Raw genomic sequence first — 144,179 nt, 5'->3', positions numbered from 1 at the left:
GACAATTTAAATCAAAGTTTTCATGTTTTTACATTGATTGAAATATTTTTTTGTAAACTATTGAAAAAGTACAGCATAATGAAAATAAGTTTACCTTTGTGTTTGTGTTTTACAGTCAGTAATTCCAACATTGTCACGCTGTAGTCACACTTGCATGTTCTACAATACGTAAATTTCGGTCCTGCAGTTTTCATTCCAACCAAACAGGCTAACACCTTTTCACCAATCTGTCACTTTAAAGGTGCAATCAGTGGATTTTAGCCAGGTGCTACTTTTAGCAGAAACTTCATTGATTTAACTGTGCGCCTGATTGGTTAGAGTAAAAACTTTGAACAACAACAGCCCCGGGAGACTCTTTTAAAGACCCTTAATTTTGTCCTCTATAAAATAATCATAAAACTCAGACTCACTGCCTTTTTTTTTCAAAATGAATATCCAAATGAAAAAAAAGTTCTTCATTATTTTGCCACCTTTGTTGTTTCTAACTAGTGGAGGAGCAAAGGGTTCTTTGAGGACAATTAACATAAAAGTCATTTCCTATATCTGTAAGATGTAATCAATAAAAGGTTTCAGGGGTGCTGGAATAGGGGAAGTACACAAAAATCACAGGACATAGTAACTAAACAACCACTTTTATTCATGACATATTTACGTTTAATTTTAGGTTTTCGATCAACCTTACATTTCTCACTTCATGTTTTTTTTTTTTGCTGGCAGTCTTTCAAATGAGAGATTTGCATATATCAGACCACAAGCATAATTAAATTATACCAGTAATTAAGGCTTGTGTACCTATAATTTTCATTCCAATATCATATGTATTTACTACAATCTTTCATTAATTTACTCACTTTCGGGTTATGGGGTGCTGGAGCCTATCCCAGCTTACAATGAGCAGTATGGCAGTATGAACTACCTAATATGGAGGAAAAAAAATCATAATCACATTTTCCCTACTCAAGCCCTCACGACCCTTGTAGCAATAAGATGTACTGAAGATGAAAAAAGGAATGAATTTATTGAGAATCAATCAAGAGAATATCTCAGGGGCTATCTTTTTGTATGAGCGCATATGTGTTATCTGCTATCATATTGAAATGTGGCCTACTCAAGGGGGGTCTGAAAGGCTACGTCTGTAAGGTGCACAAGGACAGAATAATGCATTCATGTGAATGAAATTATAATATAAACAAAATATAAAATATAAACAACAAATGTATTTCTTTAAAAACATAAAAACATAGACCTATAAAACCTATAAAAAACATGTTTTAAAAACATGACTGTAGTTACACAAGTAAAGTCTCTGTCAATCCAAATCGTTTTAGCAATTCGCAGCTGTCACAGGCATTGAATTTCTACATTTTAAGTTGGACTTTTAAAACGATTATAGCATTTGCACGCACACAAGTCGCACCATCTTAAAAGACGCTTTCTGAGTTCCGCATGCAATATCTGTTTTTAACCCATATACAAGGCTCTCTGGGTTATTGGCTGGAACATAGAATTACACATATGCTCGATGAAATATGACACACTCACTCCAAAACATATGACAGCATAAAACTTATGCTAACAGGATCGTAACCACGTTTGGTTGTCCATTAGTTGTTTCCTCACATATCCCAAAAATATGCTTGGTAGTCTGGTTGAACACACTAAATTGCCCTTTGGTATGTGTTTGAGCGTGAGTGGTTGTCTGTTTCTTTGTTCCCTCCAATTGACTGCCAACCAGTTCAGTTAATTCGAGCTCAGACATTCTCTAATCGTCCTCACCCTTAAAGTCCTCACTTCCTTTACCCGACCTGAAGAGTTGGCTTCCTCCAATCTGGAGAAAAATTAACAAAATATGAGTCCACCTTATAGACATAAAGATATGGTACCTTTTGCCTCTTTTTACGACTTTGGAAGTAAAGGCAACAAATCAAAATAATCACTTCAATGTTTTTAATGACGTGTTTCTTGATATTTTCTCTCCATCAGTTCTCAGCCCAGGAGACTCCGGTGTAGTGCTGAAGTGTCAGGTCTGTGGCCACAACTCTGGTTCCCCTTCCCAGTTACAGCAGCATGTACGCACCCACCTTGAAGTGATAGTGCCTGCTGAAAGGAGTCCCACCCCTCGCCAAAGTACCCCATCTTCTATTGACCAGCCTCAACCGTCCACACCAGATTGCGAACCCCAAGGCTGTGTCCCAAAGTCAGATTCCTCTAGTCCGGGTGCTCATGGGGGCTCTGCCACTCCCCGTGGGTCCAGTCCTCCTGATTCCCAAACCACTACCCTAAGAATCAAAGAAGAGCCTCATTCGGAATCTGAGACAGAGGAACACCCAATGGAAATTCAGGAGGATGGTGAGCCCATTGAATCGAAATCCACTGAGAAGACAAAGAAGGTTAAAACCATCAACTCCATTTGTCAGAAATCCAATTCTCCAAAAAGTCCTTCCGGAACAGCAGTAAAAGCAGAACCAACCAGTCCCACTCCAGGTTGTAGCCCTAGTCATATAGGTGGTAGTGGCACAGTTTTCCCTGTTGGATCAATGTTTTTGCCTCAGTACATGTTTAGCCCAGAAACAGCAATTTTGCCCCAGGCCTCTGAGATTCTGGCTAAAATGTCTGAGATGGTTCACAGCCGTCTGAAGCAGGGCCAGACAATTCCTCACAATAATGCAGCAGCCTTCTTCCCATCTGCCCCAACTGTAACGACGGCAACATCAACGCCTCCTTTAAAAGGAACCACCTGCTTTGAGTGTGATATAACATTTAACAATATAAACAACTTCTACGCACACAAACGGCTTTACTGTTCCAGTAGGCACCACGGTGAAGGTGCAACATCAGCTTCAGGGCCTGTATCAGCAAGGGATAGTTCCCCAGGCACGGTGCAAACAAGCAAGGCGCAAGATTCATCAGCCTCTCCTCATAATGGAGCAGTGAGCAGAACTGCCTCGGCCTCGCCTTCCGAATCGGAGGCTGTTGCAGATAGTGGAGATGTAGAAACCAAGAGTGTGTCAGTAAAGACCGAAAACCCAGTGGGTCGAGAGGGAATCTCATCCTCTTCAGAAGGCGAGGGTGCAGGCAGCAGAGGTGGACGAGCAAGCGAAGGTAGCCAGAGCCCCGCCAGTGGTTCTACAGAAGACTTGGATGAAGATCCTAACAGAACCTTTTGCGAGGCTTGCAATATCCGCTTTAGTCGGCACGAAAACTACACCGTTCACAAGCGTTTCTACTGTGCGTCACGCCATGATCCGTCCAACCATCGAGCCGTACACATGGCAAAGGCAACCACCGCAACAGCCTTCCATCCTCAACCCATTCGTACGCGCAAAAGGAAGAAGATGTATGAAATTCATATGGCACGGACAGAAGCCTTAGCAGCGGCAACCGCCGCCGCCACGGTTGCAGCTGCCGCTTCTGCGCCATCTCCCTCTGTGCTTGGCTTGGCGGTGAAACAAGAAGCTTCCCCTGGCTCTGCAAACAGCTCTAGCCCTGAAGGCGATGGTCCGATTGATTTGAGTAAGAGGCCCCGCCTCAAAGAAATTCCTCGGCATGGAACCAACAATATGCTTCCTGCCTTGCCCCTTACTGATTACCACAAGTGCACCGCCTGCAGTATCAGCTTCAACAGCATTGAGAATTACTTGGCTCATAAAACCTACTACTGCCCTGCCACCAACCTCCAACAGCACACGTTACAACTCCACAGGCTCAAAAGATCAGCTTCTACCTCTCCAGAAAGCAAGCCTCACAAGGAGCGACAAGAACTTCTGGATCCCATGGAAGCACAAACTCTCACCACTGATTGGAATTCACAGGCACAAGACTCATCAACCAGTGCCCAACCCTCAGCTTTAACCACATCTGATGCCACTCCACCTCTTGATTCAACAAGCAAACTCAGGACCACCTTAGGAGGAGGAGCTAAAGGTGCAGCTTCTTCTCAGATAGTCTGTCCATATTGTCCTAACAGCGCCATCACGTGTGACTTGATGGAGCACTTCAAGACTGTACATGGCCTGATTCTAGCAATTCAGTCACCGCAAGAGGCTCAACCCCAACCAAGCAGCATAGTCAGTCCCAGCCCAAGCCTTAGTCCAAGAGATGGAGTGACAGGCACCACCTCCAGTAGCCCATCTAAACTTTCTCACATTCAGCGAGACAGCATCAATGGGCAGGCAAGGAGTGACACCACTTCTCCTTCATCCCCTCTGATAAACGGCTGTCCATCAGGGGAGGTTAGATCACCATCAACGAGTTCACCTCAACCCATTTCTCTATCAAGGGCTCTCCCTCTGACTTTATCACCTGTGCCTGACCATCGAAGAGAAACAGTTGGATTACCCCTCCTTCCAGACAAGACTTCACCGACTGCTGCCTCCCAATTCGTCCCCACAACTCCACCTGCCCCCATCACCGCTCCCAAAACCCCTGTCATCTCTCCGGTCCAGAACGGTAACTCTCGTTACTGTAGGCTGTGCAACATCAAGTTCAGCAGCCTCTCTACCTTCATCGCACATAAAAAGTACTACTGTTCCTCCCACAGTGCCGAACATGTCAAGTAAAATGAGAAGTGCACCTCTTAATTTTCCTTACCTGTATCTGACTGAGTAAATTACACTCCTCAATCATCTCTGTGAAGCTCCCAAGGACTCTTTCTGCTCTTAGTCCTCCTTACAAGCAGGTGCCAAAGTGACACCTAGTTGCTCAAAATGAATGGCTGTTACTCATCGGCAGGGCCTGATGTTTTTATCTTGGGCAGAATTTGCTAGTGATATTATTCGATGGTTATTTCTCTTGCATTGGTCAACAGCACTGTGATCTGAGAGGGATACAATACGTTGGTCTACCTGCACACTAAAGTGTGCCTCATCCCTTAGGTCACTTTAAAGTCCCAAATTAATCACCAACCAGTTTTAAACATGTTTTTTTTTAGTTGTGGGACATTAAAATGTTCTATGTGAACAATATCATTCTTTCCAGGTTGAACTGAGTTTTTGGATGGAAAGCAGTGATTACATTCTGATAGTTGACAGATGATGATCATAGTCAACGCTGATTCTGGCTGTTCTCCAGTACTTTCACATTAGTCCAGAACTAAACCGAAGAATAATTTCTTCTATGAAAAAGACTCGATCATGTGTAATGTTTTTTTTACTATCTGTGCATAGTATATAATGTCTAAAAAAAGAAAAAAAAGGATTCTATAATACATTTTGTTTCAACACTGGCTCTTTTTTGCTTACTAGAAGAACCTAAAGCATTGTTTATTAAACAAAACAAAAAAATATGTGGTGTGAAATGTTACCGATTAGTGAAGGATATTTCAAAATTGATATTTTTTTTCTCTTATACAACCTTTTTTTATTTTCTTTCCTCTTCAAATGCAAGGGAGACAAATGTGAAGTATTTATCTTCTAGTCCTCACTGCTTTCAACAGAAAACTACCTACATAATGTGTAAGAGTATTTTTTATTTGCTTTTTTGTTATGCCGTTAGAAGAAACTGTGTTAAGTCGTTTTGTGTAGATTTCTAATATCCTCTGCTTGAGACTACACTGAGTAATTTCTAAAAAATACCTTTTTCTGTTATCGCCGTCTATCTAATGGTGACATCAAAATTTGATTTAATTCATCTGCATGTGGATTTGCAACACCAGTCAGTCCGATCGCCACTCACGGCTTGCGAGTGTCTTTTGGATGCAGTTGCTTAAACACTGTTATAGGAATGAAGTCACCCTTCACTCCTTAAGATATACAACATCTGCTCTATTTTTTTACCTGCATATTATGATCTCAGAGTGCACACCTTTACTTTATTCCTTTTTTTGTCCTATATGAAGTGTTACACATACACATCAATCCATGCCATGATATTTACATTAAAAAATGTTTTTCGTTATGTTTTTCCTGTTCTCAAGGGTAGCAGTATCATTAAAGCACCACAAATCCAGACAGCAAATAATTATCTCGTAAAATAACTTGGACGAGACTGTCAGTTTTATTTTATTTGGTCATTTTCCTACACACACACGGTACTCGGACAATTCGCAAAAAGACATTTTGCCGAGGGAAGTTTCGCCAACGGACATTTCGCCCATGGACAGTTCGCCAACGGACAGTTCGCCGATGGACAGTTCGCCGGCGGACAGTTCGCCAAAAAAATTAAGTGTTTAATTTATTATTTTATTAAATAAATAAAAGTCGGGATGTTCCTCATTTTGTTGTTTTTTTGTGCTGAGGTTGAATAACACACACAATCCGGGGCGGGCGCGTGAATCCCGTTTCGGCAAAACGTCTGTTCGGCAATATGTCCGTTGGCGAATCGTCCATTCAGCGAAACGTCTTTCACACACGCACAATACAGTTCCAGGCTACGCTTGCCATTGCATTGAAGATACTATCATTTACCTTATTTTATTTCATCAGACCCAAATTTAATAGTATAATGTCATTGAAAATCTTAGTTTTGTTGAATTTGATCCACTATTCACACATTTCCACCAGATTGATACTAAAACAGAGTTGGCTACCGGCCGAGGCATGACATCACGGAGTCTCTCAGTCTAAGTAATTCTAGTAATAATCAGGCAATCTGATTATAAAGAACAGAATTGAATGTATGTGTATTAAGAGTCTGTGATCCTCACTCATTTTAGCCCTGAATAAATCCCAAGCTCAAAATGTTCCATTCAGTCCATTTATTTCAGTTGGTTGCCACTCTTTTAAATCAGTGAATCAGCCTCATAGAACACAAAGCTTCACATAATTTATGTATGGATAGGATTAAGGTGATTTTGCCACTTTCAGGTACAGTATTTTACAGATTCCGTGATTAGTCTTATGAACTCCTGTCTACATTTGGGAACATTTTTACGCAATGTTGTCGTCATTTGATCAGATGCGATCTTAGTCCGATCTTGGTCTGTGACTAAAACTGAATGACCTTTTTGATTGATTTTGTGCTTTGCTTTATTTCAATTGACAATTCAATTCCAGAATTAAATACAAAATACCCAGCCCTACTTCTAATTGAGATATTTTTACCTTAACAAGTGTTCTACACAAAAATAGTTTACAGTAACAGCAAAACAGCTCAGAATATATAAATATGGTCAGATTGTGGAGCGCTGGACTTTTTTTTCACAGTATTCTTCCTATTTTGTTGCACTGTGTTGTCTAAAATGTGTTATTGTATGGATTGTTTTTCTGAAACTGTATTTATTTTATACAGCACTTTTCCCTATTAAAATAACATTCTTGTTCGATTGTGAAGGACCCTCCAACGTTATTTTCCTGAAATGTAGAAAACCTCAATGAATGTCGAATCCTCCATTTTTTTATTTTCTTATATTTCATTTCCACTACAGGCTTGTCCAAACTATGCATGGGAAATAAAAAAAAATGCTCTGAGACACATTATGTTCTTTTTGATGGCATTCCTTTTATATACTGTATGCACATGGCATGTTAATTCTAATTGACTTTGGTGGATGTCATATTCAAACGTATATGCATCACTTACTGTAGACAAATTGGTGACCCCATAATCTCAAAATATGCTGCAAGCATAACTATATAATAGCAAAAACGATTTTTGCACACACAAGTTTGCTTCAGCAACCCCAAGGGCCAATTGATGTAATGTCTTCACGGAAGGGGTCCAAAAACTTGCGGGCCTAATGTACAATGTCGGCTGGAGTGGGCCATGCTAGTTTTTTTTATTTGTTTATCCATAAGTTAAGGTGTTTAACCCTTGAAGCACTTTGATTTTCAACAAATTTCCCATCTTTGCACGGCAGACGCTGTTTTGGATCAATTTTTTATTAAGAACTATATTGAGGATTCTTACAACTTATGTTGACGTTGCATGAGAATAAATGAACAATTCAACTTTACTTGTATAGTATAGTGTTTGTAGGTACGTGTGTGTCATTAACACATTGGTCCAAGAGCCGAGGGAGCTGTGCTGCTGCTCTTTAAATACAGGCGTACCTATACAGTTATACCTCTACTTACGAAATTCATTGGTTCCAGAACGTTTTTGTAACTTGAACATTTTGTAAGTAGGTGTATTTTATATGTAAATCCTCTCATTTGTTCTATGGTCCTCATATATCTACCAACTAAACCATTTTAAATTGGTCAACATGTCCCAATTTTGTAAGAAAGATGTGAGAAACACAAAAATGAGAGAAAATGATCATAAATGTATTTATTAATGTCACAAAATGAATAACAAGTATATATACAAACCTTTGTTAGAGCGCATGGGAACAAGAGAAAGCTACCGAGATGCAACATAGAAATGGCACTCAAACATGAACACACATTTAATAAACACAGTATTAAGAATTCAAACAAACATTAATCAACATTAATTTATTTTTTTAAGTATATCTGCTTGGGTGGCGATTCTCCCTTTATAATCTCTCTCAGCTCAACATTGACAGAAGTTTTTTTTTATTGAACACGACAACGAGCCTACCTCCCAAAACTCTAAAATAAAATGGAATGACTCATGTCGCTTGATGGTTTAGTGCTTCTTGACCCTGACTTTGGTGCAGGAAGATACGGGCTCGCATAGTCTCTGGCAATCCTTACGAGGATGCGCGGTACAGAAAATGAATGACTCATCTTGTGAGCAAACTTGATTCTAAATAATAAAAGCCCTCTGCACAATACAGTGGAGCCTTGAATGTCATGTACCTTTTATGTCTGTCATAAAACCTGTAAGAAATTGTACAGGGAATGCTCAGGATATAAATTAATATTCTTGACTCAACTGTTGCCGCCTCGTGGTGTAGATGTTCACTCACTTGACTCCGATGCGGGCAGGCGTGGGCTCAATTCCCGCTGGTGGCAGTATGATTGCTGGTTGGGATGGTTGTTTGTTTCTCTGTGTGCCTTATGACTGACTGATGACCAGTCTAGGATGTATTCTCCCTTTTACGCGAAACCAGCGGGGTTAGGCTCCAGGAAACCGGTATTGAAGATGAATGACTCAACTGTCAGTTACCGTATCTTCTCTCATGTAAGCTGTATTTCATTTCATTTCTGAACCGGTTAATCCTCGCTAAGGTCGTGAGGGGTGCTGGAGCATATTCCAGCTGACATTGGGCCAGAGGCGAGGGACACCCTGAATCGGTGGCCAGTCAATCACAGGGCACAAGGAGACGGACAACCCTTCACCCTCACACTCATACTTAGGGGCAATTTAGAGTGTCCAATCAGCCTACGATGCATGTCTTCTGGAATGTGGGAGTTTGTGGAGAAAACCCACGCAAGCCCAGGAAGAATATGCAAACCGACCTAGATTTGAACCCAGGACTCCAACTGTGAGGCCGACGCGCTAACTACTCAGCCTGCCGTATTTGTAAAAAAAAATTGACTGAATCAAGGATACGGCTAATATGCGAAGTTTTACAGTGTTGCTATACTCTTTTTCACCAGTAGATGTCAGCAAATTAACAGTTTACTATTTGTTGGTCATTTTCTGTTTTTCAGTAAAACAACCATTAATGAATGAACTAATGCTACTAACTTCCTTATGATATTGACCCTAATAATGTGCTTTTGATTCATACAGTATCTGAGAAATACCACATGCGATGATTTTTCCTAAGATTTTCTCTTCAAAGTTAGACAAAGCAACAATTTCATAATAAGTCATATACAGAAAATATTTGGGGTGTAATATAGTCACGGTTGTTTATAACAATTTACACAATTTGCATACGTGAAAACTCAATAATCCACAATCTATTTCTAGTGATCTCCAAATAGGATGAGTTGGAGACCTGCACTAAACAAGTTAGTAGTATTATAAAAACAAACAGTACTTTGCACAGACGCTATACTAACACACATCCAGGAACAAGTATGGAAAAAATTTTGGGGTGACAAATCAGAAAGGTCAAACTGTCTTATTTGTTTCCAAGAAGAAAAATTAGAATTTCGACTTACTGTTATTTCTCATCCAATTCGCCAGTTGTTAGCACCACACAACCCAAAGATTGGAATTGGAGCAAAAGGTCACAAGGTGGTAAATTGCTTCTTACAAGAACCCATTGTTCACAAACAGAAGTCAGAATCACTCCATTTCTTGTCACGCTCCACCGCCCCCAACAATACCCACACTGACTCACAGCACTCTACAGCAATCTGCCATAGAATTTGGAATGACTATTGATGACAGAAGTGGTCAAGTGCGAAAAGCCAATGCTTTCTGTCCACATGATCAGTGAAGCATTGCCAGCTAGTGGATGCCGCATATAGTATTATGTACATTTGTATGAATGTCTATCTTCTATTAAGTACACATGCTGCAAAAATGGAGCTAAAGTCACTGAATCGCTGACATCTTCAATCTCATCTTTGGCTAATGTGAATAAAATACAATTGTGAAGTAATTGTGTTGCAGAAGCTTGGCACCAATTGTATGTACAGTGGTACCTCGACATACGAGTGCCCCAACATACAAGCAATTTGAGATACGGGTAGAATTTCGGACAAATATTTATCTTGAGATGCGAGACATATTTATATATATAAATATATATATCAGCAGCGGTCTGTGCATTTTATGGCGACACCTTCAATCCAACCCCTCAAACTATTTTATGGCTATAAAAACTCTGCATCTACAGCTGCGACACAATAAAAATAATCAATAATAATCTCATACAATTAAAATATTATTTAGGAATATTTTATGGCTATAAAAACTCTGCATCTACAGCTGCGACACAATAAAAATAATCAATAATAGCCTCATACAATTAAAATATTATTTAGGAATATTTTATGGCTATAAAAACTCTGCATCTACAGCTGAGACACATTAAAAATAATCAATAATAACCTCATACAATTAAAATATTATTTAGGAATATAGCCATATTCTACTCACCAAAAATCCTTTTTAACTACACAATATCCATCTTCCTTTCTTTCTTCCTTCTTTTCTATCGCAATCAAAGCTAATGATGAAAGTCGAGCCTGTCCTTTCGTATTTCTGGCATAGTCCGCCTTGAAAATGGCTTTAAATCAACACAACAACAGGAACTGTGTGTTAAGTCGTTTTGTGTAGATTTATATATATGTATATAGGTGTGTATATAGGTGTATATAGGTTTATATAGTTGTATTTAGGTGCATATAGGTGTGTATATAGGTGAAAGTAGGTGTATATAGGTGTGTATATAGGTGTATATAGGTTTATATAGTTGTATATAGGTGCATACAGGTGCATATAGGTGCATATAGGTGCATATAGGTGCATATAGGTGCATATAGTTGCATATAGGTGTATATAGGTGTATATAGGTGTATCTGGGTGTATATGGGTGTATATTGGTGTATATGGGTGTATATTGGTGTATATTGGTGTATATAGGTGTATATAGGTGTATATAGGTGCATATGGGTGCACATAGGTGCATATGGGTGCATATGGCTACATATGGGTGCATATAGGTGCATATAGGTGCATATAGGTCTATATAGGTGTATACAGTGTTCCCTCGCTACTTCGCGCTTCAGTTATCGCGGACGCAGAGCTTCGCGGATATTTTTCAGGAAAAAATAAATAAAAAATTTCAAGATATTAAATTAAAATTATAAATTACATCATTTTACAAGAGGTGGAAACAAAATATTCAATAAGAATTGGTAATTGCATCAAAAAAAGGCCAAAGAAATGGTCAATAACATGGTGAGAGTTCAGGAATCGCATTGATGACGTCATGGCTGTCTACAGGCGCATCTTCACCGCCCAAAAAAGACAATGTTCACAACTCCCAATAACGATGTTTCATACGTGCAAAAAAACTGCAGAAGCTCCTCCATCCGGACGACTATGATGTTTTTGCTTGGTGGTGCTTTTGTGCATGTGTTACATGTTTCTTTAAGCATTTTTGAAGGGGCACGCCTACTTCGCGGAAACGCAGCTATTGCGGGGTTGCCCCGGTCCCCATTAACAGCGATAACCGAGGGAACACTGTATAGGTGTATATAGGTGGATATAGGTGTATATAGGTGTATATAGGTGCATATAGGTGTGTATAGGTGTATATAAGTGTATATAGGTGTATATAGGTGTATATAGGTGTATATAGATGTATATAGGTGTGTATAGGTGTATATAGGTGCATATAGGTGCACACAGGTGCACATAGGTGCATATAGGTGCACATAGGTGCATATAGGTGCATATGGGTGCATAAGGGTGCATATGGCTACATATAGGTGCATATAGGTGCATATAGGTGTATATAGGTGGATATAGGTGTATATAGGTGTATATAGGTGTATATAGGTGTATATATGTGTATATATGTGTATATAGGTGTATTTAGATGTATATAGGTGTATATATGTGTATATAGGTGTATTTAGATGTATATAGGTGTATATAGGTGTATATAGATGTATATAGCTATGTATACCTGTATATAGCTGTATATAGATGTATATAGAAGTATGTATTGGTGGCAGGGTGGGGCGAGTGGATAGGACGTCAGCCTCACAGCTCTGGGGTCCTGGGTTCAAATCCAGGTCACGTCCACCTGTGTGGAGTTTGCATGTTCTTGCCGGGCCTGCGTGGGGTTTCCTCCCACATTCCAATTAATGTTTAGGTAAGCTGTTTAGACACTCTAAATTGCCCCGAGATATGAGTGCAAGCGTGAATGGTGGTCCATCTCCTCATGTTTTGCGATGGCTCAGCCACTGATTCAGGGTGTCCACCACCTCATGCTGGGATAGCCTCCAGCACCCGCTGTGACCCCTGTGAGGATAAGTGATTCAGAAAACAAATGAATACCACTAAGGCAGATGAGTGTACAGTACTTCCAAACACTGCTGTATGTCAGAATCCTTCAGAATGCTTTATTCTTCAGTACTGCCAATATGCATATATATTCTGTATTTTGTTTGTGTATTTACTTTTGAAATAATAGTGATTAATTCAAGATTCGACTTCAGCATGCTGAGCATATGCGTGGTTCGATGAAGCAAGTAGAATTCAGTTAGTCAATGATTGGTTTGGTCTCTGTCTATGAAACTACCCACACACACGTTCATCTTGTTGCCTTGGAGATTTTATTTCAGAAATCCATATTAAAATGTAGAAAATAAGTCTCTTGGCTCTATCTCCTTGTTTATTTTTAACAGTGTTGACCAGCTTTATGCAGCAGCGATGGCATCACAAATAGACGACATTTAGACCCCCCACCTGGTGGCAATGATGTCTGCTTTTCAATGTCAAAGCAATCTCTTCTCTGATGCTTCTAAATGCCAAGCTCATTTGTTCTTGTATGCTTTATGTAGAATTTTATAAAAAAAAATTAAAGAAAAGAAAAGAAATTGAGTGAATGCATCTGCTATTCCATCAGCAGGAGTTTAAGTACAGAAAGTCTGTCCACATTTATCATTGGGTTTGTATCAAAGTTGTAAAAATGAACAACATTGATGATCCCCAATTGCATCTTGGTAAATTCCATTTGTTTGAAATAGAATAAACTTGATCTATGATCCCCCCATGACATTAACTTTTAATACTATTTGCTTTATCGTGCCTACACCTGTAACAGCCAGAGTCCAATAAATTGTTTGGCCAAGATATTAGGTTTTCCAATGAACAAGAACAAATTTAAAATCAATTAAAATAATTTTGAATCATATAAAGATCATGTGTCACATAAAGGTCATGGCTCCCTTTGACTATATTGGATTTTTTTCACATTTCCATTTACGCACAACGTGTATTTTTGCCAAATGCTTCAATATTTCATCAGCAGGCTCATATAAAAATACACTTTCAAATTGGAAATCATCACTTGCTTTGGCATATTTTAAGTATTCAGGTCATTTGCCTAATGTATTTTTTAATGGGCCATTTTTTTCTCAGGGTCATAACAAGTAAGTGGACAGCTAATAGTGATGGTCATAAATTGTGTTTGCACAAAATCCCTCGACATTCATTCAGCCCACTATGTGACACTGTTGAAATTGTAACGATGTATGCCAAAGTGCAAATTTTATTAAATCAAATACTTATGATGTTCGAATACTGTTTTGTCATCAAAGTGGCACAGGAAAGACATGTGGTAGCCTAATGATGAGTATCAAAGCCTGGCCCGAGTCCTGACTCCTTCCCTTTACACTGTTTTCTCCTGATCCATTCAGCCACTGACGCTCATTAAAATTCCGTGCAGTGTTCACGAGCATACAAATGGCCAAACACGCACGTAACTATCATTTATTAGACTTCTAGATTCATTATAGTGTTTCTATTCACTTCGTTCAATATCATTTTATTTATACTATTTACATTCTTAACTTGCATAGATAGTTGATGTGGGTGGGTGCTGGATTCTATCGCAGCTGCCTTAAAGTTGGCGCTATCAACTGGCAGCCTGTGGCAGTAGCTCTGTGCACTCCTATTTGTTTTACCGCCTTTCTATTTTTTTTTAAATTACTTTTGAATATTTATTAATCCATTCCTTTTTACTTTACTTTGTACTTTATACTTTAATGTTTTTACAACTTTCTTTGTTCTGTCAGTCTGGCTTCTTTCTGATACTTCTTTTTTGGCACCATTCAGTCATGCCTACACTGTCATACACATAGGAATAGCTGTGAACAATACGCAGCAGAAGGACCAACACTTCGGACAAAAGTGCTGGGAAAAGAAGCGATCCTTCAGACCAATCATTCCATCTATTATTATGGGGAAAGTGACATCCCTACCCAATAAGATGGAAGAGCTGTCGACGCTTACCAGGCCGGAAACGGAGTTGAGGGGTTGTACTATATTGCTCTTGATTCTTCAGCTCTAGACTACTGAGGGACTGTGCGGATAAGCTTGAAAGATTGACTCTGCATATTTTCCCAAATAGGGGATGAAAAAGTTATTCAATCCAATCCAAGTTTCAACCTCGGTTTCAGTCTGCATATGTTCCCCATCTTGTGGAAGACTTCCTGTGTGTGGTTCCAGTTTTATCCAACTCTACTATGTCTTTGTCTTGAGTCTGTATCAGTTTTTGCTACTGCAACCAAGATGGCGCCGCTCAAGTGGCAATTGGTAGCGATAGCTCTGTCTGCTCTAGCTCGTTTTGTGTGTGCTGCTTTTCTATCTTTTTAAATTCCTTAATGCTTTTCCATATATTTGCTTTGCTTTCTACTTTGTGCTTTTTGCTTTGTTGTTTGGGACTCAACCTGACCCGTCACGTGGCTTGATTTCTTTGTGCTAGTCCTAGACATCTTTGGAGCCATTGAGCCGTGCCTCCGCTGTCATGCACGCAGGATCAGCTGTGAGCAGTGGACGATAGTGCCGGGGAAAGAAGCAATGCTCCAGACCGAGCATTCCATCACTGTTATGGGAGCGTTAGATCTCTCCCCAGTCAGATGGTTGCTGGGCTGCCTGTGTGCTTTGAAGCCTCCCACCGCCCTCTCCACTGCTGCTGATTAGGTGATAAGACACCTTAGGAGGATCTAAGCCAGGGTTGGGCAAACTTTTCGGCCCGGAGGCCACATTGACTTTAAAAATTTGACAGACGGGGCTGGTCAGCACAAGATACGATACATGTAAAAAACTGCATCCGTTAACAGTGCATATGGAAGGACTAAAGTATTAACATACTCATCACTCATCATCAAAAGTATAAAGTACAAATTAAAGTAAAAAGGAATGTATTAAGAAATGTTAAAATGTAATTTAAAAAACGATAGAAGGGCTGTAAAACACGAAAACAAATAAGAATGGACAGAGCTACTGCCACTGGCTTCCACGTGACGGCGCCATCTTGGGGGGAAAAAAAGAATTTGTATGTCAGCGGGCCGGATTAAAAAGCCTAAATGAGGGACTGCGGATCAGCTTGAAAGAATGATTCTGGATATTTAACCTCAGTCTCATTCTGCAGAAGGTCCCCACCTTGTGGACTTCCTGTGTGTGGCTCCAGTTTCTTACCTAGGTCTACAATGTCTTCTGTGTCTGTCTTGCTACTGCAACCAAGGAAATTTCCTGAATACAGAATACTAATCTAACATGCAAACTTCACACAGGTGGACCGACCTGGGTTTGAACCCAGGACCCCACTGTGAGGCCGACACGCTCACCACTCACACGCCGGGCCGCCCAGCAACTTGTGATTGATCAAATTTTTTTAGAATGTGGAAACCCGGGTCGCGGGCAAGTTGACCTCTGCAACTACAGTATTACCTTGACATACAAGTGTCCCAACATACTTTCTATTTGAGTTGATTTATTGATCCTTTATAGTTTTGTTAGTTTTATTATACATTTCATTCTTTAACTTCATTTTTTTGCCCCATGAAGTGTATGATATAGTATGTAGCATGTAAAAAAACTGAAGACTTGCAGTCAACTTTCTATAAAGCTGTGAGTACCGTACCAGAGGACGGTGACGAATTTACAATTTTTAAAATGTACAAACAGAACTGGAATAGTTCTTTGGAAAAAAGAGCTTTCCCAGGAAACAAATGTCAAGTAAACATGTTGTCCGCTTTGCTGCTCTGATATCCTTCCATATAGCTTTTGAAAGCGTCAGTGACTGAGTGTCCATATTTATCTCAGTTACCAACAAATTTAGTAAGTGTCCACATATGTGGACATCACATTTTTGGTTGTCACAATGTTAAATTTTGGACTATTCAGGGACCTGTCGTCCACTTATACTGTGGACATGTCAAGCCCCGGACCAGGTGGCTGGTTGTGCCTGTCATCCAATCACAGGCCCAGCCCCTAATGTTCCTGGGTTAACATTTCCATTGTATCAAATAAGAATTTGTGGTCTGTTTTTATATAGATCAACTAAATTATTGATTTTAGTTAAAATAACGTGTTTATGTTTCAGCTGATTATAGCTTAATTTTTCTGACGAGACTGTTTAAGTGCTTTGGGTTCATTAGTGCTTCCAAATTTGGACATCATGACAAATGTCGAGAGGAGCTGAAAAGTTCATATTTTGCGTTGGTTTGAAAAGGCTGTTGAAGTGTACCATTGTAAGGGTGGTAATACAAATCAACTAAATTATTGCAATTAACAAGAGTCAGTATTCCACACTGTGTAATCAGTTGATTGCAGTCAGGTGCTGCTTGTTTCAGCAGAAACTTAATTGTTTTAAATTATTTTTGCAGGATTGGATAGAGAAAAAAAATACCTTCTCCCAGGGAGGAAAGGTGAGATTGTTGTTGTGAAATGATGTGACTAAAAAAGGTTTAGTACATAATAATAGGTAATAATAGGTTTAGTACCTAATAATAATAGGCAAAATCTCCACTGAGGCGGATAGCGTGTCGGCCTCACAGCTCTGGGGTCCTGGGTTTAAATCCAGGTTGGTCCATCTGTGTGGAGTTTGCATGTTCTCCCCAGGCCTGCGTAGGTTTCCTCTGGGTACTCCGATTTCCTCCTACATTCCAAAAACATGCATGGTAGGCTAATTGGACACTCTAAATTGCCACTAGGTGTGGGTTGTGAGTGTGCATGGTTGTCCAACTCCTTGTGCTGGGATAGGCTCCAGCACCCCCCGCAACCCTAATGAAGAATACGCGGTTCAGAAAATGAAGGAATTCTCCACTGTTTCTGAGATGGAAATATCTTTGTTAATAAACATACGGACTACAGCGTTATTTGGCCTCCAGATTGACAAAAAAATGCTAAATACAGCTATGTAGATCCTGTAAGATAAGATTGTAAGATAAGATGACAAAGTGGCTTATTTATATTGTATCATTTTTTGTAAGTATAGAAACATTGTTGTCATAAAACACTTGCTCAGAGTTTGGTCGTTTTTATAGAGACTTGACACTGATTAATCAGACTTTGCCCAGAGTTTGGTCATCATCATAGAAACTATACTACACTCTGTTTTCCTATATAAAGACTGACCCACTGTTCATTGGAGAGAGAAATTGATCTCACTCTTTCTTAACCTGTTCCTTAAGTTGTATTTACAGATCTATCAGATACACCATGAATCTTCTTCAAAAAGTGGCATTTAAGATGCTTTTCATGAGTCACTTCCTGTTAGGTTGAGTGTGATGTTCTCGTTGGATCTTTGAAAGCGACAGCTGTCTGATTTATTTGAAGTCTGAGAACCTCAGGGATAAAAACAAGAATATTTTCTACCATTATAAAGGGTGTGTGTAATGTGATTACGTGGTGTGTGTCAACTAAACACAAATTGCAAGTGGCCAATTCCAGTGGTTGATCTTGTTCAATTTGGATAATTTAGGGTCCCATGGTAATAAATATAGACCACATGAGTTGAAGTGGCTGGTCCAGAACAATCGATTTGATGACAAGACAATTTTTTGGGGTGCCGTAGTGGTCCCCCACGGAATGGTCAAGTATACTGGTATTATCCCAGGTCGGTCCTCTTGTCCTAATTATTCATGTTCTCCATGCGCTTGCACGGTATGTCTCCAGGTACTCCAATTTCCTCACACATTTGTTATATATATATATATATATATATATATATATATATATATATATATATATATATATATATATATATATATATATATATATATATATATATATATATATATATATATATATATATATATATATATATATATATATATATATATATATATATATATATATATATATATATATATATATATATATATATATATATATATATATATATATATATATATATATATATATATATATATATATATATATATATATATATATATATATATATATATATATATATATATATATATATATATATATATATATATATATATTGGGCTGCCAACTACCCTGGAATTTCAGGAGTTTCTTCGGAAATGCAAGGAAAGGAGTTTACCGCCCTTTCTTAATGATTTCCATTTTTTCCTGGAAAATGGCTTTCTGAGCAAATCTGCAACCAAATCCATTTGCTTACTTCCGTCGACCATTGTGGGTTGAGTTTAAGAGCTCTAGCTGGCTCAGTTTGGCTTTGGGCCGCCTACTCTATCACAAGATAATCATATTTGGTGAATGCGATGACATATCCCTACGTCTGCAAGAAGGCAATGACGTATCCTACGCCTGCGAGAAGGCATTGTGGTGTTGCCAACTCGAAATCTGAGTGGTTAGTGCAACAGTCTTATTGATGCTTTTTTAATGCAGCATAGCCTGCAGAACTGATTGTGAAGGCCTTGAGGCAGATTTCTGACCCTGCCAACAAAGAATGGCTGAAATGTGAAAACACAGCCAGATGTGTGATCTGTGCCAGATCATTGCATGTTGCTTTCTGACATAGGAGAGCTGACTTGTTTTGGGTGGAGTCTTAAACCCGACTGACACGTTCGCCATAACAATGTTTACTAAAAATAAAATAAAAATGAAAACAAAACAAAATTATTAAACATGATTGTTTCAAAGATAATTTTGAGCAGTAGTAAGTTGAACAAGTCTAACAAATGTATTTTTCTCAGACCTTAAATGGTTAAGCATCTGTCAATCTTTGCTGTCTTTCCAGGATTCCATGTTGATTGTTTCTGTGTTCATTGTTTACTTCTTCTCAAAGGTTTTTCTGTATTGATGTGACGAAAAAGGAAATGAGATCGAGTACTCCGCCGTGCACTGTTGTATAATTTTGATATCATAAACGTGTGCATTGGACGCAGAACACTACTGCTTGTAGTCAGACAACAACATGACCACAAATTATCGTGTATCATGACTAGCTTGCTAGGCGGTCAATTATGAGTAATGTCGGAGTAAAGTGAGCTAGCATATTCTGTTTATACAGTGTGAATCGCTTAAACAGCCTCACATTACTAGACCTCAATTGCAACTTCATCTTCATGTTGGTCTTATTTGCAAATTTTGCATTATGTTGAAGCCCATGAGTATTCTGCCTCTCATTGTTGTATCTTGACTGTGTATCTAGTCACAGGGCATTTGACATGTAAACTCAGCAGAGCACAGTCTTTGTGAATTCAAAAACACCTTTGTGTATAATTCAAAGTGTGCGATTATCACATTAAAGCTTGTAAAAGGTCATTCATGGGCACATACAAGAAAAGATGGCTGACGGTGATCATCAGAGCCCAAAAAAATATCAGCTCAGCATCTAAAAATCCTGGTGGCTTGGAAGGGTAGAGACCCACACCAAAGACACTAACAGGTGATAGGACAGCCCAGGAATATCTAGGCAAGGAAGATGATTACCTCCAGGGCTGTAAAACACGAAAAGAAATAAGAATGGACAGAGCTACTGCCACTGGCTTCCACGTGACGGCGCCATCTTGGGGGGAAAAAAGAATTTGGACGTCAGCGGGCCGGATTAAAAAGTTAAATGAGGGACTGTACGGATCAGCTTGAAAGAATGATTCTGGATATTTAACCTCAGTCTCAGTCTGCAGAAGGTCCCCACTTTGTGGACTTCCTGTGTGTGGCTCCAGTTTCTTACCTAGGTCTACAATGTCTTCTGTGTCTGTCTTGCTACTGCAACCAAGGAAATTTCCTGAATACAGAATACTAATCTAATACATTTCCCTGCTTCCACCACTTCATCCTGCTCCCCTCTGGAAGGCGCTACAGAGCCATAACAGCCAAGACAAACAGTCTCTAGGACAGTTTCTTCCCAAGAGCTGTCATCAACTCGAGTTCTGCACCTACCACCTAATCAAATCTTGTTACTGTTATCTATTACTATCTATTGATTTTATTTATCATCACAATATATTGATTATCTATGTGTTTGCTTGTTTGTTGTTACGTCCATAGACTCAGCGAGTGTTGCGCTCTCAATAACTTGGCGCTCAACGTTTCCAAAACCAAGGAACTCATCCTGGACTTCAGACGGAACAAGCCTGCTCCACTCTGCTACTCTCAATTGGACTACTTATATATTGATTACTTAATTGTCTGTTGTTATTGTTTGTGCACTGCGTGGTGAAAGCTTTAAATCTCATTACACTTGTATAACGACAATAAAAGCATTCAATTCCACATACATTTTTCAATTAACTTGTATTTCTGGGGTTTTCGAGAAAATCAATGATTATTGCGCCTAGCTCCTCAATTAAAATAGCTGGTTCCATTTATTGAGCAATTTAACAGAACCAGATGTAAGACCATAAACCATAAACAACAATGATTAAAATGATAGGAAGATTCTAAGATTTTAATCACCTCAAGTATAACACTTTATATTTATCTATAACAAGTTTGAATGCAAAGAAAATCCTGCATTTTATTAAAAAAATAGATGTTACTTTGTCCATAAATAAGTTACACACAATACCAAATATACTGTAGAAAACATTCATTTTCCGAATCACCTATCCTCACAGTAGACCCTAACCCAAGTAACTATGGGCACCAGGCAGGGAGTCACCCTGAATTGGTGGCTAGCCAATCACAGGGCACTGTATCAAACAATTGTTAAAAAACCTATTCCACATGGTCATTTTAGAGCCAACTGGAAAAGCAAATAATGATTTTTCCAAATAATTTTTTTAATGAAATAATGCATCATAAGAAAGTGTACTAAAAGTACAATAGATAAGTCCTTGGATTTTCCATGGTTAAAATTGACATTACATAACCTTTATTTCTTCTCACGTGTGTTGGATGCGATTCTTTGTGTTAATCAAGGATTTTAAATTAAAACCAACTACTGGAATCTGTTTTTGTAAATGAAGAAATTGTCTATGCCACCAAGATAAATTTGAGTCAAATTTTCATCTTCACAGCAAAGTGTTTTATAGATTTTTCTTTTTCAGATTCAAGAAGACGAGCTTTTATGGATGGCTCTCCCACTTGCTTTGAAACGGCCCTTTTCAGAGAAAGCAAAGTCTAATTGCACCACTTAGAAATCATACAGCTGGACATATTGCTCTAAAAATATTTTTTTCTGAAGTGAGTTTTGAAGTCTCCCTGCATGTATACAAAGTCAAGATAAAAAAATAAGGTTCATTTGCTGTAAATATGATTCAAAAAGAAAATACGATATTTATGACGGACATTAACTTTTGTGTTATTGTACATTTCGGACCGAGTTCCTTTTCTGTAAAATGTTCTGGTTATAAGATACTGGTTTTAGAAATGTTGTCATAGCATGCACCAATATTGTAGTACTCCAAAAGTGTAACGTTTCAACTCATAATGCTCTACAAATTTGCACATTCCAGGACATGCCGGTATTTCTTCTTAAATCACCAGGGATAAAATTCTTCTCTGTCCTTAGATATTTATTAGGCATCTGAAACCATATAACATTATTCATTTTACAGGCATTGTTTTCAGCGTGACCGGACGTTTCATCGAAAGACGGTTCATCTATGGCCGACAATGGCAATCAATGGCAGCAGCCAATGTGTTAAATGAGTGCCTCTTATTGAGAATTTTGATATTTCAACATTGCTGCATTGCAAGTTCTCCCAGGGAGAATGAAGGTTCCAAGGACGTCCATCGCCGTCAGGGCCAGTCAACAGCAGCAGCCGATGTGGTAAATGAGTGCTCTTATTGATATTTTGATATTTTGATATTAGATATTTAGATATTAAACTCTCTCTCTCTCTCATGATTATAAATTTGAGACCTGGTTTCAACAGTAAACTCTGTCATAATTTGACAGCGAGCGAAACCAGCGACTAAACGTTCATTCTGCCAAAAGTCCGTTCGACCAAACATCCGGTCGACCAAACGTCCGGTCGACCAAACGTCCAGTCGACCAAACATCCGGTCAACCAAATGTCCGGGGACCAAACATCTTTCGACGAAACGTCTGAGTACCGGCCAGAATCCTTTTTATTCTTAACACACTTGCACATGCAGCTTTACAAAATATGACAACTACAATTCCATCTATCATATCTATTGGAAGACTTAACATATACCTACATTTAGTTTCAACTCATCTCAACACAATTAAGTACAAATGTGAAAGGTGAGTTTCCTAATTGACACTTATACAAATTCTACTTCCTTTTTTGAACCTGCCAATGATTGCTGAAAAGAAACATAAGCCACCACCTTTTGAAAATATATTGTAAACGACTACTTAGGAATTGATAATGATTAGAACTAATACTATTGTGTCATTCTTTCTGTGTACTTTAGTACTTTGAGTTAACAATACAAGACCATTGCGAAAACTGATATATCATAATAAAAGCAAACCTGGACCAAAGATGAACAAACAGTATTGATCATATTTACTTACAATTGCTGTTTAGATTGAAAAACACTTTAAAACTATTTTGATGTTTCTAAATATACAATCAAAACATTAGTAGAGAGAACCTGACTAGTTTTCTTTTCAAGAAATTCTTACTATGCTTATTTGGTTTAGGCAAGCAAGGCTTAGTATATGTGACAGGGTGAAGTAGTTGATGTTATACATGAGTGCAGGTGTTAAGTTAAAAAGGGACTCATGCCGCTAGCATGCGTTAAACACGGGGCGATGACGTAATGATTAACCAATGGTCATAGACCTTGGGATAGTATAATAACGGGCTATTCAGACATTTCTCTAAGTTGGTTTTGAAATACAACAACGGACCTGTCTGATTATTTCACCCGTCTTTTAAAGGTATGTTGCTTTGTTTTGAATAACGATTGAGTGTGAGATGTGCAAGAGGCAATAGTAGCAACTGAGAAAGAACGTAATGCTTAGTGATGCTTGTTAACTTTTTTTATGTGTGCGCGTAAATGTGCGAGTCTCGGGTATTGTTTACAGCAAGCTACCTTCGGCCGCTGGTTATTTACTTTTTCATGTGTGCGAGTAAATGTGCGAGTCTCGGGTATTGTTTAAAGCGAGCTACCTTCGACCGCTGGTTGTTTACTTTTTTTATGTGTGTGCGTGAATGCGCGAGTCTCGGGTGCATTGTCTACAGCAGGCTACTTTCGGCCGCCGTTGTAAGGGTAGCATAATAGTTATGCAGTATATGACGGCCGGAACAAAAGGTAACAAGTTACAATACTCATAAGTTATAATCGTTTATGCAGCAAGTACATTGCTTTGGATTATAACGGGTTGTTAATATGTTACTATGTATATATTTGAGTGTTATTGTATATTATGTTTTGTGTGAATTGCTTAAATAACTAAAGTTGGTTGAAATACAACAAAGGACCTGTCTGATTATTTCACCCGTCTTTTAAAGGCGAAATACTTCTACCCGTGAAAAATCGCGGGTACAACATATACATGGACATTTTTTTTAAACAAATGCCTTACTATATTTGTACTTTAGGACAAAAAGCTTATTAAAGTAATTCTGATAACATAATTAAAGACTAAGTAGAGTGAGGCTTTGGTTCTGAAAAAGGACAATGTATATTAAGGCTCTTTTTCCTAAAAATGACCATGTAGATTGTAGAGTAAAGCTTTTTTTGTTTAAAAAAATGACCATGTGTAGCAAGGCTATCATAGTTTTAAAAAAGCACTAAGTGCAATAAGGCTTTTAGTTTAAAAACTGACTATGTATAATAAGGCTTGTTATCTTATGAAAATGACCATCTATCCACATAGATGTGCACTTGGTAATTTTTTAAAGAAAAAAAGCCTTACTAGATTTAGCCAGTTTTTAAACTAAAAGTCTTACTACACTTGTCTTTTTTAGAACTATGCTAGCCTTACTATACATGGTCATTTGTAAGCAAAAAAAAGCCTTGCGGTTCATGGTCATTTTTAAGAAAAAACAAGCTTACTATACAAGGACAATTTCTGAGACTAAAGACTTACTATGCTTGCTAATTTTTGGGTTAGAATAGTTACTTATTGCTCTCTCTTAAAAAAAAGAGTACGTATAATAATTATGTTTTCTTTAAAAATGATCAAGTATAAAAAGGATGTCTTTAAAAAAGTGACCCTGTACATATGTATGATTAAAAATAATCATATTCTAGTCATATCATGATATGATTTCTGCTGTAAACAGGGAAACAAAAATTAAATATCAGTATGAAACATGGCTTGTCCTGTGCCCACTGGGACCGTGGAGAGCAGTACATATGATATATTTAAGCAGTTATCAGATGTTATAACCGTCATTGAACATTGCCACAAACACTATATTATCATGCAATATTCATACAGGTGTCACACACAACAATATTAAATTATGTGGGAATAAGACTACCACCTGCTCTCCTAATACAAGTTAGTTCCACCTTCAAAAAGACTTGTATCCCTATAATCTATAGATGTTATTCACAAGCATGTAGTGTGTATATTTCGTAATCTTATTCACATCAAGCATAGTGTTGACTTGTGTTTATTTATATGAAATCCGTGATCTCACTGTATTGATGGTAATGCCAAATGAATAAAATCTATCTTTAGTTAAAAAAATTGGTGTTTAATATTGATTGCGCTAGTTATTTATTTTCGTCATTAATGATGCACCATGATTCCTGTAAATTACATTTTAGTTATCTGAAAATTACGTGTTTATTTGGTTAATATTTGTCTGTGTCTGTGTTGAGTTTATTCTGTAATACTGTTATATATGTGTGTAATTAATCATTTCGTTGTTAAATCATTCTTCCAATTGTTCGAAGAGTGCTCGGGGTCGTAACCAGTCATCTAGTCCTCTCACAAAGACTGTTTATCTGACATCTCACCCAGTCCCAGGCTCCGAGGAAGGTTGATCTGGGTTTGCAGCTAAGAGTCGTCAAGGACTCTTGCTACCAGGAGATGGATATCAATCACTTCCAGGAACCCTCGCATAGTGTTCCTACATTGTGACGTACTTCACGCTCCTTTATGTAATTGTTATGCCAAATGAAGGCGTGATTGTTTTAATTCAAATGAAGTTTGTTTTTAGTTTCCTCTGTTTATTATTGTTAAATACCTTAATTGTTATTATAGTTACAGATGTTGTTTTTGCATGTTGGATTAATAAATAACCTTGTAATTGTTTTGATTTATGGCTTTATAGCCGTACGAGAAACTACTGTTCGGGGAGATACTTTGGAGATCGGGAGGAAGTCTTAAAATGTATATCCCCTTATAAGGTTATTACCAGAGATGCAAATTATTTAATTAAATGTCAATAATTGAATAAGATGTCTGCCTGCAGTGATTGATAATTATAAAGAAGTGTAATTATTGACCAACCTATCAGTCTGGAACAGATTCATTAGATTTACAACTGTCATGACCACCTCGGGTGTGCAGCGAAGTAGAACCCAAGATACGAGAAGGAAGAAAAAAGGCCGGCAAAAGTCCTGGTGTACAACTCAAGATTTTAATGAAAAATAAGCATAAAAAAGAGGACAAAAGTTACCAAAGTAACAAACAAGGGAAGTGATCTCATCTCATTTTCTGAACCGCTTTATCCTCACTAGGATCACGGGATGTGCTGGAGCCTATTCCAGCTGACGGGGGACAGCTGATCGCAGGCACAACCATACATACTCGCACTCATACCTCGGGCCAATTTAGAGTGTCAATCAGCCTACCATGGATGTTTTTGGAATTGGGAGGAAACCAAAGTACCCAGAAGAAACCCACATAGGGAAGACCATGCAAACTCCAAACAGGTGGACATGACCTGGATTTGAACCCAGGACCCCAGAGCTGTGAGGCCGACACGCTAACTACTCTCTTCCCCGGGCTGCACTGGCAAAAAATATGATTTAATGAGGCACCTTCTTGCTACTTTTTCCTGATCTTTCTCGTATTTAAACCGAATTGATTTTCTAAGAAAAGAGCTAGACTAAAAAAATTCTGTTCAAACAATTTATTCACATTCATTTACTGAGGAAACCGGTTTCTTTACATGCACAAACTCTGAAGCGAGAGAAGAGAAAAAGAAGCCCGATATTACACAAATATGAGTAAAGTCAGGTAAAACCCCAAATATTTAAATATACAGAACATTGAACTTACTCTACAACAAAAACACTTTCCAGGGCTGAATAACAAATGCTTCATGTTGTGAAATACTGATTTTTAAAATAACGTTGCCTCACAAAATAATTATTTACACCACCCAAATCATTTGTGAGCTTTTATCACAAGGATTCCCCAATTTCCTTCATACATTATTAAATCAATTTTTTTCTTTCAAAACACAAACTCCCATTGAAGAGAAAGAGTGGAAAATTGTAAAATGCAAGTAAAATGGCACTTCAGTCGCTGTAATTTTTATAGTAGACAAATCTAGTTTTGAGCGGCCCGGTGGATGCAGTGGTTAGCGCCTCGGCCTCACAGCTCCTGGGTCCTGCGTTCAAATCCAGGCCGGTCCATCCTCAGTAGGGTCGCAGGGGGTACTGAAGCCTATCCCAGCTGACTTCAGGCTAAAGGCGGGGGACATCCAGAATTGGCGACCAGTCAATTGCAGGGCACGAGGAGACGGACAACCATTCACGCTCACACTCATACTCAGGGGCGATTTAGTGTGTCCAATCAGCCTAACACGCATGAATTTAGGATGTGGGAGGAAAATGGAGTACCCAGAGAAAAGCCACACAAACCCGGGGAGAACAGGCAAACTCCACGGTGTGGGATCAAACCTAGGACCCCAGAAGTGTGAGAACAACATGCTAACTGTTGCACCCTGCATTTTCATATTGCTTTAAACACAGGGAGAAATAATCATACAGTGTTCAGTTGTTGTTGTCTTCAAACCAACTTTTACTGTAATGACTGAAAAGCTCTCGTTTTTCAAACTATGCACACCCAGACATTAATAATCGAACACTGATACATACTTTAACATATTAGTCTCGCTATTTGGCTGAAGGCATCAATAATCGAACACTGATAACCATCCAATCCAAAACTAGTTTTACATCACACATGCAATCATTTATAACTTAAACACTTTAGCATGTCACACTCTATCATTAATAACTCACACAATTTAGCCCAGGGGTGTCAAATATACGGCCCGCGGGCCGGATCCGGCCCGTCTGGTGGTTTGGTACGGTCCGGGGAAGAAAGCTGCATTGTATTAAAAAAATATGAATTTTCTTTAGAATTTGTAGTTCTTGTATTATCCGCTAGGGAGCGCAGTGTTTTAGTACATGCAGACAACATGAATTGACATTTATTTATGTTCTTATGTTATTCTCTTGTTCATAATATATTGTTCATAATGTAAAAGGAAAATTCTGTTAAAAAACCTTTTGATAATTTACTCATTATTTGCACTAATTATTAGTATTAGTAACTACATAATACAAAGGAAAAAAGTGGGCTTATTGTTAGGTCTATGTAATTTTGCAATGAGTTTACTGGTCCGGCCCGCTTGATCTCAAATTAAGCTGTATTCGGCCCGCAGACCAGAGGGAGTTTGACACCCCTGGTTTAGCCTGTCACATAACCACTAAGCCGCCGTTTTTCATTCTCCCTCTCAAAACAAGATTTGAACCCATATTACAGAAGCTGAACATACTGACAACTGAGCTACTTAAATGCAGTCGGCGACAATGCGATGTATATCGAAGGTTAGCAAAAAAATTACTCCCTGAGAAAGTAGAAAGGCTAACATCTAAATGCATCTAGCTTGGGCTTTTGACGTCATCACTATGATTAGTCCAATTACACATGCTGTGCTTTTTAAAGCTGTTTATCGTCAAACAAGAGTTGAAAAAATAGCTCTTTTTAAGGTAACTTGTCATTTTGACAGTAAAATTCAGTTTTCCCTTGTTTATTGTACCATTTTGGGAATCACATTCATGATTTTTTTCACCTCATTTTTATAGTGTATTATTGATAAAAATGACGTTCTCAGGACACAATCTATAAGAGGCTGTTACAATGTCAACTATACATTATACCCATTTGAATAAAAAAAAATAGCAGCAGCAAGAAGACAGCAGATAGCAATAAAAAATATGGCTCTGAAGCATAATGAATCAGATTTTCTTTTTCAGTGCCAAACAAATATACTGTACAGTATTTTGGAAATGGATGGCAAATTTGTACAAATACATGGGCATGGCCAACATTACTTCAAATTGTGAATAACTTGGGCTCAAGCAGCTTTTTGTCTCTATTAGACAGGAAAAGTTTGACTTCAGGGCAAATTACAGAAAAAAAAAACTTTTTGTACAAGGACACATTTCAAGCATAAATCTGACAGAAATATATTTAGATTTTATGGAAGTTCAAAATTCCAAACCTTTCCCACTATATCAGAACATAAACAAAACATAAAATTGCATCAAAATAAATTATTCACAAATCCATCCTAATATGTGCGTACATTGTGTAGCATGTGATTGGGACGTTGTAAGAGTGTGTGTGTGTGTGTGTGTGTGTGTGTGTGTGTGTGTGTGTGTGTGTGTGTGTATAAATTCCTTATAAACTATAGTTTTAGCCGATGTACGATACGTTCAAGGATGAGGTCGATTTATGTCCAAAATATTTTTTTGCATTGAATTTGTCTTTATTCATCCTTCTTTTTTTTTGGGGGGGGGGCTGTTTTTCTGCTCTCTAAATTTGGTGAAGACCTGCGTCGGACCATTATTTCCCCCCCAAAAAACACAAATAAATGTAAAAGACGTCTTTGTTGGCAAATTAATTAATCAGCCCGGGGAATAAAAAAGAAAATGTTGCCGTCTCCAAGGATTGATGTGTCACATGTTCATTCTGATCCATCCATTAATAATGGCGAAATGGACATTTTGTCTTAGCCTATAAATAGTATAGGATTTTTTTTTTGTAGTGGGCTGGGCCAAGGCAGCTGAGAAAGGAAGACTAATTTGATCTAATTGCAATATTAAGCCTTTTCTGTCCTATATTTGAAAAAGAGATTTGTGTCCAATGTACATATGGTCTGCTATCATTTTAATGTAAATTACAGTAGTATTTTGGAGCATTTTTACCATCAACGCAACCGGATGTGGGCTTTTAAAGTGTAAAAATACGTAAATATTCACATAATGTCCAGGTGAGTTTCTGTTAGATGTGTGTCAGGAATAATAATAGTGCGATTATTTGAGGAAGAAGCCTTAACATCATTTAACGGGGAATTGTCAACAGAAGTAATGCCTAAACAATACGTTGCTGATCTGCTAAAATTGTCTGCTTTGTTGCCTTTGATCACATTAGTCTCTGGCTGATCGTTCCCATTTTTTGTGTTTACATCCGTTGCAGTGTTTAGAGTGTCTCTTTTGGGGTCTTTATTCGGTCCGCGAACAATACTAAAGCCGGTAGGAATGGCTGACAATGTCCTGTGTTTTCCCTCTTGGTGCTTACAGTAGTAAAGCCCACGAAAAGCTGAGCGAAACTTCTGAGACATTGCATTGTATATCACTGGATTAATTGCGCTGTTGGCATAAATGCATGTCCTGCAAAACAATAGGAACCAGGCATCGAGATAGGGCGTGGACACAAAAGAATTGATCAAAACTAATGTTCGATATGGCATCCACAGCAGAGCGAATAGAATCACCACAACAGCTAACATCTTTGTAACCTTTGGGAAGGAAGCAGAGAGAAGAGAAAACATTAAACACTATTGGAGGTCATTTTGTGTCACAAAATCAACTGAATGCAAAAATGACTGTACCCAATTTTATTCAATTTAAGCAAAAACTGGTGAAAGGCTTTTTTTTGTACTTAACATTTGATTGGTGTGTAGTTTTGGCCATGATCTGGCGTTTTGTTTTATACAATTCTTTCAAAATGTCAAGCCAGACTCCAATAACTGTTACAGAAAGGTACAGTTAAGGCCAAGTTGGAAGAAAAAAATATCGCTTCTGACAGTTTTGCCATCGACGTATATTTCTGCTGTTTAAAAGGTTTGAAATATTGACAGGTTACAGTGAGGCAAATAAGTATTTAGTCAACAACAAATTGTGCAAGTTATCCTACTTGAAAAGATTAGAGAGGTCTGTAATTGTCAACATGGGTAAAACTCAACCATGAGAGACAAAATGTGTAAAAAAAAATTTTAATAAAAATAAAAACGGAGTCACATTGTATTATTTTTAAATAAAATTTATTTGCAAATCATGTTGGAAAAAAGGTATTTGGTCAATTACGATATGAATTGTAATCTGTTAATATTGAGATTTCTCTCTTGGATTACTATGATTTGTTGTCATTTTCCGCGGCATACCTGAGCATCGCTCACAGTTGGGAAACACGGAATTAGTTGATTCAAACTCAATCTAAAGGCTGAAGGCTTGCTTAAAACCTCAAAAACATGTTCACAATGACAACTGCTTTCTGAATAATTTAGTTTCTTGAGCCTTTTGTGTGGGAAGCTTTCAGATCTTGAACTATGGTTACATCACACGTCTTCCTTCATTTGGCTTACAGTGGAAGAATGTGATCAAATGTTAAGTTGGAAAGCCCACAAAACAATATGCAAAAGATGAATTTAGTAACATTCTTTGAATGGGAGTAGTGCTGGCCCTTGGCACAGGCCTTAAATCTGCACTGATTAACACAATAAACACATAAAAAATGCAACCTGTACACCCAGTGCTGGTTGATATCTTTAAACGAGGCAGAGGCGGCGAGAAAGACTGTGCGCTGTTATCATAAGCTTAACTAGGCCACCTGGCTTTCTTATATGCTCGTATCTCAAATTTGTCTCGAATCTCAAGGCAAATATTTGCTTGGAATTTTCCCCGTATCTCAAATTTCTCGTTTGTTGGGGCACTCGTATGTCAAGGTAGTACTATAGTAACTCGACTAAACAGACATCCTGATTATTCTGATTCCATCATTTGAAAATCTAAATAAGTGTCATTTCAAAATTAATCAGAATCACTTATTTTGATGTCAAAACAAAAGGCTATGTACAGTTTCTATTTTCGCTTAGATTACCTCCCTGTCATATTCCTTTCCTATAGTGGTCATGGCAACAGCTCAAATATTTCAACAGAGCCAAAGTGAGTGTTGAAAGGGGGTATAAAGTCACTCTCCTGCAATTACTGTGGTGTTATCAATTGCTAATAATACTGCACGCCTTTAACCTTTTACCTCTGTTTGCCTCAGTGCTCTGCCTGTCATTTATTTTGTTGGAAAAGCTTTCACTCCCCCTTTATTGTTCAATGGCTTTTCATCTCAATTGCATACGTTTACTTTCATGCACCTCTCTCTTTTTTTCCACCGGGGAAAGACAAATAGGCGGCCTGCCTTTCACTATTTTTGCTGAGGGGCAGCATGCCATAAGTGTGTTTTGAGATAACATAAGTCCAAGCTGTGTGGTATGCCAGCTGTGGCAACCTCAGCTGGTAGATAAAGAGAAAACGTCTACACACAGCAAAATGTGTAATTTAAAAGAAGCTTTGTAGTTTAAATATATTGTCCAGACTGTTAAATAGAGCTAACTAGTGGACATGGAACGGGAATGGACGCAAGTGAATGAAAAAACAGGGCAAAATCAGGTGCCAACTTAAAGGTATGGATTTAAACTTGTTCACCAAAACCACAGGTTTGCAACCTGTTCCTTAAAGGCCACAGTGGGTGCAGGTTTTCATTCCAACTGAAGAAGAGGATCCATTTTAACCAAACTGGTGTCTTAAAAGTGTTTGAGGCTGTCAGGTGCTGGTGCTTTCAGAAGAAAATTGGATGGTTAAAGTGTCTGTGCTGGATCAGCTGGAATAAAACCCTGCACACACTGGATCCCTTTATGGAATAATTTGGACACCCCTGACCTAAACAAATGAATGCAGGCAAAACAAAACACAAAGTAGAAAACCAATGTCAAAAGAAACTTGCAAGGACACATGAAGTACATGGATGACAATGTGACAAGGGCCAAACAAAAACTGAGGGATTGTAGGGGTGACCATGTACAGAGATTTCTGGGGTGGCATACTAAAATTAAAGCAATAGTTTCCCAGGTGTGAGGACGATGGTAAAACTATCATCTGAGGGAGGTTGGGATTAAATGCATAAGTAATACTAATACAACTAATGTTATACTGGCGAGTGAGGTGACGAAACATTTTGACAATGGTGGACGGGGCCATACCTAGCCATCCTGTGGTGGCGCCATTGCAGGCACCACAGGTGAAACCAATGGACGATCACAGGACAAGACACCATAAGGAAAATAACATGAAAAGGACCAAACATTTATAATGTGGTAGCAGGCTAACTCTTTCAAATATATCAAGAAGATAGGAGAATTTCCTCTCTAGAAATTGAAGACTAGCTCAGCCCTCATAATTAATGTCTCATCTCATTTCATTTTCTGATCCTCTTAATCCTCAGTCGGGTCGAGGAGGTGCTGGAGCCTATCCCAGTTGACTTCGGGCCAGAGGTGGGGTACACCCTTAATTGATGGCCCGCCAATCGCAGGGCAGACAAACAACCATACATGCTCACACTCATACATATGGGCAATTTAATGTGTCCAATCACCCGACCCGCGACTGGACGTTAAGTCGACGGTATTTTGCTCCTTTTTGGTCGCCGGTCAAATGGTACTTAAATATTAAACTCTCTTAGATATTAAACTCTCTCTCTCATAAATATAATTTTGAGAGTTGGTTTCAACATTAAACTCTGTCACCATTTGACCGGCGACCAAAAGACCGGCAACCAAACGTCCAGTCATGGTTTGGGGTGATTGGACACGTTAAATTGCTCATATGTATGTGTGTGAGCCTCTTTTAGTCGTCGGGCTTTTGGTCACCGGCCAAATGGTGACAGAAAGTTTACTGTTGAAACCAACACTCAAAATTATATTCATGAGAGAGAGTTTGATATCTAAGAGAGAGAGTTTTGTATCTAAATACTATTGAATATCTAAGTACTGTTTAATATCTAAGTACTGTTTAATATCGAAGTACTGTTTAATATCTAAGTACTGTTTAATATCTAAGTACAGTTTAATATCTAAGTACTGTTTAATATCTAAGTACTGTTTAATATCTAAATACTGTTTAATATCAAAGTACTATTTATTATCTAAGTCCTGTTTAATATCTAAGTACTGTTTAATATCTAAGTACTGTTTAATATCTAAGTACTGTTTAATATCTAAGTACTGTTTAATATCTAAGTACTGTTTAATATCTAAGTACTGTTTAATATCTAAGTACTGTTGAAACCAGCTCTCAAAATTATATTCGTGAGAGTTTAATATCTTTTCAACAGTATTTAGATATTAAACTCTCCCTCTTAGATATTAAACTCTCTCTCATGAATATAATTTTGAGAGCTGGTTTCAACAGTAAACTCTCCACCATTTGACTGGCGATCAAAAGACCGGCGACCAAAAGACAGGCGACCAAAAGACTGGCGACCAAACGTCCGAGCACCATCTTTTCCAAGATACCCGCCAAAAGATCATAACCAGGAATCAAATAAGATTAAATGTGTAAAAAAAAAATGAACTAATACAAATCTGACAGCACACTGGACTAATCTCCATGCATAAAAGTAGAATTCTTGAGCCGGCAAGATTGATCAATATTCTATCAGATTAAATTGGCCTATCAAATGATGGGTGAAAAAGTGTGAATTGCCTGTTGAGGAACTAAGAGGCTAAAATTATCAGCAGCACACTTCTTTGTACATCCAAAATCACATTATGCAAATTTTATGCTCTTAGATGGAGGTCCTTGACTACAGGAGATTGCAATCTTTTAAAACTCAGGCTTTAGGCACAGTGCTCACATGGTGACGCAATGCTTTGCATGCAAGCATGATGAAATTCATTTTCTTGAAAAAGTATTGATCTCAAATAGGAATTTCAATGATTATTGAGGAATACAGTCATGCCGCTACCCCTGGTTACGAAATTTTCAGGTTACGAAAGTTTTTGAGATGCAAATGTTTTTCAAATGCAAATGAGTGCCTCAAGTTACTAAAAAAGATCCAAGTTACGAAAACGTCTGAAACCACTGAACGAACACGAGTTGATGGCTGTACTATTACGTATTCTGTCAGTGTTCAGTGCATGACGATTCTGCTAAACAAAGATATAAATTGAATTTAAGGGGGTGAAAAGATTTATTCCATCTCCAACCTCAAAATATTACACACACATCAGGTAAGATGTCAATGTGTAACTTGTAAATTGAGAAAAACATAAAACTATAAATTAATAAATATATAAATCATGGGGATATCAGGGTTTCCTCGACAAAAGCAGAACGTGTTGACAAATTAGATTAGAATTTTATTTCATCCCGTATTTGGGAAATTTCATGGTAGCAGTAGCAAGACAGACACAAGACATTGTAGACCGAGGTAAAAGAATAGACTAGACACAGACCTGTTTCCTTGAGGAGAGTCCACTTCTGGGGCGTCGAGACCGACCCCTTATCCCCAGTTCTGGGACTTCCCGAGAGCTTAGGCGCATTGTGGAGGCAGTGTTTTCAGGTTGGTTAGGTAGAGGGCTGGAGAGACACATTATCGTATTGTTGGTCAATTTCCAAATTCTCCACCTTCATTAATTTCCCTATTGCTCCCATTTACCCTTGAGTTTCATCACTTCTGTTAGAACATAAATAATAGACAGACAGTTATACAAATGAAAATGTGAAAACTGTACTTTAAAAAAATATATTGCTTCTATAAAAACTTATTTTTCTCTGAAGTGCCTTTTAAATGATCAACTGTGAAATTACACAAACACAAATATATTTTATTTGCCGCCTATTACAGAAGTTTCATATTTTAACAAGGATTTCTTCATTAAATTTCTCCATCTAATGACATGCTTTTATCATGGAGTGGCCAGATTTCAAGGTAACAATGTGTCAACTACATCTGGTATTTCCTTGAATCTATCAGACGAGTGGTTAGCATGTCGGTCCCACAGTTCTGGACTTGAGGGTTCGATCCTAGGTCAGTCCTCACTGTGTGGAGTTCAACCCGGGTTAGCCTGGGTTTTCTTCGGGTACTCTGGTTTCCTCCCACGACTCGCAAATATGCATGTAGGACAGTTAAAAACACAAAATGTTCCTTGGGTATGAGTGTCAGTCTCCCTGTGCCCTGTGATTTCCTGGCCACCAATTCAGGGTGCCCATAGTTAACTGGGATACTCTTCAGCATCCCTCGTGACCTTTGTGAGGATAAGCAGTACCGAACGTGTATGAATGAATTTGTGGGTTTTATGCAATGCTGTCTCAATGGGTGAAAATACAGGTAAGGTTGTTACTTTGTCTTTCCATACAGAAAATTAGTCACATAATTGCATTGCAACAATACGGGGTAGTGTGGGGATAGCCTTAGCTCATTCAAAAGACCCCACAAAAGTGTCACTTCTCCTAGAATGACAATATGAAGGATAGATGTTTTGTATTCATCTGTTCAGCATTGTGATGAAAGATTGTGAGTGGCCATTTATGTCTGAGGACTAAAATGAAAAATGTATCTGCTAGTAGGTCTCTGATATTGTCAATCATAAAACTCTACTTACCTAAGGTAGAGAATCCGTGCTATCAAGCCATAGAGCACGATAGCGAGAAGTAATGGGACAACGTAGAAAATGGCAAAGTCGATGAGGTAGATTGGCAGGTACAGCTCTCGCTTGACCTTGTACCCACAATGAACATGTCCATCCGGGCTCACCTGATCAGAAATGTATTGGAGGAATAGGCATTACAAATGTAAATATGTACATCAGCACTCATAATTTATTTATTCATCATCCGTACCGCGCATCCTCCTAAGGGTTGCTGGAGCCTACCCCAGCTGACTTCATGCGAAAGGCAGACTACACCCAAAAGTGGTAGCCAGTCAGCTGCAGAGCAAACGAGAGAGCCAAACGACCATTCACACTCACAATCATACAGTTACTAGCGGAAATTGAGCCCACGCCTGCCCGCCGCACCAAAGTTAGCTGAGTGAACCACTACACCGTCAGGCAGCAGCACTGATCATACAGTTCTCAAATGGCTTTTGACTTCCTCTTATTGTCAAGTGAGTTTTGTACAAAAGAGGATCTCGTTAACATTTTATGCGTAGTAAAGGTTACCGGTATTGATTGGAGGTTTGCTAAGTATGTTCAAAATGGAACACAATTGGAAAACATAATCTAACCTTGCAGCTCTATTATTTTGTAGTATTTCAGGCACAAACACTTGTCCTTTGAGGATTTCACATTACCATTAGTGTTTAAAGGTTGTTTGTCAATATATTGGCAACTTGGGTTTCATAAAACATTACGTACTCCTACCTGAATATCCACAAGGAAAAACCAAAATATGCAGTAAACACAGGTGAAGATCCAAACCCCTGCAATAATCCTCTTGGCCCTGGACACTGTGCAGACTGTCTGAGCCTTAATTGGATGGCAAATAGCAATGTACCTGCATATGTGAGGAAAGGAAGGTACAACATACAATAGTCAATTATGGCTCTTGGGTTTGCATCTAGTTTGTCCATCAGAAATTTCCTTATGCCTTTTTGTGTGTAGTTTTCATGCCGATCAATACTATGGTTACGTTATTAGTTGTAGGGATGGACTGACATGGATTTTTGAGGATCGGTAACGATTATTACTAGTGAGAGGAAAACGGATTTTTAAAAAATTGGTATAAAAATTTTGTAAAAAATTTGTATAAAGACTATTTATACAAGCCTCAAACTTCATAGATCTTTATTAAATGAGACAGATCAATCAATAGATCGATACTAAAGAAGTGGCAAGGTCACAATGATCTATTCTAAAAATATATTGAGAATTCTTACAACTTATGTTGATGTATATTATTGAATGAGGAATTCCACTTTATTGGTATAGCGACAGAAGAGGACATTACAATGGAAAAACATTTTTAAATTTGTTATAATACAACACCTACTCACAAAGTAACTAATACCTATCTAGACATTATGATCTTCAATGCTAAAATGTGGCATTCGGTACTGTCACGTCTTAAGGCACGTCAAGTGTGGAAACAGCAGATGACGGATAAAGATATTCAAACAAAACTTTATTTTAAAAAATACAGAAAAAAACAGAGGCAGGAGTCTTAGAAAAAGACAAATACTTGAAAAATCAAATAACAAACTCAAACCTGACGGGGAAATAAGGATCACGGGACGTGGAACATGGAACGTGGAACATGGAACGTGGAACATGGAACGTGGAACATGGAACGTGGAACATGGAACATGGAACGTGGACCATGGAACGTGGAACCTGGAACGTTGAATGTGGACCGTAGAACACAGAGCATAGCAAAGCAGACAATCCGACAATGGACTGACAAACACAACAAGTTTAAATAGACAGACATGGGTCGATGAGACAATTGGGAATACCTGGGTAACACAACAGGGAACAAAATGGATACACCACGGGTGGAGAAACGACAGGTGAACACAATGGGGCAATCACTTGGACAGGACACACGGAAAAAAAGCATAAAAAATTGATTTGTTGACTATTTCTTTTGACACCTGCTGTTGTAGTTTACCCTCTGAGAGGCAAAAAATGAAGATGCCTTTGATTTGTAGTGGAAAACAAGGTTGATTGTTCATGTGATTTCAGTCGTGCAAAAACTAGCTTTGACTTGCCATTATTATGATATATCACTCGGAGGGGAGGGTATGTGAAAGTTTTAAGGGACCTCTTAAAGTGATTCCTCCACTGAAGCCTAACTGGTATGTACAACAAAATATATTTCCAAAAGCATGGATAGACTACCTTTTTTTCCTTGTTAATTTTCCCATCTATTTATTTATTGAAAATTAGAAAACTCTTTGAAACCTACAATTGGAAAACATTGTAACCTTGCAGCTCTATTATTTTGCAGTATTTCGGGCACAAACACTTGTCCTTTGACGTTTTCATATACCCATTAGTGTATTAGCATTTTTTTTCTACCTTTATTGTATTTTTTTTTTCATTTCAGATTTTTTTTCTTCTTGTCATTTAGTGTTGGGGGTTCAGGGTTGGAGGCGAACTGGTTTTTGGACATGAAATCTCGAATAGTATGTATTGCACACCATCAGTGCAATATTGCTCAGTACTCACTGACCTCGTTACGTCCATTTCAGTGATGTATCGGGACCCTTTCTATTCCTAGAATCGGTATTGGTGCAACATTACTAGGTACTCGGTGATTTAAATTGGGCCATTCACATTTTGTGTTGCCACACCAGCCAAATCATCAATAATAATCCACCTGATGGACCGTTGTGTGTATCAAATGTCTCCATGTGAGATTAAGTGAGCCATATTTAAAGGGAATGAAAGAAGCTGCTTTGAGTAGCAGCAAATGGAGGTAGATGCTATGTGACCAAGGCAGTGTAAATTGTACTCTTAAGCAATGTTCCCTCTAAGCTGCGTGTGTGTGCAATCGCGCACTGCCTGCACATTTTCAGCGCACAAGAAAATCTATCCAGCGCATAAACAACATCAACAAAGTATTAATTAATATCTAATATTAAACTTAATTTAATTAATTCACCCAATACTATTGTTTTTCACTCAGTGAGTGACAAGTGTCCAGCCAATGATACGATACGGTTCACTTATGGTATGAAGCCAATCATGGCATTGACGGTGCTTGCGTCTGCGCCCTGCCTCTCTGCGCCGTGCAGGTTAGCTAGCAGGTTAATAGATGCTAATGCAAAGCCCGCATCATGGCGAAACGAACAGGCAGCGACACATCCACTCACCCAGCCAGAGTAAAAAAGAAATGCAGTTCTTTTAAGATGGAATGGTTGTCAGAGTATGTGCAAATAGAAGAAAAAGCGGTGAAATTGGGTGAGATTTTTTCTTTATCAAGTGAGAAAGGTCTACTCTGTAAAACATGCAGCGATGCCAAAGTAGCAAGTGAGTTTTCAGATGGGAAAATGTGGAGCTGGACGATCTCAAGTGTCACGTTCAGTATAAAAGTCATTTAAAAGCTGTCGAAACTGTATGGAGACTCAAGATTGGACAGGGGATTGGTACATTATTGCGGGAGAGCACAAAAGACAGAGAGAAAAGGAACAAGCTGTCACACAAAACAGAAAAAAAGAGAATTCACCGATAACAGAGATCCAGTAGCAAGGTACTGCTACAAAAAGCTGAGTGATTCAGAATTCAAGTTTACTATCACTACGCTGGGAGATGTTTTGGGTGAGCTAGCACAACTCAGCCTCACTTTACAAAGACACAACCTGACTGTGATGGAAGGACACTGCTTTTCTAGAGCAAAAAATGAGAAGTTGCGTTCCCAATACTTGAAGAAGAAGGATGTACATTGGAGCAACCGTGTCAAAGAGGCTATGGGGGCCTCATCAGCTGATGGCAGAAATACTGGTGAGATTACTCTTTTTATTAGTAAGCTGTGTGATCACATGGATGTTCGTTTTCCAGAGGATGAATTAAAGGAGTGCTCTGCATTTGATATTGAAACATTGAGCTCATACATCAGTTTTGACTATGGATCAGCAGACATTGCCACATTGGCAAAGAAATATGAGGCCATTCTCAACCACCCACCACAGTCTATGGAGACCATTACCAGTCAGTATGCTGAAGTACATAATGAAACAAAAATTTAAACAGAGGTCAATCAGCACATTCTCAGATATGGTTGCTGCAACACGTAGATGTGAGGAGCTAAAGGAGATATCACAGCTTGTGGATATTTGTGCTACATTTCAAGCTTCCAGTGTCGACTATGAAAGATGATTTGGTTTAATGACTCATTTCAAAACAAAATCCAGAAATTATCTTGATGTGACACATTTGGACCAGCTGATGCGCATAAAGTCAAAGCAAGAAGCAGACAAAGCCATCAACCTGGACAAAGTGTACAACCATTGGAGAAGTGAGAAGGACAGATGTGAAAAATAAAGTAAAATTTAAGTCAGATTTGTGCATGTTCTAGTGATGGCTATTAAAATGTTGTCTTTATGGATATTAATCATCAAATGTTGTTACTATTACATCATTTATGGGTAGTAGAAATGCCAAGAAAAACTGCAATTAGATATTTAACAGACAGCGTTAAAGGAATTTGCACTGCATCACAAGCTTTAGCACAAGTCATTGTGCAAAATGTGAATGTGTTAATGTGAGCAAATTGTTATGTCTGAAAGGTGTATATGTCTTATATCTTCCAGAACAGGACCCTCAGCCAGGTCAAAGCAGGACTCTTCCCATCGCCAAAGCAAGACTCTCACATACTGTATAACATTGACACATCCCATTTTTCAGATTTTTGTCTTTTTTTTTTTTGAAGTGGACCAAATTACTTATTTAAAAATAAAACTGCATATCTGATGTTGCTCACAGTAGTCCTCAGTTTGCTCAGGGAGCTTGTATAGATACATGAAAAATTAGAGGGAACATTGCTCTTAAGGCTAGATTACGGAGGGTTAGCGCGTTGGTCCTGGGTTCAAATCCAGGTCATGTCCATCTGTGTGGAGTTTGCATGTTCTCCCCGGCCCTGCGTGGGTTTCCTCTGGGTACTCCGGTTTCCTCCCACATTTCAAAAATAGGTATGGTGTGAGTGTGCAATGTTGTCCATTGTTTCCTTGTGCCTTGCGATCGGCTGGCCACCGATTCAGGGTGTCCCGGCATCTAACCCGGAGTTAGCTGGGATAGGCTCCAACACCCCCGTGACCCTAAAGTAGATAATGTGGTTTAGAAAATGAGATGAGGCTAGATTACATCGCTTGGAGCTGTGACAAGATTGGCTGCATTCATGACGTTGTAGGTATTCTCAAGGATACCAGTCAATCTGACAAATTTCATCGCCTTCAAAAATGTCTCCAATGTTACAAATCTAATCATAGAATTGTCGCAGAAGTCTATTTTTTACAGGCTGTGTGGCCTGACTGCATGAAGTTGACAGAATACCCCTGTGCTGGAAAGACAGTTTAGCAAATATAAAATAAAACTTCCACTTTCCTTTCCAAAAAAAAGCTCTGTTGTCAATGAGGATCACACTGTCTATCCACGCTTTCCATTTTTATGAGTAGGCAAAATATATGTTTTCCTTTTTTCATGAGTTTGTAATGTTCTTCTGCAGAAAAAAGACCAACTCATAAGAAAATTTGTTTTATTATTATTATATTATATGTTTATTACATCAGAGAGGGGTCTCAAGATCCACCAGGGCAGGAAAAAGTGCCTGGAAGAGCTTAGCGAGGGGCCTCGCATTGACCACTACTTCCTCAGAGGTAGGACAAATAAGTCGAGTGAAGCCCAGTGGCGGGACACTCACCACAGTCCACAGGGTATCAGAACCCCAGACGAAGCTCAACCAAGCACGGATCCACCAACGGACATGAGTCCACCGACACAGACCTTGTCCATCTTGAAGGCCTGAAAGGGAGCTATGGTTCGGAGGGATTTGGGGTGTGACCGCGTGGTTCCACCTTGCGCCACACACCTGGGGCTGATCATCCTGTGGTGGGCCAACCTCTGCAGAGGGTGTCTTGTTATAAGTGGCTGAAACACCCAATGACGTGTGGGGCTAACAACTGATGATGTGGCGTGCAGGTGGCACCGCGTGATCCTAGCCAAATCCCACCCCATGTAAGACGTTATCTCCAATCTCTGTCAATTGATGTGCTGAACATTAGGGATATTTAACACCTAGTCCTATAAAGAAACCTGATGTCTGGTGTCAAAACCAGTGACCGCTGCGAAAGGGCAGCTGACAACCTGGGAAAGACCTGGTGACGGCCTGAAGAGACTGCTGGCAGGAGGGAATAGACCCCAACGGGGCTGGCAAGGGTTAGCTACCCTTGCTGGCAGGAGCCTTTCACTACACAGTGTCTTGGATCCACCCAAGTATTGCTTTGAAGATTTCTAAAGGAAAAACACCCCTGGAGTCTGCGAGAGCGGGGGCGGAAGATGACTCATCAGCGGACCACACGGTAACGAACATTGCAAAGGAAACGACAACGGATCAGATGATCGGCACAACAGTTGACGGAGTAACAGGACTGGCAGGACACAAGATACAAAGCTGCATCTGTGGCCGGGAAAAGGTTACATCAGAGAGGGGTCTCAAGATCCACCAGGGCAGGAAAAAGTGCCTGGAAGAGCTTAGCGAGGGGCCTCGCATTGACCACTACTTCCTCAGAGGTAGGACAAATAAGTCGAGTGAAGCCCAGTGGCGGGACACTCACCACAGTCCACAGGGTATCAGAACCCCAGACGAAGCTCAACCAAGCACGGATCCACCAACGGACATGAGTCCACCGACACAGACCTTGTCCATCTTGAAGGCCTGAAAGGGAGCTATGGTTCGGAGGGATTTGGGGTGTGACCGCGTGGTTCCACCTTGCGCCACACACCTGGGGCTGATCATCCTGTGGTGGGCCAACCTCTGCAGAGGGTGTCTTGTTATAAGTGGCTGAAACACCCAATGACGTGTGGGGCTAACAACTGATGATGTGGCGTGCAGGTGGCACCGCGTGATCCTAGCCAAATCCCACCCCATGTAAGACGTTATCTCCAATCTCTGTCAATTGATGTGCTGAACATCAGGGATATTTAACACCTAGTCCTATAAAGAAACCTTGTGCCCTGAACCCTCCTTTATTTACAAGTGAATAACGATGTAGTTCTGGTGGGATGTACACAATGCCTGGATGTTTCTGTGAGTCTCACACATTACCGGGTAACTGCGCCTGAATTCTCACATTTGCGAATTCCTCTCTCTAATTGCTATGGACATTCTTAGCCCAAAAGAAACCAGTCGAGCTGACTTGAGACACTTTTGTAGTTGTGGCACATCTACATTGGAGCTTCAAGCAGTGGAATTTATAGGGTGAGTGGTTAGTGCGTCTGCCTCAGTTCTGAGGTCCTGGGTTCGAATTCAGGTCAGTCCTCCTGTGTGGAGTTTGCATTTTCTCCCCGGGCCTGCATGGGCTTTCTCTCGGTACTCCAGTTTCCTCCGACATTTCAAAAACATGAATGCTAGACTGGTTTGACAGTCTAAATTGTCCCTAGATATGAATTTGAATGGTGGTCTGTCCCCTCGAGCCTTGCAATCGGCTGGCGACCGATTCAGGGTGTCCCCTGCCGCTGGCCTGAAGTCAGCTGGGATAGTTTCCAGCACCCCCCGCAACCATTAAAAGACCTTCTGCACCGGGCATAAAAATACAGTCCAAAGATTTGAAACCAGAACGTCTATATTCCAGACTGCAGTACTAGATTGATTGCTATTATGAATATTCTTAACATTTTTATTCAATGTTAATGTCACAGGATTTAATCATGTTACTATTGTTGCATTACTATGTCTAGATTTGATGTTTGGAGTCAGCCAAAAAATAAATAAATAAAAATAAGAAAATGCTTTTGTTTAATATGTTCATCTGTTAGTATGAGATGTACAGTGTACACTAAAATTGTAAAGAAATAAATACGATTTCAAAAAAGGGTGTTTGAGGTTCTCTTTCCAAGTATTGTGTCTATCCTCACCTTTCCACAGTGAAGGCAGTGATGGAGCAGGATGACACGTTGATGCCCAAGTACTGCAAGTAGGTGATTCCTAAGCAGCCAGCATGTCCAAACACCCAGGTTCCCATGAGACTGTCTGAGATGTTGGGAAGTCCTGCGGCTACTAGTACAGTCAGGTCAGCTATGGCCAAGCTCACCAGGTAACAATTTGTGGGTGTCCTCATATGACGTGTGGTCAGCACAACAAGGACCACCATTATATTTCCCACAATTCCAACACCACACACAAGCAGGACTAAGAAAACAGAAACTGTCTTGTACTCAAGGGACTGAGAAATAGAAATGCTGGGACTCAGGGAAATATTGGTTGGGGTGTCAACTCTGGAGCTCATATTGTCAGTCATGTCTACTTGAAAAGCTGAGCTGTTTTTTTCTCAAAATTTGAAATAATAAATACTATAATGTGTTAAAATTGTTTAATGAGGGATGTGCTGCTGCGTGGATATCACTGGTTCTCAATTTGTGCTGGTTCATTTAAAATTCACTGAAGGCCATTTGTTCCAACAATTTAGGTACAAAGTTTAATCTATTATTTATGTCTTCATCAGTCCATTAAAACAATAGCGACACTGCCCTTGTGAACTTTTGTATTTCTTTTGAGTTTGCATCTTTCAATTGTTAAAGAGGTACCACTTATTACATTAAAGATGAATATCTCCTTGATTTCTGAAGGGCCTCAGGTCACTAAAAGCCACCTAAAAAAGAATGAAAACAGATATTTTACATCTTTATCTATATTAAAAAATGTGTTACTGTCTCCTTGGAGGCAGTAGGACACCTGAGGGAACAATTGGGTTAACCAAATGTAGAATTTTGGTTGCCCAAACAAATCATGAATGAAAAGAGAGTGACAGTGAAGGATGATAAAGTGCACAATTCTGGGAAGTGAATGTACGTAGTATGGTATAAACAAAAAATTCAAACTGATTCATTGTAACTATAGGGGGACTGAATAAGTGGGTGTAATTACTACTACCTTGGGTTGTAACCACACACATCTGTGGACTTAGAAAATACAGCCATACCTCTACTTACGAAACTAATTGGTTCCAGAACTTTTTTTCGTAACTGGGACATTTTGTAAGTAGAGCAGTACTTTATATCTGAATTTTCTAAATTTATGCACGGTCCTCACCTAACTGCCAGCTAAACTTTTTAAAATTGGTCAGTGTCTCAATTTTGTATGAAATATGTGAGAAACACACAAAAATGAGAGAAAACGATGAGAAAATGATTCAATAATGTCTTAAAATGAATATAATGGCCAGAAATCCCAGTGAAAGTGTGCCCTGCGCCGCTGAAATAGTTTCCTCTGTAATACCCGTGTTTGTCCGCCACATGAGGGCAAGAGCCTGTTCTACCAGGGCCGAAAGCCGTCTACTTTGTAGTACATTTTACTTTTACGTGTGGCTGTGAGTGTGTGTGAAAATATTTGCCGCGTTGCGTTTGTGTGGTTTTTAATCTCCGAATAAGGGGTAGACTGTTATTGTTTTTCCCTCTGCTTTTTGACTACTGCTGTTTGTCCCTGCTACCTTGCTGGTGTGGTGGCACAGCTGGGCGGAATTCAAAATTAATCCCTGTTGTGTCTATTTAAACCCCACTGCATATAATGTCATTGTCGGATCGTCTGCCTAAATTCTCTTGCCATGTATCCACGTTACCTCGTCCCTAGATTCCCTGTGTTTTCCCTAGTCCGGTTTGGTTTCGTGTTTTGTTTCCTAAGTCTTTGTTATTTTGTAAGATCCCGCCTAAGTTATTTAAGTTATGGTTATGAGCACTATTTCCCCTGTGCTAACCACTCAAGCCCTTGGGCCGCCGCTGCGCATTGTGCGCTCGCTAAATGGGTAATATTGTGCTTGGTAACTGTGCCAAGTAAATACAAGCAGAAGTGGGCTACACAATAAGCCTGTAGTTGAATAATCAGCCCTAACAAAAAAAAATTCCGCCTCCTTAGATCCATAGATAATTGTCAATTCTATATAGTGACAATAGTTTATGACGATCGGTCGACAGAATAAGACTTCAACTTTTGTGTAAAAAGAAGAAAAACTACTTGAGAGACGACTGAGCAGGCCTGCAGCCTTTTAAACCAGATAACTCAACTGTTTGCAGACAGAAATTTGCCTCTAAATCTCTAACCCAATACACACTGAAATTTAGGGACCCCTAGCTGACCATGGTGCACCTTCTCATGCTCACTACTGCAAGATGGACTGCTACACGCCGAGGCTTTTGATCAACCCCCACCCCTTTTTCATTCCTCCTATGCTGTGACACAGCCTGTCTGATTTTTCGCCATGTGTTATTACACAAATCCCAAATGAGATAAACCATAAACACACTCGAGAAAAAAAAATGTGTTTTGAGTTTGGGTGATTAATTGTAGTCTAAAATTGATAGAAAAATGAATGAGCAAGATACAATGGCGTCAAATAGCTGCAGATGACACTTAGTCATTATATAGTGTGAGTGACAGGCCACAAATCCACATTGTTGGATTGCACAGAGAAGGGGTCAAGGTCTCACACACTTTGATCTTCATCTTTTTTAGGACAGTAGTTAAAATGAAACCTAACCCTAACTGATGCTACTCCTGTATTACGCCTGACTCAGACAACAAAATTTTAGCTCAATTTTAGCCCGAAAGACATGTCATGTTGAATTCTTGACTGTCGTATCTGGCATTTTGAATTTGGGGTCATAACACCGTGTGTATGTGGACATGTCCATTGACCCAGAAAGCATGGCGTGTCCGTATTTTCACTGGTCATGTCGCATAGCGAGATGCGTTCAACATGTTACTCTGTTAATAGAAGGCAAATTAGAAAAAAAAACATCCAATCCAATATCCTGTTTTTGGTGGAGGGGGTTTTCAGAGGGCTAGAACGAATTCATTTGTTTTCCGTTCATTTCTATGGGAAACATTCATTTGAGATACAAGTAAATTGAAATACGAGCTCAGTCCCAGAACGCATTAAGCTTGTATCTCGATCTACTTATCATATCTCTATGCTGATGAGAATTGTAGGGAGCTAGCCAGGAAGGCATAGATCATTTAAACTTTTTACCATCTTTAGAGAGGGCGGCCCGGTGGTCGAGGAGTTATTGCGTCAGCCTCACAGTTCTGCCTTGTGCCTGTATTTGGCTAGGATAGGGTCCAGTGATCCCTACGACCATTGTCAAAATCAAAATCAATATCAAAATCAAATTTATTGTCATCATACACAGCTGCGTATAACAAAATTGATGGTGCTACTCCACAAAGTGCGTTGTGAGGATAAGCAGTACGGATAAGAAATGAATGAATATCATCTCTAGATTCCCTGTTTGGGACAACCTAAAAAAATCCAGCAGTTTGAGGATAAAAACAATTAATTGCTTCAAATCAGCAATTCAGAACAAGAGGTTCTCAGTCTGCGTTTTTAAGATACTTCCTCTTTTCAAATCAAATCGACAAAATCTTTGCAGTATCTTTAAGGTCATTTTAACATATTGAACTTCTAAAACCTTTATTTTATGATTTTCTGCTACAATAAAAAAAGACTATTATAAATTAAGCGAAAATTAAAAAGCTACATACGTATATGTTGACTCATTTCCGAGCCAAAGCGCTATATTCTACAGTCTACAGGGAGCTGACTTTAACAAATTGAGGTGGACTTGAAATGGAAAAGTAATTTTGTTGCATTACTGACCCATTAATGAAAATATATCCACTTCTTGGCTGAGGTCAAGCAACATCCTGACTAACCAGTCGCATCTCCTTGGAATGCTGTTGCCATATACATCCCAGTCGGATTCTGATAATAAAAAAAACAGCTCTTATTGATTTTACTCATGAAATGAAGCATGGCCACTCTAAATTGTCAATGTGTAGGCTGTGCACAAATGGGTTGTCTCATTGTGCCCTGCGATAAGCTGCCAGCCAATTTATGGTGTCTGCTGCCCGTAGTTGAATGGGATACGCCCCTGCACCCCCGTGCAACATTGTTTACAGGCCACCTCGTTTCTATTTTCCTCAAAATCGGTTACAAGCATCCAAGAACACCATTTCTTTGAGGGAACATGATTTATTTACATACATTGTCTGGTGTGAATGTAAGTATAAATATCTCTCAGTCATGTTTTTACTGGTATGTGTGTGTATATGTGTGAGTGTATGTGTGTGTGTCTGTGTGTATGTGTGTTGTGTGTGTGTATATGTGTGTGTGTCTGTGTAAGTGTGTTGTGTATGTGTGTATATGTGTGTGTATGTGTGTGTATATGTGTGTGTATGTGTGTGTATGTGTGTGTATATGTGTGTGTATATGTGTGTGTATGTGTGTGTATGTGTGTGTGTGTATGTGTGTGTGTGTATGTGTGTGTATGTGTGTGTCTGTGTGTGTTGTGTGTGTATAGGTGTGTGTATGTGTTTGTTTGTGTGTGTTGAGGAGGGTGGATATCGTTCAGAACACACACGAAGACTTGATCTCGAGTGGCTACACTTAAAAAAGCTACTCTTTTTGGCCCCAAATCTCTTTTAAATAGCCAACTATTTACAAATTTTAGAGATCCAAAAAGAAATACATTAACTCCACATTTTCGGGATAAAATTCTAATAATTGGCAGTGGCTGCTTAGCCGCTAAACGGTCAAATAGTCGCAGGGGCTATTTAGCCGGTAGCCGGTCAAATAGCCTATATGGCCCCATACGGCTGTTTAGCCGGTAAGAATTCTGTGTGGGGTAAATAGTAACAAACTACGACCATGAACCCACTGCCTAAATTCAGTGTTCCCTCGCTTATCGCGATTAATGGGGACCGGGACCACCCGCGATAAGTGCATTTCCGCGAAGTAGGGATTCCCCTTCCAAAATCCTTTATTTGAATTTAATTCCAAAATTTTTTTTTTCTTTTAATTTTTTTTTACCCCCGGTATACAGTACACCATATAGAATACGGGTAGAGAGAGTGAAATTAATGTTATAACAAAAAAAACTGTAAAATATGTTATTTCAATGTAATATTTGTATTTTTTTTTCCGAAAAAAAATCTGCGAAGCTCTGCGTCCGCGTTAACTGAAGCGGGAAGTAGCGGGGAAACACTGTAATGGTCATTAAATCCCTATTCACCTAATGTTAAAATCTATCAATTGGCAATAACACATCAAATTTCAATAAGATTGGTTGAATGGTTTAGAAAATTCCCTATTCACTCAATGTTAAATAATAGGTTACCGGCTAAATAGCCCCTGGGACTAATTGACTGGTTACCGGCTAATGAGCCACTGCCATAATAATTGCCTATTTTATGGGGGAGTCAATTTAGCGGGGGCAGCCCAGCAGATGAGTGGTTAGCGCGTTGGCCTCAAAGTGGGGGTCCTTGGTTCAAATCCAGGTTGGTCCACTTGTGTGGAATTTCTATGGTCTCCTTGGACCTGCATGGGTTTTCTCCGGGTACTCTGTTTTCCTCCCACATTCCAAAGACATTAATTGGACCTTGATTGGACACTCTAAATTGCCCCCATGGTTGTTTGTCTCCTTGTGCCCTGCGATTGGTTAGCCACCAATTCAGGGTTTCCCCCTCCTCAAGCCGGAAAGGAGCTGGGATAAGCTCCAGCACCCCCAGTACCCTAGTGAGGATAAAGCGGTTCATAAAATGATAAAAAAGTAATTTTGCCCAAGTAGAGAATGTATCAATCATTGAAACAAAACATAAAACTATATGAATAGGGTAATATATAAACTAAACTTGTATTAATATATTGAGATTATTTTGTCTGTTTAAATTGTGAACATTTGAAGACTTTATATGCTGATGGCGGTCGTAAAACCGTATTAAGGAAACAGAAATAATAACAAAAATGAAGAAAATAAGCCTTTATGACAGAAAATGAAAGTGAGCTATTTATTTTGAGTGAAAATCTCGAATTGCTAAGCGAAAATCCAATATTATATAGGTTAACATGTTCAGTGGCTGGTAGGTTTACATTAAAAAGCTAATTATTTTCAAAATAGGAATGTATTATCCTGTTCTTATGACATTACATTGATGTACTCGTGTCAAATTATTGTTGAAATGTAAAACAATGAAATGAATGCAGATGCGCATATGTTGTAGGCAAACTTCTTTTTCATTACCTAATCCTAAAAGAAGGAAAAGTTATTTACCTTCAGTGTCTGTCCAATGTGACATCATCATGTTTAGCACCAGCAATTACATAATTAAAATTCCTTTTCCCACACGTGTCTGTCTGCGCCGAGGCAGTTCAATGTGTCATTCCGTGGTTTACCTTCACAAGACCAGTCGACATTGTATACAACTTGGGAAGCAGTGCGGGTGACTTCAAAATAAAAGTCTGATCCTTTCAGAATAAATCAACCTCTACATCATAATTCCTTGCGGTATTTATATTTTTTTCCACGATTCTGTCCGTGACATTGAATTCAATATTAACGGGTCACGATATGTCTCATAAAAATACATGTGTAGATCCACTCTTAATTTTGAAGAAACAAGAGGACCCAGATAAAATCCAAGCAAAGCCCAGGGAGAACACGCAAACTCCGGTTTGTAAACATCTCATTTCTTCTCATTTTATTTCCTGATTTATCCTCATTAGTGTCACAGAGGGTGCTGGAGCCTATCCCAGTTCACTCCAGGCCAGAGGCGGGGGACACCTTGAGTCAGTGGCCAGCCAATCGCAGGGCACAAGAAGACGGACAACACACTCACCCCCATACATAGGGGCAATTTAGAGTGTCAAATCAGCCTACCCTGCATGTTTTTGGAATGTGGAAGAATACACAAACTCCACACGGATGGACATGATCTGGATTTGAACCCAGTACCCTAGAGCTGTGAAAATGACGCACCAACCACTCGTTACACCGGGCCGCCCGGTTTGTAAACAGGAAATACCATAAGGAAAGAATTGGCATGCTCATACAACTTACTTTGTTGTTTATTTTGAGAAATGATCTACATGTAATAGTAAATTTCACATATTGTATGGAAAATGCATGTGCTCTATAAATTCACTAAGGAAATATATATTTACTATATGAAGATGTTAGTTGTTATAAACATTCCGGGTACTCATGAAATAGGTCTAATAGTCTGCTATTGGTAAAAATATATATATATACTTTGGGGGCAATTTAGTGTTCATAATGTTTGTAAACATGAAATACCTAAAAATTAGAAATAAGAATTGCCATGCTCATACAACATCTCATTTCATTTTTAGAACCACTTTATTCTCACTAGGATTGCGGGGGGGGGGGGGGGGGTGCTGGAGCCTATCCCAGCTGAAATTGGGCCAGAGGCTGGGGACACCTTGAATTGCCAGCCAATCACAGGGTACAAGGAGACAAATAACCATTTACTCACACTCATACCTAGGGGTAATTCAGGGTGCTGATTCAGCCGACCCTGCATGTCTTTGAAATGTGGGAGGAAACCAGAGCATCTTGAAAAAACCCACAGGCTTGGTGAGAACATGCAAACTCCACACAGGTGGACCGACCTGGATTTGAACCCCGGACTCCCACTGTGATGCTTACATGCTAACCACTCATACGCTGGGTCGCCCCATTATAGAAATGCTAAAATAATTGGATTGGATAACTTTATTCATCCCGTATTTGGATAATTTCTTTGTCGCAGTAGCAAGAGGGTGAGAATGCAGAAATAGGAAAGGAATTTTACACAAATAGGTAGTTAATAGTAAGTGAATAAATAAATACATGAATAAATATATAAATAAGTAACCGTGTTTCTGAAATATATATATAGATATACATACAATATGGTTATAGGAACCTCTGAGACTGCAGACTTGTGTCAGATAGTGTAGCCCAGTGTTTAAAAGACATGCAAAAACATCCTTAAGGTTCACCCCCAAAAATACATTTGATTCATTATGGACATTTTCATCCAAACATATTAATAAATCATTCCCTTATAATTTTATCTCATTTTTGTGTGTTTGATCACATTTTTCATACAAAATTGAGACACTTTGACTAATTTTAAAGGGTTTAGTTGTGTGAGAACCTTGGAACGAATTAGAGAATTTACATATAAAGTACACCTCTACTTTATATGTAAATTCTCTAATTCGTTCCAAGGTTCTCACAGTTGTACCTCTACTTACGAAATTAATTGGTTCCAGAACTTTTTCGAAACTTGAAAATTTCGTAAGTACACCTCTACTTACGAAATTTTCAAGTTTCGAAAAAGTTCTGGAACCAATTAATTTCGTAAGTAGAGGTACAACTGTAACCCACCCAAAATAGAAAAAATAAAAACAGTTAATGGGAGATTTAGGACGGAAAGTCGCCCATATTGTACTACATGACTTGCATTCATTTAGGTTAAATTCCAAGGTCACCTGGAAGAAAGTAAGAAAAAACATTGCATTGTTGCAACTTTGTTCTGTCTGTGTCCTAGTCAACGTCCTGGTATACAACAAATGAGTCCAGGGTACAATAGAAGAAAATTGAGACGTCAGACTTCCATCAACTGAATGCAAAATACATACAATTTATTGGTCAAATTTTCATCATTCATATTTCACTTCGTGGATGCCATTAGCTTTTCCTATAAAACGGTACAGTAAAGATGAACATGACTTGGTGTCTGATCAATGATAACTACTATGGGATCAACACGGTGGCAACAGTTATGTGTGAGAATGGTGACTCCAAGTGGAAACCAATAATCTCTGCACCTTACAACTTCATGAGCTATTCAGACAGCTCTTACATGCTAAGGATTACATTTGAAATTATCTGGAAGGAATCTAATAACGTCCCTGATTATTGCGCTTGTTTTCAGCAACTCCTGCTCTCAGCATTTGGTTTTCCTTTTTCAGTTGCTCTATTTCCAGTTTTGTCTGCTCCAGAATTTCTTTATGGTAACTAACATCTACACCAAGCTGCTCGACAGTAGATGTTAACCTTTCAATGCGCCGAGAAGATGAAGTTGTTTCCATCATGTGTTCAATAGTCGAAATCATATTTTGGCACGTCTCTGGGGTTGCGGACAAAAGGACATCACTAAGCGTGGAACTATCACTGTTTTCTCTCGACTCCCTTTTTCTTGGTTGAATCACAGAGTTGGCGGCTGTGCTGTGTGATTGAGCTTTCGGGGAGTCCAGTGCAGCCCTTGAATAAGCTCTTGTGTATTCCACATTTGATAAATTCATAATTGCTGACTTTTCGCCGCCACTTGCTGAAAGACTTGCGTTTGCTGATGTCTCTTTCTTCGTGTGCTTTATTGGCTTCTGTTCACCGCTTAAACGGCTATCACCTCGGTTTTTCGAACTCTTTTTTTCCATATTGACGATAATAACACTCACCAAATTTTTGGTTGTTTACAATTCAAACGTCTGAAGTCTAAAACTGCTTGAAAGAGCAAGTAATATGTACAGTATTTACAATCCTTCCTCCCAGCAACCAGTTCTCATTGGCGCGGCCTTTTTGCGTAGCCCGTCGTGTCTTTATGACGTCAGCTAACAGCCATACTCGCTTTGCCGAGTGGGGTGTTTTATTTTCTGCATCCCATCGGTCAAATTATATCGTATATGACTAATTATACACTTCAAACATCACGAGAACCGTGGAAGGATTGTTCTTAACGCAACAGTGACGCGTTGAAGGAGTTCCCACCGCCAAGGTGAATCGCCGGGGTTAGCATAGTGGCATTGCGCTGATAGCACCCCTTTGGGGCAGACAGGCGCGTATTGTTAGTAAAATGCGTTGAATTCATAAACGGGGTACCCTTGGTGAAATAGCTGGAGATGTAACCTTGAGAAATCTAAATTACCGTTTTTTCCAAACCTTTTCTAAGCCGAGTGTTTTTTCCGATGACTAGTTTGTTAAATGTTACCTCGCGTTATGGGCCTTGTTAGCGACTAGCACAACCCAGCTAACGTGGTTATCAGTCAATGACCCTGCTGTGAAATATGAAGTGTTTACATACTCTGCGCTGTTCTTGATTACTGTGCGCTCTAGTAAGTAACACAATTTACTTTACGCTTAATTTCTGACATCCGATCTTGCTTAGTGAATGTTTTTACTTTGAACATCTGATGCATCTTTCGATAGCGCGCAAGTAGTACGTATGCATCTTTCGATAAACAAGCAAGTAGTAGTACACATAGTCATTGAAGTATATGCCATTATAGGCATTTACTTATATGTACTTTATTAACTTCAGGCTAATTAACATAATTATCAGTTTATTCTATTTGTACAAAGAATTAACGACAGTAATTCATTACAATTGCCGGGAAGATTGACTACGACAGACGTCCAATTCATTTAAAATGGGATGACTGGCTCTAAGGTTTTTGCCATTGACGGTGCAGACATCTAATCCATCACCTGTAAAAACGGATTGGACGTGTAACGCCTTGATTACAATTACACTTTGGGTGTACTAAGAAATGGAAATACATGTGTTATGCAGCAGCACACCTTTTACTCCCAGGATAAAGTTTTTTTTATTGTTTTTGCCTTACACTGCACTTTTGTTTCTGGTTTGTAGTAGAACCTTCGCAAATGGATACACCTGAAAGCCCTACCAGGTCCTTGCATTCTCCTGTGGAGGAAAAAGACCTTTTTGACAGTGAGCTATTAGATTCAACTGATGACGAGGAGGATAGGGCCTTCTCAGAAAGTGAGCTTCTCTATGAAGAAAATGGAGAACTGGCAGAAGAGGATGAAGAGGGGGATATAGTTGAAATTGGGGGAGGAAGTCTGGCGTTGCAAGCAGTGGCAGAAGAAGACGAGGTTGTACCTGACTTTATTTCTGAACCTGAGGATGAAGAACCTCTAGAAGCAGCTGGTGGAATGGGGCAAGAGACGGAGGCAATTCTGCTCATGGAAGGGGATGATTATGATGATGACGATGATGAAGACGACGGCAATATAGAACGGGGTGCTGACCTGGAGGATGAATTAGGTGATGCTGATGATCAGCTACTTGACACTCCACAGTCCCCTGAGTCAGAGCCAGAACAAGGCAAGAAGTTTCTCTCCAAGGGAAGCAAGGGGGATTTATCAGAAGCGAATGGAGACTGTCGAAGGGATTCGGCAGACCTCGGAGCTCATGTGGATGATGGTGAGGATGATGAGGAGGAGGAGGAAGAAAAGGTGGTTAAAAGTGTTGAAGAAAGGGAAAATGACATTTTGCGTGCCCGTGTGGGGAGAGCCACTGTATCAAGAAAGGTTAAGGTAGACTCGCCGCCTGTTTCTAGGGAGCTGGATGAACATGAACTGGATTATGATGAGGAGGTACCAGAGGAGCCCAACATCCCTACACATGAGGATGAAGAGTACACAAAAACTTTGGAAGAGGAGATTAACAAAGAGCCAACTGTAAAGAAAAGTGAAAAAAAGCCAATCTTGCCCCCATCCCTCAAAGACGGAGAATCTAGAAAGAAAGATGACTCAAAAGCCCGCAGAGAGTCTTTCAGAGATAAAAGAAAAGAAGAGGATGATGGTGAAATCGATGAAGGAGAAATTGATGTAAGTATGGATCATAGTTTGACTGATGTTTTTGTACATGATGAAACAAAAATTATGTTTTCTTTATTTTTTGGATGATCTTGTTGTTTGTGTGTGGTAAGAATGGAGCATTTTATGCTCTGAATGGTTGTAATGTGTGAAGTTCAACTTGGACCGGTGTCTGAAACATTCTATATTCACAACTTTCATTATTCATTGTATGTGTCTATTTCATGTACAGGATGATGATTTGGAGGAAGGAGAGGTCAAGGATCCGTCAGATAGAAAAATCAGACCACGTCCTATCTGCAGGTTCTTCATAAAAGGTAAGCAATGTCAGAAAAACATTTAGAGAGATGGAAACAAGTGCTGTAGAACATGTCGAAAAATCATCGTTCTATCAATAATCACAATATACATAAGGCATTTATCTACATTTTTACTATTATCCTTTACATTAGTTCACCCATTCCCACAAACCAATGGTGCCACTGTCTTGCAAGGCATTGTACTGTGGGAAAATTAGGGTTCAGTGCCTTGGTCAAGGCCACTTGCAAAGATGACGTGTGTGTGTGAGTCGTTCCCCAGACCATGTTAACATAACTAATCAATCACTTGGTTGTTACTTGTCTTTAAACATTGGATCACATTTGAGAAATTGTATACAAACAAATTTGGATGGCTCTTTGAATTCAGAGCTACCACTGTTTTAGAGGTGATGTTGCCCACAGACAATGGAATTTTTCGCTTTCTTTTAGTTTCTAGATACGGAAAGGGGAAAACGGGTATCTCAAGATGCAAGGTGGCCAGTAGCCAGACACTCAAGCAAGTGAATGAGTTTGTCATTTGTAGCAACTGACAGTAGAATTTATGCCTGATTTTAAGTTTAAAAAAAAAAGATTTTTCTTGTTTGTGGTAATTCACAATTTTTATATTTTTTCTTCCATAGAGATGAAACATGAGCGCTTATTTTCAGTGCAATGACATGTCTTAACTTTCAAGTTCTGTATAAATGATCTCGATCAGGGATGGGCAAACCGGTCCTCGAGGGCCGATGTGTGTGCAGGTTTTTGTTCCAACCGATCCAGCACAGACACTTTGACCAATGAGATTTCTGCAGAAAACCAAAAGCACTTGGCTGCAATCCACTGATTACACTTGTAGGACACCGGATTGCTGAAAAGGTTGTCGTCTTTATGGTTTGGAATGAAAACCTGCACCAAATGCGTGGGGCCCTCGGTGAAATAGTTTGGCCACCTGCTCTAGATGTTGCTGGTGAGGTTATTCAGGCCTAGGAATGAAAGTTAGCACTGTGCTGAGGGTGTGGCTACAGGGGGCCCAGTTTAGGGGATATAAAGGCTGTGGGTGGAAGGAGAGTATGAATTAACGAAAAACGTTAGACAAGTTTAGTATGTTAGCCAATCAATAACCTCTTCCGTAGCGCGCTTTATTCGCATAAGTGTGAAAAGAGCACTTTGTGGAGCAGCACAACCAATTTTGTTATACGCAGCTGTGTATAATGAAAATAAAGGCATTTGATATGATGAAATGAGAGCCCAGTAGAGGGTAGCAGTGTTCTAAAGTGATAATCAATGGCTCTGCCACAATAGTTTAAAAAAAAATGGATAAAGAAATGTATATACTTTTGGGGGAATTTCGTAACTTGGGTCTTTTTCGCATCTCGAGTCACTCATTTGCATATAAAAAAATCGTAATTTTAAAATGTTGTACCAAGAGGCACTTGTAAATAGAGTTATGAATGTATGACTGTACTATAATTGCTTGTCCCTCACTGATAGTTAACATGCTTGACAGTAACAATAACGCTTTTAATGGAAGTTTGTTTTTTCAATTGAGTGAATCCTGACACTAATTGGAATCTTTACAAAAATATGGTGGAAAAAGGGGAAGTGGTCTATTTTCACTCTATTTTGTTTTTCCAGGAAATTGTACTTGGGGTATGAACTGCCGGTTCATCCACCCTGGGGTCAATGACAAAGGTAACTATTCCCTCATCACTAAACCAGACATCTTCTCGCCTAATGGAGCACAGCCTGGAGGACCTGTCCCACTTATTCCAAACAATTCTTGGGTAAGTGTCTCTTCTTTGGTCTTTAGAGTGGGTATTTGCATAATTTGTAAATATTCAGTTGTGGCCAAAAGTTGACATACACCTGTGAAGAACATGTCATGGCTCTCTTGAGTTTCCAGTTATTTCTACAACTCTGATTTTTCTCTGATAAAGTGATTGGAACCGATACTACTTTGTCACAAAAAAAATCAAGTAGTTTGGTTCTTTTAGGACTTCATCATGGGATAACAGAAAAAAAACCCAAATCTGCTGGGTCAAAAACTTACATACATCAACACGAATTAGCATTTTTGATGACTTAGAAAGTTGTCAGTGAAATGAGCTTCATAGCATGGCCTCTTAACTTCTTGTGAGTGATTATGAGTGACTGCAGCTGGTGACTTCTCTGAGGCAATTTAAATAGGGTTCATTGGATGCAAACGCCCACAAACGCTGCAATGGGAAAGTCAAAGGAGCTCAGCATGGATCTGAAAAAACGAATCCTTGACTTGAACAAGTCAGGAAAGTCACTTGGAACCTTTTCAAAGAAGATGCAGATCCCAATAGCAACAGTGCAAACAATTGTCTGTAAGTATAACGTGCATGGCACTGTTTTGTCACTGCCACGATCAGGAAGGAAACGCAAGCTATCACCTCCTGCTGAGAGAAAATTGGTCAGGAGGGTGAAGCTTAAACTGAGAATCACTAAAAAGCAGATCTGCCAAGAATTAGAAGCTACTGGACCACAAATGTCAGTGTCCACAATCAAGTGTGTTTTGTATCTCCATGGATTGAGAGGCTTCCGTGCAAGACGGAAGCCTTTACTTTAAAAGTGGCACCTTATGGCAGTTTGGCCACAATGCCCAGCAATATGTTTGGAGGAGAAAAGGGGAGGCCTTTAACCCCAAGTACACCATGCCTTTCATCAAACACGGTGGTGGTAGTATTATGCTTTGGGGCGGTTTGCTACCAATGGAACTGGTGCTTTACAGAGAGTAAATGGGATAATGAAGGAGGATTACCTTCAAATTCTTCAAGATAACCTTAAGTCATCAGCCCAAAGATTGGGTCTTGGGCGTAGTTGGGTGTTCCGACAGGACAATGACCCCAAACACACATAAAAAGTGGTAATGGAATGGCTAACTCAGGTTAGAATTAACGTTTTCGAATGGCCTTCCCAAAGTCCTGACTTTATCTTTGTCACAAACGTTATTGAGCCAAATCAAAGTTTTCTTCAACCCCTTTGCGGTGAATTAGAACAAATAAAAATATGTTTTTCCTATGTAATATCTTGTTTTTTGGTATTTTTTAGAGGGTGGGAATGGATCGATTTGTATTAAGTCATTTTCCATGGAAATTGATTTGAGATATGGGTAAACTGTCATGTGAGCTGCGTCCCCAAACGCATTAAGCTTTTATCTCAAGGTATCACTATTTAACTTTCAATCTTTTAGAATGATTTTTATATTACATGGCATACATCTAGTTTTCCTCCCACGGAACTTAATATATGGGGTAACAGTCCTTCAAGTGCTAAATAATTTTTTTAAAAAAAGATTCCATTGTGTTACCGTTTAAATACTGAAACTGTTTTTCAGCAGTGTCATTCAGGGTATTTTTTTTTTGCATAGTCCTCATTTAATCAACATGAGTTCAAACACTGAATATATTTTTGTATTCTAACATTGCTGACATTGCTCATGTTGCACAACAATATATCGCATGCCATTAGAAAATTGGAACTGAATCACAAGCGTGGGTAGCGCAATCTTCAATTTTTACCTCGCTACTTGTTTGCACAATGTTTTGTTAATACAAAATGAGCGCACCTTTTTTCCAGGCTACACCTGCAATAGAGGAGCTCCCTCCTCCGCCACCACCCGTTGAATCTCCTTCAGAAAGTGCGTGGGAAAGGGGCCTCAGGCATGCCAAAGAGGTAACTTCCTCATGTGTCAAAACTGGAAAACTACTGAAGGTCGGGGCTTCCACAAAACAGAAACCTGTGGCATGCGAGTCACTTGTCTCTTTTGATTAGTGGATAGGGCTTTCCACTAACCTGTTAGCTAAAATGTGGAACCCAGTGGTGAGCAAAGCACACCAATAAGGTCCACTACATTGACCAATGTGAGGCTCGCGATGGCACATTAAAGTCAGTGATAAGTTTACAATTGGCACACTGCGAGTCCCAGGGATTCGCTTGTCTGAAAACTGTGCGTCCCAGGAAACTTGTCACGAGTCCCAACATACTACGGATGCAAATAAAACATAAACAACGATATATAAACATTCAGATTTAATTTATTTATTATATGGTTTAGGGTTAGGGTTTATTTATCATTGTACTAGTCTTTCAGCTCGTAGATCCTCCTCTCTTTGCAGCCAAAAGTCTTTTGAAATGTGCGTATTTTTCCTTGCTTCCCCCGTTTTGCTTCATGATCATCGATCAAATCTTCTGCAGTTCTTTTCTTACTAGTTGTATTTTTAACTGCGAAATAACTATCCAGACTGTTTTGCTTTTTCTGAAACATTTTTTATCTTTCTTACACTATTACGAAACTCTTGCTATCGCTTTCTCTCCTTCGTCTGCTAGTGTCTGCTAGTCTCGCGAGAATTATTTCGCAAAGATTATGTGGAATAAATTGGTTTGCTATCGGATATATGTGTTTTGGTTTTTTTTTTGATAAAAATTTCTTTGCGTCCGAAAAAAGCACATTACTTGAAATTGTGCGTCTGGAAGAAAAGCTGTGCGTATCAGACGCAGGACGCAGAGGTAACGAGAACACTGAAAGTGGTTCTGAAAAATTCAGGTGCCGCTCCATTGACCAATGGTAGCTTTGCATTGGCACATCACAATTTAATAGGAGCTTAACTAACGCTGTTTTAGTCCAAATTTATTTTTTCATTAGACTTCCTTGCGCCTGCTGCATATACTCTCATTGATTAGCAACAGCGTGTCATTGTTATTAAAAGAACTGAGATACTCATTATACTTTAAAATGACAAAAAAATGTATGCATTTATTCCATTTTCGAGTTCTGTTTAAGGCTGGTAATTACATTTATAAATGTGAATTGTTTAGGGGTCTCTCGGTCAAAAAGGTTGCTGACCCCTGAACTAGTATATCTGAAATTTTTTTTTACAGAATTCAAGCTGGATATTTGGCAAAGTTTCTATAAAATATTCATTCTTTTTTTTCTATTGGGGTGCTTAAAATTGCCCTTACGCAATTGTATTTGGATACATATTGTAATTCCTCCGTTAGCTCAATAACCTTGCTCTCACTTGTGAAATATTGGTCTTTCTGTCAGTTTACTTATGTATTTGTTTTAAACTATTACGATTGCTGTCTCTTTCAGATGTTGAAAAAGGCCACCATTCGAAAGGAACAGGAGCCTGACTTTGAGGAGAAACGTTTCAACGTGACAATTGGAGAAGATGAAAGAGAACTTGACAAGGAGAATGAGTTTTTTAGAGAACGCAGCTACCGCATCATCAGAGAGTATGATGAAATTCATTTGCTTCACTAATTATTTAAAATTAATTCTTTAAATGTGCCTAATTTAGGTGTTTAAAGTGAAGAATAGACATGTTGTCTAATGTCATTGATTGGTAACACGTGACCACACTTGACTAGGCGTACACTTCAATGTAGAAATTAGCGAGACTCGTGTTAGACGAAATCCCTTATTGGAATATGCGACAAATGTTGGTTGACAGACACTATACAAAGTTGTGGTGAGGATTTTGAAGTCCATTACATTGAAAGCTGTTGGAGCTAAAATAGATTCAGAAGTTAAGTCATAATTCGCTTACTATTGTCCCAAAAATATGTTACAAATTTTTTTTAATACTAAAAACTGTGGTACCTCTACTTATGAAATTAATTTGTTCCAGTATTTTCGTACTTGGATTTTTCGTAAGCAGAAACGCATTTTGCATGTACTTTAATTCATTCCAACCTGTTCTAAGATTCCAATACGGTCCCTGAAATCCTGTAATATGAATATATATGGAATATTTGAGAAATTTATAAAAGCGGAAAAAAATATAGGAAAACGATTTCTTAAGCCAGTAAAATTTGATAAGACATGCAAAGACATTTTCCATTGGGAGGGTTAGGCAAATGAGGGCTAGGGGAGAAAAAAAATTGGCAGCTGATTAAATATACGCATGTAAACACAACTTAAAATATTGTTACGTTTTGTGAAATATCAATCAACGATTATAGTCTTTGGTGAGCTTGGCGATAGCACGACTCGAACGCTTTTCAGTTTGATACTTCTTTTCACTCAGCCTAACTTTCTGGGCCATAATGAGGAGTGAAGAATGAACTAGCATTAAGCACACTGAGAAAAACAACGAGGTGGTAGTGGTAGAAAATCTGACGGACGAAAATGGGAGGCACAAATCAGAAACTGAGCACCGGCGTCACAGTCCCAGAAAAAAATTAGAAAGTGCCCGAAAAGGGGGCTTTCTTGTTGGACAGTCACGCTCATTTTCCATCGGTGGCTCTTACCCCATTAATAGTACATGGCAGAGCAACTCTACTGTGGCAATTTCAAAATAAAATTCAGAACGCTACTAGAGGATGTTTGAATATTTTAGATTTCACATTTCATAACACTAATTTGTTGAGTATCTAGAGACAAAAAAAATCCCCCTTGGAGCTTTTCCTAACCTGAATATTTTCGATATAGATATAAGTACCACTGTTATATATTTTTAAAATTATTATTAAAGAGGAAAATGCGAATCTCCTTAACCCTAGCCCTAACCCTCAAAATAACTGGTAACTAATGGAAGTGCAAAACTATCTTATCCGGATACAGAATTTCTTTAGCAACACATACTTTTCAATACTTTTGACAACCTTTGACAGGATACTTATGCCAATGCCAAATTAAGGTTAGTTGAGAGAAAAAAACATCAAATTACGCTTGATGGTTGAGAAACTTGCTTACTTGTGACTTTGTCCAATCTGTATCACTAGGTCGTCACCAGTGTTTATTGGATTTTGTAGTTAACTAAATGACATCTACACAATTTACACCAATAATGGAGCTTTTTTTTCCTAAATGTACTTTTGGAGGAAAAACAACATTTGTTTTTTTTTAACACTGCATTTTCTCTTCCAGTGAAATCGACATGAGAGAACCAATATATGGGTAAGTATAGACTACTCTTTTTTTTTTTTTTTTTTTTTTAGAACCTTTAATTATCAACCCATTGTTTTGCTATATTCATAATGAAATACAGTTTTCTAAAGTAAACCATTACTATTGATTTCATTGCATTTCTGTAATGTTTGCAGTGACCAATACGCTGATCCATACTATGAGTATGAAATGGACCCGCTGTGGCGAGGTGGGCAGTATGAAAACTTCAGAGTGCAGTATACAGAAGCTCCTCTTCCTTATCACTATAACGTAAGTATTCTCCATTCTTTTGTTGATTAACACAGGCTGTTCAATTACCCCATTGCGTGGGACTTTTTAAATAAATCTTATCTTAATGCTTCATGCCCTTTTTATTTATTTATTTTCTTTTTGCCATTCTCCACTTAACTCATTTACTGCAATAGATATCCAATCTTTGAGCTGGTAGCTTTCAGTCCTCGTTTAAATGGATTGGGCGTCTATCGCCATCAATGGGCTAAGTGCTGGCTAGATTTGGCACTGAATTGGGTGGCAGCCAAAGAAGAAGAATTTCACCGCGGAAGAATGACGCAATGCATATTGTAAAAGGCCAAGTAGTGCAAGATCTTGCTTTCTTCTGTTTTGTTGCAAATTAATTGCCCATCGCGCACATTCGCACTTGAATGCAGACAACGCTTTGGATTTTGAATCGTCGTTTAAAATGTTTAAAATGCCTCCCGAGCGTCCTGTGGAAGAATCATTATTGAAGCCACCGCCACGTTCTCAATGTGGAGCGGGTACTTACGTTGAAAAGCGTAGCAACAGCGAACCAAGGATGGAGTAGGTGCGCTGCCTCGAGCGGCCGGCGTGCTGGCGGCGAGCGAAGTCTGCCTTGAAAACCAGCTGGAACGGGCAGTGACACAGTACGTTGAGGAAGAGCTCCCTAATATAACTGAAGAGTTAGAATGGTTATCTCCCAGAGCAAGTTTTTTGGAAGAGGATGTCTTCCCGGAAATTCTTGTTAAAAAATGAACCGAAGGTTCCAGGGTTCACATGGATCGCCTGATCCTGTGTGGGGATGCTGCTGGTTGCCTTCATGGTAAAGCTAGTCTTAATTGACAAGTTTGGCCGTTGTCATTCTTTAAAAAACTAGAACAAATGCTTGCTGCCTGTCAACTAGATGATAACCTGTTTTATCTGGATTTATATCAAGCGGGGAAGAATAATTTTCACTGAGTACAGTATTTGGAATATTTACATTTTTTCTTTTATATGCATACATTTAGATATATAGATAGATATTGATACATTATTTTTTTCAAAAATTATAAATAATATTTAATAAATACTCTTCTTGATAATTGTACTTGTGTAATTTTTGTATAAGCGCAAAAACATAGTATGGTAGTAATAATAGGGGTGATCCTACTTCGGTTTCTTGATTTTCAGGGCCATGTCTGGCCTACATTATCTGCAAAAATTGAGGGCTTGATGTACCTTTTAATCCTATTGATTAAGGTTTAGGGTGGCAGTGCATTCGAGTGGTTAGCAAGTCCACCTCACAGTTCAATCCTGGGTCGCTTTCTACCTACTTGTATCGAGGTTTGCATGTTCTCCTCATTGCTTTTGTGGGTTTTATCAAATTACCCGGCCGGGTTCTTAGATTAGATTACTGTATGTATGGCCATATTCAGGACATTTACTGTCGCAGTAGCAGTTCTTCCCACATCCCAATAATATGCATGGTAAACTACTTGTAAATTGTCCCTATGTTTGAGTGTGAGCATCAATAATTGTTTGTCTCGTGCCCTGCAATTGGCTGGCAACCAATTCAAGGTGTCCTCCACCTACTGCGTAGATTTGGCTGGGATATGATCCAGCTCCCATGCTACCCTTGTCTTAAGCGGAAAGCAAAATGAATGGATGATTGAGGTTTAGCAATTTTAAAACAAGCTTTTTGGGTTTTTTTTTTTATTTAAAAAAAAAATCTGCTCAACTTGGTCATCGGTCCATAAAAATATATACATAATTTTGAACAGTCCCTCAGAACATTACAATGTTGCTTTTCTCACAGTACATTACCTTTAAGTAAGCTTAACTGTGCAGACCCAAAACAGAATTTGTATGGCTTTACAATTAGTTTTATCACACACAAAAATTGGATAGCCCTACTTAGATTGTTGTTAAAAATAACAATTTATTATTATTTGAATGATTTTAATTTTTATTATTATTATTTTTTACCAATCCAGGAGCGCGAAAGGGAACGAGACCCTCGGGAGAGGCACAGAGATCGGGAACGGGAGCGAGATCACAGAGAGAGGGAGCGTCGGCAACGGGAACGGGAGCGAGAGAGAGAGCGGGATAAAGAACGAATGAGGCGGAAGGAAGAGTGGGAAAGGGACAGGATAAAGCGAGATGAGAAGGAAAGGCCCAAAATGCGTCCTCCTCGAGACATTAGGGAGAAGAAAGATGATAAACTAGTGACACAGCCACCTTTAATTCTGCCGACCAAGTAAGTCTAAGTTCAACTCTTTCATATTAATGAAGTGCAAAAAGACTGGAAGATTGAACCAATCTTTCAACGAGTGTGTGCATGCGTGCAAAAGTATTCTTCATGAATGAGTCTAAAGCACCTTTCTAAGATTTCTGTGCTGAATTCTAATGGTCTTCGTGATCGCAATCTTGCGTAAATGCTGTTTGGAAAGCTTCCAAGTCTACTCTTGGAACACTACAAAAAAATTAACCTAGTGTTCTACAGTGCCTTGTGAAAGTATTCACTCCCTTGAACTTTCCAACCTTTCGCCACATTTCAGGCTTCAAACATTACGAAATAAAATGATTCAACGACAAAAAGTTTGTAGATTTTGGCCACTATGCAAAACGATATGTTGTCAAATGACGTAAAAATAACACAGCTATATTGAAAAGTTAAACTATATAAAATAAAATAATATCCCCTTTTTAAAATTAGTTTTTGTAACAGATCAAGTACCTGTACATTTTAGAACCAAGAAGTAGCATCCTGCAGACAGCTTTTCTCAGTGCTTACCGCTCTCGATATTATTGGCCGAGAGAGGGTACTTGCTTGCCTCATATGCTGTCACACACGCCATGTCATATTTCCAAACCTACTTTTTCCAGAATGATTTGAAATGAAATAAATTCATTTTAAAACTTGTTTCATAAACAAACCCAAAAAAAATACGGCGGCAATATCATTGTTGATTTGCGACACCATCCAATTTGGCCTGTGCATGCCACAGTTTAAAACATTGGAAAATGACTTAAGTGACTTAAGTTTACCCTTTTCTTTGTTTGAATTTTGAAAGCCCTGAAAAATGCGGTAAACTGGGTTTTCATGCCCATTTTTGTTATGTTTATTATCAGAACAGAAGTAGTTATTAATGAAAATGACTATTGCAATATTGTTTACCCTGGCTGAAGGAGCTCAATTTAATTGCGTTATGATTGACTTATAGAATTTATTTTTGCCCCCTTTTAAGATTTGGATTTGAGTAGTTGGAGTATAAATATTGATCAATCCCAACTATGTTAGTGTAAAAATCCCCAACACGAAGCATTATTTGCCTTTCCTTTTATAGTTTACTTCCTCTTAAATTAGATTGCATTATACTTTTCCTGAAGCCTCATACAGTAATTTAATTTAACTTCAAAAATTCCGAACATTGTTACCTTTGTTTGCTTTCTTTATATCCTGTATTTTATCAGCCATGAGTAAATTTAACGCTTTAATCAAATGTGCAGGTGCTAAATATAGCTTGGTGTTCTATTTTTAGTTCCAGTATCTTAGTTTTTTGAGTCATCTATTTACCTTTTACATCATACTTTTTGGAATTTGTCATTCACCTAAGATGCTTAAGGCAGTGTCACCGCTGTTGTACTGCCTTCTAATATTTACCTTGTTTTAAGACTAGGCTAATCCAGTACTATTCATAATGTCAATATTCAATTTTTGTTTTTATTATTATTTTTTCATAAATAATCCCACTACTCGCACTACTTAGGAGGTTGGTTTGCAACGCTTTAGATATCTGCACAAGAAATTTGCCTCCGCTTAGTGTCGGTATTTGAATATTAGGTGCCATTAATTATACACCAACTTGGCCTTTCTCTGACTGTCTTATCTTAGTTAGAAAACCGCAGCTCATTTTTTTTACGGAAGCTTATTGCATTCACCTTAAAAATAAAAAATAAAAAGCCATGGCCGTTTTTCAAATTAATTAATTTTTGGGGTTGTTTTTTTTTAATTCATGTTCTTTTTTTCTTGGATTGTTTTTTAAATAAAAAAAAAATCCTCTTCGTTTTTCAAATAATTTTTTTCCTCGGGTTGTTTTGTGAATTATTTTTTTCTTTGTTTTTGAAATTATATTTTCTCTGATTGTTTTTTGAATTATTTTTTTCCCCTTCGTTTTTCATATTAATACATTTTTGGGTTTGTTTTTGGATTTTTTTCCCCCTCTGCTCTGCCGCCTAGGGAAATAAAATTCATTAAAAAAAACGAGCGAGCAGCGTTATTGAGGTACCTGTAGAACTCGCAGAACCGCGCTCCACAAATTCTAGACAGGACAACCCGAGTTTGCGTACAGACTTGCTTCCTCAACACAAGCAAGCTTTAGTACAGTGGTACCTCGAGATACGAGCTTAACTCGTAGCTGGACTGAGCTCGTATGTCGATTTACTCATTACTTAAGTGAACGTTTTCCATCGGAATGAACTAAAAACAAATTAATTTGTTCCAACCATCTGAAAAAAACACTAAAAACAGGATATTGGATTGGAAAAACATTTTTATTTGTTCTGATTCGCTATCTATTAACTAAGTAACAAATAACTAGTGGTTTAATAGTACTATGTACTATGTATGTGTTTAATAGTATTACAATTAGACGTATTTCGCAAAGGGGATAGAGAGGGGTGGGGAGTTGTTGCACGGCAACATGCTTGTAACATAACATAAACAAGTATACTTCATTACCCAGAAAGCCCTCTCTTTGCCTGCGCGTTGTGCATTTTCTCGTCCATGTGTAGGAGAAACTCGTTTGAAGAAATTGTTCAGTGCTTGCAGATATATGTTATACACGAAAGAGATGTGGCAAAAAAGACAGTGCGCTACAATGATAAACAGCCTCTCATGTCATTGCCACCTGGCTTACTCGCCTCGAGATTTTTCTCGTATCTAGAGCAAATTATTTGCTCAATTTTACTCGTAGGTAGAGCTGCTCGTATGTAGAGGTACCATTGTATTTTCTTTTCGTTTTTCTTTTTATTGCTGACAATTAATTCATGTCTAGTTGTTGCTAAAAATGGATCAAATAGTTTGTTAAAGAATCAGTAATATTTTGATAATGAATGCCCTCTTATTTTTGTGAATTTTTATACCCGTCTATAGTACTCTGCACACACATTCTACTTAGACTCTTAAAGGTTCAATTCCCCCAAAATCCTGATACCCTGTATTGGTTGGTGTTTTAGTTCCATGCGTGCGCCACACTAACCATAACATGCTAGTTTGATTATTCCATATATGTGCCACTGAAATATTTTATATATATCCCTCTGGTGATGATACAATCAAGACATTTTTCCTGGGAAGAACTTTAAAAAATATACATCTGCTGGTTGGACAATGGCTCTTCTAGCTACACTTATCAAAACCCTATCCACATTAAAGCACAGTTGAGCAATTGGCCAGAGAAGCGCAAAAACCTCTTTCAGTCAAACAACCTTTTCGTGCTGTTCTTTTCCCCTATTTTAATGACGAAATCTAACGTATTGTGGCAAAACCTCAGAATTAGACCCATCAATGCGAACTGCTTGTAGCTCACCGTTGTTTTCAACAAGAGAGTCCCCTTCGAGTGATGTCACCTCTGCAGATCTCGTCTCTTCCTCCTTATTGGCTTGTCACCAAAAGGCTGAGAGCTGGTTGGACGACTTGAGGTTGTCAAGACAGTACTGCTAATTGGACAATGGCTCTTCAAGCTACACTTATCAAAACCCTATCCACATTAAAGCACAGTTGACCAATTGGCCAGAGAAGCGCAAAAACCTCTTTCAGTCAAACAACCTTTTCGTGCTGTTCTTTTCCCCTATTTTAATAACGAAATCTAACGTATTGTGGCAAAACCTCAGAATTAGACCCATCAATGCGAACTGCTTGTGGCTCACCGTTGTTTTCAACAAGAGAGTCCCCTTCGAGTGATGTCACCTCTGCAGATCTCGTCTCTTCCTCCTTATTGGCTTGTCACCAAAAGGCTGAGAGCTGGTTGGACGACTTGAGGTTGTCAAGACAGTACTGCTAATTGGACAATGGCTCTTCTAGCTACACTTATCAAAACCCTATCCACATTAAAGCACAGTTGACCAATTGGCCAGAGAAGCGCAAAAACCTCTTTCAGTCAAACAACCTTTTCGTGCTGTTCTTTTCCCCTATTTTAATAACGAAATCTAACGTATTGTGGCAAAACCTCAGAATTAGACCCATCAATGCGAACTGCTTGTAGCTCACCGTTGTTTTCAACAAGAGAGTCCCCTTCGAGTGATGTCACCTCTGCAGATCTCGTCTCTTCCTCCTTATTGGCTTGTCACCAAAAGGCTGAGAGCTGGTTGGACGACTTGAGGTTGTCAAGACAGTACTGCTAATTGGACAATGGCTCTTCAAGCTACACTTATCAAAACCCTATCCACATTAAAGCACAGTTGACCAATTGGCCAGAGAAGCGCAAAAACCTCTTTCAGTCAAACAACCTTTTCGTGCTGTTCTTTTCCCCTATTTTAATAACGAATTCTAACGTATTTTGGCAAAACCTCAGAATTAGACCCATCAATGCGAACTGCTTGTGGCTCACCGTTGTTTTCAACAAGAGAGTCCCCTTCGAGTGATGTCACCTCTGCAGATCTCGTCTCTTCCTCCTTATTGGCTTGTCACCAAAAGGCTGAGAGCTGGTTGGACGACTTGAGGTTGTCAAGACAGTACTGCTAATTGGACAATGGCTCTTCTAGCTACACTTATCAAAACTCTATCCACATTAAAGCACAGTTGACCAATTGGCCAGAGAAGCGCAAAAACCTCTTTCAGTCAAACAACCTTTTCGTGCTGTTCTTTTCCCCTATTTTAATAACGAAATCTAACGTATTGTGGCAAAACCTCAGAATTAGACCCATCAATGCGAACTGCTTGTGGCTCACCGTTGTTTTCAACAAGAGAGTCCCCTTCGAGTGATGTCACCTCTGCAGATCTCATCTCTTCCTCCTTATTGGCTTGTCACCAAAAGGCTGAGAGCTGGTTGGACGACTTGAGGTTGTCAAGACAGTACTGCTAATTGGACAATGGCTCTTCTAGCTACACTTATCAAAACCCTATCCACATTAAAGCACAGTTGACCAATTGGCCAGAGAAGCGCAAAAACCTCTTTCAGTCAAACAACCTTTTCGTGCTGTTCTTTTCCCCTATTTTAATAACGAAATCTAACGTATTGTGGCAAAACCTCAGAATTAGACCCATCAATGCGAACTGCTTGTGGCTCACCGTTGTTTTCAACAAGAGAGTCCCCTTCGAGTGATGTCACCTCTGCAGATCTCGTCTCTTCCTCCTTATTGGCTTGTCACCAAAAGGCTGAGAGCTGGTTGGACGACTTGAGGTTGTCAAGACAGTACTGCTAATTGGACAATGGCTCTTCTAGCTACACTTATCAAAACCCTATCCACATTAAAGCACAGTTGACCAATTGGCCAGAGAAGCGCAAAAACCTCTTTCAGTCAAACAACCTTTTCGTGCTGTTCTTTTCCCCTATTTTAATAACGAAATCTAACGTATTGTGGCAAAACCTCAGAATTAGACCCATCAATGCGAACTGCTTGTGGCTCACCGTTGTTTTCAACAAGAGAGTCCCCTTCGAGTGATGTCACCTCTGCAGATCTCGTCTCTTCCTCCTTATTGGCTTGTCACCAAAAGGCTGAGAGCTGGTTGGACGACTTGAGGTTGTCAAGACAGTACTGCTAATTGGACAATGGCTCTTCTAGCTACACTTATCAAAACCCTATCCACATTAAAGCACAGTTGACCAATTGGCCAGAGAAGCGCAAAAACCTCTTTCAGTCAAACAACCTTTTCGTGCTGTTCTTTTCCCCTATTTTAATAACGAAATCTAAAGTATTGTGGCAAAACCTCAGAATTAGACCCATCAATGCGAACTGCTTGTGGCTCACCGTTGTTTTCAACAAGAGAGTCCCCTTCGAGTGATGTCACCTCTGCAGATCTCGTCTCTTCCTCCTTATTGGCTTGTCACCAAAAGGCTGAGAGCTGGTTGGACGACTTGAGGTTGTCAAGACAGTACTGCTAATTGGACAATGGCTCTTCTAGCTACACTTATCAAAACCCTATCCACATTAAAGCACAGTTGACCAATTGGCCAGAGAAGCGCAAAAACCTCTTTCAGTCAAACAACCTTTTCGTGCTGTTCTTTTCCCCTATTTTAATAACGAAATCTAACGTATTGTGGCAAAACCTCAGAATTAGACCCATCAATGTGAACTGCTTGTGGCTCACCGTTGTTTTCAACAAGAGAGTCCCCTTCGAGTGATGTCACCTCTGCAGATCTCGTCTCTTCCTCCTTATTGGCTTGTCACCAAAAGGCTGAGAGCTGGTTAGACGACTTGAGGTTGTCAAGACAGTACTGCATGATAAATGAATTAATCAGGTAGGACCATAATGCTCGCAAGGCTGATGTCATGCTGCCCAAAGGCAAAGATGCATACCGCGGAAGTAGGATTCTCCAATTACATGTCGATGACAAGCATACGATATGATAAATCAATTATAACATTCTGGTAACAATTTTTTGTTGCAGGTGCAGTTCATTTTATCATGTCAACTAATATAAAAAATTACCACCTATTTAGGTTTAACTTCAGAAACTTTAAATTCCAAAGAAAATTATTCTTACATTACTCTGGAGGAATCAAGCTATTCTGAAAGCTTTTATGCTGACTCGCATCTTCTCTGAAAGTTTGTGCACTAATTGTCTTTTCAGTCGACCAATGGAGCCTCCCACAAAGAAAGACCTAGTTCCATTAATGAGACAACCAGATGAGTGGAAGGACCCATGGCGTCGGTCAAAATCCCCCAGGAGAAGATCTGGTGGACTGGGCTCCCCACCACGAGGTCGCCGGAGAAATCGCCATTCGGGTTCTTCTGTTTCTCTGTCAAACTCTTCCCGGTATGAGAAACTAATTACTGTGATGAACATCTATTGTCCTCTAAAGATATTGTAGGTTAGCATTCAGTTTGTTTCCTTAATCGAGCCAAACTATGTTTGTCTACTACAGGTCTTCGTCTCACTCTTCATCGTACACAGGCTCTGGATCGTCACATTCTCGCAGCCGGTCCAGTTCATTCAGTTCCTACTCCAGCCACTCCTCTCATCACAGCTCATTCAGTGGAAGCCATTCTAGGTAGGTTTGTATACATAGGGAAGTCAGCTTTAGAACCGGTTCAGGGTCTACCCCACCTTCTAGTCTTAGATAGCTGGGATATGCTCTAGCACCACAGGATAGGTGAGGATAAGCAATTCAGAAGGAAATGCCTGCCACCTTTTTAAATTTACAATTCAAACTCGCTGATTTGCCAAGGTGTAACCATACCTTTTGAATGATGTACTTTTTTTGCTCCATATTTCAACCTCCCAATTTTAAAACCCTCAATCTAGTACTTGTATTTATTGTTAAAAAGACGAGAACATCTATCATTTTCAATATTACAGAGTCAATGATTTAGCCTCTCGAGTTGACACATCCTGGCACAACCTGTGCGAGGGTTTTTTCTATGCCTAATAGCTTCATGTTTCTGTCACCTACGTGCTTGCAGTACCACGCGGCGGGTGGAGTCAAGTCACAAAGGTCGCAGAACAACAAAGCAATGCACAAAATACAAAGCTAATTATACGGAAAGAAATATTCAAATGAAAAAAATACAGGATTGCAGTTATTTTTAGCAGTGGTTATGAATAGTGCAATTGTTAGTCAGATTTACAATGTTCATGTTGATTGCTCAATTATTGTTTCAGGTCAAGATCATTTTCCACATCACCTTCACCTACTCCAGCTGTAGCAAGGAATGCCAAAACTAAACCAGACCCTCCTCCATTGCTTGCTAAAGGGTAATAAAAAGATATCTTTGCCGTTTTCAGAATGTTAGCTGCTTCTTTCTTGATGTAACGCATAGTAGATTCATTTATGAGGCCTTAGATGATGCAAGACACTTGAGGCATTTTAAAGGGCGATTCAAAATCCAAACAATGCTGGAATAGGCTCTTCATAGTTTTTCTCTGTATAAAAAAAACGCAATATGCTATAAAGTATACTTTGTCTTGGTTATCTGTATGCTTGAAATATATATTTTGCTCTTTATCCATAGTGTGCCATTGAAGCAGAGTGCTGCACCCATTCCACGCAGGGACAAACTTCCCATGAAGAAACCTCAGACTCCGCCACCACCGAGTGGACCAATGAGCAGACCATTCAAACCGTTGCCAGATGGAGGAAAGCCCCCCACCAATCTTAGGGAGCCTAGAGGAGTAGCTGTTGGGGCTAGAGGAGTAGCTGTTGGGGCTAGAGGAGTAGCTGTTGGGGCTAGAGGAGTAGTTGTTGGGGCTAGAGGAGTAGTTGTTGGGGCTAGAGGAGTAGTTGTTGGGGCCAGTGGTGATGCTACTTCTGGTGGTGCCAGTGTTATGGTCAAACATCTACCTTCCCGTGAACTCGAGAAACCTCCCAGCCAGAGGGAAGGAAGGCAGAAAGAACGGCAGCAGCATCCACCTCGAAGGTAGGCAGTACTTTTTGTCTATCTGAAACTTACAAGTATACACATTGTTCATACGTCATAGCTTCGTACTGTCTAAAGGTGGGTAGACTTTGACCGTGAAGGTTCTGTAAGGTCATATTAAAAGGAATTGTTGAAAGCAAAAGACTATTGTTAACAACTCTGACCAACTTGAATGCATTTTTAAAAATGTGTACATGTTATAAGACTTTAAATCAGCTTATTTTGTGAGTGCTCGAAATTGAGCATTAAGATTTTTAATTTATTTAATGCATTTTTTGTCATTATACAAGTATAATGAGACATAAAGCTTTCACCACATAGTGCACACTATTTGTGGGATGTTAGGTGTCAGATCGTTAACGTACAGTCGCTCCCCTACTTGCGACTTTCAACTTACGAACAAACGGTACATACGAACATTTCTGCAAATTGCGTTTATGTCAAAAATGTTCGTAAGTTCGCTTTTGTATTGCGCGCCTTTTTCCGAGTAGTGCTTGTTTCCGCCGCTAATACCGACGCCTGGTGCTTTTGGAACTCAGCTCACCCAGCATCTACCTTCCTCTGCAGTGCGGAAGTGTGTGACATATCTGCAGTGCAGAAAGAACCTTTTTCATTTCTATCATTAAATATCTCCTGCAACCATTATTCAATATGGTTGGTGAAAAGTGAAAGGCTTCTAGTGAGGGAGGTGCAAGGATTATAGATTATGTAATCAAATTATTCCTTTTCAAGCATGCCGGACCGGAATGGCTATATTCCCTTTTTTTAATTCTTATTTTTTTTTCTTCTCTCATAGGCGGACTATAAGTGGGAGTGTTAGTGGAAGTGGCAGTAGTTACACTGGTTCAAGCTCTAGGTCCAGATCCTCTTCAAACTCCTTGTCACAGTCACGTTCTGGATCCAGAAAATCCAAGTACGTCGACATTTTTTCAACACCACCTTTTTTTGTTCAGAGATAGTAGCATTCAAATTACAATTTGCAACAATTATGTATTTGAAATAATTAGTTAATGCTCACCTTTTTCTTTCTTTTTCGTAATTAATACCAACCATTAATTGCTCAATCTCTTTTCTCTTTATGTTTGAACATGGAATACATATCAGGAAGTCCAGGTACGATAACATATTTGTTTCAGCAATTGTCTTTGTATTTGTACTTGCCAAGTTAAAATAATGTATGTGCATGTGTCAACATGCGTGTGTGTTGCACAATGTGTAAATGCATATGTGATGCAATTGTTTGAGGTTAAAGAGTTCACTGAATTGCGACCTCTACTACGACAGGTCTTTGAGCGTAAGCAGCGTGTCATCAGTATCATCAGGTTCATCAGGAAGCAGTTCACTGCGTAGTGCAGACTCTGATGACATGTATGCTGACCTGGCTAGCCCCGTGTCCTCGGCCAGCACTCGCTCACCTACGCCTGGCCACCCCCGAAAGGAGCGAGCCCCTCCCCCTCGGGAACGGCTCCCACAGAGTAGAGACAAGAACAGGGGTCAGTATAAGCGTAATGCAAATTGCTGATTAGACCTGGGCTATAACACGAGAATGATAATTATCAAATAATTTTGTCAGAAATAATAAAAACGTTTGATAAAATGTAATGAATTTAAACAGCAATTATGCCACCTGAACATCAGTACGGGGGCGCTGATGTGATGTGAATGCTCGTTCCAAACCAAAGTTCCGTAGACGAAGAAGATGGTGAACATGAAACAGCTCTTTTTACCTCGGTTAGCTAGATAACACAGAAGATAAATGCAACAGGACTATAACAGCCAAAAGGAGCGATTACGTGCTATGCAGATGCAGAACAACACTGAGTCGATCCACTAAACGAATCAAGTGAAGTCTCCCTGTAGTTTTCCTTTTCTTTTTCTCCCCATTTAACCCCCACTCTCCTCAGTTAAGGAGTTTTCCCGTTGTATGCAAATTTCATGAAAACATTGCAAAAAATCTAAAACTTGTTAACTAAGTTCATCCAACTTTTAACAAAATGTTTTTGAAATGGCCACGTCAGGTATATTTATATCGTTTTTTGTGTGTGAGGCTGGAAAATAGTTTGCTTGTCAATGGTAATGTCTTCAGTTGATTAATTTATTTATTTCATATTGCACAGCAATTTTTGCTTTAAAGCCAAATTTATTTTAAAGAAATTTAATACGCCAGTCAAAATTTCTGCAGGTTTTATTCATTATTGGTCATAGAGGGCGTTGTCTTATTGCACAACAGAACAACAAAAATACTTTTTAAAATCATATTTTATATTCTCTTTTCTTTTAAAGTAAGGTAACATAGTTATTTTCATAATTCAATGAGGAAAGTTATTTATTTATTCACAGAAGTTTGGAGTTTCAAATTTGAAAGAAAAAATATGTGATAGTTATCATGATAATAATAAATATCGACTCGTAATTTTTTATTTAACGTGATAACATTTTTTCTCATATTGTCCAGTCCTAATTCTGATGGTAATAGTTCCTTACAGAATGAGCATACACAGTATTTTCATTTATTTGGTCTGTTATGTAGAGAGGCTGGTGAAGAAAGATGAACACTTAAGAGAAGATCGCAGAAAGATGAACATGTCAGGTGGTCCACCCAGAGGAGGCAATTCTATGCCTAGACCAATCCCTGGAAGCAGGGGTGGTAACCCAGCACACCATCAAGCACACCACCAAGCACACCACCAAGCACACCACCCTAGTGGTAATATGCCCCCACCAGGAAATTATGGAGGTCCCAGTTCACACAGAGACATCAAAATCATGCTTCTCAACAAGGTAATTGTATAGCTATTTCCATTTTGAAATGTTAGAAGACAATTGATGATTCTAAATGTCTCAATAGACAATATGCGATTCCCTTAATTTACAAGTAACACAACTGGAGTTTTTTTTTTCAAATATAGTGGTACAGTAATCCCTCGAATATCATGGAGTAGGAGGAGTTGGGAGTAGTAAGAATAGTGGTGTTGGTGGTGGTAGTAGTAGTAGTACGAGAGTCTGGATCACAGGTGTCAAAGTGATTCTAGAAAGGGCAAAGGGGGTGCAAGTTTTCCTCCCGACTGAAACAGTGCAGAGTTAAGCCATTAAGGAGGTCTGCTGGAAGAAGCAGTACCTGCCTGCAATCAACTGATTACAGTTGCAAGAGAACAGATTGTGCAAAGGTGTCGTCTTGGTGGGTTGGAACAAAATCCTGCACCCACTCTGTCCTTTCTTGAATGGGTTTGACACCTATGCACTACATCAGGGTGGCCAACTCCGGTCCTCGAGAGCCCCTATCCAGTCTGTTTTCGTCTGCCAACACACCTGAATAAAATAATTGGGATCAGTATGAAGCTTCTGGACAGCTTGCTGATGAGTTGGTCATTTGATTCAGGTGTTGTAGAGGAGGGAGATATGGAAAACAGACTGGATAGAGGCTTCATCGGATTTTAATGTGCACTGTTGGCTTTTGAGGAAATTGAAGTATTTTAGTTCCCCCTTTAGAGTGCGGAAGATATGGTATGTCAGAAATTGGAGCCCTTAAAGATAGTTTAAATTTGTTTGTCAAAATTTGTAATATTGTTGTCCTCTTTGCAACCCAAAACACTCAACAAACTTTTGAAGCCTGATATTTTTTAAACCTGTAAATATAAACATTGAACGGAAAAAAAGGTTGGAGCGTATTTTTATATTAGTATTTTAACAAAAAGAGCAAGTATGGTCATTGGCGTTTTTTGCCTTCACGCTTAACAGACAAAGCATATTCTATGCAGTTGTAGGCTTGTTAGCATGTCTGCCTCAACAGTTCTGAAATCAAACATTCAATCTCCAGTGGGTTCCGTCCTTCCTTTGTGGAGTTTGCATGTTCTCCCTGTGCCTGCCTGTGTTTTCTCTGGGTACTCCAGTTTCCTCCCACATCCCAAAATCATGCATAGTATCCTGGTTGAACACTAAATTGATTAAATTGTCCTTTGGTATGAGTGTGAGCACGGATGGTTGTACATTGGCTGGCATAAATTCAGGGTGTCCCCTGCTTACTGCCCACTTTTGGATGGGATAGCCTCCTTTTAACGCACCATCTGCCTGCAATGGCTTGGGCCGTTGGAGTCACAAAGCTTTTAGGGCTAACAACCTTAACCATGGGGAGGGAACAGAGCTTCTCCAAAGGGCAATTGGATTTTTAATATGTGGGTTAAAATGTGAATTGAGTTAAAAATGTTTTTTTTTTCCTTTAGCAGCAAAGTGATAAGGGCAGTAGAAAGCGTTATCTTCCTTCTGACAAAGACCGGATACCTGGTTCCCCGCTCAGCAAGAGAATGGCTATGTCTCCTGACAGAGGTGAGAAACTCTTATGAACAAGTAGTTGGGCATGGTGGATGTTTTTGAAGAAAAAAAAAATTGATAAAATTTCTGATTCCACTTTCGAGTAGGACAATACAGTAATACCTTGGCATACAAGTGTCCAAACATATGAGAAATTTGAGATACAAGTAAATTCTGAGCAAATTTTTGCCTTGAGATACAAGAGAAATTTGAGATACGAGCATACGAGACCATTCCCTATATGGCCGTCCGGGTGGTCGAATATGCGCGAGACTGTTTATGAGAACTGCATCGCTCTGTCTTTCTCGCCGCATCTCCCTCGCGTAAAGATAACTATGGGCACAGGGCCGTACCGGTTGCATTTTTTATTTTTTTACCGGAGAAAGCGTGACCACGTCTATAATCTGCGAAAAAGACAGCATAATCTACATGAAATTGAAAGCAAAGAAAGCATCTGAAAAAGACACCAACAAAACAAACATGCAGTTCTAAGGCATCGAGAATCAGGAAGTACGCCTCGAAAGCGGTGATAGAATATATTAATATTTTTCCTTGGTTATCACACAAGGTTTAAATTTAGTGTAAGGTAAGATTAAAATGTATTGTGTATAGTAATCTAAATTCATTTCAGTCAAATTTAAAATTTATGTTAACGAGTGCGTTGCCGTCAAGTCTTTCTCCTGTCCTTTCGCTCCCTCTCTTGTCCTTTTCTGTACTGAAAAATATCACTATCAATATTTTAGTGTTGAAGATTATAACATCTAGATAGGTATTTGTTACTTTGGGAGTAGGTAGTGAATTAGAGCAAAAAAATGTTTATTGTAATATCCTTTTTTTTTTTTTTGTTTGTTTTTTGGAGGGTGGGAACCAATTTCTGATTTGTATTTAGTTCATTCCTATGGGAAAAATTTATTTGAGATGTGAGTAAAGGGGTCGTATCTCAAGGTATTACTGTACTTGAAAATATCCTAATTAACTTTTCTCCTCAAAGCTTCTATCGTAAGCAAACAAAGCCTCCATCATGGTGAATGTTTGTCCATTCCATTGTTTACCCTTTTTGAGGCAGTAGAAGGCGTGTGTGATGTTGCAATAGTGGCCGCGTTTTTGTATTACAAAAAATGGAAAAAGTAATGAATGGTCGCTAATAGGTTAACCAATCTTTTTATAGGTCGTGATAGGAGGATGTCTGGCCGACCGCCACTTTCTCCTCGAATGGATCGACCTAGAGGGCAGGGACCTCGGCCAATGCCCCATCAGGGAGACAGGTTTGTAAACTATCAGACATTGTCTCAAGTTTTACCGTATTTTCATACCTATAAAACCGTGTGTGATAGGGCGCAAATTCATTTGCGGTGCTGTTTTTTTGTCAATACATTGGACGCCTCGTCCGATAAGGCACTAGCAGGACGCTAGGCTAGCGTATGTTATGCTATCCGCTAGTGCGTGACTGGACATTTGGTCGCCAGTCTTTTGGTCCCTTTTGGTCGCCAGTCAAATGTACTTGTATTTTAAACAGTACTTGGATACTAAACTCTCATGAATATAATTTTTAGAGCTGGCTTGAACAGTAAACTCTGTCACCAAACGTCCGAGCTCCCCGCTAGCGTACTTTTGTTATGCTATAGCTTTAGCGTATGTTAGGCTTTGCACTAGCGTGGGTTTTTTTTGACACCACGAGCAAAACTAAGTTTAATAATGCTTTATTGAGGTCAAAGGTACACTTAGATATAAAGAGTTTGGCGTTTAAAATGATAGACTCCACTGTCAGTCAGGGTTTTGTATTCTGGGAACTTGATTCCAGCTTTGGCGAAAGCTCGAACAACAGTGGTGGCCTACACTTGAGCCCAGTCATCCACAATCCATGGTAACTCGCAACATGTATCATTCCCAAGCCTTCGATTCTCCTTGCTGTTATATCACTATCCAGAATTCATTCCAAAACGTCACCTTACTCGTGCGACATTGCCTGACCGAACTACAATGTTGGCCATCCGTTAGCAAAGCTGTTAAATTGTGTTCGACCCATGGCTTCAATCCACTTTACAGGCGTTCACACCCGCATTGTGTTGTCATTCACACCAGGCATTTTCTCTGTATAGATCTGATATGCTGTTTCTTTAATTAATGAGTGTTTTTGAGGGTTAAAAGCACTGCAAGTACACGGAAGTCAAATGCCTTGCCACTCCCCTGGGCTGTTTTGAATGGATTTAACGTAATGCTTGGAATGTGCGGGGAGGCTATCGTTGGGTTGAACTTCCACTGAGTTGGTCGCATTAAATAGCGTGTCGGCAAGAAATTAAACCAATCACTAACGGTCGGAGCCATACAAAAATTTAGTTAGGCCGCATCGACCAATTTAGAGAAAATGTTTGACTTAAGTGCACCCTACAGGTGCGAAATTACGGTATATTATTACATACAACACAGATTCTAGTAGCATCAGTTGTAGTAGTAGTCGTGGTAGTTGTAATAAGCCACAGTTGTATCGTTAGTGTGAATATTTAAAAACAACTTCCTTTAACTCCTTACACAAACATTCCTGGACATACATAAACACACTGGATGTGTCATTTTTACCAGCAGCTACAGGGATGTTTGCTTTGGTAAGAAATGTTTGGTCTCAATAAGGAACATGCTGCATGCTCTAGTACAGAGGTGGGCAAACTTTTTGGCCCGGGGGCCACATTGACTTTAAAAATTTTACAGATGGGCCGGGTCATCACAAGATACGATACATATAAAAAAACAGCATCCGCTAACAGTACATATGAAAAATAAACAGAAAAAAAAGACTAAAGTATTCACATACTCATCATTAAAGTAAAAAGTATAAAGTAAAGTAAAAAGGAATGTATTAAGAAATATTAAAATGTAATTTAAAAAAAGATAGAGGGCCTGTAAAACACAAAAAACAAATAAGAGTGGACAGAGCTACTGGCACTGGCTTCCGTGTGACAGCGCCATCTTAGAGAAAAAAAACATTTGGGCAATGTCGGCAGGCCGGATTAAAAAGCCTGTATGTGTCCCGCGGGCCTTAGTTTGCCCATGTCTGCTCTAGTGTGGAAGTTGGGCTTGCGGCTGAAAATGGTAGTGACTAATTTAGTGTGCTTTGCTTAGCAATTATGTATAAATAAAAAATAAATAAGTACAATATTTATTTTCCACTTTTATTTTTAGCATAAATAGAAAATATATTTTTAAAGATTTATTTTCTTGAAAAGAAGATAATTTTAAAAAAATATTTAATGTTTCTCATTTCAAAGAAAAACAATGTTTTATCAAAAACATGTCCATACCAAGTATAAAAGAGCAGAAAGTGTGTAATCTTTTCTGTTATTTTAATGTGATATAAAAATAAATAAAAGCTGCAAAAGACTCAATAATAATTGAATGCAGGGTCATGAATTTAAAAAAAATATTTTTATATATGTATGTTCATTCCGCCGATTGCAAAAAAAAACAAAAAGTTGATGCAGAAATCATCATCTGATTTTAAAATTCTTGATCGATTCTACCAAGATTTAAAAATGCAGGTTTTGGAAAACTAGCATTTTTTTCATGAAATTCGTAGAAAGTATATCACTAAAGATTTTCAGGAAATATTGTCATGTTGCTTAAATGACTTCATCCCAAACCCGGTAATACAGCTAGTAATCTGAGCAATTCTAAATGACACATTTCGACTTTTAACTCTCCAGGTGTGTGGTTTGAATCATAATATCATTTAAAAATGCCTCCATATCTTCTTTTGTTTTCTAGAAAACGCCCTCTCTCGCCACCTCCCAAATCATCCGGAAAAGGTTCCGGAGTCCAATCTGGCAAAGTTGCTGGTCCTGCACCGCCCGCTGTTTCCGGTAAACCCAGCAACACACTGTCTCGGCGCGAGGAGCTGCTGAAGCAGCTGAAGGCCGTCGAAGATGCAATTGCTCGTAAAAGAGCAAAGATCCCCGGCAAATAAGCAAGACTCTTTCCTTGGCTGTCAGTTAACTTGACCGAAGAGCACCAAGAGCCTGGGAAACTCAGAGGTCGGATCAAGTCTCAGTGATTCCTCCTTTACTTTTCTGCCTCCAGTGGACATGTACAAATACTGTCTGGTTCTTGTGCACATTATGTAAGTGAGCAAGTGGCCTCCACAACAGAGTTTTCTTATAGCATCTTTCACTCCCATATTCCTTCTCTCTGCTACTAGTCGAGAAAGGAACAGGAGGGGAATGCTGGCATAGCCTACTTGGTCTACTGACCAACAGAAGAAGTCATTCTGATCTTTGAGTGACAAAGGAAAATTAACTTCGGAATTCAATAGAATCTGATCTTGCTGTTGTCTGAACGCTTAGATTTTGTCTCCCTGTTGTTTTCTCTCTTAAGAGCCAGCTCAGTATGACACAGTGGCACGGCTTCTCAATCTGTTGTAAAAAAGGAAGAAGAGAAAAAAAAGAATTTGCAGTCTCTCTCGCATCCCCGCAAAAGTGACACGACTAGTCGTGGGCCCATCGTAAACCAAAGGCCCGTGTGTTTTGGTGTTTTGTTTTACAGCTTTATCAGACATTGTACAACAAAAAACAAGCCTGAGGCTTAAGAAAACTACACCAAGCCGTAGTGAGCTTCGCCTTTTTAACAAAACAAACAAGAAACTTTTTTTTTCTTCATAGCTCTTCTCAAAAGTTATAAACCAATGTTTTGTCATATTTGTATTTCAGAGAGAGGTTGCAAATGGGACATCTGGAGGCACAAGCTGTGTCTTGCTTTTGTGACAAAAGCCTAAATAAACTATTTTGATAAAGAGCACAGTTGCCCATATTTGCTTCAATAAGGCATGGCTCTCCAACATGTTGCAATCCGAGGATATATTTCCTGAGTAATGTGCAAATCTTTGCATGAATCAGTACTAAGAACTAGCTTTTGGGTTCAAAAACATTGCTGACTCCTGGCTTAAAGGATACAATTTTCTAGTCAGTCATTTGTAGAACTGTGTGCCTGGGAACATTCTCATTTATTCAAGTCATTGCATTCTCAGGTTATGAATCAATCACGAACAGGTGGGTCTGGTTCTCGAAGATTACTACGTTTTGTTTGACAGTGAGCAGGCATTGTTTCATGACTGTAGAATAAGTAAAACAGTAATGGATCCAAATTTGTCAGTTTTAGAATGGAAGGAAAGAATTTGTCAAATGATCAATATTATACTTTAGAAAGAATCACTTAAAGAGATGAACCCGTGACCCATTAAAAGCTCTGTCATAATGCTGCTAATTAGATTTTTAAAACATTTAAAAAGTCATTACCAATGAGTTAAAGCATATTAGGAAAAAACTATTTGCAAATGTACACTTTCATTACAGGATGTAAAAGTAAAAGGATTCCTTTATATAATATTGGTAACTATGACTTCAAGTGCCACTGAAAAAAGAACTTGAGAAGTGAAAGCTCAATAGAATTCACAATTGTCAACCTTCTGTTTACAGTATTCATTTTCTACATGAAAGCAGTCAATGTATAGCACTCCATAGGTCACAGGTTTCAAAGTGACACCCTGCGGGCCAGAACCGGCATGCCACATCACTTTGTTCGACCCACAAAAGTAAATAGTGTGTCGACTTCATGTTTCCTACCAGAATTTAAATGGGCATTATAGATACGGCAGCCAGGTAGTGATTAGCGCGCCTCACAGTTCTGGGGTCGAGGGTTCATTGCCCGGTTGGTCCTCACTGTGTAGAGTTTTCATGTCCTCCGTGAGCTTGCGTGGCTTTTCTCCGGCTCCATTGGTTTCCTCCCACATCCCAAAAACAGTCAGGGTAGGCTGGTTGAACACTCTAAATAGTGTATGAATGGTTGTCTGTGTCCTTGTGCCCTGCGATTGGCTGGAACCAATTCAGGGTGTTGCCCACCTGGTGCGGTTTGGAAAATTGAATTAATTATAGATACGTCAAAAATATTTACAGTAATCCCTCGAATATTGCGGTTAATGAAGACCAGACATGGTTGTGATAAGCGAAAAATCACGACGTAGGATCACCCCATTATAACTACCACAATACATGTTTTCACAGAAATACTAGTACACAAATAAAATGATCAAAAAGTATATTTATGAAAGATTACAACTATATGCATGCTAAAAGACTAATGTATTAATATCTAATACAATGTATATTCTTAAAAATGTAACAACTTTAAATTCTGTACTCAACTAGAAAACAGCTTGATATGAATTTAAAAAACAGGTGAATGAGAGTTTTAGTCCATGTCACTTGTCTTGTTGTGGTCATGGGTTAATTGTCCATTGATATTCGAGGGATTACTGTACTCGCATTACCAAACGTGTCAGGTAACAAAAACACCACTGTCTGTTATAAACACATCTGTCAAAACAGCATGCGGACAGTCAAACTTGTTGATTAAGGCTGTTTTTTTCCATGAACCCAGCCAGCAGCATTCCCCACATGCGATCCCGGTGAAGACTTCAATAAAACTGTCTGGCATCATCTACCAAAAAGAACCTGTGTGGATTTTCACATATTTCTAAACTTTTAGTTTTCCTGAAAATAATCTGATGTAGTGGATCCGCGAAAGTTGAAGCCGTGATATTCGAGGGATTACTGTACTCTTTTTTTTTTTTTTATTTTTTTTTAGGAAAAACAAAATTATATAAACACTTAATTTAGCAAAAAAAACGTTTTTCCATCAAAACTATTTTAAAAAATAATAAATTAATTAAAACAATATTTCCTGCTTTCCACTTTTATTTTTTAATGTCAATAAAACATTTGTTTAAAAAAGCTATATTCAATTTTTTCTGCTATTTAAAAAGCTTTAAATAAATTTTAAATAAAAAACTTGATTTAGAGATTTTTATTTCACTTTTATTATCCCAATTAATTTTAGATTTAAAAATTACAAATCTAATATATTTAAATTTATTCTGTTTTTATTGTAAATTCTTTTACATACAGTATTTACTGTTTTCCTTTTGGATTAAAAAGAAAAATGTAAATATTTTTCTTTTTTTTTTTTTACTTAAAAAAATGTCAATACAAAAGAGGCGCAAAAAAAGAATTTAGACAAATTTTAAAGTAAGAAAAGCTGTCATTAGCCAATTAATTGTGACAGCCAAGTTGACATTGATATAAAAGCATAAATGCGACATGGCCTGTCACAAAAATGAATTTAATACCCCTACTTTGCTTTAATGGTTTCCATCAGGCCTATTGTCTCATCTTGCAGAATTTTCCATTGGGTTTAGGTCAGTAGAGTCAGCTGGCCAATTAAGCGGCACGAGTTCAGCTATTTATTTATTTTTTACATATGTTTGGCTTCTCCAGCATAAATGTCCCTATTCTGTCCTGTTTGTCACTAACTGTTATATCACTAATCAATAGCACAGTAATGTTGGCCACAATAAAGAAGGACAGATTGTAAATAAATCATTCCTTTTGGTTAGCTCCACCTCACTTTCCTACCAGACAACATGGCATGATTGTCATTACACTATTATTGGATACTTAATTGATTCATTAGCTCATACTGTGTGGCTGGTAATTGAGAAATGCTTACATTGTATATTAACAGCGTGAGCACATAGTGAGAATTTTGTAAACAACTAAACTACATGTCACGTCATCGACAAACTAGCTGCACACATCAGGTGATTGAAAGACGATTGATTGGCTTCTGTCCAAGTGACAATATTCCTTGTTTTGGCTCCGCCCCCGTTTTCAGTAATTACTGCTCAACCATATAATCATCTTATTTTCACATTTTTGACAAGCAATTTGTCCCAACCTAAAATGTAGTCATAGACATTCTGATCCCTTTATTTAACTGTTTTTGTAAGAATTCATAGCTCAAACCATCCAAATGTATCTTGTACAGCAAATTAAGCTTGGAAATTTTTCCTAATAGTTTTCTTTCATGATTATTCATATTGTTATTACAATACTTATGGATGTCATTTCAATTAGAGGTTTTTTTTTACATGTGCTTTTTTGCTCAGTCAAAAGAGGGAACTTGGTTTTTAAGAGACATTTGATTTCCTATTAGGCTTTTTCATAAATATTTGTGATTAGGAAGTTGCAAAAAGGAACTTATTTGTGTTGACCTTGTCCGTTATTTCACTGGGATTTTGAGAGGGGGCGTACAATTTTGTTTTTATATACGTGGGGAAACAAGTTGATGACACATTTGTTAATTGGCATGAAAATCTTCAAATGAAGGATGTGTATGGCAAGAATCACATTATATTTTCTAATAAAACGTTTTTATCCCTCCAAAATTCCCACTGAAATACACTTTTTCTGACAGGGTAGCAGACCCATGAAATGTTGCGTAAGGCTCTTAGTAATACTTTATATTATTAACAACCTTTTTTGCTTATGTTTCATAAAGTTGTGTCACCACCATCTTAACATTCTTGTCAGACCTCGTAGCTTTTTCATCTTCATAGGCTGGCTCTTGCGTCCTCCTATAGTGCGATAACTTCAGTTTTGGCGTTATGGAGACGCAGCTTCCTTCTGTGACTGGATGCTTGGTCGCTGGTCTTTTGGTCCCCGTTGGTCGCCGGTCTTTTGGCCGCGGTTAGGGTTAGAGTTTAATATTTAAGTACATTTGAGGGTTAGGGTTTAATATTTAAGTACATTTGACAACCATAGCCCTAACGGCGACCAAAAGACCGGCGACCAAAAGACCGGCGACCAAAAGACCGGCGACCAAAAGACCGGCGACCAAGCGTCCGAGCACCCTTCCTTCAAGCCAATGGGCGGCCAGCGGAATATTGGGAAACTGCCAATGGGAGAGCAACTCTGTTGCCACAGTTTCAAAATAAACTACAGGATGCCTCAAGAGGATGTTTGAGATTTTCCATCTTGTATTTTGAAACTTCTTATCCAGAGACACATTTTCCTGTTGAGGCTATTCGTAATCTGGGAATTTTATATGTAGAGGTACTACTGTATTTTATGAAAAGTGAAATTCAGGTTAACCTTATTTATGCTACATCTTGTATTCTTAAAATCTTCTTAATATCTTAAAATTGCGAAAGTAAAAAAAACAACAACAACGGGAAGCAAACAAACCACGTCACGTAAGGAGCACCCACATTGAATAACAATTCTAACAAAAGTATATAATAATAATAGCGGCTGACAAGATGAGTGCAGTGCAATAAGGAAACATTTTATAACACTGTGCACTGTGTTTTCAATTGTTTTGTACTTTTATTTCATTGCTCACTCTGTTATGCTGTTTACCAACAGCCAGAAACCCATGAAAGACCACTTCCCAGACACATATGTTGAAGCCCAGTGTCTGTGCTCTGGTTGCATTATGGTTAAGACCAAAGGGACCCTTGAGCTGAATCACGACTACAACTCAGTTACAGTCAACCAGACCAGCTCCAGGTGACTCAGTGCTGTGTGTAGAGGAATGGCGATAGCATCCTCAGTGGACCTGTTAGCTCTATAAGCAAACGGACGACGGTCAACTGAGGGAGGGATTGTATTCCTGATGTGGTGGTTGACCAACTTTTCAAAGCACTTCATGATCACAGGCATGAGTGCAACAGGCCTATAGTCATTCAGGCTGTCAATGGTTAGCTTTTTGGGGACAGGGATAATGGTGGCAGATTTCAGGCAGGATGGAATGATGGATTGTTGCAGGGAACAATAGAATTTTATTGTGAAAACTTCAGCCAGCTGGTCAGCACACGCTTTGAGCGCCTTATGTGCGATTAAATGCCTTTGGTTTGGCCAAAGGCAACACAAACACCAGCATCTCGCATTACTGTCCTTATTTTTAGGGTACCGTATTTTCACGACTATAAGGTGCACTTAAAAGACTTAAATTTTCTCCAAAATAGACAGTGCGCCTTATAATCCAGTGCGCCTTATATATGAAAAAAAAAAAAACAGAAAACCAAAAACGAAAAACCACCACTGTTGGATATTAAAAAAACACAAACGCCTGAAATGAAACAATACTGTTAAATATGCAGATGCCATCTTAGTTTACAAAATCTTCCATCATATAGCTCCTCCCCCACTGCAAGATTTTATACAAAAAAATCCAAAACATCAACAATGGCTGGCTCTAGAGGTGACTGTGTAGTGAGTGCTTCATACCTGGAAGTCAATAGCAATTACCGTATTTTCACGACTATAAGGCGCACTCAAGTCTTAAATTTTCTCCAAAATAGACAGTGCGCCTTATAATACAGTGCGCCTTATATATGGAAAAAATGTCATTCGTTGAGGGTGCGCCTTATAATGCGGTGCGCCTTATAGTCGTGAAAATACGGTACTTGAACCGCCATTTGTTTAACTTTGCATATTTTTAAAGATATTTGTCAGCATATATTTCCTTTTTCTGTTCTGTTTATGACTTTAAACTTTGTTTCCATGGTAATTGCTACTCTTTTTTGACTGAACCTGGCGAAAGAACCAGCTTTCTTCTTTGTGGCCGTAACGCATTAAGGAGGGATACTTCCAATGCACAAAGATAGACGAGTACAATGTACTGGCTAAACTGAAACTATTGCGCCAGGGATTAAATGGCTGACAAGAATTTTGACCAGTTTTGGAATGACTCATCTGTGTTCTTTTCAAAAAGTCTGGTTCGGATTGAAGCTATCAACAGGAAGACCAGAATTAAACTTAAAAAAGACAACAAACCCATACCTGTATAGATGCTAACAAGGGAAACCCCACTCTACATGTTCAGACTCATTTTCCTTCTGAAATACTTTATACGTAGATTCTCCCATTTCCCGAGATTTACCAATCCCTGCAAAAGACAATGTTTAATCGAAAAAGGACATTTGTGGGGCAATTGTGTGGTTTCCTGTTGCTTTTTGAGTCACTCGTGGGATTTTTGAGACATCCAATGGGATTTTAGTGGCAGACTGAATCTGAGAGATTGACATTCATAGCCATTCCTCCCAGTTTTAATGAATTAGGAGGTCATTATCGTTCATCAATTTCCCCTTCATTTGAAGGTACTTACTTAATATGTTATTGTCTGATTAGTTTGGGCAATTAACTCCATACTTATGTTGTGGTTATGTAACTATATTATGGATCGTTATTTTGTTCATTTTAGGCCATTCATGGGTCAATTTCTTTTTGGGGGATCACCTCCCTTTTGATATTTTGTCATTTTGCCAAGATCGTTAGAGAGAAGGATGTTTTTATAATGTTTTGAACTCTACGTTTTGGCAAAAACGATACCACTTTTGTCCACATTAATATATTTAAATTATGGAAATCCGTAAAAAAAAAACATGAGTATATACAATTTTTAATTTGTAATTGTTTGACTTTGGAAATAAATGCCGAAGATTTGCGTTTTTGATCGGTCCATGAGCACCTGGTGCCGGTTCGTCAGAATAAAAACAATATTAATGTTTTAAATCTCACCCTGCTACTTGAAATGAGAAAAGTTGTTATAATAATGATAAATAATTGCTCTTATGCTTGGGACTTGTTATTTATTTTTATTTTTTGCTGTTGTGGGTGTCATTCGTCCCATCCCCGCACAATTTTGTCTCAAGTTGTCGCCCTCAAGGTTTGGGACCACTGTGATAGACCACTAATCCATTTTGCTTGGAAAATAGACCAATGGCTCTCCTTGTTAATAAGAGATGATGTGATGCCCATAACTGTGACTATAAATGAATGATTTAAGGGTCGTTTTCTGAACCGCTTTACCCTCACTAGGGTCGCGGGGATTCTGGAACCTTTCCCAGATGTCTTCGGGCCAGAGGCGGGGGACACCCAGAATTGGTGACCAGCCAATCGCAGGGCACAAGGACAAAAAAACAACCATTCATGCTCTCACTCATACTTAGGGGCAAATTAGTGTCCAATCAGTCTGCCATGCAAGTTTTTGGAATGTGGTAGGAAACCAAAGTACCCAGAGGAAACCCACACAGGTTTGGGGAGAACATGCAAACTCCACACAGGTGGACGTGACCTGGGTTTGAACCCAGGACCCCAGAGCATTGAGGTCAACACGCTAACCACTCACTCCACCGAGCTGCCCTACATTTAAAAATATGAATTGTTTATGGCTATGTCTGTTGAAACCCCCTGATTTAGTGTTCAATCAACCTATTTGGCGTTTTTTTTAGGGTGTGTGTGTGTGTGGGGGGGGGGGGGGGCGACTGGAGTACCTGAAAAAACCCAGTGAGCGCATGGAAACACTCTACACAGTGAGAACCGACCTGGGATTGAACCCTCTACCCCAGAACTGTGAGGCTGACATGGTAATGGCTAACCAACTGGGTGTCTGTCAGCTGGGATAAGCTCCAGCGCCCCCCCCCCCCGCACCCTAGTTAGGATATAGAGGTTCAGAAAATGAGATGAGATGGGGTTAGTAAATTGACAAATTGTCTTTTAAATGAAAGTTTTTGAGGGGGATTAAAGCCAAAATTGCTTGGTTTTCATAGATGGAAAGAATACATTTTCAATTGACTTACACTAATTTGGAATGTGTTCCTTCTTCCCCCTTTCGCTAGTTAAACAGTGCCTTTGAAAGCCATAAACAGATGATGACAAAGCGTTGCGTCACTGCAAGATTTACCTTCAATTGATGTTCGCTGTGTAACCTGGGGGTGTTTGCAAGAGAGAGAGAAAGAGAGAGAGAGCTATGTGGTCATTTGGATAAAAATAGATTGTCACGTGACCTCACCTGAATCCTCGCGAGGGGCGTGTTCGTAAGTGTAGAAAGTTGGCAGTTACCCAATGTCTGAAATAGTGTAGCACCTTTCCATTTCCTCGTGCCATCGAGAGCAATAAAAGGGACGAGCATGTCGGCTGCAAAAGACACACATCAACCAGAGCAGGTCAAGAGAACATGGACGTGATGGCTCAGGTGAGGAGTGAATGGGAACTCTGCTCGTATTTGGCTCTGCTCAGCAGGGCTTAAATCAGGGACTGTCAAAGTCAAACTGCTTTATTTTTTTTATCACCTGTCGTAGTTTTGCTTTCATCCGGAGGGCCGTTACGTCTTCCAACGAGCCTGGCAAAATGAATCGATTAATGAATTGACAGCTTTTATGATGGATAAATTATTTATGGACAATCAAATTAAAGTATTGATTATTTTTGTGAGCCTTTTAATAGCAAATATTTTTTTGTCTTGGATTTTTTTTGTTGACATTTTTTTTTCATCAGAAAAGAGGGCAAATATTAAATCATGTGTTTTAACCTTATGTGTTTTTTATTTAAAATACACTGTGGCAGTCGAGCAAGATTTGGCCCCCGAGGCGCCGCTTTGACACCTGTTTTAATTGCTATTCTTCCCTGCAGATGCTAACCTTAGTGGCCCTTGTGCTGAGCTTCACGAGGACAACAAACGCAAACCGATGCTATGAAGAGTCGGAGTTGAGCAAGGCAGCTGACAGGAAGCTGGCTAGCCACTACTTGCAGCCCATCGAGCCCCGGGTGGTGGTCCCGCATGATGCCCCATACGAGTGCCCCTTGGACCTCTACTTGCATCTCTGGGCTTTGGAAGACAGGTCTCTGTCTCCCTGGAGATATGTGTAAGCATCCTTTATCATTCTCTATCTCCTCATCATCTTTGTAAACGTGTAATTGATTCTTATGTGCAACTTTTTGGTTATAATTTTTTTTAGCTTCATTAACAAGCAAAACAAATGAGTGGTTAGTACGTTGGCCTCACAGTTCTGAGATCGAGGCTTGTTTTAAGACAACTAAATAATATAACTGACATACAACTGACAATAGCTCCGCCCCCTTTGGATACTGTTACTTGTCTGTCAAGTTTTTGGTGGTTAAATCTATGGTAAGGAAGTGTATAACGGAGCATGTTAGATATTTGTTTTAGTGCAATATTAAAACAGTATCCTCCTTTTGACAGAGAGAAACACAAACAATACATATTTTTAAATGTTCTTCCTTGAGAGCCATTCTTAGAATTTAAATGTATGTGCTTTTTTGTCATTTTGACACTTTTAAAGTACAAAAAGTGTATGAATTTTTTAAAAAAAACATTGTTACGCTGTTGCTAATCAATGAGCATCAATCAGAGAACAAATGAATAGTCTAATGAAATTAAATAAATATCATTAAAGCTGCACTAGAAGTAGATAATCAGTGATATATATATATATATATATATATATATATATATATATATATATATATATATATATATATATATATATATATATATATATATATATATATATATATGTATATATATATATATATATATATATATATATATATATATATATATATATATATATATATATATATATATATATATATATATATATATATATATATATATATATATATATATATATATATATATATATATATATATATATATATATATATATATATATATATATATATATATATATATATATATATATATATATATATATATATATATATATATATATATATTAAAGGAGGAATGAATTATGACAAAATATTGCTCAAGTTGATGATCAGGTTCTTTTTTTTAATTCTTAGTGTTTACTATTTTCAAACTTTCGCAAATAAAATAGTATGCTTGCTAACACTATTTTAGTTTAGACTGCCTAAACTCGTTCCAGGGTTTCTCTCCTTCAGAAACATGAGATAATAGTTATTTTCTATTCAAAAGCTGTGTCATTCTAAAAATCTATATCCAATGTGTCTCCACCAACCTGTTTGTCAGTCATTGCTGTTTTTTTTCTCTAAACCACACAAGATAATTGCAGCTCTTGAAAAAAAATACTTGACAAATATACACACCATTAACAGTTCAAATGAATTTCAGTCATGTTTTGAAAGTGTAAGATTTTCTTGTAAAATAACAAAATTGGACAATTTACAAGTAATGGTGAGTACCTTAGAAATTACACTAAATGAATAAAAAGTGGACATGAAGTGTTTATTCAGCACTTCTCGTGACGAAGCGTGACACGTCAGCTGTTTGACTTCTATAAACGACAATGTTATTGTTTTCCTTTCTGTGGCCTGACGAATCAGTGAATGTGAGCCAATGGCATGAAAGGGAAAATTCCAGTGAGCTTGACACCTTTGTCAGAGTTAATAATTGCATCATATCACAGAGTTGTGTCACCGTGCTTTACGGCAACGTTGCAAGGTTCACGTTGCTTGCAACTTCCTTGGACCTTTATTCAAAGTGTAACGTGATAACAGATACCAAAAAAAAAAAAAAAAACAACGGGAAGCAAACAAACCACGTCACGTAAGAACGCCCACATTGAGTATTGTTAGTGCGGCTGACGAGATGAGTGCAGTGCAATAAGGAAACATTTTCAAATCGCAATATGGCCCGTTTTACATCATACCACAATGTCGTCATCATCATACATCATTTTTTTTATCTTATGTGATGAAAAAGTATATATTTATTAAAAAAAATGCTAATTACTTTACTTTAAATTGCCATTAAACAGACATTAAAATGTAAAAGTATCCAATGTAAAAAAGAGGAGATGCAATAGGATATAAATATACTTGTTATTCATAAGGGCAGCTCGGGGGATGAGTGGTTCGCATGTCGGCCTAACAGTGGGAGAACTGGGCTCAAATCCAGGTCGGTCCACCTGTGTGGAGTTTGCATGTTCTCCCGGGGCCTGCGTGGGTTTTCTCCGGGTACTCGGGTTTCCTCCCACATTCCAAAGACATACACAGTAAGCTGATTGGACACTCCAAATTGCCCCTATGTATGAGTGTGAGCATGAATAATTGTTTGTCTCCTTGTGCCCTGTGATTGGCTGGCCACCAATTCAGGGTGTACCCCACCTCTGGCCTTAAGTCACCCCCTGCAACACTAGTGAGAATAAAGTGGTTCAGAAAATGAAATGAGATGTTATTTACAAATGTCAAGAGATCTAATTACATTTTAGTACTGCATGTTTTTTTAATTACCAATTATTTTAAATACCAATTATGTTAATTACGATCATATGCTGTTAGTGTTTTTGTTGTCATAGAAAAAAACAGCTGATGCAAACTTTGTTTCACTTCATCCAATTTCGTCATACGCAGCTGGGTATGATGACAATTAGGCTTTTTGTCAAGTCAACGATGACGACAATGCCTATGTCTGATTTTATTTATTTTATTTATTTAGTTTGTTGCACGGACGCATGGTGTAATCTACGAAAAATGATTAGAACATTTGTTTGTTCATTTTCTTTACTGGGTCATCCTCACAAGGGTCGCGGAGGGTGCCGGAGCCTATCCCAGCCAACTCTGGCCACAAGGCGGGGGACACCCTGAATTGGTGGTCAGCCAATCGCAGGCCACAAGAAAACGGACAATCATTCACACTGATACTCATACCTAGGGGCAATTTAGAGAGTCCAACTAAGCTACCATGCATGTTTTTGGGATGTAGGAGGAAACCGGAAAACCGGTAAAAAATCTACGTAGGCCGGGGAGAACATGCAAACTCCACACATGAAGGTCCAAGTGGTATTTACCATAAATACCACCACAAAAATCATATACTGAAACACACACACTCCAAATAATAACACTGTGCATTGTTTTCAGTTGTTTTGTACTTGTTCTTTCATTGCTCACTCTGTTATTCTGTTTACCTACAGCCGAAAATCCATGAAAGACCACTACCCAAACACGTATGTTGAAGCCCAGTGTCTGTGTTCTGGTTGCATTATGGTCAAGAACAAAGGGCCTCCTGAGCTGAATAATGACTACAACTCAGTTACAGTCAACCAGACCAGAGTTTTTCTCAAGAGGGAACCGTGCAGTGACAAGGGAATGTACTATCTCAAACCTGTCTCTGTGACAGTTTCGGTGGCCTGCACCTGCGCTACACCCAGAGTCTTCTCGTGATGCTGCATGACAGTATCACAATGTTTAGGTTGACTATGATTCCTGGAATGTGGCATTATATGTGCTAAACGGATAAGAGTTGACCTCCCCCCCCCCTTTTTTTTGTTGTAAAATAGTCAGGTGTCAAAAGAAGCTCAACGTTAAATGAACCTTTATTTATCTGTCCTATTTATGTATTTATTTATCTATTTATCATGTCATATTTATCGTGCTGCATTTCATGTCTTAAGTACAATGGGTATTTCAAAAAGCACTCTTTTGGATGAAGATATTTATAGTACTTCAAAGTACACAGCTTATTTATTATATGCTTCAAAGTTTAAATGATCTGAGAGTTAATGAAAGTTTGACATTGGAAACCAGTGGATTTTTGTCTAAGATGATATTGGGTTTGACTTTGTTATCCCATAGTGGGACTTGAACCAGTCTACCGGACTTATAGCTTCTTTCAAGCGAAATAAAAATGATGGTGATGACATTTTATGTGTATTCTTTCTGTTTACTCATGAAAGTCTAATTTTCATTTTTCTTTTAAAGTTGCTTTTTTAATGTTATTTACACATTCTTCATAAGAGCATATTCCATGATTAAGTTAACCACTTGAAAATCCACATTTAATTAGCTATTATCAGCAAACATAGATCATTTCAAAATCTACTGCCATTTTTAGGCCAAACACAGCGATTGAAATGTCACAATTAGGCTTAGTCACGTTGAGCTTGACTGCCGCCAGCAAGCCGCACTATTATATCAAACAAAAATACCAAACATTTGACACGCACTGCAAATACAATTAACACTTAGGAAGAGGAAACACAATTGGGGAAGTATACTATGTGAACTCTCACGCAATATTTTTGAGCGGGGGAGACATTTTGCACCGCTGAATCGTAATATAACAAATTAAGAAGAACTTGGATTATTTGGACACAAATTAAAAAAAAAGGATCTAACTTTACACTAAAGTTAATTCTAATTGTTTTAGATTTTTATACCTTCTCCATGGCTGTTTGCCCCGCCTCCATCCTCATGTTCGCTATCGCTGGGCTGTTGGTTGTTGTATTCCCATCAAAATATATTATAGTACGCTACAATGATAAACAGCCTCTCGTCTTGGCCACCTGGCTTTCTCGTATCTTGAAATTTTTCTCGTATAATTATTTGCTCGAAATTTTACTCGTATCTCGAAATGCTCGTATGTCGAGGTACCACTGTATATGGTTGACTAAATACTTATTTGCCCCACTGTACACACATAAATGAGTATATATATATATATATATATATATATATATATATATATATATATATATATATATATATATATATATATATATATATATATATATATATATATATATATATATATATATATATATATATATACATGTATGTGTGTGTGTGTGTATGTATGCATGTATATATATATATATATATATATATATATATATATATATATATATATATATATTTAAATATATAAATATATATATATATATATATTTAAATATATATATTTATATATTTATATATATATTGATATATTGATATATATATTTATATATATATATTTATGTATTGATATCTATCTATCTATCTATCTATCTATCTATCTATCTATCTATCTATCTATCTATCTATCTATCTATCTATCTATCTATCTATCTATCTATCTATCTATCTATCTATCTATCTATCTATCTATCTATCTATCTATCTATCTATCTATCTATCTATCTATCTATCTATCTATCTATCTATCTATCTATCTATCTATCTATCTATATATCTATATATCTATCTATCTATATATCTATCTATCTATCTATATATATCTATATATATATATATATATATATATATATATATATATATATATATATATATATATATATATATATATATATATATATATATATATATATATATATATATATATATATATATATATATATATATATATATATATATATATATATATATATATATATATATATATATATATAATATACAAGATTGAGAAGATTGTAATGGAAGCCAACAAATCAGTTTCAGCCAACAAGAATACTGGTAACTAGTTGTTTATTTATCAAAACTTCCTTTACAAATCAGCGACCATTCCGGCCGGATGTGGCCCAGCATCAGTTCTTTGACAAAAGCTAATAGGTGAAAGCCAACATTGGGTTCTTTTCATTATGTGGCAAACTTCTTCTGTCGAACAGGAGGAGGCAGCTGAGATTGGATGTCAAGGAGGGGGCGTTCCACCACGACCAGGGACTGGTCCTCCAGCTGAGTCAAACTCAAGAGGTGCTATGTAAGGAAATAGCACAGGCATGAGTCAATATTGATAACTGGCCGTGGTTATTCTAGATGTGATATCTAAGTCCAATAATGTGTTGACATTGAGCAGTTTATCATGGGCGAGTTTGCCAACAATGCTGGGTTTCATCTCATTGTAATACAGTGTTCCCTCGCTACTTCGCGGTTCAGCCACCGCGGACTCAGAGCTTTGCAGATTTTTTTGGGAAAAAAATACAAATATTACATTGAGACAACATATTTTAGTTTTTTTTTTGTCATAACATGAATTTTACTCTCTACCCGTATTCTATATGGTGTACAGTATACAGGGGTGGGGGTGGGGATGGAATTAAATTCAAATGAAGCATTTTTTGAAGGGCAAATCCCTACTTCGCGGAATTTCACTTATCGCGGGGGGTCCCGGTCCCCATTAACCGCGATGACCGAGGGAACACTAGTCAGTTGTCGCCGTGGGGTTTCATAATAATGATCCCAGCTTTGACGATAGCTCAAACTACATTGCTTGCTGCCACTTTAGTCCAGGTATTGATAATCCATTCCGAATTGTCACGTAACTTGTGCGACGCTGAAAGATGCGCAGAACGATGACAAGTACCATTTAAAGCAGATACCATTTGCAAAGCTCTTAAAAAGGTAACAAATGATCGCACTGTTCAAAATTTTGAATTTCATGAAGCCACCTGCGTATCCCAAAGTTACCTGAAAGCTCTTGCAAATCTTGAACGAGTGGCTGTGTCTTATCCTTTCAGACTCGGGAAGACTCCGAAGAGTCATCTGATTAGACAGCAGAGATTTTGATTCTGGGAGGGGCTACATGTGCGAGAAGAGGAAAAAAAAAAACATTATGAACAACAATGCAGGGCATTTCAAGTGAATTGCTGTCTATTCATTTACCAGGCTCTTATCAATGATGCAGAACATAAAGGCATCGTGCAAAAGAATGTGAGCTGAATTCCTGGGGTTGAAGGTCACGTGGGTGATGGGTGTGTCCCGGTGCAGCCACACAGGGTGCAGACCTTTTTTCTGCAGCTTGCGACTCCACTCCGTGTACTCCTTTTGCACCAGAGAGAATTCAAATATCTGCAGAGCAAATACCCATGCGTGTCAGGAAAGTGGACGAGGTGAGGCAAAGATTGAGCAATGATGAGGCAGAAGAGAACAACAAAGCGTTCAACCTGCTGGTCGGCGTGGACTGTGACGAGGGTTTTGGTAGTTGGGTGGATGGCCACGGCGGTAGGACAGGAGCTGTACACTGGCACTGAGCAGTGAAGCTACGGGCAAGTGCAAACGGGAAAGAGTTTAAATGGTGATAGGACACGTATGGTGCAAAAAAAACCCAAAAGTCCATCTCCAATCACCTTGCGTTTTTTAAGGTTAAAGACGTGAACCTCGCAGCCTGTGTTGGCTGCTACGAGCCACTTGCTGTCTTCACTCACGTGCAATAAGTGGACTGGCTGTCTGCACCCTGATGCACAAAAACACAAATGATCCTGAGGACTGTGGTTTCCCAAGCTTTGTGCCACTGCACACTGGTGTGCCAAGAAGTCATACTTTGCAATATTCCGAGAGAAATTTTTGAATAGTCATACCTCTACTTACAAAATTAAATGGTTCCATAACTTTTTTTGTGTAACTTGAAAATGTCATATGTCTAAGTGTACTTTATATGTAAATTCTCTAATTCGTTCCATGGTCCACAAACAACTACCAACTAATCCCCTTAAAATTGGTCATAATGACCCAATTTTGTATGAAAGATGTGAGGAAACAAAATATTTGAGAAAATTAAAACAAAATGATTTATTAATGTCTTAAAACAAATAAAGCATGACGATACCTAGGAAACAACTGTTGTTAACTTTTTATTCTGAAGCTAAAGCAATCAAACTATAATGTTTTAACTAAAAACGTCACCTGGCTTATTTTCTGTTGCAATCTGTCGATGTGATGACGGGGCAAAAATCAATAGTGGAGACTTTTTTGGATAACCCTAACCCTCCTCACGAGATGGAATTTTTGGGCTAGTGCGACTCATACGAAGGCACAACTTATAAAGTCTAAAAAAATAAGTACCTTCCAAACTCACCTGACTGAGACTTGAACGTGTGAATGTGTTTACACACTGACTGGCTGAGAGAAACCACCAAGACTGATGAGCGACTGCAAGATGCAAAGAGTTTGGAGGAGTCGGGGGAAAAGCAGAGTTGCTGGGCTGACTGAAGGATCTTGGGTACTCGAGTAAACTGTGGCAAATGAGAACAGAAGCAAAAAAGTCAAACTCACCTGGCCCCTCTTGGCTATATTCATTCAGTCATTTTCTGAAAGATTTCATCCTCACAAGATTTGCTGGAGGTGCTGGAGCCTATCCCAGCTGACTTCGGGCCGGAGGCGGTGGCAACCCGATCGAGGGGCACGAGGAGACAGACAACCATTCACGCTTACACTCATACCTATGGGCAATTTTGAGTGTTCAATCAGCCGACCGTGCACCTCTTTGAAAAGAGAGAGGAAACTAGAGTAGCCGGAGAGAATTCACACAGGCCCGGAAAGAACACTCAAACACCATACAGGATAACTGACCCGGATTCGAACCCAGGGCCCCAGAACTGCGAGGCCGACATGATAAACACTCATCCGCCGGCCGCCTCCTGGCTATAATGCATACTAATTTGCATGCACCACTGTCTTGCTTGAAGTACCGTATTTTCACGACTATAAGGCGCACTTAAAAGTATTAAATTTTCTACAAAATAGACAGTGCGCCTTATATATGAGAAAAAAAAAAACAGAAAACCAAAAACGAAAAACCACCACTGTCGGATATTAAAAAAACAAAAACGCCTGGACTGAAAAAATACTGTTAAATATGCAGATGCCATCTTAGTTCACAAAATCTTCCATCATATAGCTCCTCCCCCACTGCAAGATTTTATACAAAAAAATCCAAAACATCAACAATGGCTGACTCTAGAGGTGACTGTGTAGTGAGTGAGTGCTTCATACCTGGAAGTCAAAAGCAATAACCGTATTTTCACGACTATAAGGCGCACTTAAAAGTCTTAAATTTTCTCCAAAATAGACAGTGTGCCTTATATATGGAAAAAAATGTCAATCAGTGAGGGTGCGCCTTATAGTCGTGAAATTACGGTACTAGAGAAGCTACGATTCACATTTGTCATGTCAGCAGGGATGTGCCAACCTTTGTAATGCTGATGTCTTTCTTGTGGATCTCTAGCCTGTACAGACGAAAGCTGGAAACGGTGGAGTATGCCAGCCACTCTCCACATGGAGACAAAGCACTGCACCAGATTACTTCTTCACCCTGCACAGAGTATTACTAGAGTTACTCTACAGATCACTATGATATCAATTTGGGAATTTATATTCCATCTGATCTGCTAAATTTCAAAATTGTCTTCCCTTGTCAGATCTTAATCCATTGTACTGGTACTGGACATTACAAGTTAAACTTGAGTATACGTACCTTCTTTTTCAAGTGAATAATTTTCTCTGGTTTTCTCTTGACAGGTAAACTCTCACCAGCCTTCCCTGATAATAGACAGTAATTATAGATTTAGAAACTTTTTAAATTTGTTGACATGCCATGAGGCAAAAGTTTATATTGTCAAGCTTTATTGGTGGCCAGCCATGGATCACCTAGGCAGGTAACTTGTGACTAGATTGAGTGTTTTCACAGTAGTATTTGTTAAAAATACACCTCTTCCTGGTGGTGCTTCTTTACTGATGTTGATCAAATTTTAATACAATTCAACAAGTTGAGCAAAACTTACCACCTTGCAACCTACCAAGTCAAATTTAGCGATTGACATATGCAGCACTACATTAACAGAAGGTACCCGAGAATGCTTACTACTAACTTAACTATTTAAAAATGACCGGTTTCACAATTGTGTGTGAAAAATGCGAGAAACACCCAAAAATGAGAAAATGATACGAAATGTATTAAATTGACATCAGAACCCTGCCCGCCCCCTTGAAAAAAAGCCTTTGAGCTTTTCAGCACTGTCGACCTCTCTTTCACGTCACTCATGACCGGCGAGATCAGCATTTAAGTACTAAATCAGCGTTAGAATGCCAATTATTTACAATATATAAACACGCTAACCTTGCACATTCATAGACCCACTAGCAAACCAATTCAAACCAATTTAAAACGAAAAGAAATTAGATACAGGAAGTGTATTGTAGCGTTTTGTATGTGGCGACGTGATGCATTTGGGGGCGTAAGCACTGATAGGTATGGGCCCATGACTGTAAATAGGTGTCAACAAGGCTAAACTGCCTGGATGTGGGGATTGAGATGAGTGGCAAGTGAGCCCGTCTTGCATTTTAATCCTGGCAATATCAAAGTATCTGATTGACAGCTTTTCGTATGTTATAACAGTAATTTCCATGTAAAAGTGTTTAGTAGAGAGAATTTCATAAATACAGTAATCCCTTGAATATCGTGGTTTATGTAGACCAGACATGGCGATGTATAATCGAAAAATGTAGGGTCACCCCTATAACGTTTTTTTTTAAATTCAGTGCCGAGTCCTAGTAGCAATAGTGGCTTCAGATTTTGAGTTGCATCGTTGATTTTCACATTTTTATGAACCTTAAAAAAAGTAATTAATAGCAGAAAAAAATCACAAAGTAGAGAATTTGCGAAAATCGAGGGATTACTGTAGGAGCATTCGAAAGTAGATGTACCACTGGAATTATCTAAAATGGAGAAATTCCCTGGCAACATGATTTATAAATTAAAATATTCCAATTTAGACTGTTTTTTTTTTAATTACCCAGAAATTCAACAGTCAGTCTTGTACCAATCCAAAACTTGGTTAAAACATGACGGTTGGTGCTTAGTGAGGATTAGTTTGGTAAAATAAAATCTGTTTTCTATTTTGACATGACACACCCAGCAAATACAACAAAAAGCAGTGGCCTCCCTCGCCTTTACTTCAAATCTGTACATGCACAACATTTAAGACTGCGAATAATTACAAACTAAAGACTTTAAGACACTTTTTGGGCAAAAATCTGACACAGACAAATTTTCAATACATCAATATTTTTTGTATATTTTTCGTATCAAGAATTAGTGTTGTATTGTTCCCTCACCATGCCCATCAGTCTCCCCAAGTCTCCAGAGCTCAAGATGATCAGGGAACTGGAACAGAAGCAGCCCTGACTTCTTTGCACAACACACCAGACTCCTCTACATGGAACAAACATACAGTAGATCCAAGTTATAGTTGTGCAGTCCTCTGCTGATTGTCAATTAAAAATAAATAAATAAATAAATACACATTATCTCAGGGAAATAGAACTAATGAATCAATTCTTTCTTCACTTCCATATGAAAATTACTCACATGAGGAAAGACTATTTGACGTAAGGCTGATTCTTGGGTGTTCTTTTCCACCTTGTCCAGCAGTGGTTGTACCACAAGCATTGTATCCATACCTGAGGCATATACAGTAGCATGAAAAAAATTGCAACTGCCAAATTCATAACTTTAAGGAATTCATAATTTTTATGACAAGGACTTTTTTATTTGCTGTTGCAGTATTTTTTTAATCTAACCCATATAGATTTTAGCTACTGGTTTTAAACATGCCGTTATTATTTTTGGGTCTGTACGTGTTTAGAACAGGGGTTATTTTGCTTATTATTTACAGTGTATTATTTAGCTACAGTGCCAGCAATATACCCATGTTGTACATATTGTTTCCCTTTACAATAATTTGGCGTGGAATGAAAAGCAGATTTTTATTTGCAGAAAGAAAAAGAAAACTAAAACTTAAAGAAAAAAACTGAACTAAAATTTGGATTCAACCACCAAAATAACAAAAGACCAAGGTTTACACTGATGTAAAATTTGTTGACCAGTGAAATCAGGGCTCGACAATAACAACTGCCCGAATGCCCAAGGCAGCCAAGTATTTGTTTCAGGCAGCCAATTACGATCGATAGGTGCACAAAAGGGCAGGTAAAGTAGGTAAATGTAACACCAAATTAGTGTGTTCGCCGTTGTACTATATTAATACCATTATTGCAGTTATCACAGCCGTCAACCTGGGTGTATTGACAAAAGGACTATATATCCCAGCAGTCACTGCGCACCGGAAATAGCGTCTGGGGCTGCTTCCGTAGCTTAGCCAGCGCTATAACGGTTCGTATTCATCAATAAATAATATATATATGCCATGCCTGGCTGCGTCTAAAAGAACGGCACGTCCTGTGTGTGTGTAAAATACAGAAATAGGACTCTGACACTGCGGCTAAAAATACGATGCGCTTAATAGTCGTGAAAATACGGTACATTTTAAAGGAATCCTCATTTTGCAACAAATTGTTTTTTTACGCGGGCGCATAAATCATGTTCCATTCGGGATTTTATCTACATTAATCATACACTGACAGTTTTTTGTATGTTGATGCTTAAAAAAGAACTGAAAGCATGTGTTGCATCATTTTGTATGGTGATCCTGTAAACATGAATTTAGGGCAGTTGGATTGCCACCTCGGGCATGTAAAATAGAAGGGCTATCTGAATTATGGCAGGTGGCTTAAATTTGTTTTTGTAATTATGCGAACAAATGAATGTAAAAAAATGTTTTTTTTATGAATGAATTAAACTAACACTTAATATCCATATTTTTATGAATAAATACATTCAATGGATTAATACAATTTTAATTAAAAAATATAGCAATAAAATGGATTAAAAATATATATATACATTCCCCCAATAATACTCTCAAGTTGTTTTTGGAATTAATTCATTGTCCTTCATTAATAGATGTCAAATTCTGTTAAACTGCGAAGACAAATGCAAATGCTCATTATTCAGTGCCAGTGACGGCACAAGAAATCCAATGCATATTGACTGGGGGGCTGCCAATGATCGATTACTGCCAGCCTCTCCAAGTTGAAAACAATCGAACGCCCCGCGCCGTCAATGGCAGCCAGTGAGTTAAGAGTGCTACGTACCTCCAGAAACTACTGCAGTATCTGTGTGAACCAGTGCTCTCACATCATGTGAGTGGTTTTTAAAGGTCCTCGTTCGAACCCAGTCCATGTCTTGTTGGTTGGCGGTGCGCGAAAGGTACTGGAACTGGACAACTGTGCCTTCTGACGTCCCAGCTATGAAACTGCTCTCATCCTGTACAAATCACCATTTTATTTAAATAATAAATTCTTTAGTCTCATTTTTCCAACATCTTCCGTGCAAAATTGGGACAGTGATTATTTTTAAAGGTATTAGTTGAGTTATTTTGAGGACTTTGGTACGGATTAAGAGAATTGACATATAAAGTACTGCTCTACTTGCTAAAAGTCTAAGTCGCAAAATAACCAACCACAAAGCCAATTCAATTCATAAATAGGGGTACCATTGTACTAATGACTTGCCTGGCACACAGAAAGAGCTAGCACGTCCCACTTGGTTACCAGGTGAGTGTGGACGAGTGTTCCAGTGATACCATCCCACATCTGGACTTTTCCAGCAGAGTCACCACTAATGATAATGTGATTGGATAAGAAGGCGAGACTCCAAACCACAACCTGCCTGCTCTTTGCTGTTCCTACACCTCTTTCTACAAGCATTCTGTGTGAACTGTTCCCTGAAATAAGACAAGAAAAATCACAAAAGACTCAAATTACATGTGTTTCAAGTGTTTTGTCTAGTCAGTAGAAGGTAATGTCAACATTCTCAATTTACCAGTTTCAGCATCAAATATTTTAATCATGTCCATCATGCCAGCAGCCAGCAGCTTGCCAGAGGGATGCCAAGAAAGACTCATGATGCGACCTGCAAGATCACATTAAGGAAAATGTCATTTTGCTCATAAATTGTGGGTCATTCCAGATGGGATGTTTTGACTGCAACATTTTTGAAAACTAAAAATGGTCCACGAAGAATCTTGCCATTGATTTCAACGGCTTTCGCAAAAATTAAACTAGTACGATAATTTTCAACCTCCCTGGCCGCTAAAAGTCAGAGGAAAATAGTTTCAGCCATTGGTACCCCTTGTTAATGGAAAGAGAAGAACTGTTTCCTCCCTTTTGTTGGGCGAGATGTAAAAAGCAAATTGAAAAGAAAACACAAAATTGAGATAAGCTGCAACATGAACATAAAATATTCAATGTTCAAAGTTCAAGGCAATGTTAATTTTACTTCTGCCTCTAACGCACCTTTTTGGAATTTACAACTAAGGCATATTTATCTATTGAAGCGCAAGAAGACTATTCATAACGTAATGTTTCACAATATGCTAGAAAAGCAAAGGCTCGCAATACAAAATCGAACTTACAAACATTTTTCGACAAAAACGCAATTTGCAGACATGTTCGTGTGTACCGTTTATTCGCAAGTTGAATGTTCGCAAGTAGGGGGCATCTGTACTACCAATATAAACACAATTCTAAATGGAATTTATATATTTTAAATCCTTCAAGTCTAAATCATCATCTGAATATTTAAAAAAATTCAAAGGTCTGATTCATCATCATCGGATTGACCAAACGAGTGATTCCATTTTTCTTGAGCGAGGATAGCACTCCCTGGGCGGACTCGAGCCAGCGGCTGCCCCGTTAACATTTCTGTGGAGCAACTTTTTAAATTTTACCCTCCCCTATAAACTTCACGAAGGCTATTTGGAGAGGGCTGGCTTTTGCAAACGAAGGTAGATTATAACCCCTGAGAAGGGGGATAAATGTACCTTCTCTGGGCCCTGGTAGAAACAGGCTCTCAGGTGCGATCTGTCTGACAAAGACTGCTTTTTACATCTCCCATTATAATGAGTGCAGAGGGGAATTTTTCACTGGCGGAGGGCAGTTTCCCCCCGGAATTTGGTAAAAAAAAAGTGAAGGCCTCATCTGTAACGCGCACCCAAACTTTGCTCCAGTTTTTTTAGTGCACAATTTTTCACGTTATACTCAAATGAATACGGTATATTGTTTTTAATGCCTTATAATTAACTTGAAATAGCTTGATTAGTCAATTTTTACAACCCGTTATTTTTTGTTTACAGTAACATGTTAGAATCATCCTCTTGTAGCATCCTCAATTAATAGCGTGATAGACAAAAGGACAACAATCTTCCAACATTGCGAGCCAAAATGAAATGGGAGAACTCAGTGCTTGCTTATTAAATTGTTTCACACCGTTTTCTTTTTCCACGGCAAAGGAATATCGGCCTCCTCGAACTACTACTAAAGGGGATCAGCCTTAAAAACCCATCTCTAACAAAAACTATACAGGTTCTCTCAAACTGGTGAATTGATCTTACTTTTCTGCCTTTCCAAGTTCCTCTGAAACTGAATCCGATCCTCCAGTATTTCAAATATTTTCACCGTCCCATCTTCACATCCGACCTGTATAAACAAATATAATGCATATTTGATACACCTGCATATTGATTAATCAGGGTGAAAGGGAACAGGGTGCACAACAAATTAAGGTCACCTTCTTAAAATGGCAATTTTATACAAAAATGATCACACTTACTCATAACTGAAAAAATATTTTTTAAAAAAGGTGTTCCCAGAAATATCTGTGGGGGAAAAAAAAATCATCGATACGAAGTGTTTTACTGACCGCCAACAGCGTTCCCGCGGTATTGCTGCAGATCGTCCAAATTGGTCCCCCATAGGCATCCAATGTGGACTTGGGCTGCAAGTTCTCCAGGTCATACTCGGTGATCTCTCCATTGAAACCAGCACTGAAGAGTCGCTGACCTACCCAGCAGAGAGTTTCAATGCCAGCACCATCTCGACTGGGGATCACCTGTATTAGTGCAGAGGAGAGTATAGTGTTTATTATGAACCAGGAATTAGTGACATTTAATACACAATTTCTACATTTGATCTATGTAAATGAAAAGGGATTTGACAATACAGCAATATGGTGATATATCCCAATCCTTTGTATCCCAATAGTTTCAGAAAATGGATCGATTTAATAGAGACCAAAAAGTTCCTGTAGGAGTGTCAACGTTAATTCCTTTGCTGCCATTCACATCCAATTCATTTCATTTTGACTGGGAGGCAAATGAATTATACGTCTAGCAATGCCAATGCCACTCAAACGGGCGTTCATTTGTTTCAAATATCTTTATATTTAGATAATTATTTATATATATTTTTTACAGAAATGTTGCAGTAAAATATTCTTAGTCTGCAAGGAATATAAAAGTTTTGGCAGATTTGCTCAAGAGTGCAAGAAAACATGTTTTCAAAAATGGTTTAATTTTCTCTTTTGTAGTCGTCGTATCATATAACAGAGAGGTTGTGATTGAAAGCCGTGTTTTGGACTTGCCTTCTCTTGGAAATAGTTGTCACTGAAGTTAAAAATCTCCACAGTTCCATCAGCCCGGGCCAACGCGAGCCTCTCAGTTCGTCTATTGAACGCCATGGCTCGAATGGCACTGGGCATGTAGTCGAAAAAACGGACCCGGTGCACCTTAAACTCACCCATTTCGCCCCCAAAAAGAGAGCCAAGCTCAGGTCGGACCCCAAAACTAGTCGAAGTCTGACAAACACGTGATTATGCTACGTGCTAGCGAGTAAAATAGCTAACATCTCAAATTAGTGCGAGAAGAGGAAGGCCGAAAGAACACCTGACATAAGCTAAAAAAATAAATAAGTAAAATAAAATAGATGACATCTCTTTCGAGACAGCTTCCCAGGCAATTTTAAGAGAGACTCGAACAACTTTTACAGAATTTACACACGCTGGAAAACATGGGCAGCCACGTTAATGACATTTGACCCGGAAAAGAACATTTCGATTTCCTTCTCAAGCAGGACATGCGTCACTACGGGGGCGGTTTCATAGAAATCACATATAAATATAGAGAGAACTTGATGTTTAATACACGCTGTAAACCAGTCGGCAGGGCGCCATGATTTGTCGGCCATTTTGTGTCGGGGATATTTGATTAACATTACATCAAAGCGTGACATATACGGAAAATTTACGAAATATTTTAAGAATATTTTGAAACATTTTTTCAACGCCCCGCCTGAATTCTACCACCACTCAAAGAGATTATTATAAATCAACCAGTTTGAAGATCAGTTGATTTTGTCAATGATGGCCGTCGGTTTTGAACGCTGCTGACTCGAACATTTGACATCTAGTGTTCTATATATTTAAAGTCTAAGACTGTGGCGGGAAGTGAGACTAAGAACTACAAACAATAATGGCCATTAATTTGTAGAGAAGCTCGACTTTTTGGGAATACACTCATGTTTTTTTCTCGTTTCTGAGAGGCGTGTGTGTAATCACAATGGTTCAAATAATCATACGGTAAGTCATATTCGTTCGGATTGATGTTTTTTTTCCATACAAAATAAACGCGTCTACCTACTGGTATAGTATACAGTATTAAATATTAAATGATTGACATAAACCTGGTGGATTTTTATCCTTTTAGTGGTCGTGCGGATGGCAGCAGTCCTCCAGAATGGCTGCTGATCGAGTTGCAGGGAGAGGTGATATCAAGACACAACTCGGGTCTGGCAGGCAATGTGATGGGAGACCTGCTCTACACAAAAGAGGTGCACAATAAACAACATATCGCAATTATTTCGAACTTTTCATGGAAGACTGTTGCCATATCGCCAGTGAATAACACTCAGTCAGTCATCCAAATAGAGATGGTGACAATGTAACCAAGTGTATATTTCTTTATCTCTCCACCAGGGGGTGCCTGTCTTGATTGTTGGACACCACATGTTATATGGGAAGCATGTCAAATTGGAGAAACCTTTTGCTGTCCTTGCAAAGCATCCCGCCCAAACGCAGGGCATTATGGGAAACAGCAAAAACCAAGACTCATCCCTGGCTGCCATGGCAACTGAGCAGGAGAGATCTACCTCCTACTCAGTATCTGCGCTTATCAGGAAAAAAATCATCTTTAAGACACGACCCAAACCCATTATAACTAATGTACCAAAGAAAGTCTAGTGTGGTTAGACTGCATGGTATTACATGTCATCGTAAAAATGTGCAGGTGACAAAATTATAGTCAAAAGCTAAGCAGAAGTAATACTTAGCTACGTGAAAAAATGGTTGAGGCGAGCAGTTGTTGATTGTCAAGAGAGGCATGCAAGCAATTTGCCAAATAAATACTAGCAAGAACACGCCAATGTGATTAAATGCTCTGGTAGCCAGAGTTACCTTGGCAACCGGTCTGGTTGTGTCACCTTTTATTAAATAAAAAAATGAAATGCTGCTGTCACATTAACGGACTGATAAATCATTCAGTGTTTACATCTCTATTAAAGTACTAAGAAAAGCAAATCAAAAGGTATTGTGTATCATAATTACCTCATTTTCATGATATTCAATAAAATGTAAAATACAATAAAAAAAATATTTTTCACTTTATTGGACAGCAATAAAAAATTATGACACTTTCCTAAAACTTTCAGCCCTTTATAGGGCAAGTGACTATTTTATTGTTTAAAAAAATTAAAAAATGAAGATTAAAAGTGTGACTGTAATGTATTTTTCCCTATAGTATTTGTTTGATTTATTTAATAAGAGACAGCACGTATTAATGAACATATTCATGTTAATGTACATACAGTTGTGGTCAAAACTTTACATACTCTTGTGAAAAACATAGTGGCTCTCTTGAGTTTCCAGTTATTTCTACAACTCTGAATTTTCTCTGATAGAGTGATTGGAACAGATACTTCTTTGTCACAAAAAAACCATTCATGAAGTTTGGTTCTTTTGTGACTTTATTATGGGTTCACAGAAAAAGTGATCGAATCTGCTGGGTCAAAAAATATACATACAGCAACAAAATTAGCAATTTTGGTGATTTAGAAATTTGTGTCAGTGAAAAGAGCTTCATAGCATGGCCTCTTAACTTCCTGTTAGGGATTATGAGTGACTACAGCTGGTCACTTCTCTGAGGCCATTTAAATAGGACTCATTGGATGCAAACGCCCACAAATGCTACAATGGGAAAGTCAAAGGAGCTTAACATGGATCTGAAAAAGCGAATCCTTGACTTGAACAAGTCAGGAAAGTCACTTGGAGACATTTCAAAGCATCTGCAGGTCCCAGGAGCAACGGTGCTAACAATTGTTTGTAAGTATAACGTGCATGGCACTGTTTTGTCACTGCCACAATCAGGAAGAAAATGCAAGCTATCACCAGCTGCTGAGAGAAAATTGGTCAGGAGGGTGAAGTTTAAACCGAGAATCACTAAAAAGCATATCTGCCAAGAATTAGAAGCTGCTGGACCACAAATGTCAGTGTCCACAGTCAAGCGTGTTTTTCATCTCCATGGACCGAGAGGCTGCCGTGCAAGAAGGAAGCCCTTGCTCCAAAAGCAGAACCTCAAGACTCGACTGAAGTTTGCTGCTGATCACATTTACAGACATAAGACCTTCTGGAGGTAAATTCTGTGATCAGATGAAACAAAAATCAAGCTGTCTGGCCACAATGAACAGCAATATGTTTGGAGGAGAAAAGGTGAGGCCTTTAAACCCAACTACACCATCCCTACCGTCCAAGCACTGTGGTGGTGGCATTATGCTGTGGGGCTGTTTAGTTTCCAATTGAACTGGTGCTTTTTAGAGAGTAAATGGGATGATGAAGAAGGAGGATTCAAATTCCTCATGATTACCTGATATAGATATCTAATGTATTTAAATTCAGTGAGTTGGCTGTGAATTGCCATTATCAATGCAAATGATGGGGCTAGATGCCCAATCAATTTTAACTGGGAGGGGCAATGAACAGATCAACCCCTTACAGTCAAAATGGATTGACCTTGTAAAAGGTAAAAAATACTTACGAGAGAGAAAAAAATGGTTGTTATTTTTAACTTAGTATTATTTCATAAAATATTTTCAAACATTCTTTTCTCTTAGCTTTGTATTTTTCTGTAAGGGCAAGTGGTAATTTTTGTGTATGTAACTTATTTAAAATTTCAAGGCGAAGATGTGAAATGTCCTCCAATTCTTGAATGATTCATGCAAAGTGAGATGTTTATGTGTAAACAAAAGTGCTAATTATGCTTAGAATGCTTAATATTAACCTTTGAAGTAAAGTATTGGATCTTTGGGAGCTTTATGAAATAATGCCATGCAGCATTCATATTTACTGTGTTTCTTTGATGAAGGTAACTTTTCAGAAAAAGAAGAAAAAAACATTTCTGTTTGCCTTAAAAGACTAAATGAAGCAATTGATTCAGCTAATGTGACACATGTTCACCTTTTCTCACACGCCTCCCACAACCTGCCCTCTAACATGCAGCCACAAACACTGAAAGTACACTTAATGCAGTGTTGTACGTTAGTCTTAAATACTGTTTTGAATGAAAGAGGGCAACGTGGCAAAAATCCATTCCAGGACCGTTGTGACACAAAATCCAGGAAAGGATTTCCTCCGACAAAGGACATTGTCACCGGATAATCTCCTAAACTACACAAAAATTAAACCTTCATTTTTTTAACACTTAATTCCCAATAGTCTGGTCTACACAGCATAACACTCGAAAAAGAAATAAAGTCATGGAAACTTACAAATCTGAATGAATGGTTGTGTTGTGTCAAAAGGCAGATCACATTTTATTGACACAGAAACATTCCAGTATTTTCCTGAGATCTACGTCAAACGCATACTGTATTTTCTCACATATAAGCCGTATTTGTAACTAAAAAAAATATGACTGAGCAAGGCTACGGTTTATACGCATACCCACAAGATTTGCTATACTCTTTTTCACCAGTAGATGTCGGAAAAGTAACATTTACTATTTGGTGATTCTTTTCTGTTTTGCAGTAAGAAAACAACATTTCTGACTGGATGAATAAATTCCTTAATACCCCCAATAATGTGCTATTGATTCATACAGTATCTCAGAAATACCACGTGTGATGATTTTTCTTAAGATTTTCCCTTCAATGTAACTCATTTTTACTCCCTAAAAAAACGGAATATGGAGGTGAAAATTGTGAATCAGTGGGCAGCTTATACATGAGAAATCGTATAATTTAACTATTTTAAGGCAATTTTAAGGGGGTGGCTTATATGTGAGTATATACAGTATATTTGACAGTCAAAATTGACAGAGTCATTTTGCTTGTAAGACATGGGAAAATGAGTGAAACAGCAATAAAGATTCCTTAATCTCTAAAAATGACACACACAAACACATCTTTGGTTGTCAGTTACAATCACAAGAAAAATTGAATAGATTATCAAGTTCTAAAACGACTCAAAAGGTCAAGAGTGCCTATTGGTTCTTTAAAAAGTTCCCTTTTACATGCTTTAAACTCTTAGCAATGTGTAAAAGTGATCAAATAAAAGCCAGGATTCTTTAAATACAGAAAAAACATTAGACAAATGACTAAAATGAGACATTTCAAATACTTTAGGTAATCAGCAATAAGTTAAATACATATAGCCATGCTTTTACAGTCTACATTTCTTGACTATTGGAGAATATATTCAGAGTTGAAGGATAGGCCAACAAACACAGTCACTTGCTTACATTCTCTGAGCTTTGGACGTAATCCTCACGTTCTGTCTAATCGCTTGTAGTAGTCAGAATACAAGTATCGACTGTTTTCATGCTGTGAATTTCCACAGAGGAAGACATTTTTCAATGTTCTCTACTCCTGAACATTGCTGTTAAAATCAGGCCTTCTCTAAGCATTCATCAGCAACAAGAATGTTTGACTCATTCTATTTCTAGTTACATGTGGTTGTTTAATCTGTAGTTTTTGTACTACTTAATGATAGTATTTATATATTCATAATGATGTGATTGGTAATTCAAATCATTCATTTTACTTTTGTCATGAAGAGAAATTGTACTGCTCAGTACTACAATAATTATTAATTATAATTGCAAAATAATTAGGATGATCAACTTTTTTTTTAAACCGGGAACATATTCTAATACAGGTATGGCTAAATCCCCAATACAGCATTGTTCACAGTCATCTCTCTCAATACAAACATGTTCAATATTTTCAATTGACATTTGAATAAAATACTTTAAAATAGATACTAAAACTCACCAGCATCATTATTTTGTCCCAAAAATTGTATCGAAAGCTCTAAATGTAAAATGAATTTGGTGCATATTTTTATCTACATTTGGAAGACAATTCAGATATTCAGAGTAACCTAAAGGTACGGGTACATTATTTAGAAAATTTGGCCAGGGTATGATTTTTTTGTGTGCTTTAACTAGTCATAATTGAACAGTGTTACTAAACAAAAATCAACACAATTATTCACTCATTGGAGCCATTGATGGAGATAGCTTAATGCAAATAATGAAAAATGCCATAGACAGACCAATGTAGGGTATAAAACAGCGGTGTCAAACATACGGCCCGGATCCGGCCCGTCTGGTGGTTTGGTATGGCCCACGGAAGAAGAAAGCTGCATTGTATAAAAAAAAAGAATTTTCTTTAAAATTTGTAGTTCTTGTATTATCCGCTAGGGGCGCAGTGTTTTAGTACGTGCAGACAACATGAATTGACATTTATTTATGTTCTTATGTTATTTTCTTGTTCATAAAATATTGTTCAAAATGTAAACGGAAAATTCCATGAATTATTTTGATAATTTACTCATTCTTTGCAATAATTATTAGTATTAGTAACTAATACAAAGGAACAAAGTGGGCTTATTGTGAGTTCTATGTAATTTTGCAATGAGTTTACTGGTCCGGCCCACTTGATCTCAAATTAAGCTATATTCGCCCCGCAGACCAAAGGGAGTTTGACACCCCTGGTTTAACACTATTGTCAGTTCGACATATGTAGACAGACAATTTGCTTATACTAATAACATGTTTAATGCCCTCTGCCAAAAATGAATAACATTACTTTATCTCAATCTTTAAATTGTGAACCCCTTGTTACTTATACTTCCTCACATATGACAAATAGTCACTGTGAGCAGTCCCAGTCAAGATAGACTAAAAGTTTCTCGCCATCAATGGCATCCAACAGTTTTATTAACTTCAGTTTTTCTTCCATCTCAATGCTCAAAACTGACGGTATACTACTGCGTATCAGGTAAAGTAGGTCGTCGGCATTTCCTGCAAATAGACATTCTTTCGAGCATTTGAAAGATTGCTGTCCTCATCTATACGGTCCTTATGTCAATCCACTTAATTTTCTCGTTGCTTCTTTGGCCCTCGATTCTGTTGTCACATAGTGCATGAACACCTCTTTCAGTGCAAGCCATCTTGTGCTTCATAGATCCAGACATTTCTTCAAAAGTACATGTCCTGACTGGATCTGCTCCCTGCTGCTTGGATTACGCATCCTCACCTTTTGAACAGATGCATTCCAGATAGACCTCTGCATTTGCTCTATCACTTCACACAAGTGTGGGGATTATACAGCTGTTGCCCTTCTTGGGATGGACCTGTTGGACCGTCATTGAGCTGCTTTACGCTTTGGCATATGGTGTGTGATACTGTTCCTCCCTCTTGGTACAACGTTTGGCTACAATTGCCAGGTAAAGCACTAGCAGAATGACCCAATAACAGGCATACAGAATCGTCCCTGCTATCAACAAGACCTTTTCGAATTCACTGAAAGGCTGCTGCGTTTCACAGTAAATTGTATAGGCCACACCTCCGAGCAGCACCATCGTCCAAACTGTGACCGGGATGGCACCGATCAGGTTTACAACGATTTTTCTGCGGCCTGACGTTCCCCACCCTGCTTTGGTAATTGTGAGTAAGGCGAACATTTTGGCAGGGAGTAAACTCGACATATAGAGTAGAGAATAAAGCGACATGAAGATCATGACCAGGCTACCCCGTAAGAAACAGGCATAGGTGGCCTTCAGCATTCCGACCAGCTGGACTGTAAGCAAGAAGAGCAAGATATTCCACAGCCTTCCCCGGTAGAAAAGATGGATGACCGTGGCTACCAAGAAGAACGGGAAGAAGCCAGTGACTACAGACTCGTAGGTCATCCAAAGGCTGTGCTTGTGGAACCACAAGGCATTATAGAGCCACTCCCGGAAGTAGGATTTACTCCACCGAGTCTGCTGATTGAGCCAACGTAGGTACTGGGTTGGCGTTTCAGTCTGGCACTTCGATCGTGCCGTATACTTAGTCTTGTAGCCAAAGCTTAGCACTCTGTTGGTTAGGTGACGGTCATCGCCAAAGCTGCACTTGGAGCCCAGGAAGGTTTGGTGGTACCAGGGCTCAAGGAAGCGCTGCAGAAGAGAGTTCCTGTACATTCCCAGTGGGCCACTGATACACTGGACACATCCGAAGTAAGACTGGCAGGCACGCTCAATGTTAAAGGCCATCCAGTAGCGCACACTGCTCAGGAAGGAAATCCATGAGTCATACTTGTTGAGAATCTGTGGAGAGAAAGAGAAGAACTGATAATCGATTGCCAGTAGAGATTTTAGTGTTGATTTCGGATGTTTTACCTGTACATCTCCACCTACTCCTCCGACTGCAGCATCAGCCTCAAAGACTTTCAGCATCTCTACGGTACATGCTGGGTCCAGAACTGTGTCAGAGTCACATACCTGATAAGTAGAAAACGAGCCCAATTAATGAGTTTCTCATAGTAACTGTTCAGAAATCTGGAATGGTCACAATGTTATTTGTTAGCCAAAGAACAATAGGTTTAAAAGAGGTTGCATTTGGAGACTGTCAGCCGATATTTCTTTTTATACCACTTTTGCTGCACAAGATCGTCCTGACTACTGAACTATATCTAGCTAGTGTTATACAAATGGTACCAGTCTTGGTTTTAAGAACACATTTTGAGAGTTTGAAAAACATGTATACACACACTCAAATACGATTGAATCCAGAGGCGGGGCAAGCGAGTGAATCCAGCGACGAGTAACATGCACACACACGGCAATTATACGCAACTTATTGATGATTTTGATATTGGATATTTAGATATTAGTGCTCTTACAATGTCAATGCATTTACAAACTCACTCTCTCTCTCGTGATTATAATTTTGAGAGCGAGCGAACCCGGCGACGACGAAACGCCTGTTCGACGAAATGTCTGGCGGCGAATCTGTCGAGCAAACGTCCATTCGACCAACGGTCTGCCGCCTAAACGTCCGTCTATCAATCATCCGTCGACCAAACATCTTTCGACGAAACGTCCGGTCAGAGAAGATCCAATTTAGATTCAAAATTTATTTAATACAGTCTACTTTATATATTGATTCACTTCTTCAGTAAATTGCAATTCTGCCCATTCCTGAGTGGATTCAAAGGAGAATCATATTAGCAAAACTCAGATTAGTGAGTGGTCCTTACCTGCACATAATCCACAGTGTCCCCGAGTGCTTTAAAGGCCGTGTACATGACCTCCCTCTTTCCTCCCCACTCCTGCATGATGCAGGAAAAGCGGCAACTTCTAACCAACCGAGTAACTCGTAGCATCTCCTCTACGTGAACTGCGCTCCCTGGTTCTTTCATAAACCCTCCACTTCCATCACTGTGGTAGTTTCCCTTCCACACCATGCTGCCTGCTTGCTCAGCCCCACCCATCACCTCCTGGAAAATGTCCATCATGTAATGGTCCTCTGGTCTGTTCCCATCCACCACCAGCACTACTTTTAGTCCTGGGAAAGAAATCCGTCTGACACTGCGCAGACACTTCCTTAAATAGTTGGGATCCTCCTGGTAGGCGGCAATGCAGAGGGCCACGGAGCGACGGAGATGTTGAGGACTGGTGGGAATTTTCATCTCTCGGTGCTCCAGAAAAGCAAAAAGGCTCTGTAGAAGAAGGTGGAGGGTAAGGAATGCACCGTAGAGCCCAAAGGAGAGGTGATGCTGCTCAGTTTGGATGAACTGGTAGCCTTTAAAGCATATGAGAAACAAAAAGTTTCATCAAGGATTGGCACAACAATAAATCACCACAATGAAGGGACAAACCTGTTATATAGGCTAGAACAATGGTGAAAAGGACCACCACAGCAAAAAGGGTGGTGACCACAATGTTCATCGCATTCCTGCAGCGGGAGGTCATCTGGGGAAGTGGCAAATAAAGGTAAAGGTCAGCAGAATAAATTAAATGGATATAGAGGAAATGGGAAGAACTACAAAGGATGACAAAACTGTTTTCAATCGACCTAAAGTCCAACAAGAGTCCAACTGGGGAACTAAGTTCTTGGGAAAATGTGGAGGCAAGGAGAAATAATTTTAGTTTAATTCATTTAAGATTTGGACTTACGATCTCAGTGAAAAGCTTTATTTTTAAATAGTTCTTGTGGAAAGTACCCAAGTGGTTCACAGACTGTCATTTTCTGTCATTTTGATTTCTACAATAAACCAAGTAAACTGCACAATCTTATTCTTGCAACATTCAGTCGACAGCCTTTGGAAAACTTGCAAGTGTCAATAGTTAGCCATTTGCTGTTGTAATACATTAATATAATTTTGTCTGTTTTTTTTTTCGTTTTTAGTTTTGTTCCTGATTTTGTATGTGGATTATTTAAATTATGTCCCATGTTACACTAACAATGATAGAATTTTTGTACTAGTAGTGCAACAACTACTCATACTACTACACCTCCTAGTTTTAACAATATAGATACAAAGTAATATTACCAGTGATAAACATTCTAAATAATATATAAAAACAATTCATTTAGATTTCTATTCAACCTTCCAACACATATTTTTACCACCATTATGGCCCAATCAACCACAAACCACAAAAATTAAATGTACAGAATTTGCAATATACATTCTGTTCATTTAATCATAAAGATACAGCACAAATAACCCCAATCTGTGCTGATTTGGCTCAGGAAGGAGAGGACTGTAGGTTTGTAGCCTGCTGTGAATGAGAATTGGAACTGTTTGTTGGGGAGAATCCAGTTAGCTGTTGGAGTACTGCCTATTTAATATGGATAGAAATGTGTCAAAAACACTCAATGCATGGACACCATCAGGGTTGTCTTTTATCTATCCTCATTCTGTGTCTTCTCAGGCATCCTTTTTTAAGCATTCATTATTCCCTCGTGAGTCTATTCTCATTAGTCTGTACAGTGGGATGTTTTTTTAATTGTTATTATATTAGTAATTTATTATAGAAATGTCAATGCAATTTGATGCACTACAGCAGGTCCTTTTCCCCTGAAAGTTGCTATTTTCCTAAGTTTAAAATTGAAGTTGTTTTATATGTAGTTCACATGGGAATAACCTGGTTTCTTTGGTGACTTCAGGGTGAATAGCGCTAATTAAAGGTCAGTTTGGGTGTGTCCAGTACTTAAGGCCAATGTACCTTGAGGTACAATTCGCTCCTTTCATTCCCAACTTCCCAAATAAACCTGTTCAGAACCTCGTCGCCGGACTGTGACAGAAGAGAGCTAGATATTTATGGAATTACCTTCTAGAAGGCCCATTTACAAGTTTAGATCCACTTGAGATGACATTCCATTTACATTAACCCACAAATCCAAACATATATGTCCTATGGTCCTAGAAGTGGATGTCATAGGACATTAAGGTTGCTATGGAGATCATTTGCCGTAGTTAGTGAATGGCTATTAAACTGTACATTACAAATAATCAGAGCGATCAGGGAAATGATGGATATGAAATGTTTGAACATGTTTTTCTAGTCTTTCTAGAGTAGAAGCGATATTCAGAAAATACTTTTCTATAATTATTCTAGCTGCAAATTAACAATACAGAATACTAGTGGGTAGTAATTTATGTGGCTAAGCTCTAATATTTGTAAATAAGTGTATAGATAAAATGCCCTGATGTAATTTTAGCAAATTATATTAAGATAATCATTCACACCGAATAAATATCTACTAACCTGAACCAGAAAATAATCAACTAAATTAAAAATGTATAGCTATAAAGACAGCGGCCCAGTAGATGAGTGGTTAACGTGTCTGCCTCACAGTGGGGGACCTGGGTTTCAATCCAGGTCGGTCCACCTGTGTGGAGTTTGTATGTTCTCCCCAAACCTGTGTGGGTTTTCTCTGGGTACACCAGTTTCCTCCCACATTCTAAACACATGCATGGTAGGCTAATTGGACACTCTAAATTGCCCCTAGGTATGGGTGTGAGTATGCATGGTTGTCCGTCTCCTTGTGCCCTGCGATTGGCTGGCCACCGATTCACCTTGGCTCGAAGTCAGCTGGGATAGGCTCCAGCAATCCCTGTGACCCTAGTGAGGATAAAGCGGTCAGATAATGAGATGGATGGATGGCTGGATAACTTTATTCATCCCGTATTTGGGAAATTGAGATGTATGAGGACACTCCATCACGGTTGATGCTCTACAAAGGAATCAATATAGACCTTGTGTCAGTGAAATGAGCTTTATAGCATGGCCTCTTAACTTCTTGGATTAGATTGGATAACTTTATTCATCCCGTATACATATTGTGAGTGATTATGAGTGACTACAGGTGGTGACCACAAATGCTACAATGGGAAGATCAAAGGAGCTAAGCATGGATCTGAAAAAGTGAATCCTTGACTTGAACAAGGGAGCCATTTCAAAGCAGCTGCAGGTCCCAAGAGCAACAGTGCAAACAATTGTTTGTAAGTTTAAATGTAGTATTATGCTCTGTGGCTGTTTTGCTGCCAATGGAACTGGTGCTTCACAGAGAGTAAATGGGATTATGAAGGAGGATTACCTTCAAACTCTTCAAGATAACCCAAAGTCATCAGACCGCAGATTGGGCCTTGGGCGCAATTGGGCATGACCAGACATTTGGTCGCCGGTCTTTTGGTCGCCGGTCTTTTGGTCGCCGGTCTTTTGGTCGCCGGTCTTTTGGTCGCCGGTCTTTTGGTCGCCGGTCTTTTGGTCGCCGGTCTTTTGGTCGCCGGTCTTTTGGTCGCCGGTCTTTTGGTCGCCGGTCTTTTGGTCGCCGGTCTTTTGCTCGCCGGTCTTTTGGTCGCCGGTCTTTTGGTCGCCGGTCTTTTGGTCGCCGGTCTTTTGGTCGCCGGTGAAATGTACTTAGATATTAAACTCTCTCGTAGATATTAAGCTCTCTCTCATGAATCTAATTTTGAGAACTGGCTTCAACAGTATGCTCTATGTCACCATTTGACCGTCAACCAAAAGGGACTAAAAGACCGGCGACCAACAGACCGGCGACCAAATGTCCGAGCACCCAGTTGGATGTTCCAACAGGACAATGACTCCAAACACACATCAAAAGTGGTAATGGACTGGCCAAATCAGGCTAGAATTAAGGTTTTCGAATGGCCTTCCCAAAGTATGTATGTGTGTGTAAGTGTGTAGGTTTGTGTATGTGTGTGTATATGTACATATATCTGTGTATATATATTTATATACATAATTTACACAGAGGGCGGCCTGGTGGAACAAGTGGTTAGCGCGTCGGCCTCTCAACTCTGGAGTCCTGTGTCCAAATCCAGGTCAGTACCCTTGTGTGGAGTTTGCATGTTCTCTCCGGCCTGCGTAGGTTTCCTCTGGGTACTCCGATTTCCTCCCACATTCCAAAAACATGCATGGTAGGCTGATTGGACAGTCTGAATTGCCCCTAGGTACGAGTATGAGCATGAATGTCTCCTTGTGCCCTGCAATTGGCTAGCCACCAATTCAGGGTGTCCCCCACCTCTGGCCTGATTTCAGCAGGCTCCAGCACCCCCGTGACCCTAGTGAGGATAAAGCAGTTCAGAAAATGACATGGTGTGTGCCTAAATTTTTCAGGTGCAATTAATGTGCTATACTGTGCTTTATTCTAATGATGGCAATAGAAATGGAATTCAATTAAAATGGAAAGACTGGTCATACATGCGCAACTTTCAGTGCCATTGACTGTGCCAGAAGTCCAATTTATTTTGATTGGAAGGGGTAAAGGAATGTTTAGCTCCTTCCATCAAAATAGACTGGACGTCTAGCACCACCAATGGCAGTCAATAAGTTAATTAATTGCCCACTAAGGCTAAAAAAAATAAATAATTTATGTCTTTAGAAGTCAACTTACTCTCCTACATTTTCTTGTATTGCTGTTATAAATAAACCCTCTAATAAAATAAATATCCCATCCCATTTGAAATCACAAAGAAATATGTCACATTTGTTTTCATTATGTTACACTGAAATGTGCATCATAACAGTGGACTACTCAATTTTATGGCTACTATGGCGGAGCAAAAATAATTAGTAGTAGTATCGCACTTCTTGTTATACAATGCAGTATTAAACCTCCACAGATTATATAGCAAAATAATTGCCATAGTAAGAACAAATTCCTTCTTATTCTCAAACTATATTTTGATACATTTGTTCCTGGTTCCCATTGGACGGTCCAAATTTACCTGAGGCTGTTAAGTGTTCTCTATTTAAGGTTGTACTTTCTCAAAAGTGCCTGAATATGTACATCTAAGCAAGTAGCAGTATAGAAAGGTGCACAATTAGTGAGTGTATAAATCAATACAATTAACTGTATGAGATAGTAAATTACAAACACCTGCCCACACATATACAGTTAATATAAGCAAGTACACAGTGTGAATCAAAAAGTTTTTCCTAACATACAGAGAAAAACACATTTTCTGTACCTGCCATTGCAAACACATTGACCACTCAATTCTGAACACACTCAGGTCTTTGTCCCACGTCTTCTAACTCAACTTCAATGTCGCTTCCTTCAGCTTTGGACAAACTTTTCCATTGAGTGTCGGTCCTTCCAGAACATGTTTGCTCATGGATGAATACTTTCATTCATTCTCTTTTATGCTCACAATAGAACATGAAGCCTTACTGTGAGTTTACCTAATTATTTCTTTTAACATGAATTCTGAGCTCTGTTGGAAAACTTTCACCCAAAAAAAAGAGGGATTTGCCTATTGTCACCTCTCAATGGGCATCAATTTGCATGATAAGGACACACTGCTGCTCCTCATAGAAGGAAATTGAATGACTTCCTTACCTTCCTCATCCAGCGAACCCGTTGTCTTTGTCTAGGTCCTCCAAGTCCGCACGTCCAGCTGGAAGGTTGTCTCCTTCCCTGAGCACAGCGCTCTCCTTGTTCGGTCCTCCTCCTTCCAGCAGCTCACACTACATCTTTATTCCAGAGTGCTCACTTCATTCGCAGGATCCCAAAAATACAGCCGGCAGCTCAAACCGCTGCGAGACCACTTCTGTGAGACAGCCCCCCTCCACCTAACCTACCACTGTCCGCTCCTCCTCCAACAGCCTCCCTCCTTCAGTCTCCCAGGACGCCCTCTGAGTAAGAATCCCTTGCAGCTTGGACGTGACCGGCCTTACATGATAAGCTCCCTTCCCCGAGAGCCTTCCCGGTTGGCCCGGCGCCAGGTCAAAGAGGTTGAGAAGGTTAAAGGTAGCCCATGCCGCTCTCCTTCGGTCCCCTGCGGCAGTACCCACACTTCAGCAAACGCTCCATCCTTTTCCCCCTAGCCCCCCATCTCCTGCCACCATTCTGTCCTCTCCTCTCACCCCCTACCTTTGCTTTCTTACTGCAATGCAGCCGGCACCGTCCAAAAAGCCGCTGGACTGTTTGTTCGCACCTCTCTCCTTCCCTCAAAGCATCTTTTATGGCCTTATTTATTCTTCCCTCCCTCCTCGCCTCCCGTTCTCTGAGGCTTACTTGCAGACATGCTCCGGGTTACATGAAACAGATTGCCTCCACGCCTCACATGGGATCGATATCTGCCTCAAAAGAAAGAAATTCATTAAACAGTCTTCATTCAAGTCAAGGAATTAATACTGTAGAATGCAATTATCTTATATAGTGATGAAGAAGAAAGGGTCTGTAGTATAATAGTCAAACCCACTGTTTGGTTGACCATTCAAGTGGGGATGGAGCCTTGTCTTGGAATAAACCAATGGTGTGATTACCTTTGGAACACTTACCAGAGAATTCAATTAGACAAAAGGAGAAAAGAGTAACCAAAATAACAAGTCATTTCAGAACTGAGGTACAATTTAGCTCCAGTTATTGAAAAATAAGACTTGAAATCATAAATACCGTATTTTCCGGACCATAAGTTGCACTGTTTATCATAGATGGACTGCCCCAGCGAGTATTTCAAGAGCAACTTATATACGTTTTTTTTTCTATAACCACTGACAGCCTGTTATGTTCTTTTTAGGGCGCTACAGTTATCTAAAGTAATTGTTATGTTAACAGGTGCCTATTTACCCAGTTGTTCTCTACTTTACAATAATTACTTAAACCAATTGTTTTTGGTTTTTGATCAAATAAAAAAATGCTCTCCCAAAATACACTGAGTCAATATATTTTGTCCTTCACATTGTGTATATTTAGCTAGTGTGACTTAAACTCAGGGGCAATTTATAGTACAAAAATATTGTAATAATCTATTTTTTAAAGGCTAGATTATTCATTCATTCATTTTATGAACCGCTTTATCCTCACTCGGGCCGCAGAGGGTGCTTGTCTCCTTGTGCCCTGTGATTGGCTGGCCACCGATTCAGGGTCTTACCTGCCTGGTGAATGTAGTTAGCTGGGATTGGCTCCAGCTCCCACCCACTCCGACCCTTGTGAGGATAAGCAGTTCAGGAAATGAATAAATAAATTAATTTGATAAATAATACAATTGTGACCACTGTTCCAAGAGAAAAGAAAAAAATCTATTTTACCCAAAGTTTTTATTTTTATTCATTCATCCTCACAAGGGTTTTGGGGGTTGCTGGACTCTATCCCAGCTGAAGTCAGGAAAATGGCAGACTACACTCCAGATTGGTCGCCAGTCAGCAGTATGACACACAGAGAGACAGATAACCATTTGCATGCACAATGATACCGCCACTGAGCAGGAATTGATCCCACGCTTGTCCACACCAAAGTCAGGTGAGTAAACCACTATACCATAAGGTGGTCCTAACCCAGGGGTGGGTAAACTTTTCAGCCCGGGGGCCACATTGACTTTAAAAAGTTGACAGACGGGCCGAGTTAGCACAAAATACTATACATATAAAAAACTGCATCCGTTAACAGTACATATGAAACATAAACAGAAAAAAAGGACTAAAGTATCAACATACTCATCACTCATCATTAAAGTAAAAAATATAAAGTATAAAGTAAAGTAAAAAGGAATGTATTAAGAAATATTAAAATGTAATTTAAAAAAAGATAGAGGGGCTGTAAAAAACACAAAAAACTAATAAGAGTGGACAGAACTACTGCCACTGGCTTCCGCGTGGCGGCGCCATCTTGGATTTTTTTTTTTTTTGGACAACGTCGGCGGGCCGGATTAAAACGCCTAATGGGCCGTATATGGCCCTCGCGCGGGTTGTATTTTGCCCATGTCTGTCCTAACCCAAAAAAATGGCATTTGAATTTCATTTCAGATATTAATTTATCGTCTATGCCGTTTAGTCCCCTGAAGGTCTTGGGCTATGCTGTAGCCTATTCTACCTCGGCGGACACCCTAACATTGGTGAGGAGATCTTGTGGGTGACAGGTTTCTTGCTTTACACATGAAAATCCTGCAAATGGATAGTTTTTTTTTCCCCCCACATCCTTTGAATTCAGATGTTGTATTTTTGATTTATTTAAACACGCTCCCAATTTGTGTCATGGCATTTGAAAGTGCTTTTCTTCCAGCATCTACTTATTTATCCCCACTGAAGGTAAACATTGGAGCATGTGCTGAAATAAGTTCAGCAAATGTACTATTTCCAGACCCCCCCCTCCACAGTCAACATTTTTAGGCACTTTTAGACTTTTCATGACTTGAATTACTCCAACAAAGAACGTGTATCTAGAGTAAGACGTCAGAGCAGAGTAATGGCTAAATGTAATATAGTTTTCAACGGTATGCCATAAACGTTCAGTGTGCCATAATGTGGTTTAATTTTGTATTAGGTGTTGTTTTCCCATTTTGGGGCCACGGTGGACGAGTGTCTGCCTCACCATTCTGAGATTGAGTGTTCACTCCTTGGCGGGTTTAGACCACCCACTGAGAAGTTTTTATCTTCTCCCCATGCCATGTCTTTTTAATTGGTGATAGATATTTGATCTGACAAATGTGTCATTTTAACTGCTGGGGGGGGGGGGGGGGTGGAGTCAATTTGAAAGATTTTTGTTCTGATATCTAAATGATGTTTAAAACAAAACTGCGGAAAAAGGATGAATTAGAAATAAAAGTATTTCTGGGGGCTCTTTTTAGTCTGTTGAACAAATGAAAATTTTGCAAGGACTCACTGAGGCAATTATACTTCAGAAGTTGCAGGTTTGACGTGTACTATATATGAGGTGCACTGACTTAAAAATGCATATTTGGATAGTTTGACAGCTCAATTGAAAGGTGACTCAGTGCCTGCAATGATCACTTGACATTTGTCTAAAAGCAACATAATACATAATACCTAAAATGGTTATTTAAGCAGTACATGTTCTGTGCAGTTTAGAATTTGTTAAAAGATAGTGGGTTACTTAAGAACATAAGTGTTCGCTTGATTTTAAATAAGAACATATCCGGAAATAACTATTTTCCATCGGCTGTGATACAGCTCCCGTCATCTTAGGCAGCATAAATGTTTTGATTCATGCGTAAATTGTGAAAAGGGGCAATGATGGTCTAATTTCCATTTATGGCTATAGATCAAAACTGTCAAGAATATACTAACATATAAAACCGTCCATTTTTCGTTATCAAAACTCCTAATCCTCATGAGGGCTGTGGGGGTACAGGAGGGCATCCCAGCTCACTCTGGGCAGACTACGAAGAAAAATGCTCTATGAATGCTGGTTGTCTGTATCAGCGGCGGCCCGTCAATTTCGAAGCAATACCTCCAATTCTAGATCTGAATAGATCCAACGCTATAAAAATATTTTATGGATATAAAACCTTCACTGCAGCTACAGCTGCAACACACAAAACAATCATCAATAATAACCTCATACAATTGAAATATTATTGAAGAATAATATAAAAATATTTTTTACCTGGACACGATATCCAACCTCCTTTCTTTCCTCCTTTTCTATCGCCAACGAATCAAATGCTCTATGTCGAGCCTATCCTGTCGTTTTTCTGGCAAATGTTTTTATTCCATATAGTGCTGAAAATGTTTGTTCCCGGTTGTCACAGGCTTGCTTGCTTTGGAGTTGTCTGACCTTTCTTAATGATGTCCAGCTTTTCTTGGTCTTGAAAATGGCTTTGACAGTATATCTGCAAACAAATCAATTTTTTCTCCTCCTTCAGACATTGCGGGTTGACAAAACCACAATTAAATCAACACAATATATTTGCTTGTGCAGCTCGCTCCAGATACAGTTTGACAGCTCTGGCTAGCTCACTCTATCACTAGCCAATCGTAGTTGGTGAAGGCGATGAGGTATCCCTACGCCTGCGAGAAGGTATTGGTGTCGCCAACTCAAAATCTGTTTGGTTAAAGCAACAGTTTTATTGATGCTTGTTTTATGCAGCAGAGCCTTCAGAACCGATTGTGAAGGCCTCAAGGCAGATTTCTGACCCTGGCAACAAATATCTGAAATATGATTGGTTAGATGCTTAAATATGAAAACAGACATCTGGAAGGAGTGCAACCAGGGCAAAAGCAATGTAAGGCCACTGACAGACAATTTTGAATTATTTAACAAGTATTCATGGACAAAACATAATTAACATCAGTCTGTGATTCAGACATTTTTTAGACCAGCAGAGAAGGCCTTGCAGGCCCTGACGGTCCACCACTGGTCTGTACGTATTCATTTTTAGGTTCTTAGATCTATATCTACGCTAAAAGATGCTTAAACATCATCTTCATTATGTAAAAAATGAATAGGTTTCTGAAGTAGTAGTATTACATTATGATACTATTTAACAAATCACAATTGGAAACCTTAACACATTAAACAATGTTTTTTTTGTAAGTGTTGTCCTATAAATATATATGCGTATGAAACGCAATCTTGAAATCTGCTATTGACCATTGATGAAAAAGCAGAGTATTGTCAGTCATGAGCAAGTAGCACAACTTTTAGTAAACGGTGAATTTAGGATTAGATTTACCGTATTTCATCTCAGCCATGGCAGTAGTCTATGAGAAATCTCAACAGCAGATTTCATGAATGAATTTGTACAGGTCGACTATATAAGTGTTATCCAATAACAACAACAAAATAAAATTCCAGCATTGTCCCTTAAAAAAAGCACATTTTCAGAATAAAATGCTTTTCTTTTATCACTCTTGACTTAATCAGATTGTTAAAAAGTGTTTTTTTCTTTACCCTTTACATCCAGATTCTCAGACTTTGAAGTCACAAATTCAGAGAACACTAAAAAAACACAATAAACAAATCTTTGACTTGGTTCACTGATACTTTTGGATAAGCCTAAATCTGCCAAACCAATGAAAGAGGCTGCAGTTGTAAAGGGTCTCATGCCAAAGCAATACCTTGACTTACTAAGAAGAATATCCATGGAAACAAGGCTTAAGCTTGCCATGTTTGCCCTCTGAGGGGGAGGAGGGGAGGTCAACATGCTTCATACACTGCTGGATGGAGAAGAGGGATGATGGACAAAAGAAGGAATTCCTCATGAGTTACAACCTTTTTTGAAACAAAAAGTCATTTGGTTGCATATATTTATGCTCAACACACACAAACCAAAAACCGTTCACTCCCATCTCTTTAAAAATACAAGGACAAATACAATAAGCCAAATTATTTCAAATGAATAGTTTCTACAGGTATTTATTTAACCCTTTCATTCATCTTATTTAACTCACCGGTTACCATAGACATTGCAAGACATCCATTTTGACTTTTCTTCCCAGGAAAAAATAGATTGGACGCCTCACTCCATCAATGGCTAACCTTCACTGGGTAAATGAATTTGACGTTTATTGTCATCAATGACATACAATTAGTTAAGTACAGTAGTCTGTAGTATGAAAAAATCTCTTTATTCAAATATAACACACCCATTTTATGTGACAAAAATATATTTTTCCCACCTCATACCAAGGATTGCACAGGTATTTGCAACTGGCATGTGGTGATCACATGTTGCCATGACAAAACATTGATTCACAAAATATGGTACTGAAACATAGTAAAACAAACTACCAGTATGAACATAATTCTCAAATAAAATTTACAATTTTAAATCCTTAGACAATAGACAAGTGTTCAAATACTTATTTGCAGCTGTCTCACACAAATAAATTGTTTAAAAACAACAAAATTGTAAATTGTGGATTTTACTTTTTAGATGATCTCTCTCGCAGTGGACATGCACCCCGATGAAAATTTCAAAGCTCTCCATGATTTATGAGTAGGTGAACTTGGAATATAGCAGGGTGTTAAAATGCTTAATTAACTACCTGTATTAGAAATATCCAACCTAATAGTTTTCATGGAAAATAGGGATCATTACAAAATTATGCTACTTTTTTAGTCTTTACATACTCTAAAATCCATGATGAATACTCAAATGTCCCCCAAAACATTCACATTAACCTTGCAAGGCATGATTAGTAACACAATGTACAGTTCAAACTACAGTGGTACCTCGACATAAGAGCACCCCGACATACGAGCATTTCGAGATACGAGTAAAATTTCGAGCAAATAATTATCTCTAGACACGAGACAAATTTAGACATACAAGAAAGTCAGGTGTGTCAGGCCTCAGATTAGGCTGGTGGCTGGTTATGCCTGTCACCCAATCACAGGCCCAGCCCCTAATGAGTGGAGTGATTGATTGATTGATTAGCCTCTCTGGTACTAAATTCTGGGGGCCAAGCTTCTTTTTGTTCTGTATTGTATTGTATGTCGGAGTGATAAATGAGTGGAGTAATGCCAGGTGCAAGCCATCAGCCAAGAAGCAGTATTTAAGGCCACCAGGAACCTGACCATGCTGCTGTATCGTTTTATCAGTTCACTGTTAGGTACCCTCTCACATTTTCACATTGCTTGCTTTGTTGTTCAACAATCTCTTTTTGCTCTCAGGATTTCGACCACGCTAAGCCCCATGGCCAAGGACAACAGACCAAGGATAACGAAACAAGGACCAAAGGAACAAGCATCAATGGAACAAGGACAACGGACGACAGATCAACAGACAATGACCACGCTTCCGACCCGGTCTCCTCCACACCGACGCTACGGGAAACACGACCATCCTGCACAGCCAACTACCCACCAGCGATATCCCCATGTGTGCTCGCCAGCTACGTGGACAAGCCCAAAAAGATTTGGAAAAGAACTAAGCCCCTCACCCCCGCCTGCTTTGGGGTCCATACCCCGTTCATAACAGCACGATCCAGCCATCATGGACCCCGCGGGCGCACACAGAGCCCCCACCGACCCACCTGCGCAAATACTGGACCAGCACACCCGAGCTATAGAGTTCCTCTTGGCTGAAAAGTCGAGCATGGCTCAGACCCTAAAAGCCATACAGGAGTAACTCACGCCTTTGCCGCACTCGCCGAGTGCTGGCCTAGGCGAGCACGGAATTGGAACAGGGCTCCCACATTTGTACCTCATACGAATTGTTTACCCTATGAATTGTTTAAGATTTTCGACCACCTGGTGGGCGGCCGGGAGGCAGGCGGGCGTTTAAGAGCTCTGAGACAGGTCATCCGGAGCGTCGCAAAGTATTCGGTGGACTTCCGCATTCTGGCCGCCGAAAGTGGCGTTAATGACTGTGCCCCCCAGGACGCATTCATGGCCTTAACAGATCGATCCGACCAAATGGACCCAGCGGGACGGCACCCACACTCGTGCCGACGCGCTCGTCGACGCCAGCCGTCCTGGTGTTTGTAGATTTTTGGGGGGGTTTGTACGGGGAATCATAATCATTTATGAGGGCAGTTATCGACAGAGGTTGACAGGTATGAGTTCAATATGGACACGCCGTGGGGGAGGCACATCAGGCACGTATTTGCAGCACAGGAATCTCGGCTAAGAGGAAAGTCTGATCCTCCATTCACTCCTAACCCTTGCCCCCGGTGCCACCGCAGAGGAGAGACCCGCCTGACATATCGGCAGTGCCCGAGTGCTATCAGGACCTGTCACAGGTGTTTAGCGAGGACCAAGCTTCGGCGCTCCACCCACATTGCTCTTATGACTGCTATCGACTTATTGCCTGGTGCTTCTCTTCCTAGGCGCCGGATTTATAACATCTTCAGGCCGGAGCGGAAGGCACTGGATGACTACATCTCCGGGGCGCTGGGGTCTGGACAGATTCGCTCCTTTTTTTTTTTGTTGACAAGAAGGATGGCTCGCTGGGCCCCTGTATCGATTACGACGCTCTAAATGAGATCACTGTTAAGAACAATTACCCTGTGCCACTCATTGACTCTGCCTTTACCCCACTACACGGCTCTTGCATTTTTACGAAGTTGGACCTCCGAAATGCTTACCATCTGGTCCGGGAGGGGGACGAATGGAAGACTGCCTTCTCCACCCCCCAGGGCCACTTTGAATACCTGGTAATGCCTTTTGGTCTCCGCAATCCCCTGGGAGTGTTCCAGTCTCTGGTCAATGACGTCCTGCGGGATATGCTCGACCGATTTGTATTTGTCTATTTGGATTACATCTTGATTTTTTCACACAGCCTGGACGAGCATGTGCGCCTAGTGTTGCAACGCCTCCTGAAGAACCACGTTTTTGCCAAAGCTGAGAAGTGTGAGTTTCACGTCTCAGAGACCACCTTTCTGGGGTCCGTAGTGCCCGCCGGGGAGATTGCCTATGGATACCAGTAAGGTGGAGGCTGTGACTCAGTGGCCCAGGCCAAAGGGGAGAAGGGAGCTGCAAAGGTTTTTGGGGTTCGCAGACTTCTATAGACGTTTCATAAGAAACTATAGCCGTGTCGCCGCCCCTCTCACAGCGCTAACATCCACTAAACCCCCTTTCTGTTGGTCGGACGCGGTGGAGACGGCATTTTGTGACCTGAAGTCCAATTTTACCCCCGCTCACATCCTCTCCCACTCTGATCCCAAGTTGCAGTTCCAGGTTGAGGTCGACGCCTCAGAAAGACGCACCCCTGCGCCTTCTTTTCCCGAAGATTGTCCCCAGCCGAACGCAACTATGGTATTGGGGATAGGGAACTACTTGCAGTAAAGTTGGTTTTGGAGGAATGGAGACAACACCTGGAAGGGGCTAGCCTACCATTAATGGTTCTGACGGATCATAAAAACCTGGAATACCTCAGATCGGCCCGGAGGTTGAAACCCTCACCAGGCCAGGTGGACTATGTTTTTTAGTAGGTTTGATTTCACACTGACTTATAACCCGGGTTCCAGGAACGGGAAGTTAGATGCCCTGCCCCACGTTTTTCAGTCCCCGGACTACCTCCCTCCTGCATGGTGGCAAGTATGGGGATGGGGTTGGAGGCTGAGGTGTTGAGGGCCCAGGATCTGGAGCCGGACCCAAGGAGAGGTACGCAAAAAGATTTATTTGTTCCCACCCCAATGCGGTCCAAGATATTGGAATGGGCCCACACCTCCCGTCTGACTTGCCACCCGGGGGTTGCCCGCACACAGGCGGTGTTGCACCAACATTTTTGGTGAACGACGTTGAGGGCAGACATGAAATCTTTCGCACCTGCCTGCCAAGTGTGTGAACGCGATAAATCCTCTAACAAGCCAAGCTCCGGTCTTCTCCTCCCATTTCAGATTCCTAGCCGTCCCTGGTGCCATATTGCAGTTGATTTTGTTACAGGCCTTCCCAAGTCCCTGGGCACCCAGGGCAACACCATCATACTCACTGTCGTTGATCGTTTTTTCAAGGCAGCCCACTTCATTCCCATCCGAAAACTACCCTCAGCCCTGGAGACCACCTCCCTCCTCATACAACGTCTTCTGCCTACATGGAATTCCGACCGACATGGTCTCCGACCTGGGGCCACAATTCACGTCACACGTCTGGTCTGCTTTCTGTTCTGCCCTAAAGATCACCGCTAGCCTCTCCTCGGGATATCACCCTCAATCAAATGGTCAACATGAATGGACGAACCAACAGTTGGAGGCGGCGAATCGCTGCGCCACCTATGCCGATCCGACCACCTGGAGCGAACATCTGACCTGGATCGAGTATGTCCACAACTCCCACCCGAACGTCTCCTCTAATCTGTCCCCTTTCATGTGCTCCCTAGGCTACCAACCCCCTTGTTTCCTTCCCTGGAGGCGGAGATTGCCATGCCCTCCGTCCAGGCGCACCTGACCAGATGTGGCCGTATCTGGGAGAAGGCCGCGCCGCGCTTCAGCGCGCTTCCAACCGTGCCCAAAGGCAGGCCAACTGCCGTCGTGCCCCCGCACCGAACTACGTCGTGGGTCAGGAGGTATGGCTGTCCACCCGCGATCTTCCCCTGAAGACTGAGTCCCGGAAGCTGTTTACCCGCTTCGTGGGCCCGTACAAGATTGAACGGATAATCAACCCCTGCGCTGTGCGCTTCAAGCTCCCGCCGCCCCTCCGCATCCATCCCACCTTCCACGTTTCTCAGATCAAGCCAGTCACCCCTATTGGGAGGACATTTGTGCGCATCATATTCGTAATATTTTGAAGGGAATACAATAGCAAACAGCTCATCGATAGTGAAAGTCAGGGTGGAGGCGGGGCAAATATTAGAGTCAACCCGGCCGGGAGAAGAAAGGTATCAAACTTTAATAAAAAATTAGAATTAGGTTCAGAGTAAGGTTAGATTAAATTTATTTTTGAGTGTGTCTGCATTGTAACCCAAATTCATCCAAATTTGTTTGTTATGAAACGAGCGTGTGGCCGTGCAAAAAGCACCCCCCTCCGGGTCCTTCTCTGTCTGTCTCTCTTTTACTCCCCCTTCTAAATCCGTATTATTTTAGTACTATTAAACACATTTTAGTAATATTAAACCACTAGTTATGTGTTACTTTGTTAACAGATGGTGAATTAGAAGAGATATATATTTTCCAATCCAATATCCTTTTTTTGTGTTTTTTGAGATGGTTGGAATGAATTAATTTATTTTTTAATTCATTTCAATAGGAAACGTAAGTTCGAGTTACATCATAACTGTTGCAAGAATATCAACATATCTCAAGGTACCACTGTAAAATGAAATATGCTGACATTGTCAAATTGCTAATATGTAATTAGCAGTACATTGTGTTACTAATCATGCCTAGCAAGGTTAATCTGAATGTTTATTTCTAATTTGATTATTTATTTTACCCCCAAAAACTACAAATGCTGTTATGCTCAGTTTTTCAGTACAATACCTTAATTGCAAAAATGCTGGAGAAAAAAAAGTACGTACAAACCTAAGTATTATGGTAGAACAACTATCTTCTTCTCTAACTTTTGCTTAGGGAAGAGTAGGCTTCGCATAACATCATCAAGCTCCTCCAGGGCCAGCTGGGCATGAAGTACAGCAACTTCATCTGAGTCAGACCGAACCACCCACTTGAGAGCTCTATACAAGTCCAAGAGAACATCACGGAGAACCTGAAAGGAACCACAGAAGAATGATGTTGAAGTGCCGCTGCAATTTGTTTTTTTCCACACACAATGGGACACAGTAATCCTAAATGACCCTTGACTTTCCACAAGACCATCACCACCTGGCTTACCCTTGTGATGTGTTGGGAGTCTGTTCCCATGTCACTGGGTATCATTAAGCAGTGTACAGCTGGTGCACAGGCGCAGATGTTCAATAATGACAAAGCCTGGTTTAAGATCAAACCAAAAGCTGTAATTGAACCACTCATCACATTTCTAATTTGGCGATGGTTGGGATTTTTGAGAATTACCTTTCAGTCATTTCTATGTGAACAAATGAGTGGACAGCTGGAATGCTATATTTTGTAATGTCAGGTTATGTGTAATTTGTGTGGTTGTATGTACAGTATGTCTTTTAAAGCACTACTACTTTTAATGTTTTGAGTGCATCATTCAGTGAATTGGCTATATGAAGAGATATCCAGTTGAGTTTGACAGTAAATCCTCCTCTGATTTGTTGTTTGCTATCAAATAGTCTCCATAATCACCATGAAATTAAGAACTATTTACTGTGCAATTTTTCTTCAATTTTTGGAATTTATGCTTACGAGTAGGTAATCTATGCACTTCCTAACCTAATAACTGAGCACGTGCTGAGTAATAGATTAATATAGCCAGCTAGCTGGGTATAAAGATGCTATGCTCTTGCAGAAGCTGGTAAAGCGATCTCTACTTTTGGATTAAAGTGGCGCCCGCCATTCTCTTCTTTGGTGCAGAGTTGAGTAACATTTTCCTGTCTTCCGCTTGTGTTTTACCACAATTTTTCACATTTTAATGAAGATTTTTGATTTGGATAGTTATAAAAAAAACGTGATGTACTGAAGCTGGGAAGTGGACAGTATGTATATAACTGGCTAGATACATCAATCAATTACATTCCTATTGACAAAAAAAATGTATTGCTGACAATTTAACAACAACATGACTAGTGTGGTAAATTGTTGATAGACCAGTAATAGCAGGAGGTATTTTGCAATTAGAAGCAATCAACCAACTAACAGTAAGAGCAGATTGAACGGTGACTGAGGAGGCAGGGGAAGTAATGATAAAGGATAATGAAGGTCAAAAAGATAGAGTAAATAAATATGTGAATGAAAAGTAGGAGAGAAAAGTTAGATTAAAATAGTTGATGAAAAAAATGTTTAGTACAGTAAGAAGTGAAGGTAAGCATAGGGAAATACAAGTCAGGTATTCAAATAAATATTACAACTCTGAATATATAAACGTTATCCAACAGAATCGGATTAATTTGACTAAGTGTAGTACAATTGCAGAAAAGAAAGACAGAATCCACCTGCCAATAGTGACCCCCTGAACAGCTCAACACATTTTTGCGACAGTGGTAACAGTATCACTTCCCGAAAATGGTTGACAAAGGTTTTAAAGTCTCTAAATGCAACAATCTAATGTATCAAGAAAAAAACAACTTTTCTAGGGGAACTAAGTGTCATATTTGCGAATTTCCATCATATCAGAAACCAAGAACACATCGAGCCATTCCAAACCTGCTACTGTAAAGAAATGATGTCTGGTTCGACTAATTTGAAGGCCAAGCTTCACTTGATGATAGACGCGGAACAACTTTGGGTATAGATAATTGTAAATTTCAAACAAAGATTAGCTTTGGCCTCGGAAGTGGCAACATCTCCCTACACAAAGTTTTTATCATCCAGATGCATTCCTAAAAGTACAAACAGGGGAACATTACAGCTTCATCAATAGATTAAAACATGAAACTTATTTGCCAATCTCTGTTACACTGCATGTAACCTATTTTTAATTTTTTTGTGAGTCATATTTTAGATTTTCTACAAAATGTATCATCTGCTTCAAAGAGTTTGGGCTTCGTTGTAACAATTTTAATTGTAACTCCTACATTTTTTGTTTATTGTAACATTGAGTGATTGTCTATCGTGAATTAAAGACTTTGATTTCAGATGAACATTTGGAAGGTTACTGAAAGCTCAAAAATTGTCAAAACAAAAGTTAGCCACTCTTATCACCACAGTCCCACATTCCCAAAACATTGTCACGTTCCCATTGCAAAAAGTCCATTCACAGGCATACCCAGACAGAACCTAATCTTGAAGAAAATGCCAATAACATAACAGCAGAAATGCAAGTCGGCTTTACTTGGGTCTTTCTTTATATTCGTCAATCACCACAATGATCATCACTTTTAAGATACTACTTTAGGGTCATTTTCAAGTTTGACCTCGAGTGTGAGGCATGGGAACAAGTTTTCTACAATCACCCTGGTTACTCATGCCCATTTGGTACAATAAATGAAGTTTTGTGTTTGAAGTTGCTTGATATGTCAAAGATATTGCGAGAAATGTGAGGCCACGGATATTCATACCATTACAATAGAGATGGTGCACTCTCCAGGAAGTCCTGAGCACACTGACACAAATTGCACACCGTACCAATTTAGTTAAAAGAGGACATGTTTTTTTTTTTTTTTTTAAGTTTTAGTGTAATACATTAAAGCCTTCTCACACGAGCTTAATGCGTTCCAGATTGTAAAATTCAACAACTATAAGGGTGCGGCTCATACGCTGGGCGGCTTATATGCGAGTAAATACGGTAAATGGCTGTGTATTTTTGTACCTGAGTCGTTTTGTCACTAAGGCCCCGGATCGTCAAGGTAATAACATGGACAGCAGCTCTCCTCACCTCTGCTTCCTTCTCTGTCTTAATCACAGAAGTGAGACAGGAACACAGCTGCACAACAGAAAAATTAGACTTTACTGCAGTGAATTTTCCCAAATATCCTTCTAAAACAACAGTGCTACATGGACACAAAAAATGTTTGTATCATATAATAGGCATTTTAATAGCAAAAATGTTAAATTGTCTCCCTCTGTCTCAAATAGGACGCAACAGTCCCTTTCTTTCCACTCACCTCTTGAGTCAGTGGACCCAAAGCATAGTTCAGTCTCTGGCACAACTCTCCCAGATTAGACAGACTGCTGGCACGGACGCTTTGGTCTGGGTCTCTGGTGCCTCTCAGGAACACAGATACCAAGGGTCGACCTAGGTGGGGTGCCAGGTCCCCTGCAGGAGGAAAATATAATACTGCCACAAACAGCAATGGATATTGCTAGCAAAGGTATGATGGATGAGCTTCTAAGTAAATCGGTAGGACAAATGAAATTTTTAATGTATAGTCATTCAAATGTAGGGTAGTAGAATGATAAAACAATAGTAGATTAATAACCAATAAACTTGCAGGTTTAAAAAAGAAATGGGAATATGATGTGCTGTAGCTTTACCATCTGCAAAGAAAACCAAGGAGGACTTTCCCTATCATAACAGACATCCTTAAACCTAAATTTTATAAGAAATATATTCCGTATTTTCACGACTACAAGGCGCACTTGAGTCTTAAATTTTCTCCTAAATAGACAGGACGTCTTATAATCCAGTGCGCTTTATATATGGACAAATGCTAAAATTGTTATCACGATAAAATAAAATAACAGAAATAGCACTTGTTACTGACACTGCGGCCTAAAATGCGATGCGCCGTATATTCATGAAAATACGGTACATATTTGTAATTTATGTATCTATACAACCATTAAACACCAGAGTTTTCACAGGATCAAAGACAACATACCTTGATCGATATCAGCCAATGGAAAAATAACGTACACGCACACACCGACATACACACTATGAAAATATGGGTAATAATGTTATTAAGCTCACCCATAGCCCTACTTGCCCTCATTAGGACTTCTCCCATTTTAAGGCGAAATTCCAAGGCGTGGTCCTTTTTTGATGTAGAGAGTGAAGGGCCATGCTGAAAGTTTTTTAGGAGCCTCTCCAGGATTCTTGCAGGATAGGCATCAGCCAATGAAGCAAGTCCTACATTAGTATACATTATGAGTCCTCATGTCAGGAATTTCTGATATTTAGCATTACCTATTATTATGTTGCATGTTGTGCAGTATAAACAAATATTTCATTTACACCTAGGCATTTAAAGTAAATTACCTTGAATAGCTGACAGATAGACAAAAGAGTCCTCATGTTCAAGGTTCTCCAGGAAAAGCTAGGGCAAAAAAGTGATATTACATGTTATACACTCAAGAATGCATACAATTGTATTTTATCTTACTGCAAACCAGACATCAAAGATCAAAACTGTTATAAATGTATTAAATCAACAGCACTATCAAATAGAATAATTCAAAATGCACTCTAGTTAGGTTATGGTACTGAAAATCATAAAACGATACAAGAAAAATCAATAGTTAAAGGTTCGAGCGCTGGGCTAGATGATGAATGGCTGTCCAGTTTGACAGTGTTGATCGATTAAATAGAATAATAAAGCAGTTGTTTTTTTTTAGGATTCAGCCAAACTAACAAGTCCCAAGGTGATAACCATGGTTGTCCCTGGAGGAGCTAGCTCCATTCATTATAAACTTCTAATGACAGAAGATCCTCCCAAAGCCTTCATTACCAACAGTTTCCCTAAAACAGGACTGTTACCGAGCTATTGAAATGAAAAATTAACAAAAAAAAAACAACTTACAATTAGGACTTTCTCTTGAGCTTGAACAGTTTCTTGGTCTCTGGATTGCAGCATTTGGGTCAAGGTCCTCAGGGCCATTGCTCTGGTTGGCACATCAATGTCACAGGCCTCGTTCAGACAATCAGAAAAGGACTTGGGGGGACTTAAATTTTCACCTCCCTTACAGCCCCAAGAGGAAGTTGGTTGTTTGATGTGTGATTGTTGAAATTTGTTGCTGACTGATGATGCAGGACAAGTATTCCATTCCTTTATTGCAGTCTTGTGTCTTTTTTCTGAAGCGCGATTGTGGCTCTTATTGTCTCTCAAGCCTGCCGAAGCACTGGTAGCAATGTCTTCTGGACGGTAGCCACCACGGGTAGCAATGACCGCTCTTAAATTAGAGGCCAGCTCTTGGATGAACACATCTGGGTGTTTCTCAGAGAGTGTCTCTAGTGGCTGAAGGAGCCTTGACAAAGTGGAGTAAACGTTGGCAGTGAGCTGTGAAATTGTAGAAAATTTTAAAAGGTGTTTAAGGAAGTTAAGGTCACTTATTGCATAGTATAAGAGAATTGCCTTTTTAAGGTGTATTAATGCACATCATTACATTTGTTTAACCATGAGTATTTGTAGTAGAGAAAGAATAATCACTGTTCAATCAATGTTACTAATTATCAATACAAATGATGTACTATGCAAGACCCAAATAATACAATAGAAATATCCTTAAGTCATGTTAATAGTCAATATAATATATGTTAGGGTGAGCTTTGTATCCACTGTGGTAAAAAACAAAGTCAAAATAAAGTAACCCAAATCACCAATGCCTAATTAATACTTTTACCATAAACATTCAACTTAATGAAAATACTACATTTTAAAGGCTCAAGTATTATCTTTGACTGACTGCAGCCCATGTGTAATATGATAGATTGCTCACAGAAATGTGTACCTGAGGTCCAGAGAGAAGAGTTGCGACCAGGCCCATGCCCATACTCAGTGTTTGGCTTTCGATTGGGTTTTCAATAACACTATTAGTCATATCCAAACCAATGCATGCCCTCTGAAGCAGCGTGTCAATAAATTCGACCACCTGGAGAGGAAATAAAGCAATTACTACTTAACAAGGGCTAAGAAAAACAAATAATGATGGAAAAATCTATCTAAAATCATGAAAATAAATAGTCAAAGGTCAGGGGGATAGAAAAGTTTGTAAAACGATGTCATATCAATATACGAGTGCATGACTTAATATTCAAGCCAATGTCTGCCAGTCTTACTTACCTTGCCAGGTATATGTATATATTAGTTTTACTTGACAAGTACAGTATCTATTGTTCTACGCTATAATAGCATTTCCTTTAGTCTGCCTCAACTGAACCCAGGTCATTTTTTTTCAACAGCATGACTCAACGTGATCTGCTTTTCTTACCCAACATGAGAGCATTACAGATTTGAGAAATATGCAGGAAAGTGAGCTACCCACTTAGGATGAGAACTAAGGACATAACCTTAAAGCACAGATATAAATTGTATGTTTTACAGAGACTGCCTAACCCCCAAACACAAAGATGGTGGTCATTTGAATAAATGTCTAATAAAAATGGATATTTACCTAAAAGTTACGATTTTAAAAAAGTCATGCAGACAAGTCCTGTGGCATGATCTCCCATAAAATTTGTGACATGAAGAAGCCTTGCCGAAGTCCAAACCCCCCACTGAAAACGGCTCCGTCTTACTGGCGGCTAGGTGACACTGGTCATACAGGGACGTAACCCCACATACTACATACCCCTCAAAAGACTCCCCGGGGAAAACAGTCAAATGTCTTCTCCAAGTCCACAAACCACATGTAGACTGATTGGGCAAACTCCCATGACCCCCCTCAACAACCTCGCTGGGGGAAATAGAGCTGGTCCACTATTCTACGGCCCGGACAAAAACTACATTGCTCTTCCTGAATCCCAGATTCGACTTCCCAGCGGACCCTCCTCTTCAGTACTGCGGAATAGACACGAGAATATCGACATACGAGCTCAGTCCCGGAACGAATTAAGATCGTAACTCGAGGTACCACTGTAGTTTCTGGAGCAAGATTGTTCAAAGGTAATGAGAGGTATCCTCAAAGTCAACAAGTGAAAAGCAAATTCTACACAAACCTGTATGTTTCTTCTCAGTAACACATTATGCTGAAGAGACTCCAGCATTATGGCCAACACCTGAAGCAAAGCCAATGTGTGGCTTTGTCTTTCTATATGACCCTGTTGTTGGAGCTCCAGCTCAAGAAGTGTCATAGCAGATATGTCTAAATGCTGCCCAATTTCTTCCTCTTCTTCTGCTGCTACCACTGTCCAACTGGTTAGCTCCTGCACAAATTACAAAGAAACACATTTAAAAAAAAAAGATTAAAAAAATTAAATTAACTATTTGCTGACCCCCAATATGCGTGTTGTGAAATGAAGGAACACAATACAACCCGCATGTTTGGCTCAGTTTTCTGGGTGCCCTGGGATCAATTACTGCTTATGGACGAGAGAGCATTAAGCAAAAAGTTTTCCTTTAAAAAACAAAAACGGCACAGTAATACCTTGCTTGACATACGAGTGTCCCAACAGGAGAAATTTGAGATACGAGGAAAATTTTGAGCGAGTGGACACGGGTTCATTTGTATTTCGTTCGTTTCTATGGGAAAATGGTTTTGAAATACGAGTAAATTGACATACTCGATCCCAAAACACATTCAGTTCGTATCTCAAGGTATTACTGTAAAAGCATACCAAAGCCTACCCTTATGGAAACAGCAAGCTAGCTACAATTTCTGATAGTTTGCAGCAGCATGCAATAAAGAGAATTAGTGAAACAAAAAATGCCTTTTTTTTCATTCTTCTTTGAACTTACATTGGCCAGGCTTTTCTCAACATGTCAAAATGCATATTACAAAGGCCTTTGTCATATTGGATCATATTTAATATGCTTCCATCCACAATACTCTGCCAATCAAATACTAATGTAGAGTATTTCGTATTTGTAGTATTAATTACTTGGTTGCTACTCGTAGACATAAAATACTGTCAAATATCTGTTTTTCAGAATTAATGTGTTGACAATCATGGAGATATAGAAGTTATCTGGAAACACGTAATTACATTTTAGAGTGCTTACAGTGCATTTTTCATTTTATAGTCGAGTATAAGCTGTTACTTCTCTTGAAACCTCATTGTAGGTTAACCTTTTCACCATGGTTTATTTTACTTCAGTGAACTGATGGGTAATAGCTGTAAAAACCAATGACCTTGCAGTTGCCATGTTTGATCAAAGAGCCCCTCCCGATGGTATAGCATCAAGATGGTTCCGTCTTTGGGAGCCGTAGAATTTCATTTGTCAGTTTCCCTGACTATAGATGTTAAATAGGAATCACTTTATTCTTAATAACAATACAATCTTTCTTATATGCATACCAGAAGAAAGAATATTGTTTAATAAATGAATGAAATGAAAAAACAAATAAGTAAAACCAGTATTTCCCAGAAGTGGTGTAAAATATTTTAAATACCATTTAACCATCCAAATGTGAGTATTCCAGATTGTTCACAGATTGTTTTTTAAAGTTTGTTTAAACCTGTGTTAAAATCTATTGATACAATTATTCTATTAATAATACAAAATCATTAACATTTAAACCTGGATTTCTAACCTTCAGCAAGTCCAGGAAGAAATCTCCAGGCAGATCACTGTCTTTAAGTTCACCCAAAAGGTGCATCAGACATTCGACCCTCCACTGCTCCGCAGACAGCTTTTCAAACAGCACATCATCCTCATCACTGCAGCGGTGTGAATGCAAAACAAACAAAGACAACGACCAAAAGCTATGAGCATGTCTCCGAAGATTGTAACATAAAATGATTTACAAATTTAGTCTGACAAGATTAGACGAGAAGAAAATACTACATACCATATTTTCCAGAATATGTCACACTTTTTTGATAGTTTGGCAGGGCCTGCGAATACTACTTGAGTTCGACTGATATATGCTGTTTTCTTTTTTTTGTTGTTAATCTCTGACCACCGACACAGCCCGCTATGTTGTTTTTAGGCTATAATTATCTTAAAATGGGGTATATTAACGAATGTTTAGGCAGTTGTTGAAATATACACACACAATCTCTCTCTCTCTCTCTCTCACACACACACACACACACACCATGCATGACATTTACTTAATGCATGTGTCGTTAGTCAGCCTACATCCCCATCTATATTTGGTCTGCAGTTAATAGTTTTAGTTTGCCCTTTCAATTTTTATGACCTCTAATAAGTATTAGCATTTAAATCTGACTTGGGTCAAGAGAATTTTCAATTAATTTTTTGACCATATTTTCCAATGGTTTATTATTTAGTGCACGACAAGAACTACACATTGTTTACCACCTTTTAAAATGACACCAATACGAATGAGGCGCATCTTGACTAAGACAAAGAAAACTGTAAACACATGTTAACGATTACTATAGGCCAATCTTGGATTAGTCACATTACCTGCAGCCTTCTCTGCAGCTAAGTTGAACTCCACCATTGCTTCCAGCGGTGAAATAGAAGCCTCTTGCTACATCATTCTTCTGACTCTGTAAACCTGAGAGCTGTCTGAGTTGTGACAAAGCTGCAGCGGTCTCTGCATGGCTCAGATACCACAGCAAAATATCCTGACATTGGGCTCTGTGAATCATGAAGAAATGACAACCCACGTAACATATTGGTCAATAGTCGATATCAGAATACTACAAAAAGGAACATTAGAATAAGATAATTTATGTCTAAAATGTATTTTCCTGTGTCTATATTCTCTTGCTACTGTGACAGTGAAGTTTCCCCGAATACGGGATGAATAAAGTTATCTAATCTAGTCTAATATACCGGTACACTACACTAGTTTGTTTCACATCATTATTGCTAAACACATAGCAGTACTATAACTGTTGTTTTTTCAAAAACACAGTGGTAGTACAGAAAACAAAACCTGTACCGTAGATTGGAGACGTTTTGCTTGGTGAAACAGAAGAGTGTGAAGAGAACTGGAAGGACGTCTTCTAAAGCTGTGAGGAGAGGTGCAGACGGAGTGTTTCCTACAACCCAGATCTAAAAGCAAGAAACCCAGTGAAAAATATTAGATGAAGGACATTAAAATTTGTAGGAATGTTTGACGCTAGAACAAGAAATACATATTATGAACGTAACAAAGATTGAAATATTTACAAGCACTCCTTTGTCTCAATGCATGGCGTTAGATAGTTAGAAACTGAGAAGAGTAAATACATTTGCTGAGCTTCCAGAAATTAATCGTTTTTTGTAATTTGATCATTTCATACGTAAGCCTGAATAGTGCATGTTTGAGAAAACTATTTTTCTTCCAAAAACCATCCGTGAAAGGAGTGCACTGTAGGCACTTTTGTTGGATCTCACCTTGGTAATATCCTCCACACATTGCGTCATTGCTCGTTCTTCCACAGCAACTTGGCAGTGAACATCTGGAAATCCACAAACAGATTTCAGTTTATTGCAATTTTTAAAATACATATGATTGCTGCTGCGCAGAAGAGACGAGAGTAATGCGAAATTGCGCACGCGCGCAGCTTAGAGGGAACATTGCACACAACTACCAACTAAACCCTTTAAAATAGCTAAAATGTCCCAATTTTCTATAAAAGATAAGAGGAAAGACACAAAATCCTTTTTTCAAATAATTTATAAGTGATAAGGAAATTTATTAATGTCATAAAATGAATAAAGCATTTGAAAATGCGCCCTTTGCCGCTGAAATACAGTGGTACCTCGACATACAAGCACCCC

At 39.0% G+C, this 144,179-nt stretch overlaps 8 protein-coding genes across 15 annotated transcripts in view; 4 read left to right on the top strand and 4 right to left on the bottom strand.

Annotated features, from left to right (window-relative positions):
- The window catches only part of zfpm1 (zinc finger protein, FOG family member 1), a 93,153-nt gene extending 87,030 nt beyond the window's left edge, over nt 1-6,123 (top strand). For all 3 annotated transcript variants that reach the window (XM_077711783.1, XM_077711778.1, XM_077711772.1), the window contains one exon: nt 1,984-6,123. In XM_077711783.1, coding sequence (XP_077567909.1) covers nt 1,984-4,559 — 2,576 coding nt within the window. In that variant the 3' untranslated portion in view covers nt 4,560-6,123. The remainder of the gene's footprint in view (nt 1-1,983) is intronic.
- A 23,601-nt stretch (nt 6,124-29,724) lies between these two features.
- trhr2 (thyrotropin releasing hormone receptor 2) lies at nt 29,725-50,642 on the bottom strand. Its single transcript, XM_077738511.1, has 6 exons — nt 50,478-50,642; nt 44,292-45,025; nt 37,083-37,215; nt 36,324-36,475; nt 35,175-35,298; nt 29,725-30,407 (listed from the first exon to the last, which is right to left on the bottom strand). Exons 2-6 carry the CDS (start codon nt 44,672-44,674, stop codon nt 29,865-29,867), a joined length of 1,335 nt encoding a protein of 444 aa, XP_077594637.1. The 5' UTR covers nt 44,675-45,025; nt 50,478-50,642; the 3' UTR covers nt 29,725-29,864.
- Nucleotides 50,643-53,792: 3,150 nt separating this feature from the next.
- On the top strand, nt 53,793-82,960 carry zc3h18 (zinc finger CCCH-type containing 18). 6 transcript variants are annotated; one of them, XM_077738475.1, is made up of 20 exons: nt 53,793-53,988; nt 54,865-55,844; nt 56,065-56,149; nt 57,767-57,915; nt 59,735-59,830; nt 61,251-61,393; nt 63,030-63,059; nt 63,206-63,320; nt 65,282-65,544; nt 72,083-72,268; nt 72,378-72,503; nt 73,115-73,207; nt 73,465-73,869; nt 74,666-74,782; nt 74,974-74,982; nt 75,154-75,362; nt 76,400-76,650; nt 78,090-78,192; nt 79,346-79,442; nt 81,937-82,960. In XM_077738475.1, the coding sequence occupies exons 2-20, from the start codon at nt 54,876-54,878 to the stop codon at nt 82,133-82,135; spliced, it is 3,645 nt and encodes a 1,214-aa protein (XP_077594601.1). In that variant the 5' UTR covers nt 53,793-53,988; nt 54,865-54,875; the 3' UTR covers nt 82,136-82,960. The 6 variants fall into 6 exon arrangements, with proteins under 6 accessions (XP_077594601.1, XP_077594609.1, XP_077594583.1 ...); XM_077738483.1 differs by having other exon boundaries at nt 54,862-55,844; nt 78,093-78,192; XM_077738457.1 differs by having other exon boundaries at nt 54,862-55,844.
- A 7,972-nt stretch (nt 82,961-90,932) lies between these two features.
- il17c (interleukin 17c) lies at nt 90,933-95,082 on the top strand. Its single transcript, XM_077710810.1, has 3 exons — nt 90,933-91,038; nt 91,476-91,708; nt 94,766-95,082. The coding sequence occupies exons 1-3, from the start codon at nt 91,021-91,023 to the stop codon at nt 95,013-95,015; spliced, it is 501 nt and encodes a 166-aa protein (XP_077566936.1). The 5' UTR covers nt 90,933-91,020; the 3' UTR covers nt 95,016-95,082.
- A 1,998-nt stretch (nt 95,083-97,080) lies between these two features.
- Nucleotides 97,081-108,153, bottom strand: utp4 (UTP4 small subunit processome component). The gene is made up of 16 exons (XM_077712089.1): nt 107,665-108,153; nt 106,945-107,133; nt 106,637-106,721; nt 105,067-105,156; nt 104,757-104,968; nt 104,337-104,508; nt 102,715-102,806; nt 102,462-102,558; nt 100,822-100,886; nt 100,537-100,659; nt 99,424-99,580; nt 98,696-98,802; nt 98,513-98,608; nt 98,232-98,417; nt 98,037-98,147; nt 97,081-97,325 (listed from the first exon to the last, which is right to left on the bottom strand). The coding sequence occupies exons 1-16, from the start codon at nt 107,821-107,823 to the stop codon at nt 97,209-97,211; spliced, it is 2,058 nt and encodes a 685-aa protein (XP_077568215.1). The 5' UTR covers nt 107,824-108,153; the 3' UTR covers nt 97,081-97,208.
- A 359-nt stretch (nt 108,154-108,512) lies between these two features.
- chtf8 (CTF8, chromosome transmission fidelity factor 8 homolog (S. cerevisiae)) lies at nt 108,513-109,584 on the top strand. Its single transcript, XM_077710534.1, has 3 exons — nt 108,513-108,657; nt 108,785-108,908; nt 109,054-109,584. The coding sequence occupies exons 1-3, from the start codon at nt 108,638-108,640 to the stop codon at nt 109,315-109,317; spliced, it is 408 nt and encodes a 135-aa protein (XP_077566660.1). The 5' UTR covers nt 108,513-108,637; the 3' UTR covers nt 109,318-109,584.
- A 4,426-nt stretch (nt 109,585-114,010) lies between these two features.
- has3 (hyaluronan synthase 3) lies at nt 114,011-122,472 on the bottom strand. Its single transcript, XM_077712271.1, has 5 exons — nt 122,270-122,472; nt 117,273-117,366; nt 116,652-117,196; nt 115,792-115,893; nt 114,011-115,719 (listed from the first exon to the last, which is right to left on the bottom strand). Exons 1-5 carry the CDS (start codon nt 122,276-122,278, stop codon nt 114,790-114,792), a joined length of 1,680 nt encoding a protein of 559 aa, XP_077568397.1. The 5' UTR covers nt 122,279-122,472; the 3' UTR covers nt 114,011-114,789.
- A 10,884-nt stretch (nt 122,473-133,356) lies between these two features.
- The window catches only part of tango6 (transport and golgi organization 6 homolog (Drosophila)), a 15,770-nt gene continuing 4,947 nt past the window's right edge, over nt 133,357-144,179 (bottom strand). The window contains exons 7-18 of the mRNA XM_077709908.1: nt 143,793-143,857; nt 143,356-143,468; nt 142,872-143,048; nt 142,030-142,156; nt 140,495-140,701; nt 139,288-139,428; nt 138,360-138,836; nt 137,819-137,876; nt 137,531-137,689; nt 136,722-136,873; nt 136,427-136,540; nt 133,357-133,762 (exon numbers count right to left, since the gene is read on the bottom strand). Coding sequence (XP_077566034.1) covers nt 133,586-133,762; nt 136,427-136,540; nt 136,722-136,873; nt 137,531-137,689; nt 137,819-137,876; nt 138,360-138,836; nt 139,288-139,428; nt 140,495-140,701; nt 142,030-142,156; nt 142,872-143,048; nt 143,356-143,468; nt 143,793-143,857 — 1,967 coding nt within the window. The 3' untranslated portion in view covers nt 133,357-133,585. The remainder of the gene's footprint in view (nt 133,763-136,426; nt 136,541-136,721; nt 136,874-137,530; nt 137,690-137,818; nt 137,877-138,359; nt 138,837-139,287; nt 139,429-140,494; nt 140,702-142,029; nt 142,157-142,871; nt 143,049-143,355; nt 143,469-143,792; nt 143,858-144,179) is intronic.

This window comes from Stigmatopora nigra, chromosome 2 (genome assembly GCF_051989575.1).
Source record: "Stigmatopora nigra isolate UIUO_SnigA chromosome 2, RoL_Snig_1.1, whole genome shotgun sequence".
Classification (NCBI taxonomy): Eukaryota; Metazoa; Chordata; class Actinopteri; order Syngnathiformes; family Syngnathidae; genus Stigmatopora; species Stigmatopora nigra.
This window is presented reverse-complemented; position numbering and strand designations above follow the sequence as displayed.

What these genes read in the sequence shown, in the direction of transcription:
- il17c (XM_077710810.1), top strand. An exon ending in CTGTCTCCCTGGAGATATGT is followed by an intron (nt 91,709 to 94,765) that starts GTAAGCATCCTT and finishes GTTTACCTACAG; the next exon opens with CCGAAAATCCATGAAAGACC.
- chtf8 (XM_077710534.1), top strand. Translation starts at nt 108,638, where the DNA reads ATGGTTCAAATAATCATACG. An exon ending in ATGGTTCAAATAATCATACG is followed by an intron (nt 108,658 to 108,784) that starts GTAAGTCATATT and finishes TTATCCTTTTAG; the next exon opens with TGGTCGTGCGGATGGCAGCA. An exon ending in ACCTGCTCTACACAAAAGAG is followed by an intron (nt 108,909 to 109,053) that starts GTGCACAATAAA and finishes TCTCTCCACCAG; the next exon opens with GGGGTGCCTGTCTTGATTGT.
- zc3h18 (XM_077738475.1), top strand. Translation starts at nt 54,876, where the DNA reads ATGGATACACCTGAAAGCCCTACCAGGTCCTTGCATTCTCCTGTGGAG. An exon ending in CCTCCATTGCTTGCTAAAGG is followed by an intron (nt 73,208 to 73,464) that starts GTAATAAAAAGA and finishes CTTTATCCATAG; the next exon opens with TGTGCCATTGAAGCAGAGTG. An exon ending in GGCTATGTCTCCTGACAGAG is followed by an intron (nt 78,193 to 79,345) that starts GTGAGAAACTCT and finishes ATCTTTTTATAG; the next exon opens with GTCGTGATAGGAGGATGTCT.
- has3 (XM_077712271.1), bottom strand. An exon ending in TGTTCTAGCCTATATAACAG is followed by an intron (nt 117,197 to 117,272) that starts GTTTGTCCCTTC and finishes TATGCTTTAAAG; the next exon opens with GCTACCAGTTCATCCAAACT. An exon ending in ACACTGTGGATTATGTGCAG is followed by an intron (nt 115,894 to 116,651) that starts GTAAGGACCACT and finishes TCTACTTATCAG; the next exon opens with GTATGTGACTCTGACACAGT.
- utp4 (XM_077712089.1), bottom strand. Translation starts at nt 107,823, where the DNA reads ATGGGTGAGTTTAAGGTGCACCGGGTCCGTTTTTTCGACTACATGCCC. An exon ending in TACTGCAGTAGTTTCTGGAG is followed by an intron (nt 102,807 to 104,336) that starts GTACGTAGCACT and finishes TATATGCCTCAG; the next exon opens with GTATGGATACAATGCTTGTG. An exon ending in CACGTTCAAGTCTCAGTCAG is followed by an intron (nt 98,803 to 99,423) that starts GTGAGTTTGGAA and finishes TTTGTGCATCAG; the next exon opens with GGTGCAGACAGCCAGTCCAC.
- trhr2 (XM_077738511.1), bottom strand. Translation starts at nt 44,674, where the DNA reads ATGACTGACAATATGAGCTCCAGAGTTGACACCCCAACCAATATTTCC. An exon ending in ACTGCCTTCACTGTGGAAAG is followed by an intron (nt 37,216 to 44,291) that starts GTGAGGATAGAC and finishes TCACATATGCAG; the next exon opens with GTACATTGCTATTTGCCATC. An exon ending in TTTTCCTTGTGGATATTCAG is followed by an intron (nt 36,476 to 37,082) that starts GTAGGAGTACGT and finishes ATTTCTGATCAG; the next exon opens with GTGAGCCCGGATGGACATGT.